Source organism: Nelumbo nucifera, chromosome 6, assembly GCF_055504915.1.
Source record: "Nelumbo nucifera cultivar China Antique chromosome 6, China Antique-T2T, whole genome shotgun sequence".
Classification (NCBI taxonomy): domain Eukaryota; kingdom Viridiplantae; phylum Streptophyta; class Magnoliopsida; order Proteales; family Nelumbonaceae; genus Nelumbo; species Nelumbo nucifera.
This window is the reverse complement of record NC_142654.1, coordinates 28945641-29089819: the sequence shown is the minus strand read 5'-3', so window position 1 is coordinate 29089819 and position 144179 is coordinate 28945641. Positions and strand designations below refer to the sequence as shown.

Below are 144179 nucleotides of genomic sequence, written 5' to 3'. Positions count from 1 at the left end.
AGTCTTATTGACAGTGTTTTCAAACTGTTGTTGACCCAGACGTCGGACTGTTTGGCATAAAAATCATTCAGGCAACAACATGGTTAGAAAAGCGCTGACCTGGGTGGTCCATTCGACCTGGATAGCGGTTTGCAAGAGATTAGAGAGTAACTGAGACAAGACCCATCACAAACCACTGTTGCTGCTGCATCTGTTGTCACCATTGTTGTCGCTGGTCGGTGAAGTCAGATCCTCCTCTTCTTTCTCTTCCTTTATTCCCTCATTCCTTGATTTCTTCTCTCCTTCCTTTCCTTTTTTCCCTTTCTTTCTTTCATTCATTCTATTCTTCTTGCTTCCTTTCTTCTTTCTCAGCCGACAACCACATAATCTCTCTTTTCTCATACTGATAACAGTCTAATAATCCAAACCGCCTAAACCGTTTAACCCAGACAGTCGAACCGTCTGGGTAAGGGTGTCCTTGAAGGATGAGTACACAATACAGAGAGTCTCTCCGTTCTTGCATTTGAGAGGGGTTATTACTTATTATATTTTAAATTCTGCCTTGGATGGTTGAGCAAAGAACGTGCTACTTGGAGCTTTCTGATAAAGCTGTCGTCGTTTGACTCCAGCTTTTAGATTAGCCCCTAGTGCCTGGTTTAAGAAATTTGTCGGTCCCAAATATGATATTATTATTACCATCTTCCAACTCTTAAGAGGGGGTGCCATGCTCGTGTATAGCATGTGATTTGCATCTTCAAGCACAGCTGCGTTGGCGTTGCTTCTCCTTTATTATTATTTTTCTCTTGTTCTGCAGCTTCACTGAGTTAGTCGTCTACTCTTTTATTTTGTGGTGGATATGAGATAACTCAGAAACACATATTAGGCATTGTTTGGGGATCAGCCAGCCAAATATGTGATTGGCCACGGCGGAGAAGTAGATTACTGGCTGATGGTTGACGTTATGGGGAACACGAACGCTGTGCTTGTTTTCTATTACGTGGACACGGTCTCACTTGTTCAATTCTTTAAGTCTGTCTTGTTTACTTACTGGATCCTTTAATTAATAAAAAGGCAAAGGTCTACTCTCTCTCAATTCACAATCTTTTTGATTGTTAATCTCATTTCACGTGAGGTGAACCCACAAAGAACTCCCCTCCTTGAGACATAGGCACCTTTTCCAATTTATAAAAATAAAGAGAAAGTACACCCCCCCTCCCCAACGCACTCCACATTAAAACTTCTTTTGTTCAGCACCTTAATTTCAAGAGCCCACTCCTTTCGAGAACAGTGTAACTAGTTATTCATATGCTGCAAGTCAATGAGCCATAGCTTGCGATTCAACCTATGAGCAAGTTATTCATAGGCCAATGTTGTGAAACCGTGGTTGATCTCGGACCGTTGTCCCGAAATTGGTTAGGGTATTGGTTCCATTTTATCGATGAACCGTTATTTTTTTCAAAAATTGTTGAATTGTTCGATAATCCATGAATCTTACTGGTTCAACCATTGACTTGTTTGACCTAAACAATAATTTTCAAGCTAAACTGCTGACCCAATCAATAATCGATGGCCAAAGTGGTTCCAGCTCTGGATTGGATTTTTGGAGTTTACATCTCCACCCTACAAGAGGCCACCCCACAATGCCCCACAGTACATTCCTGCCATGTATTGGGAACATCTCCCAATGATAATACTAGAACATGATATCATCATCATGAAATATATCCAATATACGGCAGGGATGTGCTGTAGGGCATTGTGGGGCGGAGATGTGATCTCAGATTATTGCCCCTCCCCTCCGACTTGCCTAATTATGAGCCCCGACGCAATCTAACTGTGGACCCATTGCCCAAGAACTTGGTGGGCCCCACCCACACCCCCAGCACCTCGTTAACTGAACACACGTGTCTATGATCTATAGGGGCTTAAGGTCAGTCATGTGCAGTAAGTGCCTGTGGTCCTGTGCGTCGCTCTCGCTCATCACGATAATAACGTACCAAGTTTTACCAATCACCCAAGTATTAAAGGAGAGTTTGGAAAAACATATCTTACTTTAATAAGACCACGGTATTGATACCCCCGTACCACATTCTTAGCAAAGTACAAACACTATATAATACCTTAGTTTCGTATCTTCATTACATTCTCTACCCACCTTCAAGTACCAATTTCTGCTTCTTTTTCTCCTTATTAATCATCTCTGTCCCTCCATAAATTTCATATATATATATATATATATTTTCTCTTTTCTGATTTCTACTTTCACATATACAATGTGATGGTTCCCGCTGCCGAAGATGATTTTAATGACACTAGCGGTGCTTATGCCTTGTGGTATTGAATCGTAGGTTTATTTTCCAAACTGAACCGGTATCATTGGTTTTTTGCAAAATTGTGAATTGAAACTAAACTATAATCAATTGATTATTCAACTAATCTATTTAGCTTTTGACTGACTCGGGTTTTTGATTTTTTATATTTATAAAAAATATAAAAATATCAAAGCAATCAATCCAATTGATCGGAATTTCCTGTTCAATTTTATCGATTTGATATTTTTTTTTTAGTTTTTAATGAACACCCCTAAATGAAATCATGTTTATTGACCACATGATCATGCATGTGTAAGTTTATATCTTCTGCCAACAAAACACATTCCAACCTTCTACCAACTTGATCTTGCACTGTACATCTCATCATGAGACTGGGACCCATCATAAAAGTGGGACCTTCTATGTATGAGATGTGCGGTGTAAATCATATTGATAGAGGGTTGAAACATATTTTGTTGGCAGGTGATCCGGGCTCTGCATGTGCCCCTTCTCTCTCTGCCTCGGGGATCACACAATTCACAATCTACCGATTCAACCCCACAAACCCCATATTTCACTTACTTTTTGAGGTCTGAAATGGCTGGGCAACATTTTTAGTTCTACTAGTGAAAAGAGAAAAGAACCCCACTTCAACCCGTGAGAAACGAGGGTGTCTTTGTCTTTTAACATGTCTACTCTTTGTACCCTCTATAATTTAGAAAGGGTCATACACCGAAACTCCCCCAATAATTTTATAGATTTACTCAAACTTCTTATATAATTTTCATTTTACTAAAATATCCCTATTGTTTGTTTTATCACCTGAAAATAATAACGTGATCACTTAAAATGAGTGAAAAATATTCAAAGGCATAAATCATAGTTTTTTAATTTCAAAAGTACCTTTATAATATTTTTTATACAGTAAATAAAATCAAATAGAGCTGTTGCTTGTGTGTTACTAGTGGCTAAATGGTATTTTTATTTCCTTTTTTAAATTAAATCTATTCAAATGAATATTAGGGTCATGAAGGTCGATTAAGTTCTAGAGGAGTACTTTAATAAAACACAGATTTCAGTAAATTCACGAAATTATAGAGGTGTTTTAGTAAATGAACCCATTTAAAAACGATTTTCATTTCTAATTTTGTTCTCTTGGTACGGCTCTTTATCCGTATAGAAAACTTACGTGGTCTGCATTCCAGCTGGCAGAGTTCTAAGTCAACCTCGTGCGTACACGTAGGATCCCCAAATAAACTCATCGTACGGACAGTACTTACTGTCCTCCCAAACCCCAACCCCACTGCAGTCTCTAACTTTATTACTACGTGCCGTCACGATCTCCTTTCAACAGTCCTGCTTAAAAAGGATGCCAGCTGGATCTAGCTGTCCGGACAATCGTCCCCAGTCAGGACTAACGGTAACGGAACGGAACGGAACGGCCCCCTTTCTTTCCCCTCTCCAGATTCCAGTCTCCTCTCGCGTTTTTCCTGTTTTCTTCTACGAGGCTGGTGCCCACATGCTTCGCATCAACACGTGTACTTTATTTAAATAAAAAACATATATTTCTATGTATTTACTAAAATGCCCACAAACTTCTTAAAATTGAACATATCCCTGAAGTGTTCCCAGGATTCTCGCCGCAGTATTACTATTACTATGTGTCTGTCTATATCCATTAATTCACGTTACACTACTAAACAGATAATCGACTCCAATAAGGGTATAATAGACATTTTAGAATCTCATTTTTATTTTGCTTTTTTCCCTTAAATAATAGTTCTATATATAAAATATAGGGAGTGGCGGTGAGCGGCCGTGAGTCGGTGAATCATGTTCAAAAGTATATTTCTCGTGAACATCACCTCTCTACAAAATTTACGTTAGATTCTTCAAAATTGTTAAATAGATAAAAAAATTATTTATTTAATTAATTACTGAAATGGTTTAAGTATATTGGGAGCTGAAGCTGAGAAGTGAGAAGCTCCCACTGCATGGGTACTCCCTGAACGTTCCTCTGCCTGCTGGTGTGGGTACGAAATGATGTCTCCGCAGAGAGAGTTTGAGAGCTCAGTGCAGAAACCCTGATCGAGTGATCGTCTTTACAGTCAGCGAGCGCCCATAATTCTTCACCTTCCTCTGCTTGTCTTCGCCGGAGATGGAGATGTACGGACTCCCAGCACCGGATTTCTTCCGCATCGACGACCTCCTCGATTTCTCTAATGACGGCGATCTCTTCTCCTCCTCCTCCTCCTCCTCCTCCTCCTCCTCCTTCACCCCCGACCCCGACCTACTCCACCTCCCTCCGACAGAAAATAACACAGGGAACCGCCCTTCTGCCACCGCCGACACCTCCAACCGCTCGAACAGCTTCACTGACGATCTCTGTGTCCCTGTATGTACCTCTACAACGCCCTATCTCCGAAAATCGTTCGTTCTCTTGTTCTTGTACCTCATTGTCATCGGTGCTGATTTTCGTTTATTCAATTATTATTTACGGTGTTTGTTTCATTTTTTCTTTCAGAGCGACGACGTAGCGGAGTTGGAATGGCTCTCCAAGTTCGTCGACGACTCCTTCACCGATTTCTCTATGAGCGAGACCGTTGCAACCACAAACTTCCGTCCCGACACTGCTTCAGTTCCCGGCCGGGCTAGGAGCAAACGATCAAGAGCAACTTCAACTCACATCAGCTGGACTTCTTTGCCGGAATCTAACGTTCCGGCGACCGGCAAGTCCAGGCTGGGTAAAGAGAGTTCGACGGCTTCCCCAGACATCACAAGAGAGCAGTTGGCGATAGCGTCGTCGTCGTCGTCAGGGGTGCGTAAGTGCACCCACTGCGCATCGGAGAAAACACCGCAATGGCGTACGGGACCACTGGGGCCGAAGACGCTGTGCAACGCGTGTGGCGTACGGTACAAGTCGGGCCGACTGGTTCCGGAGTATCGTCCGTTGGCGAGTCCGACCTTCGTGTGGAGTCAGCACTCCAACTCTCACCGGAAAGTGATGGAGCTTCGGCGTCAGAAAGAGATCCTCAGGCAGGAGGAGAGCAGCAACCAATACCATCACCAGTTCTCTTCTCTTCATCATCACCCTGACTTCAAGGTGTGTTGATGTGGATTATCACGTGTGTCTAAACTCTCGTCGCAAAGAGGTCACGTCACGTCACGTCACGTCAAGGGTCAAGTCAGACAGTCTCCTGGTTATAAAACTTGTTAGATCGTTCTTTCTGCCTTCTTCCCTCTTCTTTATTCCCCCTTCCGTTTCTTTCACAAATTCATGAATTTTAAGCTTCAACCACGAGTAGCAGACAGGTTTTTAATTCTTCCCTTTGATTTTGATTTTTATTCTGATAAGCTGGCAGATCCGATTCATATCACAATATCGATTTCATAAAATTTAAAATAAAAAATCGAGATTAAAATGTTTACACTCTAAACATTTTAAAACAAATAGATACATTTCACAATTATAATCGAAGCATTAATTGCATTATCAACTCCTTATCAATGCAATTAAATATATCTTTTTTAATAATAGATATGATTAAGTAATAATTCAAGCAATAATCACCTGTCCGATTATTTAGTTGGGTTTTCATTATCCTAACTTATAAAAAATAATCCAATTAAATGACTTGCATAAAAGACGATAAAAGTAATCTAAAATATTTATTCCAAGGAAAATAATTACATTATGTATCCAAATAAATTAAAATTGATGCCATAAAAATTAAAATTGAAGGGTTTTTGTTCATCCCTTTTAAAAAAAGAAATTTTTCACAAAATTAGCAAAGCAAATCTTTTAACAACGCCAATTTTCTAAGAAAAACAACCATTAAAAAAGAAATTATAAAAATAAAAATATCTCATCAATGCAAAAAAAAAAAGATATAATAGATAAATACAGAAAAACACAAGTGTTTTTTTTTTAAAGCAAAACACAATTATTAACATATGAATAAACTGTAACAAATAAGAACTTAGGTCCTGTTTGCTTGGTGGGAATAAGGGTCTGGAATTGGAATCACATTCTATTCCATTTGGAATGGCATTATTCCATTTGAGGGAATGGCAATTTCTTGACCCTCCCTTGGGAATTAAATCCCATTCCCGCTGATTTCAATTCCCATTCTCATTTCTGTCTGAACCAAACAGACTATTGGAATGGACCATTCCGATTCCAAATTTTCAATTCCAATTACGAACTAAATGCATCCTTTTAAAAATAATATATGATAATTCCCAACAAGTTTCAATCAAGGGAAAGAAACAATGGTGATCAGAAAAGGAAGAAATGATTAGTGGTCATTGGGGTGAAAGTTGTTATTTTGGTCGTCCGTCATAGTGGTGAGGTTTGTGTAGGGAGTTCAAATCAGCCCCTCACAAGATTGCCCCCAACAACGTCTCACAGCACATCCTGCCATGTATTGGGAACATCTCCCGATGATAATACTTAAAATAATGAAGTCATCATTGAGAGATGTTTTCAATACGTGGCTATAGAACATTGTGGGGGCTGATTTGATCTCTTGAGTAGGAATCAGGACAGAGAGAGTTGGGGGCGAAAACCACACTTCCCATTCCCCATTTATACTTGTCACCATAAGACACCACACAAATCATATTGGAACCGTGTTGGAACAGTTTTTATTGGCAGAAAATCGCAACTAATGTATATGTGATGAGGGTGTTGTTTTACGAGAATAAATCTGAATTTACTCCTCATGAAGCGTTCCTCATACGGTCGCACCATTTGCAACAGGATATCGACAATATCTTCCAATCCAGGACAGCAACGTGATCTAATGTAAATATGAGAAGAACAGCCTATGCGAGAAAGAAACCAAATCTCTCTCATAATTAATCATTCTCAATCCTCACACAGTCTAATCTTCTTGCAACGAATTGGGATCGGCTACTCACAGCTACATCCTGTCGTCTGCTTGGAGCATCTACCATGACAAGTACGGTTTATCAGGAATATCTCCCTTATTTGTATGTTATATCATTCATGGGAGATGTATCCAATTCACGGTGACGAGATATGGCGGTGAGGAGCAGGTCCCAAATCAAATCCGCTCTGTGAGCAGATCGTGATGAGATCTGCTCCTCACACAACGCCTTACAGGCACATTTATCATGCATTTGAAATATCTCTCGTGAATAATAATCAATACGGAAGATATACTCAATGCATGATAGAATGTGCGTGTGAGGCGCCAGGCGTAAGGAGCAGATCCGGGTTCATCTGTATTTGAACGATTTCGGAGTTCGGATTTCCTCCTCACGCTCAAAACAACGATGGACAAATATATTGGGGTGGTGGGACGCGATAAATGCGGCCAAGCGACGATCTGCCACGTGCATCTGCAATGTTCAGTCTACGGAGGGGGTGTTTGATGATTCGATGGTGCAAAGTACTTTACGTTATAAAGAAGTTGAGAAGGCGAACAGTGTGTAGGATGCTCGGAGATCGGCTGAGATATTCACAATGCAAGGCTAAAATGATTGTTCGAACGGATTTTGATTCATATCACGATCATCCTGCAAATATAATCGTCAAACCGTGTCGTATGATATCACAGTTGCAGATTCAAAGTTTTCAACTTTATGAAATTCATATGAGCCATCTAATCAGTACGACTGATCAGTACAACAGGTGGACCATAAACTTGTGGTAGTGGTAGTTTGATTGGTGAGAGAATGTGCTTTTTATTATGATACAATACCAACCATCTTTCTCACTTCTCAGCATCATCTGACAAGTCAACATCCATCCATCCATCCGTTTTAGGACCATACCAATTCTAGGGCTGACCCACTTTTTGTTCCGTCGTTATGGATGATACCCCATAAGGACCTCCTCGACGAGATCACATGTCCGACCCACGAGCGGCCTCCTCACAACGCCCCACAGTACATCTCCGCCCTGTAATATACGAGAATCGATAATGTTACCATCAGGAGATGTTTTTAATACACGGCGGGTATCTACTGTAGGGCATTGTGGGCCGGCCGCTTGTGAGGCGGAGATGTGAACTCCTCCTCGACCGGTACAATTCCACAAGGTGGACCCTCCTTGTATTCCGATCGGTCGCTTCTTACACTGTATAATTTAGAGATAAAGAATAAAACGTAAAAAATAAAAATTCCCCTGAAGTTATACATAATCATAAAAATCTCTCCTATACTTTTATTGTAATAAATACCTCCTTTGAATCTTTGAATCATGGTTTTTAAAAACGAATCGGACAGGGGTTCGGTTACCGGTTCGAACAGTTTGATCGTTTGGGCCAATCTATTCTAACAAAAAATAAAAAAATTTAAAAGAAATAAAAAATTTGGGGGAAAACAAAACTGGTTAGATGACCGGTTCCTAGTTTTTCCAGTCCAACCGTTCGGTTCAGTCCAACTTTGAAAACCATGCTTTGAATAACTGAAACAAAAAAAGAAATGTGAGGCCAGACCCAATACAAATTTCTGAATTCCATTGCAGATCTAAGCCTAATTAGTATTTGCAATGGTCAATGGTAAAATCTCACATTTTCTTGTGAAAACTTTCTTAGAAAAACATTGATACTTCTCAAAGTAAAAAGGCAAAATGATCTTTTATCAGAGTTTCCTAAATTCAAACGAGAGATTATGAATTTGTGATACGACAGAATGAAATGTTGTGAAAGAACAAGTTGTTCTTTTATCCAACAAAACTGTCAGACAATGCATTCCAGCTCCACACAACGTTGAAAATGATGATCTCATATATATAGAAGGTTTCATAAAAAGAGAATAATGCTAACTGAAAACCAAGGCAGAATATTCTTTTAGAATGGTGATAGTGCAACAAGGTTCATAGTTCCATCCAAGAAGGGCCTTAAAGCTTTTAGAGCTTCAAGACAAGAATTTCTCATTCGGAAGAAATTATGACGGTTTCAAGAAACTCATTTTGCATACTCGAGATCTCCTGAACATGTTCTTGCACATCAATTTAGAAGGTGTTGTCAACGAGTTCACATCAGCTCTCCCACAATGCCCCTTAACACATTCCGACCTTGTATTGGGAATATCTCCTGGTGACAAGTACGGGAGATGATGAGACATCATTGGGAGATGCTCTCTACAAGGTCAAGATGTCCTATAGGGCATTTTGGGGTGCTGATGTGAACGCATCAAGGTTTTTAAAAACGAACTGGTAAGGGGACCAGTTTTCGGTTAAGCGGTTCAACCGTCTGGGTCCAACGGTTCGACCCGTAATGTTATAAATAAATTAAAAAATAAAAATATATTTATAAATAATAAAAATAGCATAAAATTAAATAAAAACAGAAAAAAATACAGAATTAATGATTTTGGGGAATTGATGACTTCGTTGATAATTCTTAACAAGGCCAGAGGAGAAATGCCGTTTTCCAGATTAACAAGTTCAAACTTTTTGGGGAATTGATAACTTCAGTTGATGATTCTTAACAAGGCTAGAGGAGCAATGTCGTTTTCTTTTCATTTTACCTAGGGTGAATTTCAAGAATGAGGAGATTGACAAGTTCAAACTTTTTGGGGAATTGATGACTTCAATTGATGATTCTGAACAAGGCCAGAGGAGCAATGTCATCTTCTCGGCTTTTCATTTTACCTGGCTTGCGAGTCAGCACGGCATGGCCCACACTTTGCGCGGACTTTACACCACTACTTCTGTATGTTCAACAAAAGTGGGCTGGGCCGTAGGATCAACAGGAATATATATCTCTCCCTCCCCCTTATCATAATAAGCCTTGAGGGGCTCCTGGGTACTTTGATTTCAACATCTTCCAATCTTCCCAGGTGGCAGCATCAGAAGTTGGTGTTCCTTCCCATTGTATTAACATTTCCACTCCAGCACGGTTGCCCTTCTTGACAACCCTTCGGTCCAGGATAGCAGTAGGTTGGGCCGTTGGGGTAGTAAAGTACCATTAGAATTGAGAGGTGGTAGTGTCTGCAGGGATTGACAGTGGGCTCCTATTTTCTTTTTGAGCCAAGAAACATGGAAGGTGGGGTGGAGCCTGCACCAGTATGGAAATTCTAGCTTGTAAGCCACCGGACCTACTCGCTCAATCACTTTGTAAGGTCCGTATAATCGGGCAGCTAATATTTGGGGTTTCCTCAGAGATAAGCTACTCTGTTAGTAAGGCTGAAGTCATAAATACACAATCACCTACTTCAAATTCGCTCTAACTTCTGTCCTTATCTGCCATCACCTTCATTTGGTTTCTTGCCTGATTAAGATTCTCCTTGAGTTTTGTCAACACCCGGTCTCGTTCCAAGAGTTCGCCTTCAACTGCTTGAGTTTTTGCAGTTCCAGGGACGCATGTTAATGGATTTGGAGGTGGTATACCGTACACAACTTGGAACAGGGTGAATTTGGAAGTTGAATGATGAGTGGTGTTATACCACCATTCGGCCAAAGCTAGCCATTTCGCCCAACTGTGCGCGGGTGTGTTCCTGCAAAACACCGTAAGTATGTCTGCAGGGTTCGATTCAACACCTCGATTTGACCATCGGTCTGAGGATGGTAAGCCGAGCTCATGCATAACTTGGTCCCTTGCAGCTTAGATATCTCTTTCCAAACAAGGCGGGTGAAAGTAGGATCACGATCACTGACTATAGAGGTGGGCATCTCGTGTAACTGGAAAATCTCGTCCATGAATACCTTGGCAACATCCGCAACTGAGAATGGGTGCTTAAGGGCAATAAAATGCGCGTATTTTGACAATCTGTAAACAACTACTAGTATAGTAGTCCGACCTTGGGATGGTGGTAACCCTTCCACAAAGTCCATGCTGATGTTGGCCCAAATCCTTTCAGGTATTGGCAGCGGCTATAATAGTCCCGGAGTCTGCTCATTCTTGGCCTTATTCCTCTGACATACTTCACATTGCTGAACCCAGTTTTTAACTTCCAGACGGTACCCTTGCCAATAACAAAATTGTTTGAGGTGGTGAATAGTATTTTGGTACCCAGAGTGGCCCCCGGAAGGTAAGTCATGGGCCTCTTCGAAGGCTACTCTTCTGAGACTAGAGGTTGGGCTCAGCACTATCTTCCCTTTTCTCAATAGTAGTCCATTCCTGTATTCGAGCTTATTTGGGCCACTCCGGTCCTTTATTTAAGCCCGCTATAATTTGCTGCAAGAGTGGGCCTGTGGCAGTTTCCTTCTTCATTGATTCTATCCAACTGGGAATGGGGAGTAAAATTGCCAATAGTTCTCTCCTTCGGTTTTTCGGGATAGAGCATCAGCTACAACATTGTCTCTCCCTTTTCTGGTAACTATCTCGTAGTCATACCTCAATAATTTGGTGATCAATCTCTGCTGGGTGGGTGTGTGAATTCTTTGCTTCAAGATAAATCCCAAACTTCGATGGTCTGTCATTATTTTGAATCTGGACCCAAGTAGATAGTGCCACCATTTCTGAACTATAGAAACCACTCCTCATATGTTGAAAGGCACAAATTCTTTCCTTGGAGAGCCTTGCTGAAATAGGATATGGGCCTACCTTCTTGTGATAAAACAACACCCAAGCTCGTAGCACTTGCATCCGTTTCCACTGTTAATTGTTTGGAGAAATCAGGTACCGCTAGAACCGGAGACGTGACCATGGCTTGTTTCAGATTTTTGAAAGCTGAAGTTGTTTAATCTGTCCACATCCACTCCCCTTTCTTTAATAATTATGTCAAGGACTGAGCAATGGTGTCGTACCCTCTCACGAACCTGCGGTAATACCCAGTTAGTCCAAGAAACCCGCTTAATTCTTTAATGGACTTAGGAATGGGCCAGTTGGTGATTCCCTTAACCTTCTCTAGGTCCATCTCAACTCCCTGGGCTGAAATTATGTGGCCCAGGTACTCTATTCTTGCCACCCCAAACTTACACTTGCTAAATTTTGCAAATAGTTGGTGCTGTCGAAGAGTCTCTAATGTAACCTTTAAGTGCAGAATATGGGTTTCAAGTGAATTGCTATAAATGAGAATATCATCGAAGAAAACAAGGATAAATTTTCTCAAAATGATCCGCCTGAAATGTGGACGGCGCATAGGTGAGCCCAAAAGGTATTAAGAAGAATTTGTAATGGCCCTCATGAGTTCTAAAAGCCGTTTTTGACACATCAGCTTCTTTGATTCGTATTTGGTGATATCCTGACCAGAGGTCCAGTTTTGAGAACACCTTAGCCCCACATAAATCATCCAACAGTTTGTCTATAACAGGCATAGGAAATTTGTCTTTTATCGTGGCACTGTTAAGGGCCCAATAATCCACACACATGTGTCATCCCCCACCTTTCTTTTTTACTAGAAGCACGGGTGCTGAGAAAGAGTTGGTTCCAGGCCTTACTATACTAGAGTTGATCATTTCCCTTACTTGAGTTTCAACTTCTTTTTCTTTTTCTGTACATGAGGGTATCTGTAAGGCCTAACTGTGATGGGCTTATTACCTTCCTGGAGTGGGATGGTATAATCCTGCGCCCTAGGAGGAGGTAGGCTCACTGGTTCAGCAAATACATCTTGATAGGAGTCCAGTAGATGCTTGATTTGAGGGTCCACCACAGTTAAAGTCCCTTCAGGCCCAGAATTAATCATCTGCACCCAAAATACTTCATGGGCCTTTTCTAACACCTTTTCAGCCTGGCCCAATTCAACTATCTTAGTTTTGGGTGCTTTAATCCCCTTGAGCTCATGAGCTCCTTCATTATTGAAAAATCTAAGCCGTAAGGCGTTGAAATCCCACAACAGTGGACCTAGGGTCTTCAGCATCATGAGCTCCTTCATTATTGAAAAATCTAAGCCGTAACACAACCCCTTGGGTTTTTATGGGCACCTGATTACATTTGCCAGAACCTTGTAATTTCTGTCCACTGGCAACCATGACCTCAAAGGTCTGGTAAAAAATGGGAGAAATCCTAGTCTTCTCGGCTATTCTGGGGTCCAAAAAATTTTGGGTTGAACCACTATCTATCAGAATCAACAAGGGTTTATTGTAGAGTGTACCATGGATTCGCATAGCCTGTGAAGAGTTTGTACCAGAGACGGCATGCTGAGAAATTTCTGGCGGTGATTCTAACTCAGCTACTGTGTCGATCAACTCCTCCGATCCATTGAGTATTTCATCTTTATCTTTGTCGGGTCCGACGATCCAAAACAACTTTTGTGCCTTACACTCACTTGTGTTGTGAAGTGTACAGCTCGTCACAATTATAGCAAAGCCCTTTGGCTCTCCTTTCCCGTGCCTCTGCTGGGGTAAGACGCTTGACTTTGGGGATCCGGTTCCAATACTTTGACATTCAGGTTTGTGGATGTCTTCGGTTTCAGGCTCATCGTATCTTTTCTCCGTGCACTCCATTCCTCCTCTTCTAGCTAGCCTAACCGAATGGCTCTGGTGAGAGTCATCAGTTCGAATTTCTCCACACCTGCACGAATTTCCAGCTTCAGACCCGCTACAATGCATCCAACTAGATATTCCTCCGGCAGACCTTTCACCCTCGTTGACAGCCTTTAGAATTCTTCAATATACTGATTTACTGTTGACGTTTAGGTTGCTGCTCTGAGTCCCATTAAATCGATTGCCCAATGCGGTGACGAATTGTCTCCTCGTCGGGTTCGACTGGTACTCTTTGAACCAGCAATACCATTCAATCGCCCAATCTTCAAACCCCATGCTCACAACTATAATCCATTGCTCCTCTGGAACTCCTTAAAGTTCAAAGTATTGTCGGATCAACATCAGCCACCCGTCCACGTTAGAACCACTGAAACATGGAATATCCACCTTCAACCTCCGTTGGAATCCCCAACCGGAATTCTGAGACCCACCCTCCGTGTTCTGTTTCTCTTGAGTTGGATCCACAGGTGCTTGCCGGCTAGTGCCTTCTGAAGGAGAAAGGCTGATCAGCCGATTAAACATTTCCTCTAGCCGCTGATCCATGTGTTCCAGGTGACGCTCCATTCCGGCCAACCTCTGCTCCAGGCCCTCCATACTTACACTCGGGATATGGTGCTCTGATACCAGATTGTTACCTTCTTCCCCTCTCGGACGAGAAGAGGCTATAGTGAAAAGAACTCACCGCTCTAGAGGATTATGCAAGAAAACAATCAATTATTATCTTCAAGTTGGTTATAACAACTCTACCACGATGGATCACAGATTCTCTCTCTCTCTCTCACGCGTTTTATAACAATTTCATACAAAGTAGAACAATATGGAGAAGCTAGTGATCGACTGACGTGCATGTCTTGCATGTGTCACTCCCTTCGAATGATGGGTTCCTTGTGCATGGGCCTGTTAAGACCCCCATCTGTCTCTTCAACAAAAGTGGGCTGGGCCATATATATATGTATCACGAACGAGAAGTTTTTGGCACCATCTAATGCCCCCATTTTCTTTCTCATATTTCTATATTTGTTGAGGAAAGCTTTGAATTGAAGATGCAAAAGAAACCCTTATTTCAAATATGTTAAAAATAGAATGGAAGGACGTTTGAAACGTCCATTAAGATCAATGTGTAGGAGAGTCGGACTCCATTTCGCAATTGTAGTTGAGACAAAGGTAGCAAGAAAAATGAAGAATAGAGCTATCTGGAATGACGATTACAGCAACAATAGTGAAACTACTAGATGGGTTTCAATCTTCAAAGGGTATGAATCAAACGTTTGGAGATTGTATGCGACGAAACCACTGGTCTAAGAACAAGTGAGTGGCATGAAAAGAGTACAGTAATCTTGAGATAAGTTAGTAAGCTCCGCAACTTCAATTTGAGAATCAGAAGATCAACTATCTAATTCTCGGAGATCAAATAAGAAATTGCCAAGTTGTGAATGCCAAAGACAAAAGGAAGATTGTTTAGGGAAAGTGTAGAGGAGGAAAGCAAGGATAAGGATGTTGATGAGACGATCAGGCACAAATAATGTGCAAATGACTATGAATAAATTCAACTGAGCATCCCATTTCTCATTAGATGTTATGTGCCTTGGGGGAATTCATCCCTAAAAGCTAGATGTTATGTCCCACAACAACATCCCACACTATCAACGTGGGACAAATGGATCGCAACATTCCATCATGCTCCGCATTCATCTATTCTTGGCCGAACATTGCAATACCAACGTCGCCACCTGTGCTGTACAATTGCAACTGGGAGGCATGGTGTAGGCTCTTATTAGGGACGGAGCCAGGGGGACCCAGGGGAGCCATGGCCCCCTCTATGGTTCAGAAAATCTCCACTTCCTATGTAAAATTTCCCCTCCCCCCCACTCTCTACATCAATGGTTGGCCCCCTTATGAGTCCATCCATACTTCATTTTGGTTTTGGCTCCCCTTATAAAAATTTCCTAACTCCACCTCTGGCTCTAATACCATTTGATGTGTGCCTTACAAGAACTCACCCCTAAAAACTAGTTGTTAAGAGGGAGGGAACACAGGCACATATATACCATACAACAGTATCCCATATTACCGATGTGGGATATCTCACATTAGCATCCCATGCTACCAACGTGGGACAAATGGATCGTAGCATTAGACTAGAATGGTTTGACGGGTATGGTTGTAGATACTAGCTACTAGGTAGTGCTTCTTCGTTAGTAGGAATAAGGGAAATGGAGAGATGTTGCTTGATTGAGGGCAAATATGGTATTTTATGATATCTTTGACTCTTAGGGGTAATTTCATAAATATATATGTTTTTCGTCTGGATCAATGACACAAGGGGGGGTTTTGTCAAGTTTCTCAAAAGTCCAGGGGAGGTATTTGTTACAATGAAACTTTAGGAGCGGTTTTTGTATTAGAGTCAAAAGGGAGGTTGAAAGAGATTTAAGAGGGAAGTAGGTGAGAAAGAGAGAGCGAATAGTGTGTTCTTAAGATCGGACCAATCTCGATACAAGGTTTTTATTATACATAGAATTTGTATTAATGTTAAAGTTGTTTTTTAGTTTTCTTTACAATTGTTAAATTCTTCCACCACTACTCACTCAATTTTCATTGTATGGATATGTGTAAAATGAGCGTTGCGCCATCATATGATGGGCTTTATTAGAGGTAAGAGCTTTGGTGTAGATCGATTGATTGTTTATGCTAATAGTTTGTTAATTTTATCTTATATTTATATATAATATAACGAATATATTCTAGTTTTATCTCTGATAATTGCATTAGCTCTGGTTAGGGGCCAGATAGTTTCGCAGAAATAGGGGTTTGGAATCAGAATCAAAATGGACCAACTGTTTGGCTGGGCAGAATTGGAATCCCATTTCCATTCCTGATATAATGACATTCCCCAATTGAGGAAATGGTCATTTCTCATTCCCTCCCCACCCCTTAGAAATAAAATCCCATTTCAGCTATAGAGGTAGTGGCCGTTCCAATTCTAGGAGATTTTGATTTCGATTCTGACTACAAATCAAATGGACCCTTATATGATTTTGGTTTTAAAACATCTAGCATTTTTTTTCTAAACACATAGTGTGTTTTTTGTATTTCATATTATTTTTTCTTCATATTCCCCAAATGTTTTGTCGATAATAATAAATTAAACTCCATATAAGGAGTACTTTTAAAAATGTACAGTCCCCAAGTGCTCAAGTCTAATGGAAGCCAAATCAGGAAAGTCATATAACTATGCAAAAGAAGAGCATATTTTTAGATAGAAATAGAGACGAATTGTTGAAAAACTGAAGTTGTTGATGTCTGTCAAAGTGTCAAAGCGAAGCTTCAGGAATCTATCGTGGTAATTGAGACTGCTATAAACTACTAACTTAATTTGTTCTTCTATTTGATGTTGGCTATATATTGATGATTCTGATTAGAACTGCTCATGGGCTGGGTAGCCCGACAGGCCAGTCTGTCCCTGCCCGGTTCGATCTAAGTTGGGCTTGGATAGGATTTTAGGCCTGCAGGTTCGGGCTCAGGCCTAAAATATTGGGTATAAACTTTTTCAGGCAGGGTTCAGGTTTTTTCAAAAAAGCCTGGCCTGAGCCCGAGCCCAACTTGATAATGTATTATATAATAAAAATATATAATATATTTTTCAAATAATAGTGAGATCTTTCATTATTTCTGGCTGGACTTGAGCTCGGATTTGGGCCTAAATATATTTTGTTAATGTAGAAGCAAAGCCCGGCCCGGCCTGTGAGCAGGTCTAATTCTGATTAATGTTATTCTTTATTGTTGTGTAATTACTGACAAAAGTCGCAGAATAAAGTGATGTGGAAAATAATGGTAACAATCTATATACAGGATTGTCCCCTCGTATCACAGAAAAAGAACTTGAAAAGAATTTTCCAAGTGTAGGATCAATGGTATGCTTTCTTGTGCGTCTACTAGGAATTGCGGAAAGTTTTTACATTTGGTGTTTTGTCTATAAACCAGATTGTTGCCTGTTTATTTTGAACCCTTTCACATGAGTTTAATTATAATAGGTTTGGTTTCGTTTCTGTTCTAAATTTAGTTTCCTGGTTGAATTGTCATGTTAGTTTAACTGAAATTATTGGGTTTATATTTTTTATTTTTTTTATTTCCACTATCTTTGTAATTTCTGGAGACAGAGAAAATGGTACGAGAGAGTATGTGGGAGAGAGAGAGAGATGGAGGAGAGATAAATTCGAGATGAGAGAGAGGAGGAAAAATACAGAGAAAAAAGATAGACGAAAGGAGGGTGAATTGGTGAGAGACTAAAGAAAGGAGAGAGATGATATGGAAGATATAAAATTGGGGGAAGAGAGAGATTGGGGAGAAAACAATGAAGCTATAGAGCGTGGATAATTGAAGTTTAAAAGTCATCATAAGTCATCTATTGTTATTTAGATTCCGTTTGGTTTACAGTCAGAATCAGAATCAGAATGGTCTTTTTCCATAATCTGTTTGATTCAAACAAGAATGGGAATGAAAATTGGAATAAGCAAGAATGGGTTTTCATTCCCAAGGGAGGGGCAGGGAATGGCCATTCCCTCAAATGGGAGAATGTCATTCCAGCAGGAATGGGAATGGGATTCCGATTCCACTCAACTAAACCATTAGAATCAAAATAACCATTCCGATTCCGATTCCAAACCCCTATTCCCATGAATCAAACACGGCTTTAAATTCCATTACGAGTTCATAAGTCTGATCCACCTTCCATGCATCTTAAATATGTTAGTGGGCATGATTCAGGCTTTCATTACATGCAGTTCTTCTCGACTTGAAAGCTTATTGGAGTGTTATGGATTTGTTTCTTTCTTTCTTTTCTGTCTCCCTTTTTTCCCCATTTTGAATATCAGACTCCTTTATCGGTTGTTAATTAGTATACAACCGTGGTGGATCATCATGCTCTCATGATTCACTACGCTCTTCATAGGTTTTTCTCCTTTTTTTTAACATTTTTGCTTATCAATTGAATGGTAGCTGTGTCACTAAAAATGGAGTGGGGATGTTGGTTGTGGGAATTGGGTCATAGAGATTCAATCAGTTAACTACTTGATCTGTATCAGTAAGACTCATTAGAGAAAAATTGAGGGTGAAGAAACCAATGTTGCAATGCACACTGTCCATCATAGAAATCGATTTAATTATGTCAACTCAGGTTTGTCCTGCATTCAGTTGAGCTTTGCTATTTCTAGATCTCTAAAGTTCACAATCCACAACAATTACTCTTTTTTCTTTCATTTCTTTCCTCTTTAGAATTAGAAAAAATAATACCTTTTCAATTTGCAAAACCATAATATGAACATTATATTTGTACTCTAGCTCTCAAGGACATCTATGGGAGAGGATTAGTTGTCTTTTATCATATAAATGTTTATGAAGATTATTATACTAATTTTCCACAAAACGAGGACGGAAAAAAATTGCATCCATGATCCAACTACCAAGAATTCTCTCTTTCTATTTTTATTTCTTTTTTTCCTTTCTATTCTTGCTGATGGAATGAGCACACTTTCTGCTTCTGGTTCGCCTTTGGCACAAACTTGAAATTATTGACCAACATCTCACCAACATGGTAAAATAATTGTTATTCATACTATTGTTCTGACAATGACAGATTCCCTTCTATTGACAAAGTTAGAGGCAAAATCTTCCAAATTTGCACCTTATTTGCAACAGTTTGTGAAGAACATATTCCACCTCTCTTCACATTTTAGTTCCCATATGGTTATGGAGTAATAGAAACCCAATGCACAAGCAACAACATAGGGAACAATTAGACTGAAATTCCATAGTTACTAATTTTTGAGACCTCTTTGGTCAGAGCATTTCTCTCTCGCTTTGCCTCAGAAGCAAGGCTAGACACCTGCAAAACAAGTAAAAAAAAAAACATAATTAATCTCATTGCAGAAAAGGGGATGGGGGAGAAGAAACTAAAAGATATTATAAAAGGCATGGTAATTATGTCACTCAAGTTTGACAGACATCTGGAGATGATTGCTAATGCAGGATATTTCTTGATACAGTAGAGTATTTCTTTTTGGTATAACAGTAGAGTATATCTGGGTAAACATATTTTTATCTATACTGTTAAGCATTTATTTGTGAAAGAGGGAATACATAAAGTACAGTAGAAAAATATACTCCCTCGAAGAAGAAACACTGAGTTACATGGCTCAACCATCCATGATAACATAGACACATATACATGGGCCACAGCCTACCCTAGAAGTAGGGCTGTCAATGGAACAATTCTACTCGACTGCCCGAATTGATTATGCCGGGTTCTGGTTTCATTATTTTGTCCCAATTAATAATCCAATCGGTTCTGCTTCTTGCTTGTCCTGAACCGATTATTTTATTAAATATATATAATGCTTTCCTAATTTTATTATATTTCATGTCTTAAATGGTAAATTTGATAGATAATATATGTGAAAATATTAGTTAAAAATGTTTATGTTATTAACATATAAACAATTTAGTATTTTACTATCATTTTTATTAAGATTATATTATCAGAACTTATTATCAAAATGTTTATTTTATTAACATTAAGTTATTATTTAAATAAATAAATATAGTTTCCAGAATAATCGGGTCTATCGGGTAGACCCAATAGGACCCAGCTATTAATCAGGATGGCTCTGGGTCCGTTCTTTTGTCCCGATTAATAATCGGTTCAGGACTGGTTCTACCTAGAACCAACCCAGACCCGACCCATTGACAGCCCTACCTACAAGGGAAAGCCCCAATACAAAAATACCTAATTTGCCCCATTTCTTGCAAGAGAATCTACTTGCTCATTGCTGATCTTCTAACAACTTCAAACCACCTGAACAAGGTGCTCATTCTAACAACCCAAAGATCTGACTCCCTAACTAGATTTTACCTTGCCACAATTCCCAAGCCAACCCACCACATTTCACTCTTCTTGTTCAGATGCCTACTTGATATGGGATCATCAAAACATTTGGTTAATCAGCAATTACCAGGATAAAGAATGATCTCGGTGTTGAGTTTGTTGACACAGCAAGAGGAGGGCCTTTGATTTGTCTGTCTTAAGAACACCAGAGTTTCCAATCGCCAAACAGTAGACACTCCAAGTGAATAACTTTATTTAAATAATTACCAATGCCCATGACATTCCTCTCACATCCAGCTGATAACAGCAGTGACTCACACTCAACAAATCCAAAAAACAATATCCACCCAATCTGAGGCCTTCTACTCTTACTACACTCCCAACTGTTTTTACTTTGTTTTTCTATCAATTATCTCTAAATCCAGAAGTACCACATTAATAGCTTTCCAAGGGGAAGCTGAAGAAGAATGTGAGGAGACCTTTGCATCTCAGCCATTGTCCAAATCACTATGAATACTTACTATGACTTTGAGTCATAGCCTCTTCCTTTCTAAAGGCAGTCACCATAACCACTTCCCAAGTAGAGTAGTGTTTCTAGGAACCAAATTCCCCATCCCCAATCCTCCTTGTTTCTTAAATCTACAAACCAACTCCCACTTAACCAGATGGTCCTTTCTATCCTCCCCCAACTTCCACAAAAAATTCCTCATACATTTCTCTAATTTTCTTGCCAGTTCTGTCAGGATATGAAAAGTAGACAAAAAATTAGATGAGAAAATTAGGCACTTTTTTAAAAAAGGTGAAATAAAGATATTATTAATATGGAAACATCATAGTACAACAAGATCCTGGGGGAAAGACAAACCACCCAGGAAGAAAGGCAGATTACAACTCCCACAAAGAAGATGAACTAAGCAACAGAGGAACATTCTTCTGCCTGGACTCTTTAACAACCGAGACCCAAGAAATCACCAAGTTTGGATCTCCTACCCACATAACACTACAGCTGTACACTGAGAATAGCTTCCATATTTGCATGTTACTATTCATGGGGAGATGTTCCTAGTGCGCAGCTGTAGTGTCATCTGAATTTGAAATCGCCCTACTAACAGCAAACTGAATAAGCTCATCCAAGTTTTTCTTCTTGTTGCAGAAAACTCAGTCATTTTTCTCGGCCCAAATAGTCTCCAGAACTGCTGCAGGAACATAATTCCAGACACATCTTCCCTTTAATGCTCAGACCCGGCAACTTCCAGCCCCACAGAAGAGCTCTAACTGAGAGAGGCATAACCCAGCATAAACCAACAGCTTTGAGGAAATGTTCTCAAATTTTAGATAAGACAATACAGTGGATGCTAAGGCAATCAAGCACCTATCCAGCACCAAAGCCCAGACCAGAAAGTTTAATTTGGAGGGACTAGTAGGGTTCCAGATCTGCTTGACAGCGATAAAGGTACCATTACTGTCACACAATTTAGCAGGCAATGATTTCACAGAGAAAAGACCACCCCCACACCAGTTCCACCTCCACTTTTCCTTAGTTCACATCTGCAGCCTAATCATTTAGAAGATGAAGAAGCAGATCTCCACTTAGCCATTGTGGATTTGATTAGAATGATCCTTCCTCCCAAAGAGAGGTAAATTTCTCTTCCACAAAGCCCTCTTTTTTTTGGCAAACCTCTCCAACACTAGTTTCCGTAACCCTTCTAATTTTGGATTTCCACCTAATAAAAGCCCAAGGTACTGCAAGGTGCCAGCCAGCTGGTTGGTAAGGTCTCCTGGTGGTCGTAGCGGAGACTTGGGATCAAATCCCGCCTGCACCTGGGATGGGGGGTATGGGTTGGGGGATGGGCTATATGTCTGCATAAGAGTTTAATTCATCATCTTCCATACTGATCCCTGCCACACAATTCTTCCCCATGTTGACTCTCAGATGGAGGATCACTTAAAGAGATAAACAAGTTCTCTGAGATTTAGGAAGTCAAAGAATAAGGGAGTGGTTTGCAAATTGGATTTGGAGAAGGCTTTTGACTTGGTTGATTGGTCTTTCTTGATGGAGGTGTTGAGGAGTTTTGGTTTTGGTGACAGGTGGTGTAAGTGGATCTGGGGCTGTGTTAGGACTTGCCATTATTCTATCCTGGTGAACGGGACTGTGGTTGACTTCTTTCCGGCGTTGAGAGGTCTAAGACAAGGAAATCCTCTTTCCCCTTTTCTTTTCACCCTGATTGTTGATGTGCTTGGGCGATTGATCCATAGAGCAAACTCGAGGAATCTGATAAGAGGGTGGAGAGTAGGAAGGGAGGAGGTTCCCTTAACTCTTCTACAGTTTGCAGATGATACTATCCTTTTCTGTGAAGGAGGGAACCTCAATTGGATCCGGAATCTAAAGTTGACAATACAACTTTTTGAGCAGATATCTAACCTCAAGGTAAACTTTGATAAGAGTTGTGTGGCGGGAGTGAATGTGAACGAAAGAGACCTAAGGGAATTTGCAGGTGAGCTAGGTTGTGCAATTACGGACTGGCCCCTGACTTATTTGGGCCTTCCTTTAGGAGATAATCCTAAGAGTGTTAGCTTTTGGGCTCCGGAGATTTGAGAAGAGGCTAGCGGCCTGGAAGAGGAATTATCTTTCTTTAGGTGGAAGAGTCTCTCTCATTAGGTCTACCCTAGCTAACCTTCCTGTTTACTTTCTGTCAGTGTTTAAGATCCCCTCAAAGGTTTCAAATCTTTTGGAAAAATTAATAAGGAACTTTCTCTGGGAGCCTGGAGAGGAGAAGAGAGATCATAGGGTGAGTTGGGAGGTGGTCTCTAGGTGTAAAAAACTAGGAGGTCTTGGGATTGGTAATTTCAAGAAAAGGAACATGGCTCTACTGGGGAAGTGGTTGTGGAGGTTCTCTTTGGAAAGGGATAAATTGTGGACTAAGATTGTGGCTAACATTCATGGGCAGGAAGACAATGGCTGGGATCCTGGAATCTTGGCAAGGGCTTCAGCTGCTTCTCCTTGGAAAACCATCCACAATTTGCTTCCAGTTTTCTCCCCTTGGATCAGGTATGGTCTAAACTCTGGTAACCGAATAAATTTCTGGGAACAACTTTGGGTCGGGGATTCTCCTCTGAAAGACCAGTTTCCCTCCTTGTATGCTCTTTCAGACTTGAAAAATGAACCCATTTCTTCTTTCTTGGTCCCTTCAGCCTCCACTTCGGGCTTTGGTTGGAACCTTGGCCTGCGTAGGGCAATTAGGGATACAGACTTGGATAGCTTGGTAGCTCTGCTAGCCTCCCTTGAGGGTGTCTTCCTAAACCCTGCTAAGGAAGACACCAGATTTTGGACCCTTTCTAGCTCTGGTACCTTTTCTTGTGCTTCTTTCTTTGAAACCTTAACTCAGCCTCCTACCCCCCTGGGGTTGTCCTTTCCAGTTAAGGAAATTTGGAGCAGACCTATTCATCCTAGGGTGGGTTTTTTTTGTTGGGAATTTTTCCTGGAAAGAATCAACACTTTAGACTTACTTCAAAGAAAGAGACCCAACTATTGTCTACTTCCTAATAGATGTGCTCTTTGTAAAGCTAATGGGAAATCTGGCTACCACCTCATGGTCTCTTGTAAGGTTGCTAAAACTGTTTGGGAGTGGGTTTTCTCCCGTTTTGGGTGTTCTTGGTATCCTCCGGAGACTATCCAATGTTTGTTTTCTCCTTTTTTCAGTTGGCCTAAGAAGCGAGGGAAGACTATGTGGAGGTGTATTAGGGCAGCGGTACGCTGGTCTTTGTGGGAAGAAAGAAACTCACGCATTTTTTCTGACAAGGAAAAAACATTGGAAGATTTGTTAGATCGAATCCTTTTAAGAGTTGTCCACTGGCTAAAATCTTTGGAGTTGTTTTCAGATTGTCCTATGGATGACTTGCTAAGAAACTGGAAAGAGATTGCTTCCACTGCTAGATGCAAGAGGACTCTTTGTCCGTTCTGGTCCCCTCCCCCCTCGGGCTTTATAAAGTTGAATTTTGATGGTAGCAGTGTAAGGAATCCAGGGCCCTCTGGGATTGGAGGAGTCTTCAGGAATGAGGAAGGGATTGTTACTGCTTTATTCTCTGGCCCTATAGGAGAAGGTGACTCTCTTAGGGCTGAGATCCTTGCAACGCTTGAAGGAATTCAAAGAGCAAAAGAATTAAATATTAGCCGCTTGATTTTGGAAGGTGATTCGAAGGTGGTGGTTAATTGGTTTGAGACAGAGGACAGTGGTTTGTGGAACTTTAACAATGAGAAAAAAACAGTTCTTATGGCTGGGTAGGGACATTGAGATTCAGTACAGCTGGGTGAAGAGGAGTGCCAACTCATTTGCGGATGGGTTGGCCAAGCAAGGAGTGAATAGGGAGGCTGTTTTTTGGGCTAGTTTTTAATTTTTCTTTACATTCCCTGTGTTTTCTGTTTTTGGGGAGCTAAGTTATTTTATCTCCCTGTATTCTTTTCCCTCTCTTCTCTTAATTTAATGAAGATGATGTTATTGATCAAAAAAAAAAAAACAAGTTCTCTGAGATTTTGCAATTTCTCTTCATTTCCCCAACATAAAAGAGTATAATATCATCTCGAAAGTGTAAATGAGTTGCAATCACTTCATGTCTCTCCACTCTCCAGCCCTTGATGAGATTATTAGTGGCAGCTTTAGTAATCAATCCACTTGGTGCATTAGCCACCAAAGTGGACAAAAGAGGAGATAGAGGATCTCCTCATCTCAAACCCCTCTTTGGGGGGTTTGGGGGAGGGGGGGGATCTCTTGTAAGTCCATTAATCAAAATGGAATAATGGCAGGAACTAATACAACCCTCAATCCACTTGCACCACCTATCCACAAAGCCCACTTTAACCATGGTTAAAAGAACATCACATAGGACCAAACATATTCAGATTTTACAGTTATGATGGGTCTTCACAAAGGTTCAGCACTTAGCTCCTATCTATTTGCATTGATCATAGATGAATTGACTAAGCATATTCAAGAAGTTCCTTGGTGCATATAGTTTGTGGATGACATTGTTTTAATAAATGAAACTAATAAGGATTAAATGCAGAATTGAGCTTATAGACAAATGCCCTAAAAACATGAGGTTTCAAAATAAGTAGGACTAAAACAGAGTATGACATGTAAATTTAGTAAGAATAGCAGTGTAAATCAGGATAGAATTAGGATTGGAGACCAAGAGATAACTCAAATGTAATCATTTCCGGTACCTTGGTTCAATAATTATGAAGGGATAGATTGAAGATGTCACCCAGAAAATTAAATGTTGGGCAAAATGGAAGGGTGCACTTGGACTTTTGTGTGATAGAGAATACCACTTAGAGATTAAAATGAAAATTCTACAAAACAATTGTAAGGCCAGCTATGTTGTATGGAGCAGTGTTGGGCAATCAAGAAACATGTTCAGAAAAATGTGATAGAAATGTGAATGCTAAGATGGATGAGTGGAAAAACTAGAAAGGATAGGATCAGGGATGAAGCCATCCATAGAAATCTTGGAGTAGCTCCACTAGGTGATAAAATAAGAGAGAGATAGAGTACGCTAAAGAAGACCACCAAAAGCCCCAGTTAGAAGAAGTGATCTGTTACAAGTGGCAGGGGCTAGAAGAGCTAGTGGGTAGACCAAAAAGGGCATCAGTAGAAGTAGTAAGAAATGGTTTTAAATACCCGTCTACCCCCTGAACCAGGTCAGACCCCGAAACACCCACTATAGGGGTGTATCGAGAGATCACCGATATGATACGTATTGGCCAATGCGGCCTGATACGTATCGATATTTTGAACCTTGGTTGGGTAAGGCATGGATGATGATGATGATGGGACCAAACAATTTAACAAACTAAGAATTCCATTCTATTTTTGCTCAAAGAGAAAACATACAAGCATATATGGGTAACTAAGGAGACTCAGGTTATTCTTCACCCAAATTATGAAATTCTTACTACAGACCAAAGAAAAATTTTAAAATTTCTAACATATTGACTAATGTCTTTGAAATTTTAAATGGACCATTAAAAATGACCTAATTAACAACTTAAAATGAATGATCCAAGCTCATCTCTACAATTAAAAAAAAAAAAAAGATTAAACTGCCCCTATGTCCTAAAAGTACAAGGAAAAAGACCAACAATTCAAGATCCAATTACAACCATTCCGATCCCCGCATCAGAGATAACCCCAATGTGCTAGGAGCCGAAAAGGATCTTTACATGTCCAAAAGAAAAAACAAGAAAAATGCAAAACAAAACAAAGCTCAATCCAGTTGGGACTAAAAGACTTTCCAATTGACCTATAAATACCTTTGCATAAGCCTATGATACATATCATTAAGGACCAAGGAAAATGGGCCTCTTGCCAACGAAATGAACTGTTATGGGGAAGGGATTCTTTTTACTTGATTACAAATAACGAAAATGAACGTAAGTCTGCAGCAGAGGAAGAATTATAAGGAGCAGGTTCAGATCCAACCAACCTGCCCTGAAACCATCTAATAAATTCAAGTAGGTGATTCATTGCTGATAATTTGAGGTTAACCATATCAAAGGTAATGAAAGGTTAAAATGTTTGACCAAAAAATTTAAATGTTTTCCAACTCTAAACATAGAAAATAATTAGTCCTAGTATATTCAAATTATTTTTTGGTTGTAATCTATGTATCTTGATACTAACAGATCTTAATCTCAGTTTGAAGTAAGATACACAGGTGATGCTACTGTATATTGACATTTTATTGCAGTATGTACATCATAAAATTTGTGCTACAAGGGTAATTGACCATTTACAAAGGAAAAGGTAAAAAGGCAGTACAGAAAATTCATCAAACAGAGCTCCTCACTTTTTAATACAGAAGCACAAACACATTTTTTGACCCACTAAAACAAAGAAAAGAAGGCTTAGAATATTATGAACCAAGTCATGAAAGGAAGTGTAGAGTACATCCTCTTTTCCTTATAAAGTGAAGAATCAAATACAGTTTGTTCTATTCCAAAAATGTCTACATTACAATAGTCAACTAATAAATAAAGAACTCGAAGGAAGAGATTAAGGCACCAATGATGACATTTCACCAGTAAGGAGACAAAAGTATCTGACCTGTGATCGAAATCGAGATGCTTCTCTGCTAGGAAGCTCTTTAAGAATATCTTTCAAACCTGCTACAACATAAAAGACTTACATGAGACTGCACTGAGAAAAGAATTCCATACACACCAATTTAACTTGCAGAAGGTTTCCCTGTTAAGAGAAGTATTTGCTTACCTCTTGCTTGTCTTTCAATCTTATAGGCTGAACGAATTACACCCTGGATTTGATTTCCGGCCTGTCTGCAAATAAAATGGAAGTGTTGATGAAAAAATCAAGAATAGTCATTAGTAAATAGAAATCATTGATGAATTACTGTCAATCAATACCAACAAACCTAAGTTTAGTTCTTCCCCGCTTCATCTCCTGTTCTGCTTGTAATGCCCTCTTCTGAAAACAGTAAGTAAATATTCTAACAGTTAAGGATGTCTGCTTTACAAGTACAGGACAAGAAGTAATATCATATATCAAAGAGCAACAAAAGCAAGGAAATAGATTACCTCCAATTTTTCACTTTCAGCTTTCATGAGGGCAATAGATTGTCGCAACGCCTTCACTTTAGAGTCTGCTCTAGCAAGCAAGGACTGCAACCACAAAGGAGAAAAAAAAAAGAAAGAAAACATTCATGTAAACCAATCATTTAATTTTTAAATATCTAGAGTTCATCATTAAAGAGCTCAAACAGTAACAAATCCATTAGAATTATCCTGAATTCCAGTGTGATACTTTAAAAATTGATTCACTAAACCAAAATGGAGATATACAACAACAAGTTGTGGGCAGAAACAACAAACCCAAGAAGAAAACCATCCCAATATTTACAATAAGCCCAGAACATGGATTGTCTCTGAATTCCTTGTTTTGCTAAACCATCAGCCATACTGTTTGCAGAACTCCTAATCCAATTTATTTGGATCAGCATGTCTTTAGATAGCTGTATGAAGCGCCTGAATTCATTCCTCAGTTGCCATATTACCCCTTCCCCCTTTTCAGCCAACCCACAACTATTTTCGAGTCACCTTCAATTCCAATGTGATACTTTCCAGACTATAGACATTTAGCAACAAAGAAAAATGACTTCCGTTGGTAGTAGGCAACTATACATACAAAAATTACCCACTACCATGCTAAATGGCTAGACATCCAATAGTTCTTTGAACCTCCTAAGTTATGCCATACAATGAATTGGCATTTAGAAGTTACCACTTAAAAGGATTATTCCTTCTATAAGCTTGTGATCATAAGGAAACCAGTTTTATCCATCAGGCCCGTTACCAAAATGAGATTTAACTTTTCAACCAAAGCATTCAATGTATGATTGAATGAGATCAAAACATAAAATTGTCCATTCAAATGGATACCTAGGCTGCTAATAGTCTGGCAGATTCTTTAGCTCAAGCTGGAACAGAAAGAGATGGATTAGTGTGGGGCCATCCAGATCCATGTCAGGATTGAACCCAAGACAGTGTTTTGTTTGTAGCATAAGAATGTGGTGATTGCCTTTGCCTGATCTGTATATTGCTATACTGGTCCTCATCTCCATGCTAGGGGAATGAGGGTTTTTTTTTTTTTGATAGAAACAGTAACTTTCATTAAGAAGATTAAAAAAGTACATCTATCACCACCCAAAGGATGGCTAAAGAGACCAATATCATAAACAGTCTAAAAGCAAGCCCAAAATAAAGCCCCCTATTTAGTCCTTGTTTTGCTAGAGCATCAGCCATTCCATTTTCTGATCTTCTTACCCACTTAAACTGTACCCTTAACTCCCTTGCTAAGTACGATATTTCCCTTAACTGTTGCCTGTAAGGCATGCACCCAAATTTCTTGCTTGCATCCAACCAATTACCAGCTTGGAGTCACCTTCCACTTCTAGCTGTTGCATACCCCACTGCTTGGCCAGTCTAAGACCTTGTAGTAAGGCCTTTATTTCTGCCCAAAGTGAGTCTCCCACCCCAATTGGACCCAAGAAGAGGGCCAGCATTTTTCCTTCCTCATCCCTGAAGACTCCCCCAATACCTGAAGGACCTGGATTGCCTAGAGAACTTCCATCAAAATTCAACTTCACTCTAGTTTGTAGAGAAGGGGACCAACTCTCCTGCACTATATGAGAAGAGGAAGAGGAAATAGCTATAGCACTCCAACCTCTACTCAAATCATCATAAGAGAACTCCTTGAAGAGTTGCAGAATTTTCAGCCAATGTAAAATTTTGATGGCAATGTCCTCAACAAGTGCTTCCTTTGATTTTTCCTGCCCTTGGAAGATCATGTTGTTTCTTTCTTCCCAAACCAACCAAACTATTGTTCATCTTTCATTAATAAAGTCAGTTGTTGATTGGAAGAAAAAAAAAACATCCTGCATCATGCCACACACCCAACTTGTATATAACAAGAAGAGAACCATCTTTTGAAGAAGTATTGTATTAAGATATGTGTGACAAAAAAGATTACATCAGCACCCTGTACACCATTGCATTGTAAAATGGGAATATTGAAAAAGTAAATAGTATCAAGAAAAGTGATTGTTAATAAGTAAACCTTCTGACTGATCAAACAAATAAGTAAACCTTCTGCTTCAAAGAAAGAATTATAATGAACACCCCTGAAACATTTGTGTGACAATGTTGAAGGAAAATTTTTAACAAACCCAAATAAACCTTCTGCATTGACCGATGACCCTTTCTCATATGATAGGATAGATGGGGGTTCCCTACCATAGAGAACCTTGAACGGTGTGTTTCCGGCTGATACATGAAAGAGGAGTTGTACCAGAATTCTGACCATGGCAGCCACCGAGTCCATTGACATGGCCTTTCACTTGCAAAACAACGCAAGTAAGTTTCAATGCATCGATTGACTACTTCAGTTTGGCCATCGGATTGTGGATGGTAACTTGTTGACGGGTTGTGTTTTCTCCCTTGCAGCTTGAAGTATTCCTTCCAAAAGTTGCTAAGGAAGGCTGGGTCCCTGTCGGATATAATGGCCCTGGGTGTGCCATGTGATCTTGTAATTTCTCTTACAAATGCTTCAGCCACCTTTGCTGCTGTGTAAGGGTGGGCTAGAGGGATGAAATGGCTGTACTTGGAGAGGCGGTCAACGACCACTAACAGAACTGACTTGCCTTTCAATGGTGGCAGTCCTGTGATAAAGCCTATTGAAACTTCATCCCAGACCTCATTAGGGATGTGTAACAGCTGTAACAAGCCAGCTGGAGATTGTGCCACATATTTCTGTTGTTGGCACACAGGACATGAGGTAACAAAGTCTCTGATGGTCCGCTTCATACCCGTCCAGAAATAATGGGCTGCAATTCTCTTGTATGTTTTAAAAATTCCTGAGTGGCCTCCCATAACAGAGTTGGGGAATAATGCTAGTAATTCTGGTGTGTGAGCAGAATTAGCAGAAATGACTAATCTACCTTTGTAGAAGACTGTGGAGTGAACTGAATATCCTGGGGTCAATCCTGGGTCCCGGGCCCACTTAGCTCGAATTTAACTTAATGTAGGGTCCTGTTGTGCCTCTTGCTTGAGCTGTTCCAGCAAGGGATAGCTGGGTTGAGATACTACTAGTTGGGCCATTTCAGGCATGCGCGACAAGGCATCCGCTACACGATTGGCTGGGCCTGGCTTGTACTCAATCACATAGTTGTAACCCGGGAGCTTATGGGCCCATTTCTGCTGTTCTGGGGTATGGAATCTCTGCTCCAACAAGTACTTCAGGCTCTTTTGGTCAGTACGGATTATGAACTGATGTCCCAGTAAATATGCTCTCCATTTTTGGACAGCCAACACCACTGCCATGAGTTCTTTCTCATATGTGGATTTGGCTTGAGCTTGCTGAGATAGAGCTTTGCTGAAATAAGCTACGGGCTTGCCTTCTTGCATCAGTACAGCACCTATACCACACCCTAAAGCGTCACATTCCAGCACAAATTGCTTAGAAAAATCTGGTAGTGACAGCGTTGGTGGTGTGGAAACCGCTTTTTGCAACCTCTCAAATGCTAATTGTGCTTCATCTGACCATTGAAAAGCATCTTTAAGCAGCAGCTGTGAGTGGTGCGGCTATCCACCCATAATGAGGGATGAATTTCCGGTAGTATCCTGTAAGGCCCAAGAAGGCACGCAATGTTTTGACAGACTTTGGTGGTGGCCAATTTTGGATGCTTTTGACCTTGTCTGGATCCGCCATGACCTGTCCTGCCTTCACATGGCCCAAATATTGTACTTGTGACTGGCCGAAAACACATTTGGATGCTTTTGCAAACAATTGGTGTTGCCTCAAGAGTCCCAAAGTGATAGACAAGTGTTTTAAATGAGATACCCAATCAGCGCTAAACACAAGAATAGTTAAAGAATCAAAAAGGTTCAGCACACCCAAGGGGGAGTCTAGCTTCTTCCGACAACCAAGGAAAAGGGGCAGGGAAATGTGGAGAATAACAAGAGCTTCCATCCTATGGTCAATTTGGGAAGAGAGAAACAATAGGATCTTCCTAGGGCAAGAAAAATCCAAGGAAGCACTTGTAGACGTTGTCACCATCAAAGTTATGCACTGGCTGAAAGTACATCATCTTTTCAAGGATTTCTCCTCAGCGGACTTAATTAGAAATTGGAGTGCTATAGCTATATCCTCACCTTCCTCCCCTGTGGTACAAGATTGTTGAGTACCACCGCCTCAGTTTAGGGTGAAGCTAAACTTTGATGGAAGCTCCTTGGGTAATCCAGGTCAGTCGGGAGTTGGGTGTGTACAGAAACGAGGAAGGAAAAGTCTTGGCCCTTTACTCGGGCCCAATTGGAGTGGGAGATTCATTAAAGGGCAGAAGTAATGGCCTTACTACAAGGTTTGAAATTGGCGAAACAATGGGGAATGCAACAATTAGAAGTGGAAGGTGACTCCAATCTGGTAATACAGTGGATGCAAACTAGAAATCTGGGAGTGTGGTCTCTTAGACAGCCTCTAAGAGAGATTATTAGCTTAGCAAGGGAGATTGGGGTGCACTTTAATTGGGTAAGAAGGTCAGAAAATGGAATGGCTGACACTTTAGCTAAGCAAGGAGTTACTAGGGAGGCTTGTTTTGGGCCTGTTTGTAATTTTTTGATTTTCTTTTTCCATCCACTTTGTGGGTGGTAAGCTTGTAATCTTTTCAATTATCTAATGAAAGTTACTTTTTCCTATCAAAAAAAAAAAGAATATCATTAAAGAAGACTAGTATGAAGCGATGTAAGTATGGTCGGAATACCTCGTTCATGATGGCCTGAAATGTTGATGGGGCGTTGGTGAGCCCAAACGACATAACGAGGAATTCATAATGACTGTCATGTGTGCAAAACACTGTTTTTGGTACATCCTCCGAGTGCATACTTATTTGATAATATCCCAATCTGAAGTCGAGCTTAGAGAATAACATGGCTACTTGTAGATCATTTAGTAACTCATCAATGAGTGTATTATGATTTGGCCTGCCCTTGAGTTCTATTAGTCTGATAACAGCCAAGAAGAGAGAAGATGAAAGAAGAAAGAAAGAGAGAAAGAAAGGAGGAGAAAAAGAGAGAAGAAAAGTCTGGTTCGAATGAGAGAAAAATTACCTCTCCCATTTGGCCAGATGTGTTTTATATTACTAACATAATAGAAAAGACACATGTGTCCCTACTTAAGTGAAAGACACTAGTTCTAACATAATATTACACATCAGCAACCTCAACATAAGTATAAAGACAGAAATACCCCTACATACTCGACACTAACACTCCCCCTCAAGCTGGTGAGTATATATCATATAATCCCAGCTTGTTACATATGTACTCCACTCTTCCCCGACTCAACCCTTTAGTAAATAAGTTTGTCCACCGGTTCCCTGTGTTAACATATGCAGTGTCTATCACTCCACTCAGCACCTTCTCTCTCACAAAGTGACAGTCAACCTCTATGTGCTTGGTTCTTTCATGAAACACCGGATTAGAAGAAATATGAACTGCAACCCGATTGTCACAGTAGAGCTTCATTGGAGTGTTAACATTGTATCCTATCTAGGGCTGTTCACGGGTCGGGTTGGGTCGGTTTACTGGCATTTTTCCAACCGACCCGACCTGGTCGGTTTACCTAGAAATGAAACTAAAACCGACCCAGTACTAAGTAAAACCGACCTAGTCGGTTTGAATCAGGTTGGGTCGGTTTGGGTCGGTTTTGTGAATGATTCTCTCGATGTGAACGGTAAAGGATTCAAGTCTAAGAAAGCAAAGGTTGGATGCCTAAAAATTAAAAATGATTTGATGGATTAAAACTGATATTTTATATATCAGAAATTTTATATATAATATGTATATTTCTGAAATAAAGCTGAAATATATATATATATCTGAAATATATATTAAAACTGAAATATATATATAGTAAAACTGAAATATATCAGATATATATAATATCTGAAATATATTATATATATAATATATATCTAAGTCGGTTTGGGTCGGTTTGGTTTCGGTTTTCATATCGGTTTATGTTTTTTTTGTAACCCGAAACCAACCAGTGCTGAAGAAAAACCGGCCAACTCGAATTGAATCGGATCGGGTTGGTCAGTTTGGTCGGTTTGGGTCTTGTTATAAACAGCCCTAATCCTATCTCCTGTAGAAGGTTCCTTAGCCACACTAATTCACAAGTAGTATGTGCCATAGGTCTATATTTTGCCTCTGCACTGTTTCTCGCCACGACTGTCTGCTTCTTACTTTTCCATGTCACCAGATTACCCCCAAGAAAAGTGCAATAGCCTGTGGTAGATCTCCTATCAGACATAGAACCGGCCCAATCAGCATCAGTATGTCCTATTTCAAGTTTTCCACCACTTTTGTATATCGAGCCACGACCAGAAGCCCCTTTCAAATACCTCATAATTCTTAGAACCGCATCCCAATGAGGAACCAGAGGTTTCTACATGAATTGACTTACCACACTAACCGCATATGAAATATCTGGCTGAGTAATGGTTAGGTAGTTCAGTTTACCTACAAGTCGTCGGTATCTTCCAGCAAATCAAGCACATTTTTCCTCTGACACAAATTAATACCATGCTTAGACCTTGCTAATTCTATCCCCAAGAAATATTTCAATTTACCAAGGTCCTTTGTTTGAAAATGTTCCTGCAGAAAAGTCTTCAACCTGTCAATGTTCATTTTATCATTCCCGATAATAACAATATCATCTACATACACCACCAATAGGATTTTTCCTGCCTGAGAGTTATGACTGAAGACTGAATGATCAACTTGGCACAGTTTCATACCAAACTTCTTTACCACCTCACTGAACCTACTAAACCATGCTCGAAGAGACTGTTTAAGCCCATAAATAGCCTTTTTTAGTCTGCATACCTTACCATCCTCCCCCTGAGCAACAAACCACGGTGGTTGCTCCATATAAACCTCCTCGAGCAAATCACCATGGAAGAAAGCATTCTTGATATCAAGCTGATAGAAGGGCCAATCATACATAGCAGCAAGAAAGATCACAACACAAATTTAACCTATCTTAGCAACTGGGGAGGTCTCTATGTAGTCAATACCATAGGTTTGGGAGTACCCTTTTGCAACCAATCTAGCTTTCAGTCGCTCTACACTACCATCAGGTAAATACTTAACAGTATAAACCCACTTACAACCAATAGCCTGCTTCCCGGCTTCCTAAACATCCTGGAGAGGCAAGGGCTTCCTGGACATCCTTAGGGACAACAACAGAGGATAACAAAGAGATAAACTAGCTATGGGAAGCGGAAAGGTGAGTGAGTGAAACATAATTAGAAATAGTATGAAGGGTGCAAGTGCATTTACCTTTCCACAAGGCAATGGGAAGATCAAAATCAGATACTGGGTTTAGGGCTGGTGTGGGGACAACTGTCGGATCTGTCGACGTTGATGGAGCTGGAGGAGCAGCCGGTACATGTGGGCAATGTGTATCCACTTGACGGATAGGTGGCCGTTCAACTGGTGGTGGCACTGGAGGCAAGGACTTGGTCACAGCTGGAACAAGAGGAACAGAATCCGCAACTGAAAGAGGAAGAGGAGGTGATGAAGAGGAAGAAACATCACTGAACCCCAAGAAAAACGGAGTAGACTCAAAGAAGGTAACATCAGCACACATAAAAGAACGTCGAGAACTAGGACGATAAAACTTATACCCTTTCTGGGTCCAGGAATAGCCAAGGAAGATGCACTTAATGGATCGTGCATCTAACTTGTACTTCCCGGGGCCCAGATTATGGACGAAGCAGACACACCCAAAAACCCGAGGAGAAAGAGGAAACGAAGACAAGGTCGGAAACAAGGTAGTGAACGGGGAATGACCATCAAGGATAGACATGAGCATCCGATTAATCAAGAAGCAAGAAATAAGCACCGCATCACTCCAAAAGGATTTGGGAACATTCATGTGATGCATGAGGAATCGAGTTGTTTCCAAAAGATGGCGATTCTTTCTCTCAGCCACCCCATTTTGTTGTGGAGTGTAGGTACATGAGGTCTGATGTAAAATGCCATGTTGGTCCACGTATTCTTGAAATGATGAAGATAAATATTCACGATCATTATTGGAACGAAAAATTTTAATGTGAACACCAAATTGATTGCGAATCTCAGTATAAAATTTTTGGAAAATGATAAACAATTCACTCATTTCTTTCATTAAATAGAGCCATGTCATCCTTGGATAATCATCAACAAAAATAACAAAATATCTATATCCATTGTATGATATCAATTTATAAAGACCCCAAACATCTGAATGAACCAAAGAGAAAAGACTCGACACACGGTTATCAACCCTAGGACTAAAGGGAACACGATGACGTTTCCCCAACTAACATGACTCACAATCTAAAACAGAAATTGACTCAACGAAGGAACCAAAGACTTCAAAACTTTCAGCGAAGGATGACCAAATCGATAGTGCCACTGGAGAGGAGAGAGAGATAACAGGAGAGTTGTTGATGTTCTACCACCACCGTCAAGATAATACAATCCACCAACTTCATGCCCTCCACCAATCTTCATCCCCGTCTTGAGATCCTGAAAAACACACAAAGGGTAAAAAGTAATAGAGCAATTGAGGGACTTGGTCAACTTACTAACAGACAAGGTTAAACAGAAATTTAGGGACATACAAACCTGAGGATAAAAGGGGTCATGTTAACATTGCCAACACCACAAATGGAGGATGTGGAACCATTAGCAAGGGTAACAGATTGTGATGTTGAGCAATGAGATAGGGAAGAAAACACACCTGGAGTTCCAGTCATGTGATCGGAGGCTCCAGAGTCAATAATCCAGGGATTGGGTGTGGATGCCAAACAAGCCATACTTGAGTGTGCGAGAGTAGCCATGTTCTGCTGAGATGTGGACTAGACAAACCTCTCATACTCATCACAGGGGACACTCATCATCTCCTTCCCGGGAACATCTGTGGATGTAGGAAGCATATGATCAGCAGAACGACTCTCCTGTCTGAAGCTGTTGTCACTAGTCATCGCATGATTGGCCCAAGTTAAGGGTGGACCATGCGAGTCATAGCAATAATTAATGGTATGTCCATCCATACCACAGTGAGTACACCTCCTCGAACCCGAACCACGTCCTCTACCATGGGCTCCCCCTAAATCTCTACCTCCATCACGACCACCACCATGGTTATATGTAGGTCCACCACCACCACTCCGGCCATATACCGAACCACTACAGCCAGACTGAGCTCCTCGAGCTCCACCTCTAACACCACAGCCCCTCGATACTGCAAAGGCTGATCTATCAGAAACATTAGAGTTCTCAGTAGATCCAATGGAAATCCTCTGAAGTCAAGCAAACACCTCTTCTAAGGAAGAGAGAGCTGACCCTCCTAGTATCTGAGCCCGCACTGGTTCATACTTAGATTTCAGCCCCACCAAAAATCAAGTCACATCAAGTTATTCTCTCTGTTGTTGCTGAATTTTGACATCAGAAGTGAGGGGGTGATAAACATTCAACTCATTACGAACGTTTCTCATACTAGCATAGTACTCCTCAAGACTTTGATTGCCTTGCTGCAGATTAAAGTATTCCTGATACAGTTGATATACTCTGGTTGTGATGTCTTGACCAAAATACAACTTAGCATGGTCCCACACATCTTTGGCAGTGTTAAGAAACATGAAATTTACACTAATATCGGGTTCCATACTGTTCCATAACCACGTGATAATCTGTGCATCATCTTGTTCCCAGTCATCATACTCATGAGAATCAGTGGAGGGCTTTTCCTCCCTTATGTGTTTCACCTTCTTCTTTGCCTTAAGAAAAACTTCTACAAATTTAGCCCAAGGTACATAATTCTCTTCATTCAGTTTAATGGAGGTCATTTGAACATTCAGATAGCCAGTAGGTATCATCACATTAGATTTGCTATCACTGCTATCTCCCATTGTTGAATTCTGTTATTGCTGAATTCGGCACATTGCACACTAGACCACACCACACACTGGTTTCAACACTTGTTATTGCTGAAGATTGCACTCTTTACACAAACCCTACCCCACGACTACCTGAAATCTCACCACACTATATGAGGACTGCTCCCCCTTCGAATTACACTGATAACAGCAAAAACCCTAGCACACTACAGTTTGAAATCCCACCATACGATCTGAAACATACTTCTTATTTGATTCATAACAAAAAATGCATAGAAATCTCTTACCTCATCACCCGAAAATCAAACCACACAAAAAATCAAACCACACAAAAAATCAGACCACACAAGACACCCACTACACCACACGAATCAGCCCTCTTCTCTTTATCGATTAGGGGAGGGCTTCTTAGAAACCACAGCAACTGACCACGAACAGCACAACTGGAGGCATAGAAACCTCCAAGGAAAGAGGGCGACCACTCCTTTTCAGCCCTTTCCCTTATCTCCAACCAATGGCAATGAAACCAAGAGAAAACCCTAGACTGGGTGTGCAGAAAACAGAAATCTGGGCAGATCCGAGTTGCTTAGTTGTGCTCTGATACCATATTATGATTCAGCCTGCCCTAGAGTTCTGTTAGTCTGATAACAGCCAAGAAGAGAGAAGAAGAAAGAAAGAGAGAAAGAAAAGAGGAGAAAAAGAGAGAAGAAAAGTCTGGTTCGAATGAGAGAAAAATTACCTCTCCCATTCAGCCAGATGTGTTTTATATTATTAACATAATAGACAAGACACATGTGTCCCTACTTAAGTGAGGGACACTAGTTCTAACATAATATTACACATCAATAACCTCAACATAAGTATAAAGACATAAATACCCCTACATACTCGACACTAACAGAGTAGAATGGGGAAACAATCCTTAACTGTAATCTGATTTAGGGTGTGGTAATCCACGCAAAATCTCCACGTTCTGTCCTTTTTGACTAGTAACACAGGTGCCGAATATGGACAGAACCCGGCTGAATAAATTGTTTCTCTAATAATTCTTGGACAATTTTTTCCATTTCTTCCCACTGGAATCTTGGGTAGTGATATGACCTTACATTTGATGGGGACTCACCTGGAATTATCTCAATTCGATGGTCCGCGGGCCTTGGGGTGGTAGGCCTTTTGGTTCTTGGAATATATTTGAATACTCTTTAAGGAGCTCTTATAATTCTTGTTGGGCTTCTGCTGGAATGGGCTCTTCTAATGCTAGTACCGAGCTGGATGGTTCCACCCCTATTTTCATGAAGATTATTTGGTCCTCATCCTGGCATGTTTTGATGATGGTTTTCTGCCCATTTGGCTGGGGTGAAGTTGGCTTCAGACCTGTTAAGTGGCATTGTTTGCCCTCTATGGTGAAGTCCATTGTTAATTGTGACCAATCACAAATGTGAACAGTTGTTCAGTCCCACTGAAGATTAAAGGATGTAAATCAACTGTGAACAGTTGTTCCTATATTTTAAGTGTGATTTGTCGACAAATACCTTCACACTTTATTTGGTTACCATCTACTACGTGAACTGTGAATGGATCCACATGTTCTATAGTAAGCCCATTTGTTTGGCGGCAACCTGAGTTATAAAGTTCAGGGTGCTACCACTGTCAATTAAGACAAAAACTCTTCGACCTTTTATAGACCTGAAAACCCTCATGGTTTGTGGGGGTTTTATTCCAATGAGGGCATGCAATGATATTTATAGTGGGTTGGGCTCACCTTGTTCTGCAACTATGACTTCAGTCTAGGTCTCCTCTTCTATCTCTTCGGTCTGGAGCATGAATAGTTGTTGGGCTTTACACATGTGGCCCAGCACAAATTTTTGTTTGCAGTTGTAGCATAGGCCTCGGTCCCTACGCGATTGCATTTCGGCCCATGAAAGTTTCTTGAGAGGGATTGTGCAGGTACTATCGCCATAGATCTTGATTGTGGGCCTTCTTGATGTTTGGCCAACCCATTCCTTCCAGTAGACATAGGCCAGTGGTTGATTGGTTCATTCAAGATAGCTAGAGTGAACCGTTGGGTCCAGTTTGAGCTTGGGTAGGCCATAAGAGAGGGTCGACTGAGTTTCTTGAGCCAAGTCAGTCTCTCTTCTAAATTCTGGCGAGACTGAAAGTTGTGAGCAATGGCAGAGGTTGGAGGGCCTTCACCTCCACTTTAATTTATTCCCTCAAACCGCCGATGAAACATCCCAGAAGAGCAATCTCCGGCCAGCCGTGTACCCTTGTCAACAGCTTTTCAAATTCAACTTGATAATCTCGCACAAAGCCCGTTTGCTTTAGCTTCGATAAGGTTTCATCGTAGCTATCAAATCCAACTGGCCTGAACCTTATGCACAAGGCTTCCATAAAGTCAGCCCAAGAGACCTGAGGATGAGACCTGCGGAATCATTGGAACCACAGTATGGCCTCTCCTTCCAAATGGAAGGAGGCTATGGAGACTTTGTGATGGCTCGGTGTGTTGTGATATTCAAAAAAAAATTCAGGTTTGAAAATCCAAGGTATGGGGTCGTCACCAGCTTAGTTGGGAAAGTTGAGCTTGGTCGTCCTCATGGATGGCTCCTGGTTCTCTCCTATTTCCTTCAACTTCTCGGCTAGATTCTTCGTTCTCATTTTCAAGATTTCCTACCAACGCGTTCTTTTCCAGTTGTGCCATGACCGCTGCCAATGATTGTTTGATATCTTGCAAATCACTAGTGACCTTGTGTCTTTGAATCTCCATGTGATCTACCCTTTCGTCGACAGTCCCAGATCTGGTGCTCGGCATCCTACTGTTGTCTTTAGGTTTTCCTCGCTCTGATACCAAATTGTTGAGGTTCTACCTCAACACAGGCTTCTCTTCGAGGGAGAAGATGCCTCCTAGGTTGAAGATGGTGGGAGTGAACAATGGAGAAGTGGGAGTTGGAGTGGAAATTCAATAAAACTTCTCTTATTCCTCCAAGTAAGTACAGGACCTCTTTTTATATCTCAGAAATGGGCATGTGGTATTTTATTACACTAATCTTGATTTCTTGGTTTGCTATTTGTAACTGAACCATGGTTGGTTGCCAACTGGTTCTTGGTCAGTTATGCTGAGCAGTCCCTTCTGCTGAGATCACTATCTTTTTCCTTCTAGAATAAACTTTCAGCTCTTTGTTCTTCACTCATTTCTTTTTCCCTTCTTTCTTTATAGGTTCTATATGTGATCTTTTTGTATGGAATATTTCGTCAAAGTTTTTATTGTTTTCTCAAAAGCATACCAATCTACAATATGTTTCTTTCAGTAGAAATAGCTGATAACAAATTCTGATGTATACTTTGTGAAGAAAAGTAGAAGACACTGAGAGGTTTCAGCAAGCAAGAGAGAAAGAGAGAGAAGAGAATGGGATGAAGTCAGAATTGAATAATCTGGTCGCCAACCCCTCTTAGATTTATATACTTAAAAATAAAAGAATGGCAGATTATAAGAATGCCCTTAGTAAGGCAGCTACTTTAAGTAGTTGAACAGTCACAACTTAAATAACATAAACTAATGGGCCTAAAGCCCAATAACTTCCTAACTAAACTTAAAAATAAAAATAAAAGACTAGGCCCAATAACTTGAAATCGACCCAACTCAACACTCCCCCTCAAGTTGGGAGTAAATGTCACACATTCCCAACTTGCGTAGATCATACTCCAGCTTGTTCCTTGCAACACCTTTTGTGAGAACATCAGCAAGCTGCAAATCAGAAGCAATGTATGAAAGACAAACTTCCCCTGAAGTCACCCTTTCTCTTATGAAATGTCTGTCCACTTCAATGTACTTTGTCCTGTCATGCTGAACTGGGTTGTGGGCAATGTTAATTGCTGCCTAATTATCACAGTACAGCATCATAGGTTCTTTTGCCTCAACACCAATCTCTCCTAACAAGAAGCGGATCTAGAGAAGCTCTGAAACTCCATGTGCCATGGCTCTGTATTCAGCTTCTGCACTTGATCTTGCCACAACTGTCTATTTCTTACTTTTCCACAAGACTAGATTACCCCCAACAAGAGTGCAAACTCTTGATGTAGATCTCCTGTCATCAAGGCATCCTGCCCAATCAGCATTTGTACAAGCCTCTAGCTTCAGCTGTCCATGATCAGCAAATAGTATGCCTCTGCCTGGGTGTCCCTACAAATAAGCAAGAATCCTATCAACAGCCTCCTCTCTGATATCTCCCAATGTCCTTTACCAGCTCACCTTCTGATGCATTAATTCTATGTACAAGCCTCTAGCTTCACCTTTGTTCCAAGTTTCCCTGTTTCTTGTAAAAGGTCCAGAACATACTTCCTCTGAGAAATAAAAATTCCATCTTTAATCTTGCAACCTCAATGCCCAATAAATACCTCAGCTCCCCAAGATCCTTAATTTCAAATTCTCTGTGTAGATTCTTCTTCAGACTGTCAATCTCATCAGGTCATTTCCTGTGACTACAATATCATCCACATAAACAATCAAGACTGACACCAAGGACCCCCTCCGCTTCACAAACAAGTATGGTCAGATTGAGTCTGAGTGTAGCCAAAAGCAATCAAGCCCTTCCTGAACCTGTCAAACCATGCTCTAGGAGACTGTTTTAAACCATAAAGTAACTTCTTCAGCCTGCATACCTTCCCCTTTTCAACATCACTGTAGAAACCAACAGGAAGATCCATATACACTTCTTGCAAATCCCCATTCAGAAAAGCATTTTTTACATCAAGTTGGAACAAGGGCCAAGAGCATGTAGCAGCAAGAGAGAGAAGGATCTGAACAGAAGTCTTCTTTGCAACTGGTGCAAAGGTCTCTAAGTAATCAATGCCATGGGTTTGAGTGTACCCTTTTGCAACCAGTCTGGCCTTATACCTTTCTATACTTCCATCTGCCTTGTATTTAACTGTATAAACCCATCTGCATCCAACAGTCTCCTTGCCCTCTGGTAGATCCATAATCTCCCATGTCTAATTCTTAATTAAGGCTTCCATCTCTTCCTGCATAACTATCTTCCACTCAGGTTTGGAGAAAGCCTCATTGACACCCTTGGGTATAGACACAGAGTCAAGGGAAGAAAGGAAAGCTCGATAAGAAGGAGAAAGTCCAATGTAGGATAGGTACTATGAGATACAAGGAGCAATACACTTTCTCTTCCCTTTTCTGAGTACAATAGGAAGGTCCAGGTCATCTGTAATGGGATTAGTAGAATCAATCGGAACTGAAACATTAGAGAAATCAAGAGGAATACCTAAGTCCATGTCAGTCGAATCTGGAGTCTCCAAGGAACCAACAAGTGATGTGAGTTCTGCTGCAATGGAATAAACCTCCTCGTGAAGTCGTTGTCGTGAGTAACACTGAGAAACAAGACGCAAGGGAGGAGATAAGATAGGTGACATAGGAGGATCGGACACAAGAGTGAATACAGGGACTGGAACTGGAAGAGGAATAGACTGCTCACTCACTTCCCCAAAACACTCCCCTAAGAACCCTTTGAGAAAAAGGATATGGACTCAAAAAAGGTGACATCCATAGTAACATACTGACTCCCAGAGATTGGGTCATAGCAGCAATACCCTTTCTAGTTTTCTGCATACCCAAGAAAAACACACTTCTTTGCCTTTGGATCGAGCTTCGAGCGGTGAAGACCAAGAACATGTGCAAAGCAAACACACCCAAAAACCCTGAGAGGGATGTGGAACATCTCCCCCTCAGGAAAGAGGAGGCTGAATGGGGTGCTGAATCCAAGTAGACGAGAGGGCACCCTATTAATCAGGAAGACTGTTGTGAGAAGTGCATCACCCCAAAACTGAACTGGAACAGTAGATGTGATCATCATGCTTCTTGCAATCTCAACAATGTGTTTGTTCTTCCTCTTTGCAATGCCATTCTGCTGTTGACTGTAAGAACAACTGCTCTGATGGATAACTCCATACTCTAACAGATACGGAGCAAGGTTCTTCTCAAAATATTCCCTGGCATTGTCTGATCTGAACACCTTCATTCATACCCCCAAACTGTGTTAGCACCATCTGATGAAAATGTCGAACCAAGGATGGTACCTCGTCACGGGATCTCATTAAGTAAATTCAAGAATACCGAGAAAAATTATCCACAAATAAAAGGAAATATCGGTAGCCACCCATAGAAGGAACATGGTATGGTCCCCACACATCAATATGAATAATATCAAAAGCAAATGAACGCCTTTTATTACTAGCTATAAAGGAATGTCTACAATGTTTTCCAAGCTGACAACCTCCGCACTCTAAACTGGACAAATTAACAGACTCAAATAGCTTTGGAAATAAGAAACGCAAAGAAGAAAATGACAAATGACCCAAACAATTATGCCAAAGCATAATTTGACCAACAGACTCTGACTCAAAATCCCTGCTAACATGATGACTCCAATGATGAGGAAGCGCATCCAGGAGGTAGATTCCATTCACCTCACGACCACTCCCAATCGTCCTCTTTGAAACCAGATCCTGCAAAACACAATGGCCAGGAGAAAAAATCACTAAGCAGTTCAAGTTCTTAGTCAAACTACTAACAGATAACAAGTTAGTATTCAATCTGGGAACATGAAGGACAAAGGGTAGGGAAATGGAATCAGTAATCTTGACAGACCCCTTCCAAGCAATGGGAACATGAGATCCATTGGTTGTGGAGACTGTCTCTGCCAAAACAGAGTTGGTAAGAAGAAAAAAGTGGAACTATGGGTCATGTGCTCTAAGGCTCCAGAATCTATAATCCAAGGAGGTCCCTCCTTACCTGTAATAGAAACATAGTTTGTAGTGGCATGTGAACTACTTGTATGAGCAAAGGAAGTAGAATGTCGACCACCAGAACCACCTGTACCTAGCTGTCCACTTGTTACTAGATTAGGGCTGACTGTATCTCGCTGATTTAGGAACTGCCCATATCTCTCAAGTTTGGCCTTACTGCAGCAGCTGCAACAGACTCCAAAGTAGTTGTAGTATGGGAGCTAGGTATGTCACCAGTGACTGCCATGTTAACATTTCCCTTCTTGTTTTTGAGTCTATTCAGCACAAGATGAGGATGAAGCTTCCATGAGGTATCTCTTGTGTGTTTACGCTTCTTACAGTAGTCACAAATCAAATCCTTCTTATCTTCCTTCCTGATTTCACAATATTGACCATGGTTGATTGTTCAAGACCAGAATTCTTCATCATCACATTCCTCCTACTCTCTTCCCCTGATACAAAGGCATATGCCTGAGAGAGAGTAACACTATCCCTGGAAAGGATATGTTGCCTTGCAATATCATATTCGGGATTAAGACCAGCAAGAAATTCAAAGACCTTGTACTTTTCTAAGAGCTTCTAGTAGGTAGTTGCATCCTTAGTGGTTTTTCAAACAACTGTCTCCAAATGGTCAATCTCCTGCCACAGAGTTTTAAGGGCCAAAAAATAAACAGCAATAGGTTTATCTCCCTGCCTAGTAGCAATAATTTGGTTCTTCAACTGATAGGTCCTAGCAACATTTTCACTCTGTGAGTAGGTTTCTATAGCCCCATCACATATTTCCTTAGCTGTATTTGCCCACAAAAAGATTTTACTTATATGGAGCAGCATCAAATTGCACAGCCAAGTCATTACCATATAATTTTCCTATACCCACCAGGAGTTGTTAGTCTCGGGTTTCACTTCCTCACCAATGATATACCCCAACTTTCCACGAGCACCAATGGCCATTTTTGCAGATTGTGACCATTCTAAGTAGTTTGTACCATCTAACTTAACTGTAATGATGGTCTCAGCCCCGAAAAGGTCTCTGACACCTCTCACTGGTCTCATTTCACTCCCGGGTTTGTTTTCAGCTCCGTTACCCTCCATAATTCCCATAAAAGGGTTAAAAGATCACTTTAAGATGGCAAAATATGAAACAAATTCCTTCAGGTACCACAGACACCCTTCTAGTACCCTAGATGATCCTTCCACAAAATATTCCCTTTCTACGGGATGGGAGAAGAGAGAGAAGAGGTAGCCGCTCTCTCCAGAGACATCCAAAAAAGGTAGGACTTGAACCGCCCTCTTCAAAAAACTCCAAGGAACCCTAAAAAATTAGGGTGTCACTTCCTAGGTCAAAATTGAAGAGTCCTACAAAACCAGGACTCTCCCCCTTTCACCAATTCTTCCTGAATTTGATGGGAAACCCTAGACCAGCTATAGGGCAAAACAGATCCACCAAAAAATCCAAAAACTGGGCTTACCTGAGGTCTTCGATTAGCCTCTCATATCACCATGCAGTTGGCCGATCTAGAGCTGCATGATAGAGCAGCTCAAGAAACCTTCAGCTTGTTCTGATACCAAGTAGAAATAGCTGATAACTAATTCTGATGTATACTTTGTGAAGAAAAGTAGAAGATACTGTGAGATTTCAACAAGCAAGAGAGAAAGAGAGAGAAGAAGAAAAAAGAATGGGATGAAGCCAAAATTGAATAATCTGGCGCCAACCCCTTTTGATTTATATACTTAAAAATAAAAGAATGGCAGATTACAAGAATGCCCTTAGTAGGGCGGCTACTTTAAATAGCTGAACAATCACAACTTAAATAACATAAACTAATGGGCCTAAAGCCCAATAACTTCCTAACTTAACAACTTAATAAAAATAAAAGACTGGACCCAATAACTTGAAATCGGCCCAACTCAACACCTTCTAATTAGAATTCCAGCATTGACTGCAGATAGAACAAAGAAGATACAAAGGGCCTTCTTACAGAAGGGTTAGACTAATGAACAAGGTATTACTAAGAAAATGGATATAGAGATTCAGGAAGAAGCAGCAAGCCCTTTGGAGGAGAGTAGTACTGGAGATTGCAATTTTGGATGAGATCCAAGCCCTGTTAGTACCCCATATGTTGTTAGGACTTGGAAAGGGATCACAAAGGTTGCATCAGATTTTGTTTCGGAGTGTTCTTTTCAGATGGTTATTGGAAATTGAATCAGATTTTACGGGGACTATCAGTGCTCAACAGGTAAACTTTGATTCATTTGTCCCCAGCTCTATAGGTTGAGTTATTTGAGAAACTGTACAAAAACAAACTCTAAGAAATATGGGAGGGTCAAGTCTCAAATCCATCTTTTAGAAGGTTTTTGCTTGAAAGGGAAACAGAGTAAAGAAGATAGCTCAGCCAACTCTTTTTACATCAAGCTGATTGTGTGGGTGTCCGATTGACATATCTCACCAATATTGACAATATTGGGACTGCCTCCCAGCAATAAGCTTAATCTTCAGTGAAGTAGGACATTTTTTCGAATAATTAAGAATTTATTAACTTAAAAATTCAAGCTAATACAGACATGCCTTGGACTGGCACCTCTCCCATAGAAGTGGTTAAACCACAAATAGAAAAATTACAACTGAGCCCAATACAAATGATCCCTATATGCCCCTCCTAAAACCAATACAAATGATCCATATTTTCAGTGGAGCAGGACCATTTCAAACACCTTTCACTGAAAACCAATCATGAGATGAGCAAAAAAAGAGCTTAAAAGGCCCATACACCATATCTTCTCGTCATATCCATCCAATTGGATACACACCCCACCAAGGTTAAGTAACAAGCACCCAGATCTTCATTGTTGAAGTCCCTGAACCCTCTCCTAAAACCCAAGTCCCAATACAGACCTGAGTGTGAAAAGCCTCTGAAGAGATTGGCTTATCTTTATCAAAGGAAAGAGAAAAAAATCTAGGTTATCTGGAATAGAAGGTACCTGACCTCAGAAAGAGGTCCTCAAAAATCTCTCTGGGAATTTAGATAGGAGAATACCTGATATTCCTGTCAAATCAAGATTGAATAGCTTTTATTGCTTTTCCAAGGGCACTTTGGTTGACTCTATCGCTAGTCTAGAGTCCCAACCATTTAAGTGAATAAGGTACTTGCTATTGATAATTGAATGCCAAAGGTCTGCTTCTCTCTATAGAACAGCACAACCACAACTGTTTCTGTACAATGGAGGTATTTTTCCTTGGCCTACCTGAAGCAAGGTCCTAATCTTCTTTACTTCTGCACATAGAGACACAATTTAACAAATGATCCCTTTCCTTTTTAACGTCATCAGAATCTCACCAGAAGTCTTGACTAATATTTTGATGTTTTTCATGACTTCCATAGGCAACTTATCATATGCTGTACACAATGTTGTATTTTTTTTGTGCTCTATGATACATAAAATCATAGTGTACATATAACAGGATGTTGTTCATTACTTTTTTATCAGCAACACAAAGTCAGAATTTTATTAATAATGAGAAACAACAGAGTACAAAAAAGAAGTTGTGATAAAAAGCAACTAAGCAAGCCCTTTACAGAATTAACCCCCAACTGAAACTACAAGTATGCCCAAATGGCCAAAACATCTGTTTCTCTGAACCCCCTGCTTAGCAAGACTGTCTCCCAAGCTGTTAGCTGATCTTCTGACCCATCTAACTTGAACATTCATGTCTTTTGCAGGCAATTTAAAACACCGGAACTCATTTTTCAATTGCCAAGTCACTCCTATTCATTTTTCAACTGTCTCACTACAATCTTAGAGTCACCCTCAATTATCAGCCTATTAACTCCTATTTCCTTGGCTTTCTCAATCCCACAGAGTGCTGCTAGAAATTCTGCTCTGGCCAAATCACCCTGCTTAATTGGGCCTGAGAACAAGGCACAAATAGCACCATCCTCATCTCTAAGTACTCCTCCAATTCCTAAGGGGCCTGAGTTACCCATACTGCTGCCATCAAAATTCAGTTTCAACCAACCTTCCCCTGAGGGTGACCAAACCTCTAAGAATTTTGGTTTCCTAGAGGAATTTCTGCAATACCACCCCCCCAACTCCAGAAAAAATTCACCTTGAAATCTGTGAAGTTTCAAGGTCTTATCCCAATGAGCAACCCTAAAGGTAATGGTCTCTATAACTGTCTCTTTACTTCTCTCCTTCTCCCCAAAGTTTCTTGTATTTCTTTCTTCCCACAGTCCAGACCACTGCTGCTCTTGTACATCTCCACAGGATTTTGCCCCTCCTTTTTTTCTCCTCAACACGGTAGGGCTAAACAACCTCTCCAAATTGGCAGGAGACCATCTGCAACCAAAAAAAAGAAAAAAAGAAACCACCCCCAGATATAGCAAACAAAGGGACAGGAGATTAAGAGATGAAAGCAGTCTCATGGTTTCATCATTCAGCTTACAAAGAACACACTAGTTGGGAGACAAGAACCACTTAGGCCCTTTCCTCTGAAGCAAGTCATGTGTTAATACATCCATGGACAACTTCCCAGCAAAAAACACTCACCTTAGGAGGAATAGGAATACACCAAACCTCTTTAACAGGAAAGGAGGGGGAGGAGGAAGTAGAAATAAGAGACTAGAATGAATTACTTGAGAAAGCCCCTACAGGGTTAAGGGACCAGATTTGTGCATCTCTCCCCTCCATATCAAAGAAAATGGAGCCCAGAATGTTCAACAGGTTGGATATAACAGGATTTCCAACTCTCTAAGGTTTCTAGTAAAGCCCAAATCCAACTCAGACCGAAGGAAGAATGATGATGTTGAATGAAATCAGGCACAAACCTATCTTAAGGCTAGAAAGAGCAAAGAGGGAAGGGAAAGCATCTCTCAATGGAGATTCCCCAACCCAAACATCCTCTCGGAATCTTATCTGGGAGCCAAATCATATTTTACGAAGTTAAGAAAACAAGGGAGGATACCGTGTATAGCTTTCCAAGGTGCAAAAAGAGTATCTCTATATAGACAACCAGCTTCCCATCCATTCCTTGATCCCCCATGAATACTAGTCACAATTTTATGCCACAACCTGTCACTTTCTAGAGGTAATCACCAAAGCCACTTACTCAAAAGAGCCAGATTTTTCAGACTCGCATTCCCAATACCCAAACCCCCTTCTTCCTTCCTTTTCGCCGCTAATTCCCATCTTAACAAGTGATCTTTCTTACCCCCTCCCAGTTCCCAAAGAAAATCCCTCATTAACTTCTCAATTCACTTCACCATTACTTGAGGCATCCTAAAGATTGACATAAAATAAACTAGAAGAAATAATTTATTTAATTGAAGTTATTCTTCCACCCAAAGAGATATAGTTCCTTTTCCAGCCAGTAAGCCTTTTTCTCAATCCCTTCCACCACTGGAGTCCAAAAACTAGACAATCTAGGGTTACCACCTAAAGGCAGCCCTAAATATCTTAGAGGCTACTCTCCACTCTCACAACCCAAAGTCTCTAGAACAACCCTAAGATCCCTTCAAATTCTTAATCCCCTCCCTATTCTCTTCATTGCAGAAGATTAAAATATCATCTACAAACTAGAGATAAGTCACCACAACCCTATCTCTCCCTAACAACCAGCCTCTGAACAACTGCAAACAACTGATTCTTGAAATCAGTTTACTAAGGACCTAAGATGCCAACATGACGAAAAAGGGAGAGAGGGGATCACCATGTCTTAAACCTATAAGCCCTTAAAAAAATCAATGACCAAACCATTGACAGTTATTGAAAAATGGCTAGTTTCCGAACAACCTTTATTCCACTTGCACCACAACTCCCAAAACCCACAAATCCTGCTTGATAATAAATTCCCAATCCACTAGGTCATAAGCTTTCTCCAAATCCAATTTGGTTGCTACTCCCTTATTCTTTGATCTTTTTTGGGCCTCTACACATTCATTTGCAATTTAGATCTAGTCAACAATTTGTCTGTCCTGAATAAAGGCGCCTTGAGACTGGGAGATTAATGAAGGAAGCACCCTTTTGACCCTAAGGGATAACACTTTGGCAATCAATTTGTAAATGCTTGTTACTAAACTGATCGGCCTAAAGTCTCTCAAATTGCAAGCATAAGTCTTCTTCGGGACCAAGGTAATGAAAATTGAGTTCATCCCCAAACTGGTTTTGCCCCTTCTGTGAAACTCCCTGAACACTTTAATCAAATCACACGTAGTAATGTCCCAACAATCTTGATAAAAGGCCATTGTAAAACCATCAGGCCCTGGTGCCTTTGACCTATCCACAGAAAAAACTGTTGCCTTAATTTCTTCCTCCTCAAACCTTCTTTCCAAAAAGTCCATTTGGTTAGCTTCTAGCACATTCCAATTAAATCCTCCCACTGACCAACTGAGTGGCCTTCTATAAATTGATTTAAAGTGTTCCACAAAGGCCTTTGCTACCTCACCTTGATCTGTGGTTTCTACACCCCCACCACCACCGATAGAGAGGAAATAAAACCCTTTTGTCTTTTTCCATTAGCAATTGAATGAAAGAATCGAGTGTTATCGTTCCCCTCTTTAATCCACTTCTCTCTCGAATTTTCTTTCCAACTAATTTCCTCCCTAAGAAGAGTCACCTCTAGCCCTTTCTTACAACTCCACCTCAACTCCTTGTCTCCCTATCCTAGAGAACCTTCCTCTTCCTATCAATTTCCTCAATTTTTGAAATTAAAACAGTCTTCCTCTCCTTCAATCTCCCAAACTCTAATCTATTCCATTCTTTGAACTCTACTTAATTGCTTGAATTCTTGATGCTATACCTTCTAGCTTGGATTATTTGTTTATTTGATTGGATTCCATGTGTTGTGGTACTCATTTGCATTGATTTACTATGCTATTGATGTGCCGCTTTGCTTATTTGTTTGTATTTTTGTTTGATGGAAATTCATAATTATATGTCTTGATGCTTTGCTGAATCATATTTATCATATTGTGTAATGGAATATTGAAATTTATGACTGAAAGTGATGAAAATTCATAACTTGAGTGATTGTTTCTCACTGTCATGATAATTTTGTGTAAAATTCTTTATCATTGGCCTTCTTTCAGTATTTTCAAAATGGAAGTTATCCAATAACTATAGATGCTACTTGTCAAAAAATTACCATTCTGTTGCTTAGGTCCCCTCCCAAACACTCGAGTTACAAGATGATACCCTGCCATCTAGTCTCACCCTGCCACCTCAATAATGATAATACCCATCCAACTAGTTGGTCACCTAGGTGATAGGCCTTAAGAATCCTAGGTTGCCACCAGGCAATACTTTAGATACACTTTTTTATTAATTAATAGAATGTATTAAAACAAATTTTTCAAATGGAAACTGTGTGAAAGAAAAATAAAATAAAATAGACTTAGACAAACAAGGAATATTACAACTTGAAGATTTACAAAGTTGATGTCACCAAAAAGGTCAGAATGAGATAAACAATAAAAGATTTTTTTCCTTTTTTTGATATGCAACAATAAACTACAATTCAGGAAAAAAAAAAGAAGGCTCTAAATTAAATGCCATAAGAAAATAAACCAAATATCCTATATTATATTCCCAGTTTGACTTGAGGAAAGGGGAATTTTTTTACACATGTTAGGCTAACCCTATTCTTTTCCTTTTAATAGTTTATAGCCTATCTAATGTTCCATGAATAGAGTGTGGAACAGGTGAACAAGATCAAAAAGACATATCTTAAAATACTTGCTCAAGCATGACAACCCCTGTGAAGGAAATATATGCAATAAATTCAACTTGAAATAATACACTAGCTTCCTGGTACTAAATCAAGTTTCTAACCATTGTATGAATGAGCATTTGATTGAACTCAAAAAATGAACTAATGAATAATGCAGACAAAATTTACTAATTTGAACGTGGAAAATGATTACACAGTATTGAAATTGATGTTCTTGACTCTTACCTCTTCACTCATGAAAAGGCGCAGGGTACTGTGGTATAAGAAAAGCCTTGGTCCTGCAAAGAGGAAATAACTGAGGTAACAAAAGATGATTTATAGAAGACAATATCAAACTATAACCTGTACATAATAAAGATCAAAGACACAAAGTACTGCTGAAACTGTTGATCAGTTTAGAAATCACATAACTGCAAACCTTTCATAGGTATAGGAGGCAAATTTCAAAATTCAATAGAATCACAAATATGACATGGTAAAGAGATAGAGTTAAAGAATATACATGAAGTCATGAACAGGAATAAAGTAAGAAGGTTGAATCTTGAAGAACCAAAGCAAGGAATATATAATTGGAATTGAGGACCAAATTCCATAGTTCCATCTAGATATACATGCTTATCAAAAGCAATAATCTGAGGTTTTGTTGATCAATTAGAGGATGCATTGGTTGAGAGTGCAGCTAAAGACACCCTTCACCGAGAGAAGGTTGCTAGCTTAAACCTTCTTGCATAGTCCTTTAAAGGGCATGGGGGGATTGAAAAACTTTTATCCTTTTTTATCAAAAAAAAGAATAAACATTATACAAGAACTGCGTTCTGATACAGCAGATGCAAGAGAAGCCCTGAACAATAGACACCCCAAACATGTGATGCAACGAGAGAAACAGGAAATCATAAACAATAGCTACTGTCCTAGAATGTCAGAACCCCGATACAACTAGGTCCCATATTCTCTGTGGGAATTTTCTTATTTTCAAAATAGGAAATCAAATTGGTCGGGATCATTAATATTCCAACCGGTAAGACCAATCTAATAAACGCAGAAAGTTTCTCCTACCATCAAGACCTAAATTCATCGAATCTTACAAAACCAAAAGTAGCCTCTGAATGGAACGCCAGTAGACAATTCAAATGCTAATGACAATGAAACATACTTTTTAATGCCACGAGCCCCACTCCAGCTGCCACGCCACACGTAATCATAGGATGCAGAGCTGCAAGAGTTAAACCATCTGCACTAAAAGAAGATGAAATATTTTAATACACATGAAACAGAATTGGAATAAAGGAAACCCATAATATTGCCAATCCCAGCTTCACGAATAATGCTAATGAAAGAAAAAAACGGACCTTTTATCTTCCCAAAGAAAACATCTTCATAAGTATTGAACTCAGACTTGATATCTTGCAGATTGTCCTAAAACTCAATAGTTTGACAACGCCAATATAGTTAAGATTTGGATTAAATTGAAGATATTAAAAAAATGAACAATCATAACACAGAGTTAGTAGTGACGAATAGTTCTAATGATAACAACAACAACAACAATAGCAATTGGGAATTGAGAAACGAACTAGGGTTTGGTGGAGATGAGCAGAGGAAGTGGAACGTATTTCAGATAGACGAGATCCAGCGACTTCTATGGTGGAATCGACTGTCTCTTGGATTGTTTTCTGGACAAGCTGAGCCTGCTGAACTGCGTACTCAATCCATGGCGTCTGTTGATTTTCCATTGGTGATAACTCAGGTTTCTCTTCTGAGTCTGCAACCGTCACCATTCTAGCGTTTACTTCAAGCTTCGGCCGGTCAGGGTTTATTTTGTCCCTATAATTAACTCTCTTCAGATCTTCCTAGTTTCTTTCTTGAAGGCGGAGAGGACTCTGGTCGTGAAAGCTGCAACGTTGCGGATGCATCAGTTTTCGCTCATGCATCATAGTTCACAGCATTAGCACTTGGATCTGCAACTAACACTCAAAACAATATATCGCTAGGCACAAGCAGTTTTATGCCACCTCTTATCGTGCAAGTGTTGTACCTTGGGACCAGCGGGGAAAATTTTAAAATGTCATTTGGAGATACAATTTTTTTATGATTAGGTTATATTTTTTAAATAAAATAAATATAACTATAAACAACCGATTATTTGATTGGGATCAAATCATAGACTTCATTATATTGAAAATAATAATCAAAATGATACTAATTTATTTTTATACTAATAAGTTAAACAACTAATATTATCTTATTTATTATTAGTCAGGTTTACTATTTTAAACATGAAACAGGATAAAAAAATACAAGAAAGATAAAAAATTATATATTTCATTGGGAAAATTTCCGATAGGTACCCTGTACTTTAGGTTGAGTGCCCATTCAGTACCTGATCTTTAAAACACAACAATCTAGTAACTGAAAATTTCCGATAGGTACCCTGTATTTCATTTTGCGATGATTTAGTACCCAGTGTTAACCAGCTGTTAAGTGGCAAACAAAAAGAAAAAAAATGTCCTTCAAGTATCATCTAATTTTCTTTATCAACCATCTGATAAAACCAGACCAACAGTGTCGCCTATTCATCGTCACGCCTCTTCTCACTCTTTCCTTCTCTCCGCCCCTCTAATTTGCTAGTCTAAGAATGCTGCTATGGATTCCTTGCTTGGTGGATTCGAGCTCCCTAAAAATAGAGGAGAAATTAGTTGCGGTGATTTCGAGGATTTCGGTGCAAAAGAGTTTGGGATTCATGGGTTCCATAGTTACATCATGATTCATTACTATTCTTTTGGGGGTTATGATTGTCCTCAGTTATGGACGGGAAGAAGCTACGGATGGGAAGAAGAAAGGTGGGTTTTGGTCCAAGTTCCTTCATTCGAGTGGTAAGAGAACCAAGGATGTGGTGATGATGCACTCCAGGACGAGGAGGGAGAGGGCCACCAGCGTCGTTTATTAGTTTAGTTGAGTTCATCCTGTATTTTCGTTTACATTTACAAAGATATATAGAGAGAGAGAACAAAACACCTCTCTAATTTTCAATGTGTACCCTCTCGTATGTTTTCAATGCGTACCCTCTCGTATGCTTCAACATAAAGAGCTTAACCAAGCTCGATATCTCCAATTATTTTCCAACTTGTAAAATTCCAAGTTTGGCTTAATGCATGGATCCATTCTATTCGAATTGTTTGGCTTAATGCATCTATACCATTTCGATTTGAGTGGAAATTTATTCCATGGAGAGCAAAGTGGTAAAGCAGAAAACCTTGCAAAGAGTTTGATTAGCAATTCTCTTAGTGGGGAGATCCTTAAGGAGCTTTTCAAATAAACGATGCTAATGTAGTGGAATGTGTGAAATACATTAGGTCGTAGTTTGGTAGATGGTTTGCTATTAAAAATTTGAATGGAAATTTTGTCATTACGTCAAAACGTTTAGCATACAAAAACAAATTTCCCCAAAACAATGATCAAAGTGGACAGCAAACCATCATATTTTTTAAACCAAAGACAACAAATTAATCACTATACATGATACAATATTTAGGTGTGCAAGTCAAGTGGGTTGGACCAGGTTTATGATCAACCCAGGCCTGACCCTGAAATTTGGGCTTAATGCCCGAACCCAGACCGTGCCCAAGGTCAAGCTCGACATTCCAACATGAGCCTAACCCCCCACTATAATTTGATGCACTCGGGTTGGTCAATGAACCCTGAAATTTGGACTACTTAAGGGATAGGCCTGGGCCCGGCCCAACAAATAAAAAAGCCTAACTTCTTGGGCCCAAGCCTGGCCCGAGGACCAAAAATCCAAGCCCATCCCATGTAAAATTTTGGGATAGGGCCACCCAAGTTGCACCCCTAACAATATCCCACCACAAGTGTAGTAGGTCATTGTGTAGTTCACACCCAAACTACCAATACTTCTCATGCCTAATAAGAGATTGTAAATGGCACAATCTTGCTCTTGCTCCAAATCCGGTTCCCTTGAGAAGTGTTGCAAATTTTGAAACACTTAACACAACCTCTAATGAATCTATTGATGGTAGAGTGGCCATAGGCCCTCGTTTGATCATCAACATGTTGGAATATCCAATGGCCATGTGACAAGCCACATGTTGATGGAAGATGATTATTTTATGGTTATCTCTATGCAATACCTTCACACACAATCATTCACTTTTTTCTTTAAATTATTATCTATTTATTTATTTTTCTATCAAATAAATTTTATTTGATTGTTTACTAGAAAATGTTTTATGCATAGAGATGTATTGGATTATTATGGATCCTAGTGCTAGATCTTAATGGGTCAATGGATATCCATTTGACCCAGCGTAGACTAAATGACCAAGTGGTTAGATTTTTTGTCAACATGAGACACTCGTCTCAAATCTGATGGAGCATGAACTTTACTGTTGATGAGCACTTATCTCAATTGGTTATTTTAGTTGTTGTTTGTTCATAAAAACAGGGAACTTAGCATTGGAGATGCAGGCTGTAAAAGGGGTCAATCCCAATTGCTTCGTACACATGAGATAAGCTCATTTATTGAGAAAAGGAAAAGATCCTCTCTGCTGCTCCAGCTCTAATCAGATTAAGCAGTTATCTCTTGCACTTTGTTTGAGAGATAGGTATCTTGGATCCCATATCGTGTGGCAGCTATTCTTTTCTCTTTTTATGCAGGTTTGGAGTGCCCAAGTATCAGCCGTCCATCTCTACATATCCAAGGTTCATCATCTATTTCATCAAAAGTGCATGGTTGCAATTGGCTTGTACAAAGTATTTTATAATATAGGTTGAAGAAGACACCATAATGTTGGTCGTATCAAGCAAATAATGAGAGAGTTGATGGATAAACTATAGAGCAACGTTATAGCATAATATGCCGATTGATCAACTAGGGTTGTTTTAGGCATTAAGAAACTTATTTTGATCCTAGAGACAGGTCCAATAAAATTGAGAAATAGTTGGTTATATAAGCTATCCTAATTCAACCATAGTTTTACTGATTAAACTAGACAATGTACTAGTCGTACTATAATTTTCCAAAACTTGGTTGTATTAGTCAAAGTTTTAAAAACCAACCTGGAGGCTGAATCATTTTTAAAAACTTGCTCGTACTAGTACAAGGTATTTGTCAAGGTTTACTGATTAAACTAGACAATATATATATATATATATATATATATACATGTATGTATATCTGTGTGTGTGTGAATAAATATGTTATATGTATTATTTTATATTTAATTTATATTTTTTAATTCAGTTTTTAATTTTTTATTTATTCAAAATATTAAAAATTGTAATTTGAGGCCAAAAAGTGTTTTTTTTTGCGAGAAGTAGTGGGGCAAAGTGCCTACGACAACTTGTGATGCATAGATCTCGAAAAGTTACCCAAAATTAAAAAAAAAAAACTAATCAGACATTGGAGTGCAAAGTTATGGCCTTCAAAAGTTTTGCATGCATTGAGTGTGCAACTCGCGACCCGACCACGAGGTTGAATGGGTCAATAGTTGAACCGGCTAGGTCAAATGGTTCTTGACCAAGTCAACATTTTTTTATTGTTTGATGAGTCTTGACTGAATCAGACTCGAAATCTTGGTCGGGTGACGATTTGAACAGTTCAACTGGCCAAGTCAACGACGAGTTGAAAACATTGGTATTAGTTTCTCAATACAAGTGTAAGAGAGTGAATTTGTAAGGTGTGGAACTCACACGGATCCGGTTCAACCCATTATAAAGTCTCATCTCCTACATTGAAACTTATAGGGAAAGGGATATACTATGGTCAAGCTTATCTCCAAATCTAAGGAGAACTTGTCCATAAGGCCCAATAATAATTACTATTTTAGACTTGGCTTCATCCTTCCTCCGAGCCCACACCCATTGGTTATAACTTAAACATGCACATTAAGTTTTGGGCCTAAAAAGACACTTGTAATGCAATATATCATAAGTTGGGGGAATAAAGTATTTCCCACATTATGAAATCTAGTACAAAATCCACATGCCTTGATTCAGGGCATAAGCCTCGCGCCTCAAGGCCCAAACCTTTTAAAACAATGCATCGTAGGCAATAGGAAAAAAAAAAGTAAATTACAAGGACCCCATGTACTATGGGGTCATGAAAGAATAAAGTATGAATTAAAGCTTTTCACCATCGCCAAGAAAAAAAAAAAAAAACGTATCAAATGTTATTGTTGCACCTCCATCCCATCTCACTAGAGATACCATGAGATTTAAGGTCAATGAATAAAACAACAAAATAGTTATGGTTTATCCTCGTATTCTTCAAACACTAAGTTTTAAAGGTTATAAAAACAATGGATAAAATAAAAAACAAAACATGGATTAAAGGTCATTTTGGGATTTAGAAAACTTTAAACAACTAGTTGGAAATCTTTTTTCAAAGTTAATTGACGGAACCCTAATGGGTGATATTTGAAGCAATGTAAAAGTTTAGGGGGTCTTTGTTCCAAATGAAAGTTAAAACGATAATTGTCATTGACCACATTGTAATTTACCCCAAAAATATGCATGCAATATGAAAAAGGATTTTTTTGGTAAGAGCATGAGAAGGGTTCAAATACTTAAAGCATCCACAGGTGTTGCAAAATGGACTAAGTATACCCTATATGTTTAAAAAACACCTTAAAGTACTATTCTATTTTCTACAAATAGGGTTAAGTATATAACATTATGTTTAAACTTTAAAGAATACCTTAAAGTACACTTTTGTTTTCTAAAAGTTGGATATATCATTCTCTCTTGACGAAAGTGCACAAATGTTTATTTTGTCCTTAATTATTTTTCAAATTTGCAAAACTATACCCAAGACCATACACAAATATCGAATATTGCAACCCTTGGTTCAAGCACTCGGATTCATGTTCCTTGGGTTATACATAGAGAGAAAAAGCTTTTGGGTTATGGATTATCAAAGATTGTTTCAATTGACATTGTTTCCTTTAGTGGTGAATCTATTATAGTTCCAGTCATAGTAAGTTGAGAGGATGGGTACTTTGAAGCTCATTAAGTGTATTGTAGTTGGAGATGGAGTTGTAGGAAAGACCTACATGCTCAAATCTTACACCAATAACAAGTTCCCCATAGTGAGTTTTACTAATACCCATCTCCAAACTGTTAAACACCCTTTCTCATTCTCTGCATATAGTTTTTCTTATTCTTGTCATGGGTTATGGTCTTATGGATTCCACTATGGTGGTTTCAAAACATGCAATTCCTTTACTTTTTTTATCATTCCATCAATTCTCCCTCTCTCTCTCTCTCTCTCCGTAATGCTCGCTCTTCTTTGTTTTTTGTCTATTTCTTTTTTACCTATGGGTTGTGGATTTATATGTAGTGGTTCTCAAGGAAAAGCAATTTTGGAGCTGGATTATCTCATAGTAAATCATATTGCTTGCAAGCTTGGCAACAAGGGCATTAGGTTAGAGGTTGATGAGAGAGTGAACTCTTTATAATAATTCCTAGCATGTTTTGCAAAATGAGTTTGACTTGTCTTCCTTGGGAGGCTCAGAGCTAGTGTTTTCACCTCTTATTCCAAAATTATAAAATGGTAAATTAAAAAAAAAAAGAAATAGAAGTCAATTGTTTAATGATAGAAAAAACCAACCTACGGTGGAGGCACTTAATGTACTATAGTCCTATGATCCATGTTGTACTATAGTCTTTGTCTTCTTTTTATATCTCAACCCTCTAAGGGCCTTTTTTTGTAATTATTATTTCTCTCATTTAGCCCTTAAAGGGATCCTTTGTAAATACATATAGTTAATATATATCTAGGTTCTTTAGGGTGGAGGTCGACTCATTCAGTTAGACACCCCATAGTTCTGATGTGTTCTCTTGTGTTTTCTCTTATACGAACTAGGCTAGTGACATGGCATTAGAACAAGTCATGAAGGGTAGCTTGTAACCTCAGTTTCTTGCTTCAGTTTGAAGAATAATCCTTAGGGTTTTTACTTCAATTCTTAGTTCCTACTTTCCACTAGGAACGTTATGATTTGTACATAATACCCTAGTTTTCCTAAGAAAATCACATGGCAAGTTGGTAAATCTACTCATACAGTGAATTGACTAATTCTTTTAACTTTAGACTTTAGACTTTAGAGTAGGTGTCGCCCTATGGGTCTTTTTCTTAGTTTTGCAACCCTGAAACCTACTATTTTTGGGTCATCAACACATTGTATTTGTTGTTCGAGCTAGATTTGATACTCTTATAGGGTTTTTTATTCTTTGCAAGGGTGGAACATCTATATGGTGCCCTGAACTGAAGACCGATTGAGTTTATTATCACATTAAATCAGGTTTCTCTATAGTTTTCTCCATAATCCATCATTCCACTTTACTGCCAAGGGTTTTATATTGAGGAATCCCTCATGTTTAGGTGTTGTTGTATCCACTTCATTATTTGGACAATTACTTATTTAAGTTGAGTGATTAATCACCTGAAAACTATTTGTTATTCCTTTTTTTATTTGGAATGGCTGAAAAGGCTGATATCATTCCCATATCAAAGGAACTAATTACAACATGTGAAAGTTTCATTTTGACTTATTTGTTTAAGGGAAAGGCCTGGAGGATATTTTTATTTTAATAGGAAGGTTACTAAGTAGGATGAAATCAATACCAAAGGTTATACACGATGGAAATTGAATAATGGGAAATTAGTCTCTTTGATACTCAACCCAATTGTTTCTCATATTGCAATGTCCATGAGGATGCGTTCAACTCATTAGATATATACATACTTGAAGAAAGTGCACCACCAATCCAACATGTCTACACAGTATTAGATCGAATCTGGAATTTTTGCCTACTTATAGGGAGATAAGAATATTCAGGAATATTATGCTGGTTTCTTTAATTTGTAGGAATAATATGAGCTTGTCTATATAAACCCTTCAGATCCCGTATAATGAATTAAGTGTATTTATCAGCACTTTGGAAAATAAAAGTGTAAAACAACCCTTTTATGAGAGTTAGGCCTGGATATGAGATAATCAGGTCCAACATTTTGAGTGGAGGAACTCTTTCATACCTAGATTTAGTAATGGTGAACTGTCAAGGGAGAAGGCTATACTCTTAATTGCTACAAGTTTTGATGGGAAATTAATTGATTCAAGGGTTTATACAACTTTTGTTGTTCAACAAAACAATAATTCCGGTAGTAAAGACTTATCCCAAATACAATGTTTCCACATTTCTTTTCATTATAGAAATATTAATGTTTGCACTTACTGTAAGCAACATGGTCACATCATCCTAAATTGTCAAGTTAAACCATCTAAAGGTGCTTAGGAGAATAACTAACACGTATATATCAGGTGACTCTGGGTCAAACTACTGATACTTCTTCTTCCAAGGGAGATTCTTATACTAAGGGTGAGGCTTCTGCATCTATGGATGAGGGCATACTTCAGTAAACGTCATCCTCTGCTATTTCCCATGCATTTTCTACTATTGGCATATCTAGTAAGCTTTCTTGTTAATGTTCTTCTCAATCTCACATTTGGATCATTGATTCTAGAGCAACTAATCACATGACAAGGGCTTACCTTAAACCCCGAGATAGCATTTCTAAAACCTGTCATAGACCTATCATTTTCTGCCAATTGTGAAAAACTGAATATCATTGATAGCAATGACTTATCCCTTAAGCTGTCATATATTACCTCTTATCTTCTTACTATAACATTTCCTGTTCCTAACCTCACTACTAGTCATATTTCTTTTGGTCAACTTGTTGATGAAATATTCCTCCTACATTTTCTTATAATAATTGTCTAATTCATGACCGATACATTGGGAAGGTGAAAGTGAAGGGCATAGGCTGGGCCATTTATTTGCATTGTTTTCCTCAAGCATATATCATTTTTTGTTGTTGTTGCAAGGCAATATGCTCCATCTGATTATGTTTGTAGAATTTTGACTTTGTATGATGCTTATCCTCCCACTGATGTAAAGGACTTCCTTATGTTCACTTGCAAAATGTTATGTTCCCCATATCGTACTCTTATGATCCCACTTATTCCCAGAGTGGACCATCCCCCCATTGATGCTCTTGTAAGTGATGTTCCTTCAGATGTTGTTGTTATCTCTACCATATCTCTTCACCGTTCCTCTTGTATTTCTAAACCTCCTGATCGCTATGATTTTCCTTCAAATCATAGTTCATTGTCTAATGCATTATTTGTCATAGATATTCTCCGCTCATATCAACAAGCCATCACTAATCCTCACTGGTGAGATGCTATTAATGCAGAAATTCATGCCTTACCAGAGAATAACACTTGGGATTTGATAGTTCCTCCCTCAAATGCTTTATTCATTGGAAGTCTTTGGGTTTATATAGTAAAGTTGAAATTAAATGGTTAATTGGACCGATACAAAGCTGAACTTATTGCTCAGGGTTACACCAAAGAGTATGATATTGATTATGAAGAGACATTTGCTCTCATTTCAAATGTTACTACAATTTGTATCCTCCTAGCTTTATTTGTCAAGCATTCATCGGCCAATTATCAGTTTAATGTGAATAATGCTTTCTTCATGGTGTATAAAATATACAGTATACATGAAGTTTCCTCCTGGGTACAATGGTGATCCCTCCCTTGCTTGTCGGTTAAAAAAATCTTTATATGGTCTCAAACAAGCTCTTCTGGTCTAGCTTAAGAAATTTTGAAATGTCATTGTTGTTTTTGTTGGCTATCATCAAAGTGCCTATGACCATTCTTTCTTCATCCATCAAATGTCTCAAGCCATTACTATCTTGTTGTTGTATGTAAGTGATATATTGTTGACAGGGGATGATGATGATGGAATTCATGATCACAAGTCTCTTACTCACAATTATTTTCATATGAAAAGCTTGTATTTTCATTCTTGTTTATTGGGGTTAGAAGTACATCATAGTAATCAAGATTACTTTGTTTGTCAGCACAGTATGCATCTGATCTTGTTAAGCTTATTGGTTGTTGTGAGGATTATTTACTTGTTATTTTATATTCGTTGTTAGTGGGTTGTCTGCTTAAGATGCTATGAGTTAGTTATTTTCTTTATTTCTTATTAGTTTGTTTCTAGGGAGTGCCGCCAGGGGCATACTTGTAATTTCCATTTTTTATATTAAGTTAATATAAATAATGAACTGGCGGCAGCCAGAAGAAGGTTTTCTTTTTCTCTCAATCATATCTTCCTCTTCTTCTCTTTCTCTCTCTCGTCTCTCTCTCTCTCTCCATGAATGATTACATGGTATCAGAGCAAGGTTCTGGGCTATAAAAGAATTTCGGTCTCTCCTATTTGAACCTGCTTCGTCCTCTTTTCCTTCTTTGATTTCTTGGACGTGGAAGACAGAGAAACCCTAGCAGACTACTTGCGGCTCTTCCTTTGGGTTTTTCCTTGGTCGTAATATCAAGGAAACCCTAGTCGAATAAGGGCGATGCAGAAAGGGACTCCCTTTCTTCTCTGTTCGATGCTGTGAAGTCAGTTTCTGGTTGGCACCTTCGTACAGGTGCTGGACAAGGTATGTGTTATTGTTTTTTTGTTTTTGGCCAATGGTGTGAAGGCCTTATTCCTTGGTTCTATACATTCGTTTGAATGCTGGATTGTTAGACTGTATGGGTTGTAGTTGGACTGGTAGTATACTATTCTAACGTCTGCCTTGGCTGGTGTTGGACTGATTACTGGGTTGTTTTAATCACTGAACCATCACTGAGTTAATTTCAGCAGTTTTTTGTTTTCTTTTCCACATCCCAAAAGTAAATTTCTTGAGGGTTGGTATTCTGTTTGTGGCTGTTGTGTGGGATTTAATCTGAATTCAGCAGTACTCTATGGCAAACTATGGTTCAACTTCATTGGGGGTTACATCGACCCGCAACACAACTGGTATGGGAGGTGAAAACATGATGTTTCCCATGCCCATTACCCCTTTAAATGGTCTAAACTACATGGAGTGGGCTAAAAGTGTAAAACTTTATGTAACGGCAAGGGAAAAACCTGGTTACATAAATGGAAGGGTGAAAGAACCCAAGAGTGAAACAGCTGAACATGAATGTTCCAAATGGTGTTGCATAGGAGCTCATGCGCCAAAACACCACAACAAAATGGTGTTGTATAAAGAAAAAACAGACACCTCCTTGAGGTAGCTCGCGGGATGATGTTACACGTGAATGTTTCAAAAAGGTTTTGGATGAATGCTATACTTGCAACTGTTTATGTCATCAATCGCATGCCCTCCAAAGTGCTGAACTACATGGCCCCTCATCAGTTGTTGTTCCCTTAGTCCCCTTTATTTTTCATTCCCATGAGATTTTTTGGTTGTCGTGCCTTTGTCCATGATTTGTCTCCGTCTTGAGGTAAGTTAGATCCTCGGTCCATTCCTTGTATCTTTCTGGGGTATCCGTCATCTCAAAAAAGGTATCAGTGCTTTGATCCCGTTAGTCATAAGTTTTTTGTGTCTATGGATGTGTCATTCTTTGAGTCTGTGAGCCATTATTCCCTGCTTTTCCTCAAGGGGAGAGTAGTTGTGTGGAATAGGAGAAGTAGGTTCAGGTCCGCAAAGTCTCCCTTCCTTTTATTTCAGACCTTGTTCCCTTTCGTGTCTTCCAACGTACACGTCGTAGAGATCAGCAATGTGATAGAAATGTGAAGCAGCCAAACATTGAGCAATCGACACTGTTAGACTCCCAGGAGGTAAGTCCAATCCCTGTTGCACCTATTGATACCCTTATTCCTACTGTGGATGACCTTGACATTCCTATTGCTCAAAGAAAGGGAGTCAAGTCATGCACTATCAAACACCCCATTACCCAATTTGTCTTCTATGATCACATTTTCCCCTCATACCGAGCATTTCTATCCGCAGTTGATTGCATCCTTGTTCCCATAAATGTTGTAGAAGCCTTAAAATGCCTCGAATGGGCAGACGCCATGAAGGAAGAGATTAATGCTCTTCATAAAAATCAAACTTGGGGAATTTGTGGTTATTTCAAAGGGGAAAGACCCCCTCGTGGGGTGTAAGTGGGTGTTTACAGTTAAACACAAGGCAGACGGAACAGTTGGAAGGTAAAAAGCAAGATTAATAGCCAAATTATACACTCAAGTGTACGGGGTTGACTATGATGAGACTTTTGTTCCAGTAGCTAAGATGAACTCAATTAGGGTTCTCTTGTCATTAGCTGCTAACTTTGAACGGGAATTGCATCAACTGGACATAAATAATGCTTTTTTGAATGGTGACTTAGAGAATGAAGTATACATGGTTCAACCCCTTGGATTCTATGCCAAGGGAAGTGAAAATAAGGTGTGCAAGCTGAGAAAATCTCTTTATGGTTTAAAACAATCTCCTAGAGCTTGGTTCAGTAAGTTTCACTTGGCAGTTCAGCAGGTGGGCTTCAAACAATGTTAGTCTGATCATACACTCCTTGTGAATATATGTTAGGAACAGGTTGTTGTATTTATAGTGTATGTGGATGATATCATCATTACAGGAAATTGGAGTTAAAAAATATAAAAATTAAAACAATTCCTTGCATCTAAATTTGAAGTGAAAGATTTAGGTCCCCGAAAGTATTTCCTTGGAATTTAAGTCGCCCACTCAGAAAATGGTATCTTCATTTCTTAAAGGAAATACACCCTTTATCTATTACAAGACATAAGTAAATTAGGTGCAATGCCAACAGATACTCATAGGGATGTTGATCACAAGTTGGGTGACTGTGATGGTAAACCTCTGAAAGATGTGAAACAGTTCCAAAGGTTAGTGGGAAAGCTGATTTATTTGTCCATGACCCGTCCAGACATTGCCTATTCAGTTGGGGTTCTAAGCCAATTCATGCACTATCTTAAGAAACCATGCATGGAGGCAGCAAAGAGAGTTCTTAGATACTTGAAAAAGTATCCCGGAACAGGTCTACTATTCAGTAAACATAATCACTTAAAGCTGAAAGTCTTTACAAATGCTGATTGGGCAGGTGTTGTGGATGACTGAAAGTCCACAAGTGGGTATTGCACATTTGTGGGAGGAAACCTAGTGACCTGAAAAAGCAAGAAACAAAGTGTGGTAGCAAGGTCAAGTGTTGAAGTGGAGTATAAAGCTATGGCACATGGGGTGGCTGAAGTTCTTTGGCTAAAAAATCTTATAGGGGAGCTTGGAGTTGTTGTTCACAATCCCATGTCTCTCTACAGTGACAACAAGACAGCCATTAACATCGTCACTAATTCTGTCCTACATGAGGGAACCAAGCACATTGAGGTGGACAAACACTTCATAAAGGAAAAATTGGAAAAAAGGGAAATCTGCATCCCTTATGTAAACTCTAAAGAATAACTCGCTGATGTCCTCACAAAAGGGCTTCCATACTCGCGGCACAATAAGTTATGTGACAAGCTGGGCATGATATACATATTTAGCCCAACTTGAGGGGGAGTGTTGTGAGGCGGCAACGAGAATAAGGTTTTCTTTTTCTCTCAATCATATCTTCCTCTTCTTCTCTTTCTCTCTCTCATCTCTCTCTCTCTCCATGAATGATTACATTGGTCTTATAGACACCAAACAAGTTAATACACATCTATAGCTCATTGTCAAATTGTCTAAATCTTATTGGTCCTTACTTCTTGATGCTATTCTATATTGACAACTAGTTGGGTCCCTCGTATATCTCACCATGATTCACCCGGATATTTCTCATGCAATTCAACTAGTTAGTCAACTTGTTTCAGCCCTACGTCGCACATGATTGTTGTTCGTTGAATTATTTGTTATGTTTATGGCACTTTATCTCATGGACTATTATTTTCTTCTTCATCTTCTATTTAATTGAAGGCTTATGATGATGTAGATTGGACAGGTTGCCCTGACACCAAACGGTCCACTACATGGTGATGTATCTTTTTTTGGGTGACTTTCTCATCTCTTTGAAATATAAGAAACAACAAACGATTTATAAGTCATATACAAAAGCCAAATACAAGACTATGTCATCAATGTGTGATGAAATTATTTGGCTTCAATCTCCCCTTGCTGGTCTTTGTGTTCACATTTCGTTATCCATTCCTCTCTATGCTGATAATACAAATGCTATCAATATTGCATCTAAAATAGTGTTCCATGAGATGACCAAGCACATTGAGGTGGATTGCCACTTTATTATGGATCTATTTATTGCTAACTCTATCTCTCTTCCACGTATAGCTTATGACTTGTAGTTTGCTTATATACTTAGGAAGCCTATGAAGATAGCTAAACATCTATATCTTGTGGGTAAATTGATGCTTATGTCTCAACATCAATTTAGGGGGGGGGGGGTGGATGCACTTTATATACTATAGTCACATGGACCTTGTTGTGCTATAGTCGTTGTCTTATTTTTATCTTTCAACCCTACAAAGTCCATTTATTTGTAATTATTCTTTTTATCCTTTAACCCTTGAAAGGATCCTTTGTAAGTACATATGATTAATATATATATTTAGGCTCTTTGGGGTGGGAGTTGACTCATTCAGTTAGACACCCCATAATTATGTTGTCTTCTCTTGTACAAACTGGGCTAGTAATGCCTATTCTAATTGAGTAGAGCGTGACATCAACCAAGATGAACTATTAAAGTGTAATAGGTGAATAATCGATGATTCCTTATTGCTGATAGCAACCAAGTATACTCAAATAATTAATGAATTTATCTTGATTTTATTCTCCTTCTCCCTCTCTCCCCCTCTCCCCCTTTATATCTATATTCATTTATTTCAAAAGAGAGGCAAAGTTTTCGTAGCTTTTCATATATTCTTTTGTTATTTCCATCATTTTTCCATTTTATTTATTTTGAGGTGATTCATTATTATATCACATCTCTCTCTCTCTAAAGAAGAATATTGATATGGGTTTTGGTGGTTTGAGACGTAAAGAGTAAAGATATGGCAAATTTGGGTTTTAAGAAATGTTATAATAGTCATGTGCTACCACTTGTGAATGGAATGCGACAACAAGCTTACTGTATTTTGTCACATTCTTCAAAATTTGCATATTACTTCAAGGTATTATTTGGATATGGAGCTTATACTTATTTCATTTTGCAAAACCCATTAACACTATCTAAAGTATTCAACACAAGGGCAAAAAGCTATTTTTTTTTATATATAGAGAGTAGAATGTCAAAGATACAAGGGGGTGGGGAGGGAAGACTCTCCCTTCAATATTGACGCCTTATTTGAGAAAACAATGTCGCTTTCTAATTCTTTGTTGGTGAGCCAATTAACGGCAAAGTTCCCTCCTTTGAAAGCGTTATTGTATTATACTTGCATTTGCTAGTTGTGAGCGTAATATTTTTATTATATGTATATTATTTTCTATAATTTTATTATATATATATATATATATATATATTCGAGCTGGCTCGCGAGCCTCACGAGTCGAGCTCTAATAGGCTTGAACTTGGCTCGTTTAATAATCGAACCAATGAATTGGGCTCGAGCTCAAACAGCTCGTTGCCACCTTTAGTCTCAGCGTGGGAAGCCAAATACCCTTGAATGTGTTGATTGTAACCAAAGAATCCCTTTGAATATGGCATGAACAATTAGAGAGTAGGAAGCCAGTTTGTGGCCTTTAGTGGCAACCTTCATATCGACCACAATGATTGTAGTGAGCCCAATGGGTCCATATTGCACTACTTGAGTTTCTAACAATGCAACCATGGCACACAATCCATTACTTTTAGCAATTGCATCAAAGTTATTTTTTGGAACTCCTCCACGAGGAGGGTCTAGCGAACCCATATAGTTTCTATATTTGGAGAGCGAACAACTTTTTGGGTTTCAATTAGGTTATTTGCCTCTAGGAATTCTTTTAGAGCCAAATGGATTTTGTTAGTTATTGATCTAGGAAGGCTACTTTTATTTTGAACTACTTTTCATTCTTATTAATCTTCCATATGAATTAGCAAATGTACACAACCTTTTTTTTTCCCCAAAAAGGGGGATCAACATTTCAATCGTTTCATTCATCATTGGTTTCATAGTCATTCAAGTTTCCATCACGTCTTCCCTCCCTATTTTTCTATTCAAAGGTTTATTTGTTCATTCACACACACGCACTCTCTCTCTCTCTCTCTATAGCCCACTTGACAATTCTTCATGATATGGTATCGATCTCCCTATTGGTTAGGGAAAGGGCAAGGAACACATATTTAAGCCTTTTGCCAGTAGGATTGTTTTAGAAGGAATTATATATAGGAGAATAAGCCAGTGGAAGATTTTATTTCACAAAATGCGATTAACCTTAATCGGTTCGGTTTCAGTTTGAAATTTTTGAAAAACTGAAGGACCGGTTCGATTTTCAATTAACCTACAAAAAAACCAATGGTTAACCGAACCAACCAGTATATATTTATATGATTATTATAAATATATACATATATTATATATCATTTATTATTTATAATTATACATATACATATACTTATATAATATATATTATAAATATAAAAAACAAAAAAACAAAAGAAAACCGAAACTGGTGGATCGATTAACCTGTGATATCAATTCGATTTCAGTTTAGAAAAATGAAAAAACCGATAATACTGATTCGATTTATAAAAACTGTTCATAGTTCGATTTACCGAACCGTGGACACCCCTAACTATTATAACCTGAATTATTGGTGAAGGACAGTCCCCCCTCCCAATACTATTCTATCATCTCTCTCTCCCGCACGAGAATATGGATATCAATTATTTTATTTCTCCTAGTTTTGTATGGTCCCAACATTTGTTTTCTAATCTTATAATGATTCACTTTTTTACCTAGTAAATCTTGTGTCCATTCTATGTATCGGGTGTGGGCCTATCCACTTATCTAGTAAAAAATTGCAATTTCTTATTTTCCCCAATCTCTCACACTATGCCCTATTCTAAATGGGCTTTTTGTTGTTTTATTTTTATTTTTTTCATGCCCAAGAGGAAGAGGCTGAAGAAGGGACTTTATAATATAATAAATGTTCATGTTTTATTTTCGTGCACATCTCCGCCTGCCAGCTGAGAGTTGAAATGCTGTCAACACAAGACAACAGCCAATCAACCAAAATTATTTATTGAAGTTATAAACGTTGGATTGGAATCCTTAATGGTACAGGAAATTTTAATCAGACGGGTTTAATCTACGGAGGACAACTCTTCGTTTACTTATTAGGAAGATATTATCATAATAGGCCTATATATAATGTGGCACAGGGTCGAAAGACCCCTCTTCCGTGTCTCGACGTTTCTCACTCTCTCCGTAATCTCCTAATTTCACAAATCCCTTGAATTTCTCTGAAGAAACCCCAGATTAATCTTCTATTATCAACCTTCGTGCAAGAATCCTAGTGATCGCTCAATCCAACACACCATGCTTCCTTTCTCTCCAACCATTTCGAACCAGATTCGGTTCTTGCTTCAGAGCTTGAATGATTCTAACTTCGATTCTGTATTTCGCGAGCTATGCCAGGTATGCTTCGGCTTCACGACATCATCTATTGCCAAAAGTCATTCTATTTCGTCCTTCAGTTCTTTAATCTGTTCAGCAGACGTATACTTTCCTTTTCATATTTGTTTTCTGAATCTTTAGTTGCGGTTTAGCTGTCTTGATCAGGAAGGCGAACTTTTGTTTTAGTGGAGAAATGTAACTTTGTGACTCGAGTTTTACATTTTTTTGGATCTCAGTTTCTATGGTGGATCGATTGTTATGTTCTTGTTGCAAATGATTCAACCAGCTTTCTGGTGTTTTCTTTGCGTGGAATAACGTTTTATTGGTTGAATTCTATTTTTCCCCTTCCGTGTGGGGGAATTGTATGAAATCAGTTAGTATTATCATTTTCAACCTTCTGAATATTCACCCCGAGTCCCACTCTGCAAGTAAAGCTCTTTCGATGGTGATACTGAAAAAGGGATTCGAGAGCTGTTTCATCTGCTAACTAATGAACTCATAGTCTAGAACAGTTGCACATAACTAACATGCTCAACAAAACCCCACTCACACGTACTCATGCAGAAAAGAGGAAAGAAAAGAAAGAAATTGACAAATGATGATAAGTGATGACTTCACCCTAATCATTAACGATATGTCAGCTTCAAAACACTGTATTTGAGATGACGTTGAGTTGAATTAGCAAACTGAATTTGGCCAAGGTAAAATGGATTTACGCAATTGTTGGGGGGGGGGCAAAAAAGGAAGAATTGAAGCTAGAATGCTGAATCAGTTTTTGTAGAACTTAAGAAGTATTTGAGCTGAAGTTAAATATCAAATGCATTCCTGGTGTTAAAGTGTTTTGACTATGATGATTATAACGAGGCAGAATCTTCTATGGGAATTCCTGGGTGGGCCTGAGAGTGATTTGAAAAATGGTAAACAGACAATTATGCTTGTAGTGCCAGCTGTAAGCTGTTTTATAACTTGCTATTTATTTGCTTGGACTGTAAGTCTTTTATTGCTCATGAATATGATTGTATTCTGCCGACTATACAAAAATATGTGATTGTGGAGACTTAAATGAACCTTTGTTACTATTTTTACATATTTTTTTATATTGTAACTGGCCATTTCATTTAGATGCATATCAGATTTTAGTAGAAAAACTGAAGATATTAGACATAAAAATGGAAAATCTTAGTGATTAGCTTATCAATTTCTCGTGTTTGACTTGGTTGTCTATATGTCACACACAGATGGGAGTCAATCAGGTAGAGATTAAAATGCACTGTAAGATAAAATTTGTACATGGAGGTTCCATAAAAGAAAAAGAAAGAAGGAAAGGAAAAAGAATGCCAATAAGATACTAGTATTGAAAATACTTCCAATACATTTGTTGTTTGTATAGGCAAATTGAAACAACATGAATTAAAGATATGTGCTAGTATTGAAAAACATTCAAGGACCTATTTTCTGGTTAGGAAAGGTAAATAAGCAAAAAATATGAAAAAAATTGGATTTTTAGAAACCTACTTGGTTGATTTCCTTTCGGATCAGTTACTTCAAAACTTTATTAAGAAAAGAAATAGGAGGAAAACACAAAGGCACTCCAAGGGGGAAATGGAAAACCATGCTGACCAGAAACATCTAGAAAAGGAGGAAAAAAGGAAAGAAATACCCTGGGAGACAATATGAAGACAAGCCTGGGATATCAATTTTATAATAGAAGGCATCTCTTTGAACAGCATTCCTAGACAGAAAGGGGAAAGGAGAACAAACTACATTGACTGTAGAGACAAATTTAAGAGAAACCCAGGATGACAACTCTCAGATACAAGGCATCCCTTTCAATCCTGCTCTAGCCAGACTATCTACCATTGAGTTTGGTGATCTCAGGATCCATCTCAAAGATATATTAAAATTTAAAGCAAACACTCTTACCTCTTTTATTTGATGTCTCAAAAACCAGGCTGAACCAAATTATTCATCACCAAACCATCATTTGAGAATCCTTGATACCTGCTTTCTTAAAGCTAAACTCAGAGAAACAGCATCTTTGGACCTTGGAGAAGTTTGGCTTGGTGTTCCTCATGCAATAATCCCAGAATAAACCCGTATAATTGCACCTATGATCCGTGAAGCCTTTCCTCTACACTGACCTGATTCTGAGAGCAGATCTCAAAATTTATCTAGATGATAATCATGGAGACCACTGATTCAATCCTGTCTTCTGTCTTCTCTGCTAGTTGATGAACCGGCAACAGTACCCTGAAGATGGAATCAAAAGAAATATCCTGAAAGTTCTTTCCGTGAACACCACTGGAAGGGAAGCCCATGCCTTCCGTTTCTTAGATATTGGAATTATCTTTTTTTACTACCAAAATAAAGGTGTTCTTCAAGATGAACCGGCAACAGTACCCTGAAGATGGAATCGAAAGAAATATCCTGAAAGTTCTTTCCGTGAACACCACTGGAAGGGAAGCCCATGCCTTCCGTTTCTTAGATATTGGAATTATCTTTTTTTACTACCAAAATAAAGGTGTTCTTCAAGGTTTTACTACTTTGTTATTTTCTTTCTATAACCCAAAAAACTACTTGTTCCCTATTTCCTAGATGTTGGAGAAACTTTTCTAATAGAAAGATTGATCTCCTAATATAGAAATATGTATAGAAAGATGAAAAACAAAATACTTGCCTTGTTCCAGTTAACATTTCTCTCGAATCCTTATGAGAAAATTGAGAAACCTCAAACAAATAACTTAGCACTTTTCAACAGTACGAAACTTCTTTGAACTGCTTTCAAGAGACTTATGAAAGTAAAACCTTTCAAGATCCTGCTAATAAAAGGTTTTATAAATCTCCCAGATCATGTCAGATTCCTGACATTTTGGATAAGCAATAGAAGAACCTTTCCAGTAATAATCATCATCATATATCCTCCCTTGTCCACTTCATCTCTCCGTTCTCTCTCTCTGATAAACATGTACACTCCCTTTCTTCCTATACTTAATACAATTTGTTGGCTCTTAGAATCTGGCATTCAGATCATGCCAAATGGATGGATTTTGAACCTTGAAAAATCAAGGAACAAGAAAGGAAATGGACTTAAGACACTCAAAATTACTAATAATAAGTATGACGAATTTCTAAACCAAATGGTAAGATCTTTATATGTATTTATTTATGTAATCTTCTCTTCTACTTTTTTTTGAGAAAATCTCCTCTTCAACTTTGTGAACCTGCTTCATCTTTTTAGCCATTTTTGTCATATGAAAATGTGTGTGAGAATCACCCAAGTTTGTTTTTTCTGTTTTTTTTTTTTTTGAGAAAAAGATAAAGGATATTCAAATAATGATAATCCAAGGTACAAGTCATAGATCCCTAGGAGCATTATAAAGTTAGAAATTGGACACCAATTTCTGGTTTATTTTCTGATGTGTTGTGTCTTTCCAAACTAATGTAGGGCAGGGTGGGGGTCCTACAAATTTCACATTTGGTGATTTGCTATAGTGGGCTTTGTTAGGTGAGGAAGGGCTCTGAGGGATTAAGAGATCAAGAAGCAAGTGAAAAGCTTGCCGTCCACCAAAGAATGTGTAAGAGATTAGCAAGAAAGATAACAATTGCTTTTAGGGTAAACAGCAAAAGTAGATCACTTAGGTCTGAAAGAGGGGGAGAAAGAAACAATTCTTGGAAACAACCAGATCACTAAACCAAACATTGTTTCATCAAATTTATCCTCCTAAATTGTAATCAAAATGATTCTATTTATTGACTAAACATAAGAACTCGGTTGTTCCTTCACTAAACCAAACTTTATTTCATCAAATTTTATCCTCCTGAATTGTAATAAAAATGATTCTATTTATAGACTAAACCTAAGAACTCGGTTTTTCCTTTATAGACTCCAATTTGGACTAAAAACCAACCCAAAACAACGTTTAATTGTTTAAGAACTAAGCTGAAATGTCTTGTTGTTGTTTGGTATTGTAAACCTTGCACACTACATTGTAGAAGTACCAGCTGGCTGAACCTCTTAGCATACCTTGCATCGTATAATGAAGTTATAAAATGTTCTTACTAGTCTTAATAATGGCATCAACTGCTGAAATTTGTTGCATGGGACACTGAATAATCATTTAATTGAGTAATAATAATATATCTTTGGCACATCTTAGCAGGCTTTAATTTATCAAGAAACCCAAAGTTATGATAAATTCTTCTTTTTATTGTTGTATTGTTATTATTATTATTAATGTTATTGTCATTCTACATCTCCAAGCTGTTGAATGGTGTTAAGCTACTAATTTATAATATGTATGCTGTTTAACTTTTATTGAACTATTTGAATATAATGTTGGTGACATGTTCATCACTTCGTCCACCAAAACAAAAGAATTGTTAGTTAATTATTCAAGTTCCACTTATTATCCATATTGATGTTATTTGATAGTTTCATATTTGTTCTATTTGATTCTTATTCAATTTCTTCTATTGGGCATGCTTTGTGCATTACTTGCTAATATTACCTTTTTGATGCTTTCAGTTTGTTGACTATGGGAGTGAGGGGAGTATTTTGCTTCTCCAGAGCTGTTTGGATCATGTGAATTTTCATGGGGGGGACATGCAAAATGTTCAATGGAAACCAGATATTATTGCTGCAATCTTCAGATATTTGTTGGATAAACCAAATTTCAGTACTGTGTTATCTGAAGCACTGAGAAGTACAGTGGTTAGTGAAGGATTTCTTCGAGATTTCTTTGGTGCATTAAACTTCTCAGTTTCTGAGAAAATTGCGATAGGTCTTGCTTTGTCAGATTCAGAAAATCTTGATATAAGAACAAGTGGTAAGTTCACATGCTTGATTTAGATATAGGTTTCAGAAACGCCTCCAGATTACAAGGCTCCTTTGCTGTAGCTCTCCTCCCTATTTGTCAATTGCGTTGAATCTCACTGTGTTAAATCAACTGTTGGTTGCTTCTCAGGGCAAAACTTCTGCATGTTCCAGATTGAGGAACTGTGTTCCCATCCTGCTTCCATTGATTCTCAAGAGCAGATTCAAGATATTGTAATGTTTCTTAACCGGACTGAGGGCCTTGCAACACATGTGGATTCCTTTATGCAGATGTTATCTTTGTTGCAACTGAAAGAGAAGACTTCTTTTATATTAGCTCCGTTGTTTTCAGATGATTCACATGATGCTAGTTCTTTGAGGTTTTTGTCTTTTTCTTGCTTTGGCTATCTTAGGGAGCAGTGTTTTTTTAGTTGCTTATAATGTCTTATTCTATCCTGATGAAATCATTTTTGTGGTTTCACTGATGTTATGCTTGTTGCAGTCATTTGGATCTATTCTATGAATGCAAAGAAAATGATTTTGATGCTGTTCTGGCGGAGATAGAAAAGGAGATAAGCATGGCAGATGTTATGAAAGAACTCGGTTATGGATGCACGGTTAATTCTTCACATTGCAAGGAAATGTTGTCTCTTTTTTTACCTTTGAATGAAGTCACTCTTGCTAGGATTATTGGGACAATTGCACGCACCCATATTGGTCTTGAGGACAACCAAAACATGTACTCAACATTCTGCTCTGCTCTTGGTAGCAGTTCATCATCTGATACATCGTGGTTGAGCTCCTGGAATATTGATGTTCTTGTAGACTCAATTAAGCAACTTGTGAGTATTCTGAATGTACCATTGGTTGTCCTTCTTTCTATTGGTTGTGGCAACTGTAAACATGCTATGTTGTGAATGTCTGGGCAATTGCTACTAGTTGTTTTTAACCATGATTTTCTTAAGTGCAGGCCCCGGGAACTAATTGGATTAGTGTCATGGAAAACCTGGATCATGAGGGGTTCTATTTTCCTAACGAGGATGCTTTTCGTTTTTTCATGTCTGTTTATGCAAATGCGTGCCAGGTATGGTTATGGAGCATGTTACATGAAAAGCCAAATAATTTCTTTAAATTTACTAAAATGAGTGGAAAACTGTTCAGGATCCATTCCCGCTCCATGCCATTTGTGGGTCTGTCTGGAAGAATGCTGAGGGTCAGCTGTCATTCCTAAAATATGCTGTTTCATCACCACCTGAAATATTTTCCTTCGCACATTCTACAAGACAGATGGTATGGTGCTTTGCCTATTCTTTTGGTTCTAATATATTCTTAAGGTCTGGTTGATTGGAGTTTCCTGTTCTTGTAGACATATGTTGATGCTATACAGGGTCAAAAGCTTTCATATGGAAATGCAAACCAAGCATGGTCATGTCTAGACCTCTTGGAGGTGCTTTGTCAACTAGCTGAGAGGGGGCATGTTGTTTCTATCCGATCAATGCTCGAGTATCCTCTTAAACACTGTCCCGAAGTCTTGCTTCTTGGCATGGCCCATATCAATGTATATTTTCCTTCATATATGCAACATCTTGTGGTTCCACCTTCTGTAGACAATTTGATTGATGGAAATTTATTTTGTCAAAGCAGACCACATTTAATCTCCTACAGTATGAAGTATCTTCAACTGTTCTACCCATGATTGTTGGAAATGCTATTAGAAGTGGTATTGTTCTCCAAATATGGCATATCAATCCTAATCTTGTGCTGCGAGGATTTGTAGATATTCACAGTGCTGATCAAGACAACATGTCAAGAATTTTGGGCATTTGCCAGGAACAGAAGGTAAACAGCTTCACAAATGCCTAGCTGACTCCCTTGCTAAACAAGGGGTAGATAGGCAGCAATTGTTTTGGGCATCTTTGTAACATAGTGTTGGTTGTTGGGCTGATGTTATGGTCATTAAATTAAATGTTTTTTTTTTTCACATATTTTAATTTAATACAATACAAGTTTCATTGATCCAAAAAAAGAAGGTAAACAACTTTGAGTTAACTTGGTACAAATACCATACCTGAAGTAGGTAGCTAGTGGAAGTTACAGTTTTTCTGTTAATTGGTTTTTGGTTTGTTTTAACTTACCATGGTTTACTTGACCATTGTTTCAAGTGATCTTCCACCTCCTTTCAGTTTACTTTCATTATTTCAACCATTTTTTTTGTAGCACTATTTGTAGTCATGTATGGCCATGATGTATCGTTGCAGTCTTTCAAAGCTAGTGTATGGCCATTTCGAAACCATGCCTCTCTTAATAATTAGAAGTAATTAGAAGAAGATTTTTTTTCTCTTTTTTTTGGTTGTGCACTTTGTTTTTTCACTTTTTGCTTCCTGAATTTGATTGCCTACTTTTCATGCCTGGTTAAGATGAGGGTGTTGAAGAACTTGCTTGTTGCTTGTTTGTTATGCTTCTACAATTAATTTTGAATCTTTTGATTACTACTGTTGGTTAGTAACTCTAGTTCTGTAGTGAGGAAGAGACGATTTGGATGTTTAAATATTTCAATGTTACTGTTGCGACTTTATTGTTACTTATTATTGCCCAAATGTGCTGATTTTTTTTTCCTGCATTTTTTCACTGTCAGTGTCACTTGAATGTAGAACTCATTGTACTAGTTTTAAATTCTTTCATTTTATGTTTCTACCTTTCACTTCTTGGTGGAGAGATACCTAGGCCTCCCTCTTGGAGGTAATTTGAGATCTTTGTCATTGTGGTGCCTTGTGATGGAAAGACATAGAAAAAAGGCATCTTGGTAAAAGCAATATGTTTTGTCAGGGTCTCAGGGAATGGGTGTGGGTGGGTGGCGAAAATCACTCTCTACCTCTTCCAACTTGCTAGTCTTTTTTTTTTTTTGTTTTTCAAAGTTCTAATGAAAATCAATAAAATGTTGGAGAGAGTTATGAGGAACTTTCTTTGGGAACCTCAGGGTGCAAAGAAAGATCACAATAATATGGAACATAGTGGCCGTGTAGGTGATAAAAACTAGCCCTTAGTTTTACATTTGATTTCTCCGTGGGAATCTATTCTTACAGCCCTTGATCAATTCCTTGGATGTATTAGATTTGATGATGCTAGGAAGGGAAGCAGTGTTAGATTTTGGGAAGGCCCATAGTTGGGGAGCTCTGTTTTGAATGATATCTTTCCTAGACTATATTCCTTGTCCAAACTAAAGAATCACTAATTACATTTCTTGTTATGGTTTCAAGCAGTTGCCTTTCCTGGAACTATGGTTTTTGGAGAATTGGAGCTTTAGGATGTCTCTTCATTGTTGGAACAGTGTTTTAAATGCACAAGGCGCAAAAAAAAGCGTAGGGGTCAATTTGTGCCTTGCGAGGCACACACCTTTTTGAAGCAAGGTGCAAAAATAAAAAATGCTAAAAATAAAAAGGTCAGAAAATTCAAAAAATGCCAACAAATTCAAAATATTAAACATAATATTAATAAAAAAATATAAACGTAAATTTTAAAATAAATGTTTTAAAAACCTGTTATCTAAAATTAAAATAAATAAACATTACATGCAAAGCATATTCAAGTGAGAATTTAAAAATAAAATCAAACATATAAAACATTTTCAAGCGTGTAAAACCCACAATCTCTTTTTTCCTCAATTGCATTACTTCAAGTAGCTAACGTGATGTAAAACATATTACATTCTTGATTCTACGAACCGCCTTTGTGCCACGCCTCTTGAGGTAAGCCCAAACAAGTCCATGTTAGGGTCTTAAATTCTTAGTTCTCACACAAAAAATAATGATTTTATAATTTTAATTGATTTTTAAGAAGATATTTTATTAGGATGAATGAAGGAACAACATTACCAAATAGGGGGTCCTTGGAGCTTCGTTGAGCGAGCGAACTAGAGCGGTTCATTTCTTTCTCCCAATCCTCGGGTTCTTGTTGGAATCTGGGGTTCAAAAGAGACCTGAGAAACTCTGAGCTTGATCAAACTGCTTTTTTACTCAAAACCCTTGACAACCTTTGTTTGGACTTCTCTAAACCTGATGCTGGAATATGGACTCCCAACTCTTGGGGGTGTTTTTCTTGTGCCTCTTTTTTCTCAGTTGTGTTCTGTCCCTATCCCTCAGCCTTTCTTTTGTAAGGAAATCTGGTCTAAAACCATTCCCCCTATGTTCAGAGCCCTTTGTTGGGAAGTTTCCCTAGGGAAATTAAACACCTTGGATAACCTACAAAAGAACAGACCCAACCTTTGTATCCCCCCAAAGTTGGTGTTTTCTTTGCAAAGCAAATGGAGAGATCTAGTGCCATCTTTTAATATCCTTCCCTTTTGTTGTGAAACTTTGGGAAAAGATCTTTGGTCTTTTTGGGTGCAGGTGGAGGATGCTTTGCAAATTGGGGGGCTTTTTGACCCTACAACTTTCAGGTGGCCCAAGAATAGAGCGAGTGTCTTATGGAGGTGTGTTAAGGCTGCTTTAGTTTTGACAGTTTGGGAGGAAAGAAATAGCAAAGTGTTTAATGATAAAGAAAGGGAGGGGGATTCTGTGTGGGAATGTCTGCTGTTTAGGGCTATTAACTGGGCTATAGCTTTGGATCTATTTTCACTATTCTCCTTTAATGACGTGGAGAAACTGGGAACTAGTTGCTAAAGCTTCTTCTTCAGTTAAGGACAACATGTTCTAGCTTGGAAGCCCCCAGAAGAAAGTTTCACAAAACTAAACTTTGATGGCAGCAACTTCGGTAATCCTGGGTCCTCTAGGATTGGAGGAGTATTCAAGAATGCAGAGGGCCAGATAGTGGCTTTATTCTCTGGTCAAATCACTAAAGAGATGAACTTAAGAAATTTGCTCATAGATGGAGACTCTAAAGTGGTAATTGGGTGGTTGAAAAACCAGAGACAGTAGCTTCTTCTTTCAGGGGGCGTGATTAGAAGATTTAAATGGCTAACTTCTAATTTAACAGTCAGGAGTTCAGTGGGAGAGAAGATCAGCAAATGGGCAGGCAGACCTACTAGCTAAGCAAGGGGTGAATGGGGTTCCATTATTCTGGGCTACACTGTAATTTATCTTGTTTTTAGAGGCAGCATCTCGTGCCTCTTGGGAAAACAACATGCTGTATCAGTTGTAAATCCATCTTAGAAATTTTTTAATAAAATGCTTATTATTATTCATCAAAAAAATGTTTCTCCATCGAGGATATCTGATATCTGTTGAAGATCATCAGTTGTGGCTTTCTCATCATTATTATGCAACCGAACTGATGTGATGTGTTTCCCTCCATTGTTGGACATAATCAAAATGAATATTGATGCCTGTAGCCTTGGCAACCTGGAGGAGCCGGATATTGGTGGAGTGTTTAGAAATCATGGTGGAGAGAGAGTCCTCACCTTTTCTGGAACTATTAGGGTTGTGAGTTCTGGTATAGCAGAGCTGCTTACTGTTTCAAAAGGATTGCGACTATCAATTGCAGCGAGTCACTGAAGGTTATTAGTAGAACGAGACTCCCAAACAATAGTAAAATAGTTAAAGGAAGAATTTGAGGGACCATGGGCTCTAATGCGTTTAAGGGAAGTTAAGCATCTTGCATCTCTGCGAGAGAATTGAAGCAGATATATCTTGGATCCTTAGGTCTTCCAACTCTTAGGTAGATTCACTTGTTTGTAAGAGAGTGGATAAAAGGTGGATTTGAGCTGAATATTTGGCTATTTGAGCTCGGCTTGGTAGAAAAACAGGGCTTGAATTTGAGCTTGAGTTCTATTTAAGCTGGAGATTTGGCTGGACTCAAAAGCTCATAACTTTGAATTCAGCTTGACTGTAGCTCAACAGTGAGGCAAGCTTAATATAAAAAGTAAAAGTATACATATAAAAATTAAAATGTATATTAAGATAAAAAATGTTATATATAATATTCCATAAGGTGAGCACTCAACCCCATTGGGCAAACACAAGATAAAAAAGACCGCTTTCCTTTTCTCTATTCCATCTTCCTCTTTATTTCCTCCCCGGTTCGCCCTTTGGACTTAAACTGGAATTTTGGGTTTCGAAGAGGGTTAAGGGATGAAGAACTTCTTTGCGTTTCAGCTCTCTTGTTACTTCTAGACTCAGTGTACCTGGACCCCCCCTAACCCGGATAAAAGGGTTTGGTCTCTAACCCTAGTTGGCTCCTTCACTTGTGCTTCTTTCTTTAAAGCCCTCTGCTCCAATCCCTCCTCTCAAGTGTTCCCTGTTAAAGAGGTCTGGTCAAGGCCAATTCCTCCTAAGATAGCAATGTTTTGTTGGGTAGCCTACTTGGGTAAGATCAATACGGTGGAAAGCTTGCAAAAGAAGAAACCTTACTTGTGTTTGCCCTCAAATTGGTGCTTCTTGTGTAAAGTGAAGGGTGAGGACTGTAACCATTTACTGATATCGTGCTCTTTTGCTGTCAATATTTGGAATTGGGTTGTTTCACTATTTGGGTGCAGGTGGAACTTGCCCTCCGAAGTAAAGCTGCTGTTCATTCCGGCTGCCTTTGGGAGATTGACAAAAAGAGGGAAGCTAATGTGGAAATGTATCAAAGCTGCTACCTTGTGGACTTTATGGGAGGAGAGAAATGCTAGAATATTTCAAGAAAAGGAAAGGAGTCTTGCTGAAATTAAGGAATGCATAATGACAAGGACAGTCTCGTGGCTAAAATCTTCACACTTGTTGGTAGATTTTACTCCTTCGACGATTTAAGGTGAAACTGGGCAGCAGTGGCTTCTACAGTCTCCACAAAGAACAAATCACAAGCTGAATGGGAATCCCCACCGAATGGAGTGGTAAAACTGAATTTTGATGGTAGCTGCCAAGGTAACCCAGGGCCATCTGGAATAGGAGGGATTCTGAGAGACAAAGATAGCAACATGTTGTCTTTATTTTCAGGACCAGCGGGTGTTGGTGATTCTGTAAGGGCAGAGATACTAGCAGCGGTACAAGGTATACAGATTGCCAGTCAACTTGGAGTGAATAAATTGATAGTAGAAGGGGATTCCAAGGTTGTAGTGGGCTGGTTGACAAGTCCAGAGACAGCTTGTTGGGGCTACAAGGATCTGTTAAAGAAAGTTAAATGGCTGACAAGGAATATGTCAGTCAGGTTTCAGTGGGTCAGCAGATCAGCAAACACAATGGCTGATTCTTTGGCCAAGCAAGGGGTGTCAAGGGGAGATCTGTTTTGGGTCACTTTGTAACTGTGTTTCAGGATTGTGTTTGTTTAGTGTTTATGACTCAGTCCTAGGGGGAGGTAACACCTTGTGCCTCTTCCTAGGCTGAATGTACTGCTATTTTTTGAATTAATAAAACTACTCTCATTTATCAATATATATATATATATATAAACTTGATAAGGCTCACAAGCTTCACGAGTTGGCTTCATTGGGCTCGAGGTTGGCTCAAAGCTTGGTTTAGACTTGAGCTGAATTGAGCTTCTCACGAGCCGAGCTTGATTAGCTTGTGAAAAGCTTGGTTCGTGTCCACCCCTAGAGAAACATTGACATGGAGCGAGTACCCTTTGGGTTAAAATCAATATTTATTGAGCTCTCTAGGGAGCAGGTGTACTGAAATTTATTATGGTTTTTGGCTCCCTTGTTGCTCTGTTATTTTGTATGTAGTATGTACATCTTGTACATTAAGGGGCTGTTTCATATCGGTGGGGTTAATCTGATAAACATTTTGCATGGATTTTCTCTTGAGTTTTCTCTTGAAAATCATGACAAAATGTTTTATCTCTTGAAAATTGGAACAAATGACAGCTAGGCCCCACCAGGTGTCACATGTGCCAAACAGTAAAATAACGCCTTGGTGTTGGGGGAAATGTTATTTTGACATTTCCTCCAATGGTGGACTCTTACATAACCTGAGAAAAATGTTTTCTCCAATAAATGCTTAACCAAACAAAATTTCATGCGGCCATTGGGGAAACACCTATTTGGCACTGAGGTGGCACCTATTTTCTGATAAACTGAAATGGAACTAAACACTATCTAAATTGAAATTGGTATCATAATTAATAAAATTCTTAGTTGCTATCGATAAAGCAAATATTTTATTCTTCTATTCCAGTTGTTTCTTTGGTTTTCATACTTACTCTTGTAGTTTTTTTTCATGTTTCAGATTCTTTCATCAGTGTTGGATGCAGCCCCATTTTATTTCAGTATTAAACTGGCTGCCCTTGCTTCTCGGAAAGAACATATAAATCTCGAGAAGTGGTTAAATGATAATCTAAGTACATACAAAGATGTCTTTTTTGAGGTAACACTCATAACTTTTATTCCATCTCATGGATTTCAGTGCCATCAGTGGGTAGGGGGTGCAACTCTGGACAGGTTGGTTTGGGAATTTGTTAAATTTTCAATGGACCCAATCTGTAGCCTGATGTTGAAATTCTTCAAGATGGGCAACCTAATTTGCAGTCTCAGTAGTGGGAGCTACCTTGCTATGATTGATGTATGTTTCGTGAAAAAGAAAAAAAAACTGAATGTATTCATACTACTGCCTGTCAGGAATGCCTCAAGTTCTTGAAGGAGATAATGTTCGATGCAGCACAGGATGTCCCTGCTACTCCATTCCGGCATACTGGTGCTATGGTGAATGCTTACTCAGAGACAAGTTCAACAATATTCAAGGTATTATTTCTATGATTTACTTTTCAATATGCAACATTTGTCTTTCCTTGTTGTCATTGACTTGTATTTTCCAGGTCCTTCAAGCCCATTCTGGGCAGATTACATCTCGTCAGCTTTCTGAGGAAATGAAAAAGTTGCATGCAGCATCTGTGCATACTAATCCTAGATTGCAGAATGGTGGAACCACCGATTCATCTACTTCTGATGGATATGCAGATGATATTGAGGCTGAAGCAAACTCCTACTTCCATCAGATGTTTTCTGGTCAGCTGTCCATAGATGCGATGGTTCAAATGCTTGCTCGTTTCAAGGAATCTTCTGACAAAAGGTGGGTTATAATGCTGGTTGTAGAGATCATTTCTAATATAATCTTTGTATCATGTTTTCCAGTACTCCTTTCTTTTTATTGTTCTAATGAAGTACCTATTCTTGCTGCATTTCCAGATCTTATTTGTTTTTTAGGTATACAAGGTTAAATAGCTTCATTATATGATGCTTTTGATTCAGGGAAAATGTTATAATGCTCCAAATCTAAATCATTTGTTGGATGCTTTTGGAACATATCTTCATGGATATTGCATCTTGAATTTCTTTGGATGATGTAAATGTGACTTTCATTATTTCTATGCCTATTTCTCTTACCCTTCAGGGGCAGGCACTAGTTTCCATTTATATTTCATCCATATTGCTACCTTCTTTAAATTACTTTTCTTGATTCAGGATGTTAGGATTGAATTAGGTAGAAGAAGGGCTGCCGAACTGTTATGCATGATCCTATTTCATTTATACTAAGGGGTTTGATAACAGCTGAATTGAATTATTTATTGTTTTGCTTTTTAGTGCATAAAATAATTAATATTAAAATTTTCCAGGATATAATTTCAATAGCAACAGAAATTAGTTGCATCCATTTAGGATCTCACAAGTCACAACCTCCTTGGTAACTTATACACTACAGACATGCTCTGTCATTCAATTCAACTATTATCAAATGGCCCCTAAAACATAAATTTCTAGTACATTACATATTAATCGTTGATCAATATAATGATTAAACTACCCTTACAATATTAAGCATGTACTCAACATTCACCCTTGAACTGAGCATATATGTTAAAAATGCCCAGCTTGCACAAATTTTATTTTAAATTGGACTTATGAAACTCATTTTGTTAGGTAATGAGCTGACTGAGCTTTAGACTTGACAAACAAATGACAAACTTCACCACATTTTTGTATTAATTGCCTATCAACCTCAATATGTTTAGTCTGTTCCTGTTGAATTGCTATTTGGTTATTACAATATAGTCTCATATTGGATTCTCATAGATGTCCTATAGTTCAGCTAGTTCTAATGCACCATGAGCAAGCCTAGTCTGCATAATTGTAAGCCTCCACTCTAAGCATATAGTCAGCCAAAGCATTTATGCTACCCTCTTGGCCCTTATTCCAAAGAAAGCTGATGCTATCCATCCTAAAGAATTTAGGCCAATTAGTTTGGTGACTAGTATCTATAAAATCCTGGCCAAGGTCCTGTCTTTGAGGATTAAAGAAATCCTTCCCTCCATTATTAGTCAGGCTCAAGGGGCTTTCATCCAAGGACATTAGATAATTGATCAGATTCTGATTGCCAATGAATGTGTGGAAGAGATGAAGAGGTCCAAGCAGAGAGGCTTTGTTTGTAAACTTGATCTTGAGAAAGCCTATGACTTGGTAGATTGGCAGTTCCTAGTAGAGGTTTTGAGGAAGTGTTTGGGGAAAGATGGTGTAGTTGGGTGTTTGGTTGTGTATGTCCAGTCGACTTATCACTAGGGCTGATAGGGAAGATGTGATAAGGGGATGGAGAGCAGGCACAGATCGAATTCCAGTAACTCACATTCAGTTTGCAGATGACTTGATAACCTTCTGTGATGGAGGCTTCGGTGGGAAGGTGGAAAACCTGAAGGAATTGATTAGAGCTTTTGAAGGAGTTTCCAATTTGAAAATCAATCTAGGAAAGAGCTGCATAGCCAGAGTCGATCTAGACTTTGAAGGGGTTGAGGCGGTTGCAGATTGTCTTGAGTGTTCCATTTCTTCCTGCACTTTGGCCTACTTAGGGCTTCCGTTAGGGGCAAACCTTAGGGAGAGTAGGTTTTGGACCCCAGTCTTGGAGAAGATCGAAAAGAGATTAGCTATGTGGAAGATTTTTTTTTTGAAAGGTATAGATTTATTGAATCAGAAAGAACTCAGTACAATAGAAGAGCAAGCCACAAGCAGCTGCTCAGATTTCAGGACATGTTACAGATCCCAAATGGAAATAGACCTAACTAATTCAGGAACATTCAGCTCTTTAAAATCAGGTGTAACAGACACCCAGGAAATCAGCTTGCTGACCGCCTGCTGCACTATCTCCTTCGTGCTCTTGGCTTTGTTGCTGAAGATTCTTCTATTCCTTTCAGACCAAACTACCCACATCACTGCCGCAGGTATAGTTCTCCAAAATAAACTTCCTTTTTTCTTCAAACCTTGGAGATTCCAACAAAGCAGCAGGTCTTTCACTGAATTTGGCATGACCCAATTAAGACCGGCCGCACCTATGAAATGGTACCTGACTTTCGAAGAGATAGGACAATGTAAGCACAAATGGTTTGTGGACTCAGTTAACAAGCCACACAACCCACACATCAGAGAAGGGAACTGAATGTCCCTTCTGTCCAGGTTGAGCCTTTAGAGACATTTTTTCAGCACCATAGTCGAAACAAGGAAAAAAGACTTCGAGGGAGCACAAGACTTCCATACTTGCTGGTAGGGGAACTCAATAACCCCCGTACTATTAAGCTTCACAGTAAGGGGTTTAACTGAGAAACAACCATCCTTACTCCATGACCAGCTCCATTCATCTTCATCTGCAATGTCTATCGTTTGCTCTTGTAAAATCTGCAGAAGCTGCATCACAACTTCTATTTCCCAATCAAATAATTCTTTTCTGAACTGAGGGTTCCAGATCACTGAATTGTTAGAGATCACATAAGACTCTGCCATTGGTAGTTCTTGATTAACTTTACATTGGAACAAAAGGGGAAACACCTCAGCCAAAGGTCTGTCCATGCACCAGGGATCTTTGGGTGGGATAATCACTTTGATAAAAGCTACCCTCATGCATCTACCTACTTATTACCTCTGTCTTTAGGATACTGTCTAGGGAAGTGTGAAGAAACTGGAAAAATTGATGAGAGATTTTCTTTGGGAACGGGAGAAGTTAAAAAAGATCACTTAATTAGTTGGGGGGTTGTGGGTAGAAGCAAAGAGGAAGGAGGATTAGGGCTCAGGAATGTGTTAAAAAGAACTCAACTTTGTTAGGGAAGTGGCTGTGGAGGTGGCCTTTGGAGCGAGATAGACTCTGGCATGAAGTGGTGAAGAATATTCATGGACGTTCAAAGAGTGGTTGGAATGCTGGCGCATCGAGGGCTAACCTAGCTACACCATGGAAAGCAATTCACAAAATTCTTCTGCAATTCCTCACTTGTGTTAGGTATGATGTTTGTTTTGGTAATTCTATTCGGTTTTGGGAGGACATTTGGGCTGGAGATCTCCCTTTTAAAGACCTTTTTCCATCCTTGTACTTTGTTTCTTCGTATAAAAAAGAGGTGATCTCAAAATTCCTTCCGTCAATTTTAAATTTGTCAGCGTTGTCTTGGGACTTTGGTTTCCATAGAGGGTTAAGGGATGAGGAAATTGAGTGTTTGTCTACTCTTCTTTGTCTCCTTGATAAAAGGATTTGGCCATTCACCCCAATGGGTCTTTTTCTTGTGGCTCCTTTTTCCATTTCCTTTGCGAAACATCCTCTCAACAAAGTTTCCATTCCAAAGAAGTTTGATGTAGGTCGGTCCCCCCCAAGGTTATGGTTTTGTGTTGGGAAGTGTGTCATGGTAAAGTAAACACGATGGATAACTTACAAAAGAGAAGACCCATCCTTTGTATTTCACCAAATTGGTGCATTCTTTGCAGATCTCGTGGTGAGGATTGTAATCATCTATTTTTATCTTGCAGTGTAACTGCAGAGCTCTGGATTTGGCTTCTATCTTTGTTTGGGTGTGTAGTTGGGATGTGCTAGCAGAAGTAAGCGCAATCTTTAACCCTTCTTTTTTCTCTTGGAGAGGAAGGAAAATGTGGAGGTGCACGTGAGCATCATTGTTATGGACAGTATGGGAAGAAAGGAATGCCGGAATCTTCCAAGAAAAAGGGAGGAGCAGTCAAGCCTTGAAGGACTGCATTATGTACAGGTCAATACATTGGTTAAAGACTTTAGAATTGTTTAACTATTTCTCTTTTACTGATTGTTGGAAGGATTGGATGTTGGTAGCAAGCTGTTCCTCCTCAAAGGTAAGGGTATTGACTAGCTGGGTCCCCCCTCCTCTTGGTTCTTCTAAGCTGAATTTTGATGGGAGTAGCCAGGGTAGTCTGGGTCCCTCTGAGATGGGAGGTGTACTGAGGAATGAGGCTGGAGAGGTTGTCTTACTCTACTCTAGCCCTGTAGGTGTTGGGAACTCTATCCGGGCAGAGCTGTTAGCTGTAATGCAAGGAATACTTCTTGCAAAAGAAGTGGGTGTGGAACAGCTTTTGATTGAAGGGATTCTAAGACAGTGGAGGATTATTAAATAATCCGGAGCCCAGAGGATGTCACTTGGGGCTACAAAAATGAGTTAAAGAAATTCAAATGGCTGACAAGAAAGATGCCTATAACAGTACAGTGGGTTGGGAGATCAGCTAATGCATTTGCCGATGTCTTGGCAAAACAAGGGACAAATAGGGAACGTTGTTCCTGGCGCAATTGTAACTCTTGTTTAACATCAACATTCATGTAATCTCTGTTGTAGTTTATGTATTTGCTGTTTGGAGAGGCAGCACCTCGCGCCTCTAAGGGGATTTTCATGTAACCAATCTTTGAAATAATGGAAGATGATTTTATTTATCAAAAAAAAAAATCCCTTCATGGAGTATCCCTTAAGTTGTTTAGTATATGGCTGACTGTTGCAATATGAGGAAGTCTAGGTTGATGTATATATTGGCTTGCTATACTGGTTGCATAAGAGAGTTCAAGTCGAGTTGAACAGGGATCATGAAGCCTTTGGTATATCCACTTGTCTAGTAGTGGGTCACCCTTGCCAACTTAGATCTTGTGATTTGGTTCAATGGGAGCATTGTTAGGCGTATCCCCCAACCTCCCTGTATCCACCAAGAGATCAAGAATATACTTTGAAAATGTTTGTCCCTCAAACCCTTGATGTCAGACTTAGTGGAAAGATATTGTTTCAATTGAGTGATCTCAAACATGGTTTTTTCCCTGTAATCACCATATTTTCTATATAGACTCAAGATAAAAGCCAAGTTTATTTCATCTCTTAGATAAATAGTGTATGATTTGCAGAGGGCTGTTTGAAGGGCATTCCAGCCTGTGAAACCAAGCTCTAGCTGATTGTTTCTGCCCATAGATGGGGCTTTTTTAACCCACTCACCTTACCCTGACTTCTTTGGATAGTTATTCTAGGAGGCAACTCCATATACACCTCCCATTTACACCTTATGTGTTGTCATGTGGAAGATTGATGAGCTCCAAGGGTTGATACTTTCCCCAATAACTTGCATCTCTTTGGATAGTTGTTCTAGGAGGCAACTCCATATACACCTCCCATTTACACCTTATGTGTTACTTGTCATTTGGAAGATTGATGAGCTCCAAGGGTTGATACTTTCCCCAATAACTTGCATCTCTTGAGCCATAGCATTCCTCCATTAAGCAAACTTCATAGAAGAAAGGTAAACTTGGATGTTGATAAAGAATCCAAAGAAACAATGGAAGTGGAGCACTGCGTACAATACCTTTTTACTCTATGTAATAGGTGTTTTTTTTGAAGAATATTAGAAACGAGTAATTTCAGAGTTAGCATGAATAGGTGAATAGGAACGGCTGATTACCTAAATTACTTGTGCCCTAAGATTCAAATTTGAGTTTGGCGTTCAACATCTGTAGTCATCTTTTTGCACCTAATGTACACTTGAACATTTGTTCCTAGCATGCTGAAATTGGGAAACAAAGAAACACTGGTATCAAGAACAAGAACTTCGGGAACAAGGACTGGTAAGGGATAGGAAACGGGACTCTCTTTACTTGTACTCTCCCCCTAAAGAGAGGCCCAAGAAGAAAAATAAGAATTGGACTAAAAAAGGTGACATCTTTGCACACAAAATGCCTGTCTGAAGTAGGTTATCGCTTATCAGACGATGACTTCACTTTCTTTTTGTGTGTGATACCCTAAGTCCCTAACTTTCCCATGGCCTTCCACATACAATGTGTAGCCAAGTGAGACGGTTAGGCCACTGCAAGAGATTATGTCCATCATGGTTAATCATTGTGATATGGATGTTGCAACTGTCATTAGTTCCTGAGTGATATCTAGACACACTTTTTGATTTTGACAGATGTAGAGTTTATTATAAAACTGTTGCTAAATTCAAGAGACTAATCACAGAACCATCAGGTAATGGTTCTGATTGCACTCAACAGTAGGCCATCAAGACCAACACACAGCTATTGTGTAATTGAAAATAAGTTCTATGTTGTTTGAGCATCTTCTATGATCTTGCTCAGTCATAAGGTTAATAATATGTTGGGTGGTAAATATGTGGTGGAAAAATCAACACTACACACTAAATACTCGTTCAAAAACAATGAAACCACTTGATAGCTTCCAAAAGTCTGTCCAAGTCAGATTTTTATGGATTAAAACAAAGTAAACCAAGGTATCAGATCTGCAATTTTTTTAGAACTTACATGAAGAAAAGTCTCAAAATATCACATAACTGATTCAATCATCCATATAACTTGTGCCAAAATTCCTTTGAATTTGCCTGATCAGAAATTCAGTTCAACTCCATTTAGGGTTCTGATTGGCTGTACTGCCAGCTGATGCCAGCACTTTGCAATGGTGACATTTGCATGATTGCATCTGGCTATTGTAGCAGTGATGACAATTAGATGTAAAGATCTCGCTGATAGCTTTTAAGGCACCAAGGCCTGGCTAGGCAACAGGGGGTCTGCAGTATAAACCCTAAATCCTAGATAATTCTCTGGGTTCCATAGCAACCAACGATCATCTTTCACTTGTAATTATGAAGTCTTCATCAAATAAGTACAAGGTCATGAGTAAGATGAATCTAAAACCATATTTGTGTTTGTTTGACCTGTAGTACTGTTGAGAACCTATTACAACTTTGTCATCATGTTGTTCAAACCAAGGCATTTGCAGAGGAATTTGATGTATACGATAAGCACCTCAACAGTGACAGTCTTATGTGTGACAAAATGTGAGGGATAAAGGAGACCTAAGATGGGAAGTTTCACTCAGGCGGGGAAGTGGCGAGTGAGCTGGCTATAGAGTCAAAGAAATTCCTATTCGAGCAGGGACGGACAAAGGGCAAGTCGTACTTGAAGATCAGGGAAGGAAATAGGGCAACGATTATTCTGCCCGAGGAAGCTTGTAGTTGGCTGAAAAGTTTTGTTGATGGAATAGTCAATACTATCAAGGAAGAAGGTTGGAAAAACTCACTGAGTTGCGGTGGTAGAAGATACGATGTAGTACTTGGGAAAAATGAGAGGGGTTGGTTCTTCACAGTAACAGAGTATTTTGGCATCAACAAGAAGCAAATGATTTGTGTGCCAGAGGGGCCAAGGGAGCAAGGTTGGAGCTCCTTTGCTAGGAACCTTCAAGCTTTCCTAGTGAAGGTTGAGAGGAAGGGCGAAGAGCCTAATGGAAGCCCAATGGTTTGTAACTCCACCTTCCTCTGTTTACTAGCGTTGAGTAAGAAGCAGACCCCGCTTTGTCAAGAGGTCTTAGTAAACTCTACAACTGTTCTTCGGAAGATAACTCTTGATGAAGAAGGAAGCAACTGGAGCACAAAATGGTGTTAAAGGCAGATAAGGTTGTAAGGGATTGGACAAAAGTCCTTAACGCAGTGGCAGAGAGATTGGGTGTTGATGGTGATGCTGTTCTTTTGCCGTTTTTTGAGAAGAAAGCAATCCTTGACGTGGGTGGTGAGAAGTTGAGTTTCAACACGATAAGAACTGAGGATGGGCTAATACAAATTCAAAACTGGGTCACAATTTGCAATGAAGTCGATTCAGAAGAAGGCGGTTTCTCCATTAAATTGTTAGGGCTTCCCTTCAACCTTTGGAATGAATCGATTCTGGGAAAAATCACAAAAGCTTTAGGTGGTGTTTTGCTGGAACAAAACCAGAGGAACCTGCGAGCCGTGGAGATCAAGGTCACAGGCATAAAGCCAGAGAACGTGCCTTGCTCGTTGGAAATTCTCTCTGTTGGCGCCTGGTACAAGATTTGGCTTGCTTCTGAAGCTGAAGCATCGTTTTGGGGAAGACAAACGAAGGTAGGGGATGATGGTGAAGTGGCGGGGTGGAGGACACGTGGCAAGCTAGGGACGGAGAAGCGGAAGTTCGGCTGTGTGAAAAGGTAGAGGAACAGTCGCAGGAGGTTAATCAGTCTCGAAATGCTCTATTTAAGGCAATAAATTCAAATATTTTTGAATTAAAAACTTTTATTAATGGTGGTCCTTCCTTTGCTGACGTGACCAGGAGAGGAGCCGACCCGATTGGTCTCAACCGAGTGGCTCTATCTGAACCGGCTGGAAGTAGGGGCGGCCCAACCTTTAGACCTTTGAAGACTTTAAGTGATCCAAGTGGCAGTTTAAGGTGTCACGTGGGTCGGGTTAAGGAGAGGGAGATGGTAGACAAGACTTACCGTCTATCATCTTCCAAATCAGGTGTGTCTGAAACGAACCAGGTTCAGGGGCGACAAACAGAAGCTGGAACTAAGTCTCTGAGCTGGGTCTCTCGGTGGGATGTCAACGAACAACTCTCTCACAGTAGATCGCCCAAATCCGTGATACCTGAGGGACAAAACAAAAGAAAGGGAGGAGGATGATAAGGGCTGGTTAAGGTGTAGTTCCAAAAGTGAAGATGAGGAGGAGAGTTCAGAAGAAATTTCAAGCAAAGGGAGTTTGGAAGACGATGAACTCCAAGGAGATCAAAACATGGAGACTCTAAATTTGATGGATCTCTTTCTTGGAGATTGGGAGTGCGCACAAGTGGAGTTTAGGGCGGATTAGAAGGAAAATTCAGTGTTTGTCAACAATGTAGGTCAAACCGACGAGGGGCAATTCCAATGCCTACAAGGGGATAAGCCTTCACCAAGTCTTGGGGCCAGGCAAGAAACTGAGATGGTGGCAGATCGTGTTAACCCAAAACTGAACGGGGATACACCTCTGAGAGGTAAACAGTCGGGTAAGAGAAGCAGCCTGTGTGTAAACCAAATGACGGGGAATGTTTCTCTCCAAAATGAGGAGACAGAAAACTCCAATATCTCTTTACTGGGTTTGGCTTCCACCTATCCTCCCTTGCATTCCCCTCTAAACTCCTGGTCAGTTTCAGGTAAATCTGTCAACTCTGTAAATTCATTTTTTTCTACTGATGAGGTTGCCGTGTCCCTTGTTCAAGATTCCCTCCCCAATTCAGAGTCTGAAGCCCATAGTCAGAAGACCTCAAGAAGTTTTCAAGGGGTGATAGAAGGGGAGATGAGGGTGGAGGGAACTTGCAGGGATAAAAGAATTTGGGGAATCATTGACAGTATAATGGGAGCAATTGAAATAAATGAATTATGGAGGAAGGCTACAACTGGGACAGAATCGGATTATAGTGGGGAGGTTGAGGGCAGAGTTGAGGAGATGGCTATGAGTGGAGAGCACAAAGATATTGAAAGAGGGGAGGCTAGTAAGGAGGACTCAATAGCAGAATTTGTTGGCAAGCTAGGGTGTAAACTTAAGAACCCAAATGACCTAAAAGCCTTTCTACAAAAAAAAAAGAGGAGAGTAAGATTAAAAGAAGAAAATTGAGTAAAGTTGAGAGGTTAAGGAGAGATATTGAGGGGGATAAGAAGTTTGGGGTGAGAGGGGAGAGAAGGAAAAGGATTAAATAAATCTCAGTTGAGTTAGGGTTGAAGCCTAAATTTGAAATGCGGATCCTAAGCTGGAATGTAAGGGGGATGGGTAACGCGAGGAATAGAGCGACTATCAACGAGGCGATTAATAAGTTTGACCCGAATGTGGTTAATTCAAGAATCTAAGAGATTTGATTTCGACAATAGATGGGCAAGAGGTGTGTGGAGATCAAGGGGGATAAGGTGGGCGACTGCTCCATCATGGGGAGCTTTAGGTGGGAATGTAACTTTGTGGAAAGAGGATGTGGTTGTAGGGGTCAAGGAATTAATAGGAGATCACTCAGTATTTGTGAAATTCAGGTAGGTGGCAGATGGTTTTGATTGGGTCTTAACAAATGTATATGGCCCAACGACTACAGACAGAGAAAGAAACTGTGGGAAGAGTTGAGTGATATTAGGTGCCGCTGGGAAGGACCTTGGTGCGTGGGAGGGGATTTTAATGTGGTGAGGTTCAAAGAGGAAACTAATAATCCGAGTCAGAGGGTGACTACAAGCATGAGGAATTTCAAACAGTTTGTGGACACCTTTGAGCTTAAAGAAATCCCTCTTCTAAATCACAATTTCACCTGGTTCAACCTTCAGTCTAGGCCATTTTGCTCCAAGCTAGATAGATTCCTGTTTTCAATAGATTGGGAAGAGCATTGGAGGAATCTAACTTCTAGGGCACTCTCTAGACTTACCTCAGACCACTGGCCCATAGTGATGTGTAAGGAGGAATTAAGAGGAGATGGACCTACCCCCTTTAGGTTTGAGAACATGTGGCTGACTCATCCGGGATTCATTAAGAAAATTAGAGACTGGTGGGAGCAATGTAATCTATCAGTAGAGTGGGAGGGTATGGAATTCCACAAGAAACTTCAATTTCTAAAATCCAAGATAAAGGAGTGGAATCGACTGGAGTTTGGAAGATTGGAGGAGAGAAAGCAGACTTTGTTGGAAACAATTGGAGGACTTGGATTTGAAGGAAGTAAGGGGTCCCTTTGGAGAGGAAGACAGAGAGTTGAGGTGGAGTGTGAGGAGGCAGAAGGAAGACCTTTTGCTCCAGGAGGAAATAAGTTGGAGACAAAAATCTAGGTGCAAATGGTTAAAGGAGGGAGACAGAAACACGAGGTTTTTCCATTCTTTGGAAAATAGTAGAAGAAGGAAGAACCTCATTTTAAAATTGGAAGTCGAAGGTGAAGTAATTTCCCACCAAGAAGAAATAGCAGAGGCCTTTGTAAATCATTTCAAATCTATTTTTAGAAGGCCGATATATGTGAGGGTTTGGCTGGAAGGGCTGGATTGGCCTACTCTTAAGTGTAGCGGATAGGGAGGGGTTAGAGAAGGTTTTTGATATAGAGGAGATTAAGGAGGCAGTGTTTATGATGGATAGGACAAAAGCTCTAGGCCCAGATGGATTCACAATGGCTTTTTTTCAAGATTGCTAGGATATTGTGAAGCAGGATATATGCGGGTCTTTGAGGAATTTCATAGGAGGGGAATAATCAATTGGGGCATAAACTCCACTTTTATTGCTTTGATCCCGAAGAAGAAAGAGGCTTCACACCCTAAGGATTTTAGACCTATCAGTTTGGTGCATAGTTTGTATAAGATAATTGCGGAAGTGCTGTCTCAAAGAATAAAGAAAGTTCTTCCTTCTATTATTGCACCCAATCAAGGAGCGTTCGTGAAGGGGAGGCAGATCATTGATCAAATCTTGATTGCAAATGAGAGTTTGGAAAGTTTCAAGAAGTCCAAGAAGAAGGGTGTGGTATGCAAACTAGATTTAGACAAGGCCTATGACCTAGTTGATTGGTCTTTCCTGGTGGAGGTGACGAGGAGTTTTGGGTTTGGAAACAGATGGTGTAAATGGATTTGGGGTTGTGTTAAGAGCTGCCACTATTCAATCTTGGTGAATGGAGCTGTAAGGGATTTCTTTCCTGCCTCAAGGGGAATAAGACAAGGAGACCCACTCTCCCCCTTCCTATTCACTTTGGTTGTAGATGTTTTGGGCAGACTGATTCATAGAGATGATGCGAGGAACTTAGTAAAAGGGTGGAGAATAGGAAGGGAGCAAGTACCACTAACACACTTACAGTTTGTAGATGACACAATTCTTTTCTGTGAAGGTGAGGACATAACTTGGATAGGGAACCTGAAATTGGCCATACAATTATTTGAGTAGATGTCCAATCTAAAAGTGAACTTTGATAAGAGCTGTTTGGTGGGAGTGAATTTGGAGGAGAGAGAGGTAAGTGAGTATGCGGGGTTATTAGGGTGTGCAATTTCGGATTGGCCGTTGACTTATTTGGGTCTCCCCTTAGGAGTTAATCCCATGAAGGACAGCTTCTGGAACCCGGTTCTAGAAAGACTTGAGAAAAGGCTTGCCTCATGGAGGAGAAATTATCTTTCTCTAGGGGGGAGAATCACTTTAATTAGGTGTACCCTAGCTAACCTTTCTGTTTAATTTTTGTCGGTGTTTAAGATTCCCGCAAAGGTCTCAAGTAGAGTGGAAAAGTTAATGAGTGATTTCTTGTGGGAACCAGGAGAGGAGAAGAAAGACCATAGGGTGAGTTGGGAGGTGGTAACTAGAAGCAAGCAGTTAGGAGGGCTTGGGATTGGGAATATCAGGAAAAGGAACATGGCATTGTTGGGGAAATGGTTATGGAGGTTTCCAATGGAAAGGGACAAACTCTGGACGAAGATTATGGCTAGTATACATGGGTTGGAAGACAATGACTGGGATCCAGGAATCTTGGCAAGGACAAACCTTATTTGCTTCTGGTTTTCTCCCCTTGGATGTGGTATGATCTGAACTCTGGTAATCTCGTAAAATTTTGGGAGAAACCTTGGGTTGAGGACTCATCTCTGATGGACCAATTTCCCTCCTTATATGCGTTGTCAGACCTAAAGAATGAACCCATTTCTTCTTTCTTAGTTTCTTTTGATTCTAATTCCGGTTTTGGATGGAATCTAGGGTTGAGGAGAACAATAAGGGATACGGATTTGGGCTGCCTATCGTCTCTACTAGCCACCCTTGAAAATGTTTTCTTGGACCCGAGTAAGGATGACTCTAGAATTTTGACCCCATCCTCCAATGGTTCCTTCTCCTGTGCGTCGTTTTTTGAGACCTTGGTCCATCCTCCTTTTCTCTCTGGCCTTTCCTTCCCTGTTAATGAGATTTGGAGTAAACCCATTCCTCCTCGGGTTGGTAGTTTTTGTTGGGAAACTTTCCTGGAAAGAATAAACACAACCGACTTGCTTCAAAGAAAGAGACCTAGTTCTTGCTTACTTCCCAATAGGTGTGTTCTTTGTAAAGCTAATGGGGAAACGGCTTACCACCTTATGGTTACTTGTTCGGTTACTAAGACTATTTGGGAATGGGCTTCATCCTTGTTTGGATGCATTTGGAATCCCCTGTGAGTTTGCAAAGCTTGTTCTATCCCTCGTTCTCTAGATGGCCTAAGAAAAGAGGGAAGATCATGTGGAGAAAGCATTAGAGCAGTTGTGTGCTGGTCTGTATGGGAAGAGAGGAACTGTAGACTTTTTTCAGACAGAGAAAGATCTATGGAGAATTTAACTGAATTGATACACTTAAGGGTCAGTCATTGGCTGAAATCTTTGGAGCTTTTTTCACAGTTCTCCATGGCTGATCTTTTGAGAAAGTGGAAAGAAGTTGCTACCTCGGCTCAGTGCAAAAGGACCTCTAGACCTTCTTTGGCCCCCCTTCCTTCAGGATTCATGAAACTGAATTTTGATGGTTGTAGTTTAAGGAATCCTGGGCCATCTGGGATTGGGGGAGTTTTCAGAAATGAGGCTGGGATTATTTTTGCTATGTTCTTTGGCCCTATTGGTGAGGGTGACTCTCTTAGGGCAGAGATTTTTGCAGCTTTGGAAGGAATCAAAAGAGCATGAGAATTAAACATTCGGTGCTTGATCATTGAAGGGGACTTGGAGGTGGTAATTAGGTGGTTGAAGGAAGACAGCAATGGTTTGTGGAGCTACAGAAATAAAAAGAAAACATTTAAATGGCTGAGTAGGGGTATTGAGGTGAAGAGAAGTGCTAATTCCATGGCTGATGGGTTAGCCAAGCAAGGGGTGCTTAAGGATTCTTTGTTTTGGGCCACTTTTTAGCTTTCCTCCTTGTTCTCTGTTGTGGGGGAGTTAAGATATTTTACCTCCCCTCTCTTGTACTCGAAGTTTCACAATTTTTATAATCTAATAAAACATTCTGTTATTGATAAAAAAAATGAGTAAGATGAATCTATCTCTTTTGGGTAAGTGGTTGTGGAGGTTCCCTATGGAGAATGAAAAGCTTTGGCATAAGGTTGTGACTAGCATTCGAGGTTCCCTACTCTTGCGCTAACTTGGAAAGCTGTACCTGGTATTCTCTCATTGTTTCTCAATCATATTAGGTATGACTTGTCCTTTAATAAGATTAAATTTTGGGAAGACATTTGGATTGGGGTGTCTACCTTGAAAGAGTTGTTTCCTTCATTGTATGCTTTATCCAACCTCAAAGAGAGACCTATGTTTGACTTTATTCGTCCTTCTTGTTCATCCTTTGGGCTGAATTGGAACTTGGGCTTGGGGAGTAATCTTAGAGTTTCTGAAATGTCCCTTGTGACTAACCTTTTGAAGTTGTTTGATGGGGTGGTCCTTGATGATTCTGTAGGGAATGGCTATCAGTAGTTTCGTCATTTTGATGGTAGGTTCTCTTGTACCTTCTTTGATTCCTTAGTGGCTAATCCATCTTCTTAAGTGTGGTTTGTTCTTTTTCCGCCAAAAGTTAGTGATCTTTGCTGGAAAGCCTTCCATGGAAGGCATTAATACATGTGATATGTTGCAAAGGAAAAGACCATACTGGTTTTTGTTCCCTACCTGGTATATCATGTGTGGATTGAATTGTGGGACTGCAATGCCTACCACTTCTTAATCCCTTCATCCCTTGTCCATTTGCTTGTTGTATTTGGGAATGTTTTTTTGCTCATTTGGATGTAGGTGGAACCCCCTGTTAGCTTGGACAAATTGTTTGACATGTTTATGATGAGATATTCAAAAAGGTGTAAGCTCACGTGGAAATGCACACAGGCAGTTGTGATTTGGACTATTTGGAAAGAAAGGAATGCAAGACATTTTGAGGAGAAACAGAGAAGTAGGGAGGCAGTAATTGAAACCATCACTTCAAGATTTGGAGCTATTCTTAGACTTCATTGTGGATAATATTATTAGAATTTGGGGGACAGTAGCAGGGTCTTCTTCTGAAAAACGAAAAATAAAGGAAGATTGGACACCTCCAAACAGAGGATGGTTGAAACTGAACTTTGATGGGAGCCATATAGGCAATCCAAGGCCTTCTAGAATTGGGGGAGTGGTACGGGATGAGAACAGAACCATATGTGTTATGTATTCAGGTCCAATAGGAGAAGGTGGTTCAGTAAGGACTGAAGCTTTGGTAGTAGCATTTGGAATGTAGAAAACTAAAGAAATGCGAGTTGAGGGGATGATGATTGAAGGTGGTAGTTAGCTGGTTAGTGAATGAAAAAAATGTGGTGTGGAATTTTAGAAATGAATTAAGATGGTTCAAGTGGTTCTAAAAGCTACCTATAAAAAAGGGTTCTAAAAGCTCAAAAGACATGCTTATACAAATCGGATGGATACGAAAATTTGCAAACAGTTTGGCTGATTGTTTGGCTAAACAAATGGTTAATAGACAGCAAATGTTTTGGGCTCAAATGTAAGAAGGGTGGTGTGGTAGCTCTTTTTATTGTTTTAAGAATTTCTTATTGTAACTATTTAAATTTTTAATGAATGAATTCTTTTCTTTGTTGCTGATCCAGATAAAGTATAAATTTCATATCAAAATAAAGAAACATATTTATGAGAGGAAAAAGAAGAAAGAAAAGAAATTAAGAAAACATAAGGGGTGAAGACATCATGTGCCAACATATGTGTAGGGTGAACCCTAGCAAATAAGAAAATAATAGAAGGAAAATGGTATATAAACCTACAAAATGAATAATTTTGTGTAATATCAGAAACTAAAAGAATATTATACTTGCTGCTATATCATTAAAAACACATTATATAGCACCTTGTTCAAATAACTTAGGTGCGTAAGTGGTGCGGCCCTCCATGGTCTCCTTGTTGCCTGGTGTTGTATTGACAACTATTCCAGCTCGTCTTGATTCATGAGATTAGGATTGAGTTAGGAAGAAGAGAATCAGAAGAAAGGGGTGTTAAAAATGTTTGGTGTGGCCCCATCATTGACATTTGTATTAATATATAAAATACAATTGAGTTACATATTAATGCCTGACCAACATAATGGTTAACTTACACTTTGATATTAAACATACACTTGATAAAATGAAAGAAACTTCCATGAAACTAAAAGAATTTACAAGGAAAAGAATAAAAGAGAATAGTTTACTGGACAAAAGAGTTGATACAATACTCGATAATTTCCCAATACAATCTCGAACCCAAACAGATAACAGAAGCTATACATTTAAATGGGGATAATGCGGTTGTGGGATTTGGGATGGTTGAGTATGGTGTTGGGGGTTGTTTTTCTTGTCCTTTCTGTATGGGGCTTATACTTTGGTTTTAGGGTGGTGTGTTTTGTGAACCTAGAAGCGAGGGGGTGTTTTGTTTGCTTTTACTTTGGATAGTCTTATCTCCATCATTGTTTAGGTTAGAGAATTCCATTTGGTATGCCCTTGGTGAAATATGGTGATGCTGAATGATGTTTTCCTTTGTAGCCTTTATATTTTTGTTAATAAGAAAGTTTATAACTATTCTGTACAACTTTTTCAGGGAACAATCAATTTATGAATGCATTGTAGGGAATCTATTTGAGGAGTACAAGTTCTTCCCCAAGTATCCAGAAAGGCAGCTTAAAATTGCAGCTGTACTCTTCGGTAAGGATCAGTGTATTGTGAGGAATCTATTTAAAGAATCATTAAAAGAAGAAAGAAGAAAAACAGTAGTCTGATTGATTAATGGAATGAAAAGAACAAAATTGTTCTTTACTCAATCAATCATACCTAATGTCTGAGCTTCTAACAGAGTTTGTGAAGCTAAACCATGTAGGGTGATTTTCCCCCTCTGTAGGCATTACAGCATTGCGACATTTTTCTTAGATGTTGTACATCCTTACATGCCTTGACTTTGAAATTCTACCCTGATTTTTTCATAGCAGTTCTGACTAAGGAGATATGTTCTGAAACTAACTTCCCTCCGAGCTATCTCTTTTTACAACAATAAACAGATATTTATATCTAATCATGTTTTGCCTGGAGTTATTAGAATGCTTTGGTTGAAATTGTTACAGGTTCTCTCATAAAGCATCAGCTTGTGACCCATCTTACCCTTGGTATTGCTCTCCGTTGTGTTTTGGATGCACTCCGTAAATCAGCTGATTCAAAAGTTAGTATCCTCCTTTCAGCTGGGCTTGCTATTCCTGTTTGATATTCCCCCGCTCCTCTCCGTCTTGTCTCTTGTTGTTTGTATTCATTGTTGATAGTCTCTCTACAGATGTTCGTTTTTGGGGTCAAGGCTTTGGAGCAGTTTCTGGACCGCCTAGTAGAGTGGCCACAGTATTGCAATCATATCTTGCAGATAGCCCATCTTCGTGGCACCCATTCTGAGCTTGTTGCATTCATTGAGCGTGCTCTTGCTAGGATATCTTCAGGCCATTCTGAACCCAATGGTGGCATTAGTTCTACTGAGCAGCACCAAGTTTCTACCCAGGCTCCCATGGAAAATGTGGAGGTACGTATGTACTGTATTAATTAGCACATCTACGTGTTGTCTGGTTAAACATTCTAAACAAGCTTGATGTGATGCTCCTGGATGTTAGAATTATGATTCAGTGAAAATTGTACTCTGACAATTACAAATATAACAGAACTTCTTTCACAATTGAACTTGAAAGTTGTCATTACCTCCTAAATCGTCTTTCAGTTGTCTTCTTGCCATGTTTCCTGTATTTAGAACATAGATTGAAGGAATTGATGGAATGATATTCGAGAACTTCTATTTAAAATGTTTATAACTAAAATGCTTGAATGTTAATGATGTTTTGCAGAGCTTCAAGTAAGGTTTTACCATTTTTGTTAGAAGATGTTGCATGTTTCATCTGTCAACATCAACATAGTTTACCCATTTTAATGGTTTTTGGGTCTTACTGTTGTCTGTCCTAGCAGATCGTCTGAAGCCATCTTGCTTCTCAAGTGCAGTAAAAAGCAGAAGAGATGTGCTGTTTGATTGTCTTATTGTCTATTTTGGATTTTGTGTAAAAACCATCGTCAAATGGAAAATCCATTCTGTAAAAACCATTTCCAAATGGCAAATTCACTTGTAATATACTCCTAATGGTTGGTAAAGCAGAGAGGTGTTAGATTTAGAATATGGGATCTTGATTTGAGTGAAAAAGAGAGTAGTCTTCATTTCTAGATATTGTTCAGCTATGACCTTTCATTCTGAGCGGTTCTAGGTGATAATCTAGTCAAATATGGTGGCCCCACTTCAGGTGCCTGTTGGTTGGGCGTACATCTTTTGTGTGCAGTGTTCTGTCCAATGTGGATTGATCCATGCAATGGCAAATTCACTTGGAATATACTCCTAATGGTTGGTAAAGCAGAGAGGTGTTAGATTTAGAATATGGGATCTTGATTTGAGTGAAAAAGAGATTAGTCTTCATTTCTAGATATTGTTCAGCTATGACCTTTCATTCTGAGCGGTTCTAGGTGATAATCTAGTCAAATATGGTGGCCCCACTTCAGGTGCCTGTTGGTTGGGCGTACATCTTTTGTGTGCAGTGTTCTGTCCAATGTGGATTGATCCATGCAATGTATGTGGATATGGTCCTGTCTTTGGGGTAAGGTCTTTTGTCATTTGAGGAGCTGTAGGCCAACCCAGATGTGAACCCATGGTTTATGGTTGTTGTGAAACAGGCTTGGAGAGGGCCACGGGCATGGGCCCATATGGCCACATGGGTAAGGCTTGCTTGTACTGTGTCATAGGTATTATTATTTTTTGTGTTTCTGTTCTTCCTTGTCTCTGTAGCTCCTACATGTCCACTTTTGTTTCCCATGTTACCCTTCATGGCTCAATATTGTATTCCATCTTGTTGGTTAATCTTCTCATATATAATAAGACACTTGTCATCTGTTTTCACATGCATTGCCCGTTCCACCTAGTTAGTTTAGAAAAAAAAGAAAAGCATTAAACATTTGCAAGTTCAAGTGAAGCATGAAAAAAAGAAAAAAAATAAAAAGAAAAGGAAAAGCCCATAATCTGGTTATTGTTATTCTTGGTGTTTCTTCTTGTAACTTAGTTTTATGAGGATACCTGTCATTTTAGCTGTGGATGGAACAATTTGTTGGCAAGTGATATGGTTTTTATTTTGATTTTCCCCCTTACAGTTACTGTGTTAAACTCTCAGGCATCTGAATCCTTGTGGCAGTTAGGGGGATCTGGCACCACACAGCCTGGGCAGCAACTCTCCTCTGCTCTCCAGCTTCAGCAGCGACAGCAAGGTTTTCTTGATGAGAGACCGAGAACATCTACAACTTCAGTAAGCTACATGAAGCCCGTTATATCTCCTGCTGGGCAAGCTTCACTTGTTTCCACCCAGGATACGCTGAATAATCAAAAGGTATATAAACAATTCATTCAAATTGACATGTGATGTTGTGTGTATGCTAAGCTGCTTCGTTACTTATCATCCTCAATATTTGTTTGCTTTGATTATTTCACTGTAGCTGCCTGTCTCCCAATCATTCCAGACAGTTTCATCGCAGAACACTGCAAGTGGTTTGGCAACTGTGTCATCCTCAACTGGTTTTCTTCGTCCTTCCCGAGGAATTGCATCTACTGGTAATTATCTATCTTTTGATGATTGAAATCATGCCCTATTTTCTAGATAGTAATATTTTGTCCATAGTTTGCTTCACAGTTTTTCTATTGTATTTCTTGGTCTCAGAATCTTTATTTGTTTGTCCCTTTCTTGTAGGTATGCTTAGACAGCATTCATATAATACAGGGTTTGGTTCTGCTTTGAACATTGAAACACTTGTTGCTGCTGCTGAGAGAAGGGATACTCCCATAGAGGTATGATGTTGTCCATTAAAATTGCAGGCTTTGGTTTCTTCATTGTAACTTGAACAGGGAACATGTAGATTGTTGTTATCAGACTTGGACAAAACTGGGCTGGGTGGATGGGCAGACCATCAGAACTGGGACTTGCCGCCAAATGATTTTTGGGTTGCCTGGTTCTTAGAAATGTTGACTTGATGAAACTTACCTCAAAACATGTCTCGAAAGGTGTTATAACATATAATATTTATCGTCTTGTACTTATTTTGATGTAAAATAGATTTAAATGATGATGTGGGAAACTTTCTAATTTTCCTAGTTTTTCTTTTTTTTTGCATTTTTAGTTTGAGCGGATTGAATGGTCAAACCTATTTGACCCATGGCACAGTGACCAAAATGGTTCTATGCCAGATCCAAGTCTGACAACAATTATGTAAAGATAAAATGTATTCGACTTTTTTGGACAGACATGATGTATCAGTTGTCTCACAACTTGGGAGTTTAGGAGAGCAGTGTCACTGTATGTAACCAGTGGTGCCTCTGTGGTCATACTGCCTGATATGACATGAATATGATATTTTTTTAGATGGTAAATTATATTTTGTATTAATTGAAAAATTATGGATATTGTACTATTACACTACTGGTCAGTGGTTTATAGGAGACATGAAATGATCTCTACTGTGGAAAACAATTAGGTAAATAGAACTGAAAATAATCGGTAAGTAGAAATATGTTAGAATATAAAGATGCCAACCAGGTGACTGCTGATATTTCCAGAACTTAAGCTGTATCAATTAGAGTTCAGTTTGATTAGATAATAATCAGGTTAGGATTGGATGATTGGATCTATCTGTTAAACCTAAATCACCCGGTTCTACCTTCAATGCCCTTTGGGTGATTCAGCTGATGGAATAGAGATTTGTGTTTTGTCCATGCAGGGACTATATTCACATTTTTTTTTCTGATGGATAACTGTTCACTTTATTAGTTGTTAATAATGAACATGTGATATAGGAGAAAAATGCCAAGCACCTTGAAGATGTAGGGTACCCTGAGCCATATTGCGCAATACATTCTTTATACAAACCAAAGTGAAAAAACCTCTATTAGTAACCCCTGGATGCAGCTGCACCCTGTAAACCCCTTACTTTGTAGGATAATCTGCCATGGTATTTGTTATTCTTCAGATCCATTGGAACTCGGTTCTCATTTCTTGAGCAAGCTGTTTCCTTCGTCGATATTTGTCTCTATTGCCAGTCTCCGGATATTATAGATTAGGCTGCTTAGCAATTCGAGTGTCTGTCCACCACAATATTTGTAGTTCAATAATTGTCCCAGCTTTAGATCTTGGTGTTGATCCAACAATTCCAGTGCTGTTGGAAAAAAAAAAGAGCTTGTGTTGTTGTGAAGGTTCATGTGTATGGCAAGTTTGCATGGGTGTGGGGTAAAAAAGTAATTGCAATCAATATTCTTTTATTTAAAAAGACAAATAAAGAACTAAGTAGGGTAACGTGTAATGTGCAGTGAGCTTCAATACAGGCTAGGCTGGCTTTTCCGAACAGCCAAGCTTTTCTCATTTTTTTTGGTCAATGGCTTTTCTCAAAAATTCCGCTCTGAGTTTCCTTGACCAGTCCTGATTACAGTGCCAAACTCACACCATTGTGATCCCTAATGAGTAATGACCACTCTTATACCTGTTCTTCCTGGATTGTTAATACTACTACAAAACTGAGTTTAATCTGATTGACATTTCGTGGTGCCCAAAGCAGATGGTGTGATTTTGGCTATCTGGGACCACTTCTTCAGTTGGGATACGGTTTTCTTGCCTGTCACCATGTTTCTTCATTATTTTACTCTCTCAAGTTGTGTCCATTGTGATTTCTTAAGTTTTTGCATCTCCCCTGGTCCTTCACTTTGAAAAAAAAATTCCTTGAAGGCTGTATCAAGGATATCTTGAACATTTGGATTATGGAGTATTGAAAATTGGGGATGGGGAACTTGTCTTTTTGGTCCTGTGCTGGGAGGGATGGGTCCTAGAAAACAATTGACACTTTGGAATCTCTTTTCAAGCTATTACTGCATTTATATGCTCCATGTGGGAGGATTGTTTTGTGTGGTCGATTGGTTGTGTTGTTTCTTGCTTAATATCCACCATAGACAAACTGCTTCCTTCTGTGTGTTTGAGGGTTTCTACTTGGAAACTCAGTTGATGAGTCTAAAATCTTCAGATGTTGGAATTTAGTTGTGACTCTGAGTGAGATAATCAATTGTCTCCTGGATGTGACGAACCATGGTTTCCTCATTTGTGAGTTTCCTTGTTCCAGCTTTACAATTCAATGATTCATAATTTACAATCCTCAGATGAGCTAGATTTGCTAGTGTGGTGGGATTCTGTTTTTGGTCTCTGCTTTTCTTGGTTGGAGCCTTTGGTTTTTGCATAGAACTAGTAGGCTATTTTCATTTTCTTGAATTACCATGGGTGGACTGTGTGAATTGGTACTAACCGAACCACTTGGCAAATCAGATTGGTGTCAAGAGATTTAGGTAACTATCATGTGAACTATCTTTAGATGAATAGCCAAATCAGAAAAACAAAACCACCTACCACTCGATGAATCAGCTTGCTTGTAAGAGCTTTAGGTAATATCACGTGAATTATGCTGAATTTGGCAATTCAAGAAAATGAAAATAAATTCAGAAAAAAAGCTACCTTTAAGCTTCTTCCTTGGTAACTATTGTACATGTGTAGGACAAAATGTATTTGTTGCTACTTTTGTTGTATGATTGCTATTGCTATACATACTTTCATTACATTACTTGATACAGGCTCCCGCATCGGAGATTCAAGACAAAATACTCTTTATGATAAATAACATATCGGCTGCAAATCTTGAAGCTAAGGCAAAAGAATTTACTGAGATTCTTAAAGAGCAGTATTATCCATGGTTTGCACAGTATATGGTGATGAAAAGGTTATAAATTTCTCATATACCTTGTATTTGATCATAGCTTGTTTAGTTTTTTTTTTCAGGATTATCATGTGCTCTTCTTAATCCTCTAATATTTGGTTATCTTGTATTTTGTGATCAAAACACAACTTAACAGAGCAAGTATTGAGCCGAATTTCCATGATCTGTACTTGAAGTTCCTAGACAAGGTTAATTCAAAAGCACTGAATAAGGAGATTGTCAAAGCTACCTACGAGAACTGCAAGGTGCGTTTATTAAAATCTCCCTATTTGTCCTAGATTGCTGGATTCATTAAATTTATGAGTGAAAAATTATATGCTAGTGTCCATCTGTTTTTTCAGGTTCTTTTGAGATCGGAGCTTATAAAATCAAGTTCAGAAGAGCGTTCCTTGCTGAAAAATTTAGGCAGCTGGCTTGGGAAGTTCACTATTGGCAGAAACCAAGCACTAAGGGCTCGAGAAATTGATCCTAAAGTTTTGATAATAGAGGTAGTTTTTAGCTTTTTGGATTTTTGACACATTTTTGTTATTTTTAATATGCTTTTGCTTGTGAAGTTAAAAATTGTTGTTTCTTGGATTTTCATGCTGTTGGGACTTGCTTTATTTGGGTCAGGCATACGAGAAAGGGCTAATGATTGCAGTAATTCCATTTACCTCAAAGGTATGACTGCTATTTGATTTGTTTGCTTTCAGTTTACTTCAGAAATATATATTCACTGTTTCTTTCTGCAGATTCTGGAACCATGCCAGGGCAGTCTAGCTTATCAGCCTCCCAATCCATGGACTATGGGCATCCTTAGTTTACTTGTTGAGATTTATGCATTGCCAAATCTGAAAATGAACCTCAAGTTTGATATTGAGGTAGTCTACCATCCTTATTTTATTATTTTCTCGTTTTTTTCCTGCTGACTTCTATATCATTTCCTTTCTATTTTGCTTCTTATATTTCAGGTCTTATTTAAGAACCTTGGTGTGGATATGAAAGATGTAAAACCAACTTCTCTTCTGAAAGATCGTGTTCGGGAAGTTGAAGGCAATCCCGATTTTTCGAACAAGGATATTGGGGCATCCCAAGCTCAGATGGTTACTGAAGTTAATTCAGGAATTCTATCTACATTAGGTCAAGTTGAACTACAGCCTGAAGTTGTTAATCCATCTCACCCTGGTCATTCAAATGTACTATCTCAGGTGTGCACTATTTTCTTATAATCGTTTTTTGGTATGTTGATTGATTGTTGATAGTTATCCCTAACATTTCTTGGATTTCAATTTGCTTGATGACTTTAGTATGCCACTCCTCTTCATCTGGCTTCTGGTCCATTAATGGAAGATGAAAAGATGGCAGCATTAAGCTTATCTGATCGCCTTCCTTCTGGTCAAGGATTGTCACAAGTTGCTCCATCTCAGACACCATTCTCTGTTAGTCAGGTTTTGTCGCATATCTAGTCAAAGTCTTTGGTGTTATCAGAAGTGATCTGTTGCCATTCTTTGGTTAATGGTTCTGTTCATATTGTTTGCAGTTACCCACTCCAATCCCTAATATTGGAACTCACGTAATTGTCAACCAGAAGCTTAGTAATTTGGGCCTACAGCTGCATTTTCAGAGGTCTACAATTGTTAACATAATTAATTTCTTTCTTTTTCCTGATCATTTTTCTCCCGATTTGTCAAGCAAGCTGACCATTCCTCCTTTTCTAAGTATATTAGATAGTAAATCACGTTTGTTGTTCATGTCAGGATTTTGCCAGTCGCCATGGAGAGGGCTATCAAAGAGATAATATCTCCTATTGTTCAGCGTAGTGTCACAATAGCCATGCAGACAACAAAGGAGCTCGTTTTAAAGGTTAGTTATGCTCCACTTTCTCTTCCTATGTATCTTATTTTAACAACTGTTTATTTATTTTAGTTGGAATTAATTGGTAGGACTATGCAATGGAGTCGGATGAGAGCCGCATATATAATGCTGCACACTTGATGGTGGCAAGCTTGGCTGGAAGTTTAGCTCATGTTACGTGCAAGGTCTTTTCCACGTTTATGATGCTATTTGAAATTCTTCGTTTGTGAGGCGAAATGCCGACATGTTCAGGATTCGAAGATTTCCTCTGTTGATTCTATGAGTTTTCTATGCAATGATTTTTGATTCAGTATTTGTGCTTAAGAGAAATGCTGATGGTTTTGCTAGGAACCTCTTCGTGGTTCGATTTCAAGTCACCTGAGGAATTTGCTACAGGCCTTAAGTATTGCAAGTGAACTTCTTGAACAAGCTGTGCAACTTGTTACAAATGATAACCTTGACCTGGGTTGTGCAGTAATCGAACAGGCTGCAACAGAGAAGGTAAGCCTGTTCTTTCATTTACTTTCCAGTTCCCTTCTTCTTCGGCTTCTACTACTACTACTGGTTCTGCTGCTACTTATACTTCAATCTGACATAAATGCTTGCACCTATTGCTGAGAGGCATTCTTAGGTACAATGTGTTTTTAACTGTGTGCTGCTAAGGCAACTTGGTAATTCTAGGAATTAAATGTGAAGTTCTTGTGCATAGTTTAACGGAAACAAAATGATTAAACATCCCCAAGAAAAAACAAAAGGAAGTGTTCATTTATAATGAAATAGTTGAATGGCATAAATCTTCTTTTCTGAATGTAGACAATGACAATTTTGATTATAAAATCTGTGTTCATGTACTTGTAGGTGGATGGTGGACCTTACTGTGGACTTCAAATTGTTTTTTTTTTTCTTTTGTATTTGATGGATGATTAATCAAGCAATAGTTGTATTAAGTTTTGTAACCCTATTTATTTAATGATGGTCTCCTTGTTTCTCTGGTTTGTGGCAGGCACTACAAAGCATTGATGGAGAAATAGCTCAGCAACTTTCTTTAAGAAGGAAGCACAGAGAAGGTGTTGGTCCAACTTATTTTGATGCGAGTACTTATACACAAGGTCCTATGGGTGTGGTTCCAGAGGCTCTCCGCCCCAAACCTGGGCGGTTGTCCCATTCCCAACAGCGAGTGTATGAGGTATCAGACCTTTCCACTTTGCTTGTAACTTGGTGGTGATTTAAATGCCTTTGTACCGTTTAATTACTTCATATTTTTAAAACTTTTCCCTTCTCTGTGTATTTAGGATTTTGTTCGGTTTCCTTGGCAAAATCAACCAAGCCAGAGTTCAAGCACCATTGCTGCTGGTTCACCTGTGTCATCTGGTGGTTCAATTAGCTCTGGCCTCTCTCGTGCTTATGGTTCAATGTCAGGGCAGCTCAGTTCAGGGATCTATTCGTCTGTGCAAGGGGGCCAAGGATTCAGTGCTGTGGGACAGCCCATGGATATTATTTCTGAGGAGATGGACGCTGCTTCAACACAATTACTGAGGTGTTTTATTATTATGTATTTCTATTGATTTTCTTAATGAAATCTACAAGGATTTCAGTTACTAATCTACTTTTATTCTCTCCTGTCTTCAACAAATTTGCAGTGCTTCCTCACCTCATATTGGGGTGACTGATGGTGTTATGCAGCACACGTCTGAAATCAATTCTACGGTTGCTTCTTTTCCTCCAAGTGCTGGAGCCCCTGAATTGCTTTCTGTGGAACCCTCACCTTCTGTGAAGGTCTGATAGATTTATTATGTTTTAACTTTTGATTCTGTTGGTGATCCTTGTTCTTTATTTTTGATGCTTATTTTTGATTTGGCTTAAAGGATTCTGGAGCCACTACACAACCATCACCTACAATTTCTGCCGCAGAGCGCCTAGGAGGTGGCATGTCAGAACCGTTATTGTCCACAGGAGATGCTTTAGAAAAGTACCTGCTTGTGGCACAGAAGGTAGAAAAGTTTTCACCTATAACTTGTCCTGTTATGTGTGTTTGTTAGCGCCTGATTGCTGCTTTATGCATGAATGGTAGCTTTCTCAATTTTAATTAAATTCGCTTCTATTCTGTTTTAGTTGGGATTTGATGTACAGCTTTTCTTAATATGGTTGTGTCATACTGTCCCCCTTTCCCTATTGATGTGATCAGCCAGAAAAGCTTTGTATCAATAACTGGTATGAAAAGGATGTAAACCCTTGGGGTATCCCAGAAAAGAAAAAAAAACTAAAGGTAGCTATTACCACAAAAGAGATTCACATTTAACTCATGTGCATAGGGTAGGAAAAATTAAAGAACGATACAATCATCTTCACATGTTAGGACCCCATATCAATTCACTTACTAGATATCAAATTGCCAGATCTTGAAACAAATATGAATGGGGTCCAGTGTAGTATTTAAATGAGAGGTTCAAACTGGCACCAGAAACACTATTGCCTCTTTGACCTGAGAACTTAGCCTTCAAGATCCTCAAGTTCTCTCCTTCATCCATTCAATGGCAATCGGGGAGTCTCTCTTATCTGTTAGTCTCTCCATAGAAACTGACAGTTATTGTCCCTGCTCTTACCAAGTTTCCCAAGGCAAGGTTGGTGAAGCTTCTCCAATAGAATCCCATCAAACCCATCAAGCTTCTGTAGTGGTATTCACTCCTGATTTGTCTGAGCTTTGTGGAGGCAGATCTTGCCACAGCACCCATTCCTTAAGGCTCAGTTGGGGAAGGGTACAAATACAAATATGTACAGTTCAAACCCTTGTATTCATGAGACAATGTTCTTCAAGCCATCCTGGACCTCCATCTTATTACCCTGTCGCATGTGTTCATATGCATATCTCACACTCACATCCAACAGAGGCTTTTGTGCTTCTTCCTAATGATTTCGTGTTTTCTATTTCATGTGTTTCTTCCTTTTTGTCCCTGAGAACATGATTTCCTGATATATTTTTTGTTATTTCAGCTGGAGGCTTTTGTAGCTAAAGATGCCAGGGATGCAGAAATTCAGGTACTTTTTTCTCCCTTGTAAATTATTTCCTGGTTTTTCAACTCATCCGGTCGAACTGATCAAACTTATAACTGTTACCATCCACCTGGGTATATGACATTACTTTGATCCAAATATCTTTGCATCCTTCACTTCTATAGATCTTTTAGTTTATGGCATTGCTGATATACCTGCACGGTATGTCCTAAATGTTATTTGATTATATACTGATGTTTTTTCAGGGTGTTATTGCTGAGGTTCCTGAAATTATACTCAGGTGCATAAGTCGAGATGAGGCTGCATTGGCTGTGGCCCAGAAGGTGTAGCATCATCCCTCCAAGAATGCTTTATCTTAGTCCTATTTTTGTTCCTGCATTAAATCTACAATAATATTACAGGTTTTTAAGAGTTTATATGAGAACGCATCCAATAGTGTACATGTTGGTGCTCATCTTGCTATTCTGGCTGCTATTCGAGATGTTTGCAAGCTTGTTGTCAAGGAGCTCACAAGTTGGGTATGTCCTTGTTTATCTGTGCTCCTAATTAAAATGCTGTTCTTTCATTTATTAGAGAATAAGGAATATAATTTACTCATGGTTTCCAAGTTCTTAACTATTGTTAGTTGATGTTACATGTTTCACCACATGCTCCATCAGTGTGTATGATTTAGGCCTGCTTATGATTATAATGGGAGTATTGTTAGTTGATGGTATATGTTACCAGGACTTGGTATTGTGGTCTAGAATTATGGTTTTTATGGTTATTGTTTGTCAAGATGTTCTGTGTAAATTTAAAAAGGGTGGCCCAGTGCATGTGGCTCCCACCAATGCGGGGTCTGGGGACGGATAGATATACACAGCCTTAACCCTGTACATACGGAGAGGCTGTTTCCAAGATTTGAACCCTGGTTATCAGGTCAAAATAGCTACACAGCATTGTGCCAAGGCCCACCCTCGTGTTCTTTGTAAATTATTTTTATTATAACAAGCATATCAAGGGATTAATGAATTATGAAGTGTCTTTGTTTAATTCTTCTTTTTCTTTTTGATAAATATCTAAGGTTAGAACTTTTGAGGAGACACGGGGGAGAGTTTTCCTTCTTCTCACTCTCATTTTTTTTATGGGAAACGGTGCTTCTTCTCACTGTCATTTCTTTTTCCTTTTTTTCACTACCTTTTGATAGACAGTAGAAGAAATGTAAAAACTTTCCTATTTATGTCACGGTTCTTTTCTATATTTTTTGAAAAGGTAAGATAAACATGTATTAAAAATAGTAAAAAGAAAGTATCCTTGAAGTGCAGATTGACGCTAGTAAGAGCTCCCAAAAGATTCTGTACATTGAAACACTAGTAAGAGCCCCCAAAAGAGACAACATTCAAAAAAGAAGAGAGGCAGTCACATCCTTGAAGTGCGGTTTGATGCTCAATGATGCTCTTAAACTTCCAAAGATCTGATTTTCCAACTCCTCTTCTTGATTTTCTTTTTAGTCGAAGACCCTTCTGATCCTTTTATCCCAAACAGCCCAAATTACAGCCAGAGGAATAGCTGCCCATGGTCAAACCTCCAATCTTCCAGCTTTCAAAATGGATCCTAACTGAAACAGGCATACATAATTGGAGGTCTATAGCATTGAAACAGCCCAAATTACCACCTTTTGACAAATGCCTTTCCTTCCATGTTGCCAGTTTTCTGTTCACCTTCTCCACTACTGGGGCCTAAATGCTTTTTGAAATGCATTTGGTCCCCAAATTTTCCACTTCTTTTTTTTTTTCATCAATAAGGAAACTTTCATTAATCAAACAGAAAATTAATTACAAAGAAGGGGAGATAAACTTTCTTAACTCTCCCAGCAGAGGCTAGAGCCCCCAAAGTGGTAAAAACCAGAATTACAACTGAGCCCAAAATGTAGATTCCCTAATCACCCCTTGCTTGGCTAACCCATCAGCAACCGAGTTAGCCAGATCCCTTCACCCAGCTGTACTTTATTTCCATTTCCTTAACCAACCACCTGAATTATTTCCTTTCATTGCTGTAGTTCCATAACCCAGCCTTGTCTTCTTTCAGTCACTCTACTACCACTTCCGGATCCCCTTCAATTACAAGCCTCCTAATGTTCATTTCCTTTGTCCTTTGGACACCTTCCAAGACAGCAGAGATCTCAGCCCTGAGTCACCTACCCCAATTGGGCCTGAGAACATGGCCGAGACAGGAGAGTAATAACAGTCGGGGCTGGAAGGAAGTTCATGGGGTATTATGTGAACTGCTGCAATGGTTGGGTGCTAAAAGAGAAGGAAACTTAACAGAAAAAATGAAGATAAACAGTTCTACTAGCCAGGAGAGCAATAATAAGCAAGAGGCTCTTACAGTGACAGCTGGAGCTGGTAAACACAGAATGGGAGCAAATCTAGAGAGAGAAGATTGGGAAAGTAAACTGATAGTTAAAGCATCAGCTTGGATTGTAGGTTGGAGGAAAGTTGCAGATTTGTTAACAGCAAGCTTGAAGTTGAAGAGTACGTTTATCTTAACCCCCTTCGAGAAAGACAAGGCACTGCTGGACTTGCTTGAGAATAGAAGCTGAGGCTTTAAATATCCAAGCTGAACTCGGGAATTTCACAATATCAAGATGGTGTCCAGGGTCAAACTCCAAAGATTTATTTGTTGTAGATGGGGTGCTGGTGCGACTCTTGGACCTACCTTTTCACTTGTGGAAGCAAGAAACTGCTGAAGTCATTGCTCTGATGTGTGGAGGATAACTAGGAGGTTTCTTTTGGGGAGACCTCTACTCAGCTTCCATTTTACTAAATGGAGTAAAACCTGAGGAGATACCTCGGAAGATAGAGGTGCGAGTTGAAGAGTAGTACTCAGTTTGGCTGGCTTCATCCATTGAAGATGTGCTCTGGAAAGAGGCTTGTAGGGAGGGAGATGAGAAGGTTGAAGAAGAAGAATTGCGTGGCAAAAAAGGATTGAATGGTTCCAACAAAAATAACACTTTCACTAAAATGGAAAAACAAATGTTGGAGAAACAAAAAGGTAGTATTCATGGGGAAGGTCTTATGCGTGCAGAAGAAGAAAACAGTTTGGAGGGTGGTCGGACTTTTGCACAGGTTGTAGCTGGTGCCAATATGGCACTTTTAAACAAGGGGCCCATGAAACCAAACCGGGCAATGGGCTAAACTTGCGTGTCTCTATTAAAAGTCACGTGGAGCTGCAAGTCATTAAAACTGGGCCAAGTAATAAGCAAAAGCCCATTTTCTCATTTGGGCTAGGTAATAAGCAAGGGGCCCATGAAAGCTCGCTGGGAAGAATCTTAAAGGAGTCACGTGAGCAACTAAAAACTCACGTGTTTGATTAGGGGGGAGCTTTGCTAGACAAGACAGTTTGTCTATCATCATCGTCGTCTCGCCCTTCGACTGGTAGTTGCTCGCTACAATGGACTCCAGTCAAGAAATAATCGAAGATCTCGCTTGGTAGACGAAATCCGAGGTGTGTAAAGCAGAAGGACCTGCCGGTTTTAGAAGAGGGGGACTGGTCAGACGTGGAATCCAGTGAAGGTATTGATATGGAGGGCATAGATAGAGGGGGACTGTCGGTCTGCAAGACAAAGGGGTTTTTTGGAGGATAACAACCTCAATACAGAAATTCTCTTTCTAGAGGAAAATACTTTTGGTGGAGGCGAGGTTGACACAGGTAGAAAGGCTGAAACGTCGGATACAAATGCTGTGCAAGCTGCACCTTCCATAATCGAGGGAGCTGATCAAAGAGAGCAGTTCTGTACGGGGATTGGCTCAGAGAGACAAGACTCCCCTAGGTTATGTGAAAGTAGATCGAGAATGGAGATGCAGATACAAGGTCAGCTCTTGATAAGATCAGAAAGGGTTTCCAATCTAACCCAAACCACTTCTCTGCCTTGTCCAACCAGTGGGAACTCCTAGGCCTCAACTGCTTTGTCCCATCCCAAAGGCCCTTGTTGTGCTACCTTGTCTACTCTTCAGCCAGGTATGTGTGTCCCTTTGGTTTATGATACTAACTTGTGTGTTGAGCCTTCTGTAGATACCCCAACATCCTTTCAAGAAGGGGGTGGTGACAAGTTAGAGGGTGGAAAGGAAGGTCCTAGAGAGGGAAGTAAAGAACCGATGGTTTGTGTTGTTAGAAAAGGTAGGGAGGTGGAGAAAGAATTTGGGTGGATTTGTTCGGATTACGAGGAACACAGAATTAGAGAGGGCTATGTGGAAGGGAATTTGGGAGAGGATTGGGCTAGGAAGGAGGTTGGGGTTGAAGGAGACAAGGAGGGCGAAGGGGTAGGACCGAGTAGTGGCATGAAATTGAAAGGGGGTGATTTTAATGGGGGGAAGGAGGAGATAAAGAAATATTGTAGGAAAAATGAAAAAAACGAAAGAAAATAAAAAGAAAAAAAGGTTCAAGGTGGAAAGATTCTCTGTATCTATCAAATTTAGGAATGAAGAAGATGGATTCACGTGGGTAGTAACTAATGTGTATGGTGGTCCCAACTCCCACGGAGAGGAATGAAATGTGGGAGGAGTTGTTTTTAATAAAAGGCTTATGGGATGGTCCATGGTGTGTGGGAGGGGACTTTAATGTAATAAAATTTTCAGATGAAACAAATAACCCCCATCAGTCAATCACAACAAATATGACAAGATTTAATGAGTTTGTAGAAGATTGTGAATTGAAGGAGATTCCACTGCTAACCTCCAGGAAAACCCCTTTGAGCTCAAAATTGAATAGGTTCCTCTTCAACCTAACTTGGGAAAACCATGGGTCAACTTGGTCTCTAGAGCTCTGCCTAGGGTCACTTTGGACCATTGGGGCAACTTGGTCTCTAGATCTCTTCCCACAATGATCAGCACACTGCAGCCCTTAGGAATCTCCACATAGTCCTACCCCTCTTCAAATTTTCCACAATGCCCAGGGTTCCCAAATTTTCCACTTCTTCTACTGCCATAATCTCATTTTTAGCAAGATTGACCTTCAAACCCAAAACCACCTCAAACCAAACTAACAAGTATCTTCAGTAAATTGCTTGTTCAGCTTTGGCATCACAAAAAAATAAAGTATCACTAGGGGTGATTCGCTGGCTAGTTTCATTTTGTCCTTTATCTCTGGTGCAATTAGGGAATAACAGAGCATTTTCCTTTCAGAATGTCCACAATGACTGATATGGTCGTCACTTTGGTTGGCCAACTTTTTTGGTGATCTCAGGCAAAACCCACCAAAATTGTCAAATGTCGTCTCTGAAGTTCCATGTGTTACAGAACTGAGAGTGGGATCTAATGATGGAGCTTTACAGATATTCTCTTCTCCAATATATATTTATTGAGTTTAAATCATTCTCTCCAGGTTATTTACTCAGATGAGGAGCGGAAGTTTAACAAAGAAATAACAGTTGGCTTAATCCGCAGTGAACTGCTAAACCTTGCAGAGTACAATGTCCACATGGCCAAGCTTATTGATGGGGGAAGAAATAGTGCGTAAAGAAATTTTGCTTTACCACATTAGTTTTGGAAGTATTTGATATCTAATAATTGCATTTCATGTACAGAGGCTGCAACAGAGTTTTCCATTTCTCTTCTCCAAACGTTAGTGGTTCAGGAATCAGGTGTCAGTGTGTCAGAACTCCACAATCTTGTTGATGCTTTGGCAAAGGTCTGACTCTATTCTTTTCTTGTAATTTAATGTTTTCCCTTCTTTAATATTTTATATCACTAATTGATAAATGGTTTCAAGTTTCAGCTTGCAATGAGACCTGGATCACCTGAATCTTTGCAACAGTTGGTTGAGATTGCCAGGAACCCTGCTTCTAATTCCGCTGCTCTGTCTGGTCTAGCTGTTGGCAAAGATGATAAGGCCAGGCAATCTAGGGACAAAAAGGTCAATAGAGATTTCAGTTTCTTGTTGACGACTGATAGAATATAAATTTATTGGGTGCATCTCTAAGATTCTTCTTAGGTACATTTTAGCTGTGTTTCTGTTTCAACAGGTACCTTCTGGTCGTTCTATGTCTGGTAGGGAAGACTATAACAATGCTGAATCTGCAGCGGATCCTGCTGGTTTTCGTGAACAGGTATGTATAACTTGATTCCTGTTCAATGAATGTCTTATATTCATACACATACGAATGATGGAATGGTTAATTGTTGTCTTCAAAGCAATCTTATTTTTTCTGAATTTGATATTGGACATAAAATAAGTTTTTATCATTTTAGGAATTTACTCCCTCGAACATGTAATATAAATGTGTGCATGTATTCATGTCGAAATTGCCACTAGATGAGAATTATTTACCTGTTGGATGTTTTCTTCAGCCTTTCTCTAATGCTTTTCTTGTTCTGTTGATTATATTCCAGGTTTCTGTGCTCTTTGCTGAATGGTACCGTATTTGTGAACTTCCTGGTACAAATGATGCTGCTTATACCCATTATATTTCACAGCTACAACAGAATGGATTGCTTAAGGCAGATGATATGTCAGATCGCTTTTTCCGCATCCTTACAGTAATTTTCTTCACTTTGTACAATATGTATTTCTTATGTTTGACATTATAGGGTATCCTAGTTATAGTAAGTAGGATCTTTTTTATTGCAAAACTTCTGCTAATTAAGTAATTCTGCAGTATTAATGGAATCAGTTTTTACCCATCTAAAGAAAGGAATTTTTTCATTGGTAATAATTTTATTAATATTCTAAGAAAGCCTACCAAACAATTTTTTTTTAGGGCTGATAACAAGAATCCAATTTGATTGGCCATTCCCTCTTTGTAGTCACGTTTCCAATAGAAAATAAAGTCAACATCAGTAACAATCTTACAAGGTGTTTCTTTTTCAGGAACTTTCTGTGGCACATTGCCTCTCATCTGAGTCACTGCAATCACCTCAACAACTCCAACATTTATCTTTTATTGCTATTGATATGTATGCAAAACTTGTAGTTTTAATCTTCAAGGTAAAGACATTTAACTCTGCATCTGATTCCATGGAATTTTCTTCCTCTGTGTGGATCTTACTGTTATTGAAGCTTTACCTTTTTCCTTTTTGTAATTGGTGGTTAGTACTGTGTGGTGGACCAGGGATCAAGCAAACTACTACTACTGCCCAAGGTTTGAATCCTGTAGAGTGACCTTTATTTCCTTTTTCCCCTTGAGTATCTTGAAGCAGTACTTTATTGCAGCATAAGTGTTATTTTTGGCAGATCCTGGCTGTGACTGTTAGAGTCATCCAAAAAGATGCGGAGGAGAAGAAGGCATCATTTAATCCAAGGCCGTATTTTAGATTGTTCATTAACTGGCTCTTGGATCTTGGTTCTCCAGACCCTTTGCTAGATGGTTCCAACTTCCAGGTATGGGTTTCTTTTTTTCCCTTAATTATTATTTGTATGCATAGACTGACATAAGATGGTATCTGCAGGTGTTGACTGCATTTGCAAATGCTTTTCATGCATTGCAGCCTCTTAAAGTTCCTGGTTTCAGGTTAGCATTGATACCTTTATCTTGTGATAGTGAGGAATTCAGGTTGCTACAATCTGCGACTGCAGTTAGCTTTTATATATCACAATATGACAAAAGATGAACATGGGGTTATTTGTGCAATTACATTGAAGTGAAGATTGGTTTGTTATCTTATCATTTCAAGGCAGACATTGTGGCTCACAGTCAGGGCAATCAATGGAGCTGGTTGACTCAATGACTGCTCTGCTGCCATGTTCATATTCAATGGGTTTGGCTTGGCAAAATGCTCAAAATCCAAAATTGTCCAGATATGGGTTTGCTTCTGTCGATCTTAACCAGATCTGAGTTGGATATGGGTTTGGGCATTTGACTCACTTGTATCCTAATATGTTCATTATTTGCATGAAATAATTAGGATATGGATTTAGGCATGTTAATGCACGTACTAATCAAAGTTATAGACTTTGCGTTATATTTGAGGAGAATTAAGTAAATCTATAATAATCCACAGTCTGATTAAAAGGGTTGGTCTGGGTTGGGTTATTAAACTGGGTTGTATATGGATTCTGGTATTTTATCCTGCTAGGGGTGTAGCTTGGGTTAAGAATTTGACAAAATTTGTTTGCACCCGTCCTTTCTCCAGCCCAATAACCTGGGCTCAAAGATGCACTTATTCAACTTGGGTACCTGACTTGCACCCCTATATTCAGTTGATCTATGTGTCATGGCATAAACATTTTGGATCTGGGTCTGGATATAGTTAGAACTGCTTCAGATGTGATCTGTTATTCTGTTGCATGCCTTACAGAGCTATCATTTGTTTCTGATTTTGGCAATTGCAAGAAGCTCATGCAGATTGTGGTGTCTAAACTTTACTTTTACCAATAGTCTGGTACTGCTTGGAATAATCTCATGTTTTCATCTTTAAATGGTATTATGATTGAGCATATCTGGATCAAAGTACCGGTTGAAATGGTCTTTAATATACACTGAAAGATTGGGATATGGTCATATGGCGGACTAATTGCATTTGTAAGAGTTGTTATTTAAAAGAAAATGATATGCAACTATTTGTCTTAGAATATTTGGATGCTTCATAATTAAAGCAGAAGAGGGAGTTTTTTTTTTTGAAATTGAAGAACAATACAACCTGGATGTAGTTTGGAGAATTGTGTGTGGGTGTGGTGGAATGTTTTTCTAGGGTCCTAGCACATCCTTTGGTAGTTTTTTAGAATATTGTGTGCATATATATATATATATATATTTCAGTATTTACTCTCTCAATTTATGTATTACTAAATGCTGCATGGACATGCACATGGGAATCACAATCTGGCACATGCCCGGAAGTCTGACAGCAAGACCAAAGAACAAGGACTTGTGGACACATCCATAAGAAAGTGTAAACTATTAAAATAGCTCATATTTTTCTTTTTTTTTTTTTTATTTAAATTCTACCTTTCTATAGAGAGTAGCATTCATTGTGTACATAGATATTCGCGTATTCAAATAAGCACTGAGAGAAAGGAAAATCTTGTAGAAGTGCCCCTCAAGAACCCATGGCATGTCAGTATTTGACTCATGTCCAACATGGATACTTCATCCATTTACAAGAAGTTATGCATCACTGGGTCATTACTCTAGTTGGTAAGATTAACAATTTTTTCTAGTGTTACTCTTTGTTTTTTAAATTAGAATTCTTCCAGTATTTCCAGTGTAGTGGAATAAACCAATTAATATTCCCTTTGATCTGAGATGATCTGCTAAAAAGGGGGTTATGGGTACGTGTATATTTACCTCAAATTGATCTCAGGATTGCAATAACTCCAATCAGTGGTTTGGGAAGTGCTCTATCATTTCCTTTGTTCATATTAGCTTGTGACTTGTCTGAAAATATCCATTTATCTGAATTTAAATTCTAATTTGATCCTGTGAAAAGTGATCTGATTTTGATCCATTTATAATTGAATTGAATATGGATTTGAGGGTTTATTAGCTATATCCACTTCTCCGTCCTTGTATGGGTCTGCCCTTTTTTATTTCCTGGTTGTGTTATTCAAGGGCCTTGAACAAGGCAGGGTCGCTCTTGTTCCCTCTTTAGCTCTCCTCATCCTTTTGGTGGGCGTCCTTATTTGACTAGACATCCATCTTGGGCTTAAAATCTGGGATCTGGGATTTGTCTGTTTTCTTGGTTGGGTGGGAAGAGGGATGATGATGGCTACATGAAATTTCTGTTTGGAGAAATCTTGGGCCATCAGTAGTTTTGGACCCTTCCTAGACAGATTCATGAGAAAATTGGTTACTTGGAAAGAAGATTTTCCCCTAAGAAGTAGGAACATGCTCTCTAATGCACATAGTCCAATCTCTTGTCAAGTAGTAGGGGCCTAGGACTTGGGAGGCCTAAGGATTGGAACACTTCTCTCTTGAGTTGATGGCTTTTGGAGATCATCTATTGGTTGGGATAGTTCGTGGTATTCTACTGTTATGGAATAATCCAAAAATGCCCACTTTCCACCCCTTAATTAGTTGTAATGATTCAAGTCCTTGTTTTACTTTTGCTTTGATAGGCATCTCATTGGTTTTACTTTTTTTTGCCACAAATTTTCCTTTGATTTTGAGGTTTCCATAAAGGAGTCAAGTGACCTAAGTCAGGCCACTGTTGCTGCTGCTGCATCATGATGAACCTATGATAAAAAATCAAGGAACCCTAGGTTATTTGCTAATAGCAATGAAAAGGCACAATGGAAGTTTGAATGGGGAGATAAAGGCTTTTTATCTTTGGAAACTTGATTATTAAAATTCTATTAATAAATTGGTTGGTTATTGATAAAAAAGGCAATGAACAAGCACCAAAATTAATAGGTGTTAGGTTACTTTGATAAACAACACTGTCCTCTTGGACAGTGAGTAGTCCTTCGAGTACTTGAGAGAGATCTGATTAGGATCAGATCTAGAAGGAGACTGCATAAGAGAATCTCTGTTTCAGCTCGTTGGTGGAAGGACATGCATTCCTACAGGGTTCCATACTTGCACATTGCTGATTGTACAAAAGGTTTGTTATGGTTTATTGACTAGTCACTTTAATAACACTGGCCTTTCTTTGAAAGGTTTGTTATGGTTTCTCATTCTTGGGAAGGTAGGTGATTTATATTTTTTGTCTTTTCAGTACTAAAAATCTTTCATTTGGTTTCTGGTAAAACTGTTAGAGCTTTACTGACCACTGTTCTTTTCGTTAGATATTTTTGTGTATGTGTCTGTTGTAAACCTTCTTTGTTTATTTATTGTTATTTTTCTTTCCCCTTCTGCTTTGAGTGGTTAATAACTTGATTAATTGCTTTCAGCTTTGCATGGCTTGAGCTTGTAAGTCACAGGAGCTACATGCCAAAATTGCTTACTCTCAACCTTCAGAAAGGTTGGCCTTTTGTTCAACGCTTGCTGGTAGATCTGTTTAAATTCCTGGAGCCATACTTGCGCAATGCTGAACTGGGAGAGCCGGTTTGCTACTGTTTTCTTTTGTGATTTTTTATGGTTTGCGAATGATCTATTTCAAAAGAACTGATGGTGTTGTGACTCCTTTTGTATTTATCTTTACAGGTTCACTTTCTGTACAAGGGCACTCTGAGGGTTCTACTGGTTCTTCTGCATGATTTCCCTGAGTTTCTATGTGATTATCATTTCAGCTTCTGTGATGTCATTCCTCCCAGTTGCATCCAGATGAGGAATGTTATTTTGAGTGCATTTCCACGGAATATGAGGTTGCCTGATCCCTCCACTCCCAACCTAAAGGTATATACTTCATCATAGGTTCTTTTCATCTACTTTCCTGAACTTGAATGCACACTAACCGCAGAATGAACTAATTTGATGCCTTTTTCTATTTCCTATGTTCAGATTGACCTGCTAGCAGAGATCAGCCAATCACCACGAATCTTATCTGAGGTTGATACTGCTCTGAAAGGAAAGCTAATGAAGGGCGACATAGACGAGTATCTCAAGGTATTGGAGTTGTTTTCTTTGCTATCTTATCTGTCTTGGGACAAAATCTCTTTATCAAAAGCTGATAAAAAAATCTCTTTATCAATAGTTGTAGAGGGGGGTGTGACACAGAGAACTTTAGAGAGGGGGTGCTGGGTTTCACACAATTTTTTTTTTTTATTTTTGGGTAGAGAGTGGAGAAGAGGGGAGAATTGGAACACAGAAGGATAGGTGGGAACTGGGAAGAAAAAGTTTGAATCTGACAAGGGAGGGAGTTAATCTCTCTATTATATAATGTTTTTAGAAAAATGAATTTTTTTTGGGGGGGGGGGGTTCCTATATTTATTCTTTGCAGTATCGTTTGTCTTTATCTTTGGATTTCCCACCTAGCAAATTATGTGATTCTATTTTTTTTGTAATTCTGTCTCCGGTATTCCCTGCAGACAAGGCAGCAAGGCTCTTCTTTTTTGGCAGAGCTGAAGCAGAGACTGCTGCTTTCTCAAGGGGAGGCAGCACAGGCTGGGACTCGGTACAATGTACCTTTGATCAACTCCCTTGTACTATATGTTGGAATGCAGGTATTTTTTTCCCCTCTGTTGATAAATCAATCTCCATTTGTATATTAATGAGGAAAATTGATATTCATGGTTTTTAACGATGGAAAATTCCCAATGTCAAGTCCCTTGTTGTACTTGATACATTGGTTCTTTTAATTAATACAATCTTAAAACTTTACCTTCTCTCAAGAAAAAAAAAGGACCAGAAAAAAAATTCAACTTGTAAATAAAGTACCTTTTAAGCCGCCTCCTTTGAAAAAAATTCAATTCTTGCTTGCAGCTGTAGAGATAAAAATGACTTGTAAAAGTACTTTCTGCTATATAATAAATACTAAATCTCCAATATACTCTCATATTCAATGTGTGTTCACAATGGAGTGGACCATTTAGATGATAGGGTCGGTGATTTTAAAGAGAGTTGTTTTTTAGATTTCTGAGGCTTGGCTGCTACCGACTTGTTTAGCCTCCTTTCCCTGTAAAATAGGAGAAATTCCTAATTCCCTCTGAACTTCGCTAATTACTTTCTCAAAATTTTTTCTATCGATATCATCCATAAAAACTTTTTTGATAACAAAATCAAGACAATGTGGCATGCGTCCTTTCCCTTAGCCAATTTGTTTCTTTTCTTGTGATCACTCCCTCTTTTCATCTCTCTCTCTCTGAAATATGGAATTCGCCTTTGCCTCGTGTATGTACTAATCTTTTACAAACCAGTTGGTTGATACCCTTGCATAAAATTGCTTTGCAATAGGTGGGATCTTGACTTGTTGGCATACACACACCTGGCTTTTTTATGTTCATTATATTTATATGAACTGCTGCTGTACTGGCTTTAACTGGCTTTGATTACTTGTCAGTCTTGTCTCATCTTAAAGGATTGTACACGAATCAAAATACGCATTGTTTTGTCACACATATTGGTGAACCCTACTGTAATTGGTGTTTCTTTTTTTTTCTTCCTATCTTATGATATCTTACCAACTAATTGCAGGCTATCCAGCAACTTCAGGCCAAAACTCCATCGCCGCATGCACCACCAATGGCTCAGGGTGCTTCCATGGATATTTTCTTGGTTGGTGCTGCCATGGATATATTCCAAACTCTGATAGCGGATTTGGATACTGAAGGGCGTTACCTCTTCCTCAATGCAGTTGCTAACCAGCTGCGCTACCCAAATAACCATACTCATTACTTCTCATTTGTCCTTCTTTATTTGTTTGCTGAAACAAATCAGGTGAGCTCAACATCCCCCATGTCTCACCCTGAGAAGGACTTACAAAGTGTGTGTGAGAGAGAGAGAGAGAGAGAGAGAGAGATTATAAAAAAGAATGGAGCTACATACTCATACATGCAAAGTGGAAACATCTTTTAGATTGCCTTCGCATGCTATATCTTAAGATTCTCCAGTTCTTTTGTCCTAGGAACTTAGGATTGACCTCTTTTGGCTTATGTTTTTCAAAGTGTGCATTTTAGACAGATGGTATTCAATAAAAATTCTGATAATCTTTTTTCCCCTATTCTATTTTGCACAGGAAATCATCCAGGAGCAAATAACAAGAGTGTTGTTGGAACGCCTGATTGTCAACCGACCCCATCCCTGGGGCTTGCTAATTACATTCATTGAGCTCATCAAGGTAATTAAAAGGCCTCTTCATTCCTAAGCTCTAGACCGCATCTCATGTTCTTTGTGGTTTAATTGGCCTGCTTGCATTTCTGCAGAATCCTAGGTATAACTTTTGGAATAGGTCATTCACAAGGTGTGCGCCAGAGATAGAGAAACTGTTTGAATCAGTCTCAAGATCATGCGGGGGTCCCAAACCTTTGGATGATGCTATGGTTTCTGGTGGGATTTCTGACAATGCACATTGAGTATTAGATTAGGTTTTGACACAATTCACAAACCGAAAGCAAGCGCATGGTGGTGCATCATGGGCGCACTTGGAACGTAGACAATTGTAAATTAGTAACCCTTCTAGAGGGGGGTGTCCTTTATTTGTATAGTCTCATTTTTGTCCAAAGGCTTGTTTAGATATGTTCACATTTGCAGCGGCAGATGACTGGTTCTTCGATGGATGTTGGACGAATGGGGATCTAGTGATAATTATGGTTGTTGATAAGTTGAAGACTCCAGTTTTGGAGCTGCACCATAGTTGAAAGTTGAAGCATTTTATTTTGGTATTAACAAAGATGAAACACTTGGATTACTGTCATTGAGTTGCATGCAATCTTACTATCCATTTCATTCCTCAAAAATCTTACTGATGCCGCAATCAACACCCTTTGCGTCGAAGATGTGTTGGTTCTTCCATTAGAATCTTACAAGGTGCAGACGACGGTCCGCAGGTTTTGTAATCCCTTTGTAGAAATTGAACTTAAAAAAACGTTTTCTAATCGGTCTAGTCGTGTAGTAAGAGAATGAAGTGGTAACTTGGTAATCAATCCTGTGGTATCTATCAAAATTCACTTGGGTGGGGGTTGTTGATTGGTCAAATGTTTGGTTATTAATGATCTATCGATCAGAAAAACTCTTAATCCTTTTTCTGCTGCAGCCATTATGGAGCTGAAACGTCATTAATATCTTAAACATAATCATTTTAGCTACTTTTGCTGTTATCAAACGGCCCCTTGGTAGTTCAAAGGAGATGAAAGGTGTCAACTTGGTGGGTGTGGATTAATCCACTTCTTACCTTGTGGAAGAGATCAATCCACATCATATTACTACTGTTCATATTGTTCTGAATTGTGGACATTACGTAGATTTGACTAGTTCATACTTCATGCACAGTGACATTTTGTAGGCATGGTGTGAGATTGTGGGTTGATTTACATCACTTTTTGATTTTATCACTTTTTGATAAAATAATGGATTGTATCAAAACAGAGTGTAGAATGTTGTAGATGGCCATATCCACAGATAAAAACGCTATACGTTTCCCACTTTGACCCTCCTGTTCAGTTTAAAAAAAAGAATTATTGTTCGTATATGTTTCGGGTCGTGTGGACAGGTGGCAAAAATGTTCATTCTAACATATCTGGTGGATCGGTTCATTAAATGGGGCAGCGAATGGTATACATTTAATCTAATTCAAAATTCAAATTCTGAATTTGAATGGTATTGCTTCTTGGGTTAGTTTTTAATTTTTAGCTGGGTTGCTACTCTAATTCAAAATTCAAATTCTGCATTGGTTGGTTCCAGGTATAATTTTCTTCTTTAAGTTGTCTTAGGTTACAATTTACAAAGAAAGTAAATGAAAGGAAAAGCAAATCTAAAAATGATTTTCCCAAACTAAAACTAGTTTTGCTTTTTTCTTTTCAAACATTTGTCAAGCGTTCTTCGAATCCAAAGGACCCAGCTTCGCTTTACATTGCTAACTAAAGCAATAACTAGTAGGAATTTCGTGCCAAAGAGTGTCAGCTCCTCTGGGAACAAATTTGATTCGGTAAATGAAGATGTTGGGTATTCAAACCATGGTGACTGAGGAGATGGCAGTGGAAATGCATTCATTGGGTATTTGTTTTGCTTTAATTGCATTGCTTTGTGTAGTTATATTTTGGTAATTGGTATACAAACAGGCTATCAGATGCTGAATAGCTTAAGCCATATTCTTCGGATCCTGTCTGCAAATTTAGAGACTTTTGATACTTTTTTGGCCATCAAACGCCTCTCCCTTGCCTTAGTTTTCTCAGCTTTCCCTCGGGTAATTGTAACTTTCTTCTGCATCTGCTCCAGTGCTTTTTCCCTTTCCTTTTGCAGCTTGTTCTGCAATAGTCAATACTTAATGTTCAGTTCTGCTCTGATCCACATTGACCAACTGATCATTTCTACTTTTAATGTTCAGGCTACCAGTGTCAATCGAAACAGGGGTCTGGTCTCTTGTGGTTTTTGCTCAGTTGTTCGACCCAGAAATTGGAGGTAATTTACTAATTTCATGTTGGCTGGGAGACAGTAATTCGTAGTTCCATACCTCGAGTTTCTGCACCTTGTTCATCGCCTTGGCGGTCTGCTTCAACTCCCATGAATTGATGGCAGCCTCTTTTCTTCTTAGCCTGCTCATATGAGTCAGAATCATATAAGAAGATCTAACTGGACGTCCTGATGAAATGCAGGTTGGGTTTCTTTCTTTCTATCTGCAGGTCTGATTCTACTTGGCGTAATCCGTTCCTTTTGTCACCTAACTATTACCAGAGGTACAGACTTCTGCATATAAAATAAAAAAATTCATCAAGAAATGCAGGTTGGGTCTCTACCTTTCCATGAGCTTCTGCTGTTTCGCTTCTTTCCATGCGTTAACCTCAAATTCCTTCTTCTGCATTTCATCTGAGAAGGTATGGTGAGGTTTCGGCCGGATGATCAAGCTATAGTGTCCACCAATCGGGGTTTTGGTATCAGAGTCCCCGGGTCTGCGTCTGCATGACTCTGTGTAGCTCATTTCTTCGGTTTGTTTTTCATTAATGATCAGCAGTTTCATGTTGAGAAGTGCAGGATCCATGCTTGCATCGACATATCCACTAGAGGGGCTGATGCTCTTGGGACTGTTATCTGGTTTAGCATCTTCCCCATCTAATCAGTAAATTCATTAGAACATAAACCATTTAGGAAGCAGTATTCTTTGAAGAGTCAAGTGTCAAGATCAGAAGATGCAGAAAAAGAAGCCAGAGATCGAAGCAAGAGGAAGAACCTTCAGAATAATCGCTCTGCAAGTTGTGATTACAAGAGCAGAAAGTATTCGCATGCTCCATCTCTTCGTCTATCTCGATACCGGAAGCCGATTTATTATCATCAATGGAGAAGGTGTAGAAACTCTGAGTAGAGAATTCAGAGAGATAAGAAAGCCACAAACAGACTTCAGAAGGAGGAAGGGAAACAGATATAGATGAACTTGGGTATCTTACATTACGATTCAACTAATCATAAAAAGAAAACCTACCCATTAATCCAAACTGAACGAGAAAATAAACTGAGATTATAGAGAGTTTAATCGACCGGGCACCTGGTTTATTGGAGTGGAGAACTCCGTCGAGACCTGAGAGTAGAAGAGGTCTGGGGAAAGAGAACTCGAGCTGCATATTGGCGATGGTGAATCGGGGAAAAGGGCTATGGATGAAGCAATGCTCCACGGTGGGCAGATACCCGATGAATCGCGCGTCCATGCGGAGAGCTGTGAGTTGTTAAAGGTTTTGGGAGAAAAACTGCCAATTCGCGATTCTTTGTCTTCGAGAAACAGAAACTCGGTCAGTGCTTGGGAAGGGGAACTGATGAGCCTGAGTTCATCAGACCATATTGTTCTTTTCTGAGTCATCTTCTTGGAAGGTTTCTTTGGATTCTTGAATCTGGGTTTTCTCAAATTCGTCTTGCTTCTTTGAATTCCTGGTTTACTTCTTCAAATCTTCTAATATTCAGAGACGAGACTAGGGAAAGAGAGTTCAGTTGTTGTATTAATTCTAAAACGATTTACGGTTCATTTGGTTGGACTGGTTGCCCACTTTGTTCTCTTTTCTGCGCTCCCGCTCTCTTCCTCTTTTGAAGAGGAGACCCATACGCCCACCTGGGATGATCATGGACCGGGTCGGGTTGGTCCGGGTACATTGAGTAGCAATTAGTAAGAATTTTTCCCGCCCGACCCCACCTGGCCCATGCCTTTTCCTGCAAAATTTAGGGCTGGGCCTGGGCCTAATATTTCAAGTCCGGCCTGGCCTATCTATATTTAATTATATGCATTTTATAAATATTATATATATATATATATTATTTTCTGTCATATTGTATATACAAATGTTATGATATGACCAATGTTCAAAGTATTGACACGTATCGGCCTGTATCGGCTGATACGTATCGTGCCGATGGCTTCCTGATATGCCCCTACAAGGGTTTTATCGGGTCAAATCATGATTCGGAGGGTAGACGGGATTTAAATTGACCCCTTTGAACCGATTTTGAAAAAATAATAAAACATAAAAAAAGCACCGACACAGGCCGATACACACTACCGGCATATCGGCCTGTATCGATATTTAGAACCTTGAATATAGCACTTATAATGTATGGTATATAATATTTTATATTATATAATGCATAAGATAAATTTTATTTAGATATTATGTGCCATTTAATATAATATAAATATTATTTGCATATTTGCATAAAAGATACAGGCTCGGGCCTGTGTAGGCCCAGGCCCAGTCTACAACCCTTATCGGTGCAAAGCCCAGTTCATGATCACTCATACCTCAATATATATATCTGAGTCTGGGCTTGCCCTCATTAATTAATAATATATTGTTAGAAATTTGAAATTTGAGTATAAGTTTATATTTAGTTTAAACTATACAAAATATATAACCGTTATAATATATTTATTGAACTTCAGGGCTACCTAGGCTGCTTGCGCCCAAATTTTTAGGGATCGGTCCAGACCAGGCTTAGAGAAACTTTTACCCGGACCTAGAAATTTTTGGCCGGGCCGTGCAGGGCAATGCCGGCCCTAGCAGGAAACGATCAACCCTAAAAAGTGACCTAAAAATTAGGAATTAAAAAATTAAAAAAGGAGAAAATTTTTAGACAGTATGTATATATAATTTTGATAAATTTGAATTACAGCATTAAGGCTGTATAGGAAGCTGTGTAACCAATGATAAAGCCCTTTGCTAGTCATAAAATACATGGACCCACTGAGAGATTCAATGGTTGTGGGCATCGTATGTTTTATGACTGGTGTGGGGGATGTCATTAATTCCACAGCCTGCTAAGCAGCTTTTGCGTTTAGCTAATCCTATGTCTATTTTGATAGCTCTATCAACTTTGGTGAGATTTGAGAGGAATCAAACCATGCATATATTACCGTTTTAGGCTTTATTTAGAGCCCATTTGGGAGGGCTTCTGCGTTAGTTGTTGAACTGTATTGATCAGACCACTTGAAAGAAGCTACATGAGAGTATGAGAGTTTCACTGGAAAGTGGATTTTGTGGCCCAGATTTTTAACAAACACAGCTTTCATGGTGTTTTGGGTTTCTCAGCTCATGGAGAGCTAGAAGCTGCTGCATGAAAGCCCTCCCCAACGAGGTTGTGTAGGTGTTGTTTAACCAATAATAAACGCCTCACCTATGGCAGTTAGGGCTGCATACAGTATCCAATTGTCCAGATAAATCTGTTCATAAATGAATCAAATATGGATCCGCCTGTATCTGATTTACCAATAAAATTTGTTTGAATTTGTGTTTTTACTAATTCAAGTTTCATGCAAATAATTTTCAATTCACTTTATTCATGAAATACAACATAAAAATTATCTTTAATTCATTTTATTAATAATATAATATTTTAATCGTTAATGTGATTGTGATATGGATTTTATTCGAATCAGATGGTTGTGGGAAACAAAACCTTAATAACTTACATGGTACATTATTATTGGTTAAACAGACCTAACACAGCCATTAAGTACAGCTATAATCTGGACTCGGTTAAACTAGACTGGTTTATGGTAGACATGATTTAATGGTCTAATTTTGAGCCCAAACATGGATAAATGATAAATCTTCATATATATATATGATAATCTGGACTCGGTTAAACCAGACCGGACTGGATAGTCGGACCGGAAAAAGCAGGAATTGGTCACCTGATTGGTTTCGTTTCACTCCAAAACTGTGTTTTGGCAAAAAATCATTGATTTAGTTAGTAAACGGCTGACCTGAGTAGTTAAATCATCGACCTGAACAACAGTTTTTGGCCTTTTTTTTTGTTTTTTAATTTTTGTTAGAATAATTTGTCTGTTCAAACTGGATGATCAGATCGTTCAACCAGGGAACCGGACCCCAGAATGATTCCCTGTCTGATCTGATTTTAAAAACCTTGTAGTCAGTAGTTCCATCACCCATGGCACTCAGCCAATCCCACTTGGTGGAGGCAGTACTCAGCGTAGCCTAGTTGGTATCTCTCTTATTGGTGGTTGTGCTCAAACCAAGCAGTGACCTAGCCCTACCTATTACTTGAGTATCCGAAGGGTAGCAAGTGCCAAGACGGATTCCGTTCATACAAAATTGTGCTCACAGTCCTTTTTAGTCGTGCATTGGAAATATCTTCATACTATTATATTTTTTATTTATGGGGAGATGTTCTCAATACACGACTGAAACAAACTGTGAGAATAGTATGAGCACCAAACCCAATTTCAGCAATTGCCAACACGCCAAAGAATGGAGTGAGAATGGTCTAATCCCTGCCCTAGGGTGGGTGGTATGGTATTGACTAGTGACTTTTCACTGGAAAAAAAGGACTAGTGACTTTTCAACATAAAAAGGGATAAATTATAGATAAGTACCCTATACTTTCGGGGTAGTGACAAACCTGAACTTTCAATTGCAACACTTGAATACTCTGAACTTTCAAAAATAGACAAATAGGTCCATCTGTTAGTATTCCGTCAGTTAAAAATTACATAATACCAAAAATACCCTTATCGTGTATTTCTGAGATCATTCTCAGGTAACCGAACATCTCCCCATGATGACGTTCTCACATGGACAGTAAATAACACATTCAAATTTTCTGACAACAACATTCTTTAGTGATGATTTTACTCGGTAGAATGATCTAAAAAATACACAAGAAGGGTATTTTTGACATTATACAAATTTTAACTAACAGAATACTAACAGATGGTCCAAGAGTCTATTTTTGAGAGTTCATAAGGTACTTGAGTATTGCAATTGAAATTTCAGAATACCTGCCACTACCCTCAAAATATAGGGTACCTATCTGTAATTTACCCCCCAAAAAAGGTAAATTATAAAGACCCCCTTGTACTATGGGGTTAGTGACAAAGTCCTCCCTGTACTTTTTAAGACAAAGATCCCCTTGAACTTTAGCCATTAAACAAAGACCCCCTTCCGTTAATGTTCTGTTAGTTAACTTTAAAAAAATTTTCATCCAACTGTTTAAAATCTTTTAAATGTCCAAACTACCCTTTTTATACTGTTCATTGTTTTCTCCATTGAAGTTGGGTGAAAAGGCTACAAACAAAAAAAGGTTGTGATGACTTTAACTTACAATATTGATTGTTTACCTTTTGATGTACCAGTCAGGGCACATGAGGACCAACAAGAACTGCCCTAAGTATGGAGAAGACTTGGAAATACAGGTTGATAACACAAGTCTGGAAAAAGTATCAGGAAAATCTACCACTCTTGATCCTTCTTCCCAGCCCCAGCAAAAAGTTGCAATAAAGAAACTAAAACAAAAGGCCGTGTCAGAGGTTTCTAATGTAGCAACCTTGAAAAATGCTGATAAATTGGGATTGGGATTAAAATTAAAATTCCCCTCACTGGAGCTCAAATGTGGTCCTGTTAACAAATCTTCTAAGAAAGCAATACCTGGGATTATGCAGAGTTTTGAGAAACCTATCACTTCTGATGCTGAAACTGGGACTAAACCTATTACAAAGATGAATAAGATAAAAATTTCCAACAAGATGAAAAATGAAGATATCCTGGTGGAACCTTAGAAGCCATCCACTGTGATACGTCCACCAACAGAGGTAGATAGGAATCCACCTCGCAAGAAAATCATAATTAAGCAGACAAAGACAGTTGCTAATGTGGATCGGGTCAAACAGGAAGCTAGCTCTAGACTGGGTGAAGATTGTCAAGTTTTGAGAAACATAGAGAGAAGGGGATAAAGCAATTGGTTGAAGAGGCATCAAGGAGAAAAGCTGCAGAAGAGAGAAGATTGTGGAAAGAGGACGAAAAAAGGAGATATGCAGACAGGTTGAGAGAGGAGAAAACAAGGAGGCTTTATGAGGAAAAGAAGAGGATGCAGGAAGAACGAAAGTTAGTTGAGATTGGAAGACATGAAGAAGCCAGGCAAAGGGAGATGGAAGAACAGGAAAGACAAATCAAAGAAGGAAAAAAAAAAGAAACAGAGATGAGGAATTAATATTTAGAGGAGCATCCGGTAGTTTGTAGCCATTTCCGTCCACCAACAGAGGAACGAACGGCCCGTTCTGACTCTGCAAGACCAGATATCCATTTCCTAGGTTAAATAGGTTTTAAGAGAAAAAAGGTCAAGAAAAAGAAAATAGAAAAAGTTTAGTGGGGCATTTTGATAAGTTGACGCTTTCCGTCATCTAACTTAACAGCCAAGGGGGCCTTTATCTAATCGCTAAAGTTTAAGGAGTCTTTGATGCAAAAAAAAAAAAAAAGTATAAGAGGACTTTGTCACTGACCCATAGTAAAAGGGGGGTCTTTGTAATTTATCTATAGATCGCCTCTCAAAGAGGAAATATAAGAAATAAGAACGACTGAATGAGAAGAGATATGCATTTTCCCTATTTGTTTATATTTATATTATGAAGCCTCCTGAAGAGGTTAGACTAGTAGACGTACGCTGGCTATAAAGCTGGTGCCAAACAGCCTAACATTGCTTGTCTTCTTGATAATTGAAATACTTCCAAATTTAGTTAATACAGTGGGGTCCTCGTCCTCCTCATTGCATGCCTCAAGGCTGTCAAAATTCGGAAATTTTGGCCCCCGACTCATCATGTTCTGAGTATTGGATTTTACACATGCCTTGTTTTATAGCATATCTCCTGTTTTAAGGGGCGGCAACCGGGAATGGCCCCTCAATTTTTCTTTTCATCCAAAACACATTAAGATCGCATTTATTTTTTGGATTTTTAAAGGGAAATTGGTCAATGAAATTTTGATTCCTATTGATTAAGATACTCATATTCGTTTTTTAGATTCATCTGAAGCAAGTTATACCTATTTTTCAAGTAAAATTAATTTTCCTAGATATCACTTTTTCCGGACAAAATTGTCTAAAACGGTCATTATTTTATTTATCTGATAAACAAAAACATTAATAAATGAGCTTACCTAGGATACTTACATAGGTAAGTTACTTATCTAAGTAAATGATTAAATGAAAAATACAGAGCCTAAAAAGGTAATTTTGAGAGCATTTTTTTTTTGAAATATAAAACACAGCTTTAAAGGATATTTTTGTGCAAAAATTCCAGCCAATTAGCACAAGAATGACTTATGGAAGACCCAAGAAGTAAAAGGTATAGTGAGATCAATTATAGATTAGCTAGCACAAAAATGCTTTTCTGCTTTCTGACAATTTCTTTTGATCAATGCTAGCATGGATGATGCAGATGTTTTGCTTATATAAAGACACTTTGTATCTACATTTAGATTAATGCCCATTCTTAAAATCTCTTGAATCAGTGGTTCCTTTTATTTTTAGGTATCAGAGGAATTCAAAATAAGGTAGGGAATGCTAGACGAGAGTAAACCAGGAGAAACTTGTACAAAACATAGGGTATATAACTATATAACTGTTCTAATATTAGATGGAGTTTGGGAGTGTTTATTTGAAAAATAAGTGCTAATTCTAATAAACATTTATGAGTGTTTGGTGAAAAAGCACTTATTTCAAACAGGGATAGTATAAGTATTTCCAAAATGAAGTGGTGGGCCAAGACAGGCCAAAAAGGAAGTAAACACTTAAAAATAAGCATAAAATTTAGATATATTGGTGTCATCCTGACCCAAAATAAGTATTTATTCGAACAAGCATTTCCAAACTTAACCTTAATAAGATCTAAACAAATAAAACCATTCTTGACCACGTTAATATTTGTAGCTGATGAAGATTCACAGGTAGGAGAGTTAAATGAATGTAATTAATAAAGTCCTGATTTTATCTATTTTGTACAGACAACTTAGGCCTTAGGTTCTGTTTGGTTTGAAGGAAAAAGTAGAAAAAAGAAAGGAAAGGCAAGGAAACCTATAAAAGGGAGGTGGGGTATAGTTGTTATAAATCATAGTGTCAGTTTCGGTTGATGTTTTTAAAGATTTGATAGCATATTGAATCGTGATTTCCCTAAGTGGATTTCAATCCGAATAAAACATAACATGATTTACTTGAATTTGAACCATTTATAAAGACCCATGGGCCACTGCGTTGAAAAGTCAAAATAGTTGAATAATAGAGACCCATGGGCCAGTGGGGCGGCCCCTTAAAATCAGCTTGACATTTTGATACCCGCTCTACAGACAAGACATGTCAAATCGGGTTGGTTTGGTGGGCCTTGTACACGTTTCGCTCTGTCACAAATCCTTAATCCGTATACCATTACTAGATGGAAACTACGATCTATAAATAATTGGGGTTTCCATGCTGTACGTAAGCTTGATCATAACATGCCAATTGGGTAATTGGGTTAACTTTCATGCTTCTTCTCCAACATGTCTTATGCCATTGTCTCTCCTCCCCATTTCATATGTTCATGTTAATCAATGAACAGTAGTAGTCTACTGAATTTGAATGCTGAATAGGAAAGAAGAGACCCCACATCCCTTAGCCAACCTGACATGGGTGATGGGACCCCATGCTTCTCAATTGTATGATCCTGACCATTCAAATCTCACCCACCCCTGGGCCCCACTTCTGAATTATATGATCAAATGGTTTCCGTTTGTCCTAATTCAAATTTGACCTACTTTATTCCTCATAAACCATATTATCAATCACAACTTCTGCTAATTTTTTATGAAAACCCATGTGATTGGTTATTATTTTTGCAATGTTAATTGGTTAGTTGTAAGTTTTTTCTGATATCATGTCTTTTCGATATCATAGTTGAACCCCTCAATTATATGGGGCAAATTACATGAATCCTATCCGGTCATTGCTCATTCCATTCTATATTTCTATTTTATGCCATATCTATTTAAGCCATTTTTATTCTCAATTAATTATTATTTTTTTAATGGTTTTAAGGCATACAATTTAGATTAGTTCAGATTTTTTTTTCTTTTCTAATTAATGCTCTACATTGAATTTGGATTAGCTGCACTTGATGTCTGTTTTAGGGACGCATTGAATTGGGATTTAGCTGTGCATTGGGAATATCTCTCACAACATCACGGCTGCAAAAGGCTGTGAGGACTGTTTGGTGGAGACTGAATCCAAATTCACAATCTTATATGCCAGTACTCCCTAACACAACATCAAATTGCGGCTAATCGGCCTTCTTAAGCTAACCACCTCCAAACTAAGTTTTAATACTGGTTTTACTAGTTCATGAGAAGCATTTGGTTTATTTGGCACATCCACAGCCCGACTAGGCTTGAGCCGTGGGCTGTGTCAAGCTTCCCTTTTGAGGGATTCCGGGCCAGGCAAACACGGCCCGCTGGAATGCTCTCACCCTGCAAAAGTGGCAAAGCTGGTGCCATCTAAGGTTCAAAATATCAATATAGTTCATACGTCCGCAGGGGTGTATTGGACTGTATTGGGGTTTGTTCCTCTATATATATTTTTTTAAATTTATTTTAAAATTGATTTAGAGGAATCGGTTTAAGACAAAAGTCCCCAATACAATACATATTGGCGTATCGAAATTTTGAACTTTGATGCCATCCTTTAATATATTACAATGGCCACCAAAGGTTTTGATTTCATTGTTGCAGTGCAGCGCTATGATATAGGGCTCGAATCTGCTACCCACAAGCTGTTTTGAAATATCTCCCTTGTCATTCATAGGTAGTGATGAATGGTATTACTACGTGGAGATAAGGATGTGGGAACAGTTTGTGGGTTGCAGATCCGGAGTGTAGCAAAATGTGGTTCACTTTCTTTTGCTGGATTGACGAAATGTTCTACAGGTAAAGGTGTAGGATACATTTATATCTGTTTAGTGAATTAGAAGAAAATAATCTAATTGCATGTCAGAATTCAGAACGGACATAATATAAAAAAACAATAGGCAGAGAGAGAGAGAAGGCTACCACTCCCACGAAACACGAATAGTAATCCAAGCATGTTAGGTTACGTGATAGTTTTAATTTGTCTTAAGACTTAAAAATATAGGGAGTTCAATTATTTTCTTCAATCTGTATGTGTATCACCGTACAAACCCAACAACCGCTAATTCTCTCTCTCTCTCACTCTATGTATATATATGATTAAGGGTGGTGTAATGCTCGAGCCAACGAGGGAGAGAGACACAGAGAGATGAGGAGCGAGGTGGAGAAAACAGTGATCAGGCTGAACAGTGGCTCCAAGCTGCCCGTTCTCGGATTTGGCACGGCTGATTTCCCCTTTGATAGACTGAAAGTCGAGTTCGCAATACGAACGGCCCTCCAGGTAAACTAACAGTAGCTGATGATCAAATAATTCTAGCTCTTATTATCTGAATATCTTCCTTAATATTGTTGCTTAATTAGTTTCTCGATCATTGATCTCTATGCTGCACGTACGTACGTAATGGCTAGCTGCTGGTGCAAGTCCAAATGCGGAATCGATTGTTTTCTTTCCTGTTACATATTAATTGTTCATGGTTGCAATATTGCATGAATTATTCCCTATAATCTTTGATGTACGTGTGGGGAGTTCAGTTGGGTTACCGGCATTTCGACACTGCAATGATATATGGTTCGGAGCCTGCCGTAGGTGGGGCTCTAATGGAGGCAATTCGTAGTGAGACGGTGAGCAGAGAAGACGTCTTTGTTACTTCTAAGCTCTGGGGATGTCATCACCACGACCCCGTTTCAGGACTCAAGCAAACTCTCAAGTAAGTAATAACTTCTCTCATCTGAAGAAATGAAATGGTTAATGGTTCTGTGATTCAGTGTCAGTGATAATTAATCGATATTTCTGAATCTGTGTGTTGAGTTGGGTGGTAGGAACTTGGGGATGGAATATGTGGATCTGTACCTAATACACTGGCCAGCCAAATTAAAGGAGTGGGCGAATTATGTAATGCCAAAGGAAGAAGACTTTGGAGAGTTGGAGATGGAGTCGACATGGGCAGGAATGGAGAGATGCTTGGACATGGGGCTGTGCAGGTCCATCGGCGTCAGCAATTTCTCTTGCCGGAAGATTGAGCGACTGATGGAACACGCCTCACTTCTTCCTGCAGTGAATCAGGTACAATGTTTGTGTTTGCTGTTGGTGGACCACGATCACCTACTGCTTCACCTACGTACACCAACCTAGCTAGCTTTTTCATTAATTAATGCTCTAATTAATAATTTCTGTTGTTTATTTTTAAAAGACCAATCTAATTAAGTTTTGAAAATTAAGGGTGCTTGACTTGCTGTTGTAACTCTTGGTCTACTTTCTTTTGTTTTTGTAGTTATAGACAAGAAGCTAGATGGGTCTGTCTGGATTTCCTCTCACTGAAGTGAGATCAAGTTGGACTGAGGGATTTCCCTGAGAAGGAGTGATGGGTAGTGATGTTCTATATATATTTATATCTTTAGCTTTGAGTTCACCAGAACCATAGATTTACACATGTCCTGCCACTGCCACTGCAATCCATACCAACGTCACCATTTTTGATTGCTGCTCAACTTAGAAAATGGATGGATTTGAGATGAATCTCAACTGAAAAATTCCATCTTCTGGATATTCTGATGGAAGAAATCAAGTCTTGTCCCAAAATTAAATCCCATTACCATTAATCAGTATAGATAAGTTGCATGATTGAAGGGAAATGGGCAGGCCAGTCCAGATATATAGACGACATGACAACGCAAGTATCCAAAATTGTGAATTGGGTTTGTCGTTTAGCTTTGGCATTCCTAGAGGCTTACACGTGTATAACATGTTGGGCTTGGTTTAAGTTCGGATCAGCCCCTCTTTGTCATGTAGCAGACAGGTGCGAAGGAAGTGAAGACAAAATAGCAGATAACATGCTGGATTAGAGGTGGAAGCAGTGCCAAAAGTAAATTAATAGGGAATTGGCGTGGGGCACTCTCCTAATTAGCTTTCTTATCTCATCCTCAGCTCATTCCTCAACATATTGATTTCATTTTTCAGTCATCTCTAGTGGACAAATCCCACTATTATAATCAATATCCAAGTGCCTCACAAGTCATTAGAGTGTTTTTTTTTTTTTTTGGTGGGGGGTGGGGGGTGGGGGCTGGAAAAACACTGAATTTATTGATTAGGTTTTATGTTGGAGGGCACTCTCATGATAAAATGAGATTTCAAAGTGTCAAAGAATTATTCAACCTAAAAGCTTAAACGGTTATATGGGCGCCCTGAATAGTAGGGGTGTAAGTTGGGCTGGTTTAGGTCAAATTGAGGTCAATCCTAACTAAATTCAAGTTGTTGAACCCCAACCCTAAAACTTTGAATTGGATTGACCTGGCTTCTTTACTTACTTTTGCCAGGGTTCATGTTAATTTAATATTAGCATTTTTATGTGTAAAATAACGTAGTTATTTTGTTTTAGAAAAAAATTGACTAGAATTAAATGTTTTGACATACAATTTACATGCATACATTATATTTAAATATATGTATATACATAACTAGTTGCATACTTGTAAAGAAAAAAAATACATAAATATAAAAATATATGCATTTATTGATGCATAGTTAGATATACATGCAAATATGAAATTAATTTGGGTTTGGGTCGAGTTGGGCTGGGTTGGTCAAGGCTTCAACCTTATGCCAATTTTTGGGCTGGGTTTGAGTTAAACCAACCCAAGTTGCAGCCCTACTAACTAGGTTTTTATTCTCTAACATGTTCCCTCATGCAAAAGCCCATTGGGCTTGAAGTGTTGACAAGAACAGACCCACTCATACCGTGTACTGAAATATAAATAATTATAATAAGGACGGAAGGATTGAACACTAAATCACTTGATCAAATAAGCTTGTTCAAGATTTAAAAATGATATTATTGGAGAGACTAATAAAAGGTCTTAATAGAGGAAATTGAGACTTGGAAAGGTTTTTATTTTAAATTTTTAAAATTTTAATAATTTAATTTAAAATTAAATAACCCCATGTCTACGAATTAGGAGAGAGGGGGGGGGGGGGGGTTCACTGTCAGCTCTGTGGTGAGAGGACCCTTTGGCCTTATATTCTAGATTTGGATTGATGAGATTGTATCTATCTAACTGTTTATTCTGCCAAAATACAGTTGGGAAAACTGCAGAAAAGTTGAGTGCAAGAGGATTCTAGAGTGTGAGAGGAGATGATAGATTACATACATGGAACTGAAATGATTCATTGCATTTAATGGACAGAAGACACTGTTAAAGGCAACGTACGTGTAATATTGCTGGTTGTGTCTCGTGGGATTTCTCTTTAGTCATCAGTTATGGTTGTTCAACTCAACTGACGAAAGTGCAAAACTCACAACTGGACTCAACTCAGCAACTCATTATTTGTGCCCTTTTGAAGGAATCCAGATTGACTGCACTTGATGATGGCTGTATTAGAGGCTGTGTTAACCAATAATAACACCCCACTTGTCATATCTTGGTGATCATTTTGGTAAACCATTAACTTAATTAATACAGGTGGAGATGCATCCAATGTGGAGGCAGAAGAAGCTAAGAGAATTCTGTGGCGAGCACAACATCCATGTAAGCGCTTATTCGCCTCTTGGGGGACCAGGGAGTCCATGGGGAACAAAGGCTGTAGTGGATAACCCTATCATACGTTCCATTGCCAGTAAACACAAAGCAACCCCAGCTCAGGTGAGTAAAGAATCACATGTCACAACTTACTGCCACCTGGCAAGTTTTAAAGCCTGAAGCCTGTACGTAATTTCTTAATAATTTTGTGACACTATTCTCACTGTTTTGCTTTTTTTCCTATTGCAATATTAATTATAACCTTTTCCCTTCTTTAATTTTCTGGGGAATGCATCAAGGTTGCTCTAAGTTGGGGACTATCTAAAGGAGTGAGTCTGATCATGAAAAGCTTCAACGAAGAAAGAATGAAGGAGAACATGGGAGCTCTGGAGGTGAAACTGGAGAAGGAGGATGTCCTCAAGATTGACAAGTTAGAAGAGAGGAAGATCATGAGAGGAGAATTTCTTGTTAATGCATCTACAAGCCCATACAAGACAATTCAAGATCTGTGGGATGATGAGATATAACAAACCCCACGCTTCAATTCATTTAATAGCTAGTAATCTTAATCTGTTCTAGTTAATGAGTTCCCTTCTTATTTGTTAAGCAGTGTTTTCAATGTAATGTAGCAAAGCTCCTCTGCTCCAGAGGAAGAGAAGAGTGCATATTTCAATTCAACAATTAATTTGAGAACTGAGATGAACGAAATCGATCATGGAAAGTGCCAAAATTAATTGGATTCAGGAGAGAAGATACAGAAGATTTCTTTGCACGTTCCACGCATATACAGAACATTATTTAATAGTTAATGCAGATCTTGTCAACTCATGGGAACAGCTCAGTATTATCACTCTCAAGTATTTAATGCATCTACAATCTATTTAATTGCACTAATCTGAGAAGCTGAAACTTGTCCTGGACTAGATCTCACAGAGACTCAGTACCAGCAGTTATCACGTTAGGTGTGTCTTTATAGTAAGGGATTCTCCTTGGGAGGCCTGTTAAATTAATGTTGTTGTTCTTTTAACATTCTAAGGCTAAGAAAAACTATTGGAGAGGAGCTTTCAGGTTTCACGCTTTCAGACAAGAGATTAATGGAGTATCTTGAGTTGAGTTGAATTCCTTGATATAATTCTTAAATGGGTTAGGAACCTGGTGGGTCTGGGTGCCGAGGAAAGAATGCTTTGTCTTGTGTCTTGCCCTCCCAAATCCCAAAGGGGAGATGGTTGCAGTCAGTGGCTGATCGATCTAGCTAGGAACTTTGGTCAGTGGGGGAAGGCATTATTATATCATCAACTTAGGTGGGGTTTGATAAATTTGAAATTTCAGATCTGAAAAGTTAAAAAGATATTTTTTGTCTAAGAAGCATAGATGATTTTCTACTTTTTAAAGGCTTTGAATAATTAAAACAAAAAATTGAGATTAAAAAAAGTGAATATATGCCTTGAAAACCTAAATCCAAATGTAAAAACCCAATAGGGTTTAAAAAAAGTGAATCCAAGATAACCTAGAACGACATTCTAATTTGAATGCTCGCTAGCAAACAAAGTTGGGATTAAAAAAAATTGCAAATCCAAGACAATAGGATTTCAACTTTCTAGTTTGAAGGCTTGCCAACAAACAATGTTGGGATTAGAAAATAAAAGAAGATCCAAATACATCATCTTTTCTCCTAGATTTTTCTGATATTCTCAAGTATATAAGGATCTAGAAACTACAAAAGAAAAAGGAAAAGAAAACACTGTTCCTAACACAACAATGGTTAGGACGATTTTGAAAAAAAAAATAGCGGCTGTAATTTGTAAAACACCAAGAAAGATCTCCATATATGTGTTTGGTCCTTCAAAAATGTTAGAATGAATAAAGAAAGAAGGGAAAGACTATATATGGTTCGTTTCCCCAATTTGATTACCATACAAAAAATTTTCATATCATAGTGGAGGCAATTGCCCACATTGACATATACATAGATCTGCCTATGGTTTCAGTGTTAATGCAATGGTTGCAGTAAATGAGGATAACTAATGAAGTTTTTCTGATTGAGAAATTTTTGGTTTCGCCCCCTCTCACCTAATCTACATCTACCAATGAAAAAGAGGGAATGATATATTAATAATTTCATTAGTCAAATATATATATATATATATATATATATTAAATGTTGTTAGTTAGTTTGTTACATATATTTCAATTAGCTTACTTAGGGTTTGTTTGGTTCCCTGGAATAAGTGCTTGGAATAAGTGTTTGGTCAGAATAGGATTTTGGTTCCCTTTCATAGTAAAATGGGATTCCCCCATACCATTATAGAGTTTCTTGAAAAGTAAAGAACT

The 144179-nt window shown here is 38.9% G+C and overlaps 5 protein-coding genes and 1 long non-coding RNA gene across 22 annotated transcripts; 4 read left to right on the top strand and 2 right to left on the bottom strand.

The window, feature by feature from the left end:
- The first annotated feature begins 4111 nt into the window (after nt 1–4111).
- LOC104598501 (GATA transcription factor 4-like) lies at nt 4112–5636 on the top strand. Its single transcript, XM_010260597.3, has 2 exons — nt 4112–4686; nt 4816–5636. Exons 1-2 carry the CDS (start codon nt 4450–4452, stop codon nt 5401–5403), a joined length of 825 nt encoding a protein of 274 aa, XP_010258899.1. The 5' UTR covers nt 4112–4449; the 3' UTR covers nt 5404–5636.
- A 13635-nt stretch (nt 5637–19271) lies between these two features.
- LOC104598502 (alanine-tRNA ligase) lies at nt 19272–54509 on the bottom strand. Its single transcript, XM_010260598.3, has 9 exons — nt 54170–54509; nt 53945–54011; nt 53749–53826; nt 52821–52873; nt 28164–28247; nt 28001–28053; nt 27841–27905; nt 27676–27734; nt 19272–19573 (listed from the first exon to the last, which is right to left on the bottom strand). Exons 1-9 carry the CDS (start codon nt 54371–54373, stop codon nt 19484–19486), a joined length of 753 nt encoding a protein of 250 aa, XP_010258900.1. The 5' UTR covers nt 54374–54509; the 3' UTR covers nt 19272–19483.
- A 16297-nt stretch (nt 54510–70806) lies between these two features.
- LOC104598503 (transcription regulator) lies at nt 70807–126670 on the top strand. 17 transcript variants are annotated; one of them, XM_010260600.3, is made up of 51 exons: nt 70807–71078; nt 75583–75883; nt 76022–76250; nt 76373–76712; nt 76841–76954; nt 77032–77160; nt 77237–77428; nt 77515–77709; nt 84006–84143; nt 84395–84517; nt 84592–84845; nt 101362–101465; nt 101879–101973; nt 102082–102318; nt 103994–104206; nt 104313–104427; nt 104564–104661; nt 107476–107621; nt 107755–107863; nt 107960–108106; nt 108231–108278; nt 108350–108478; nt 108569–108805; nt 108905–109045; nt 109138–109223; nt 109355–109460; nt 109541–109636; nt 109800–109952; nt 110455–110637; nt 110744–110988; nt 111092–111227; nt 111317–111442; nt 112443–112487; nt 112709–112786; nt 112865–112981; nt 117825–117951; nt 118027–118130; nt 118218–118355; nt 118465–118548; nt 118832–118978; nt 119310–119426; nt 119533–119580; nt 119673–119819; nt 119888–119949; nt 123270–123423; nt 123523–123714; nt 123820–123924; nt 124347–124481; nt 125452–125694; nt 125993–126094; nt 126180–126670. In XM_010260600.3, the coding sequence occupies exons 1-51, from the start codon at nt 70980–70982 to the stop codon at nt 126327–126329; spliced, it is 7359 nt and encodes a 2452-aa protein (XP_010258902.1). In that variant the 5' UTR covers nt 70807–70979; the 3' UTR covers nt 126330–126670. The 17 variants fall into 17 exon arrangements, with proteins under 17 accessions (XP_010258902.1, XP_088745658.1, XP_019053535.1 ...); XM_088889532.1 differs by having other exon boundaries at nt 70810–71078; nt 108569–108793; nt 118212–118355; XM_019197990.2 differs by having other exon boundaries at nt 70810–71078; nt 108905–109036; nt 119551–119580.
- Nucleotides 126671–127856: 1186 nt separating this feature from the next.
- Nucleotides 127857–129944, bottom strand: LOC104598506 (uncharacterized). Its single transcript, XM_010260607.3, has 5 exons — nt 129452–129944; nt 129140–129263; nt 128709–129021; nt 128426–128507; nt 127857–128220 (listed from the first exon to the last, which is right to left on the bottom strand). Exons 1-5 carry the CDS (start codon nt 129758–129760, stop codon nt 128038–128040), a joined length of 1011 nt encoding a protein of 336 aa, XP_010258909.1. The 5' UTR covers nt 129761–129944; the 3' UTR covers nt 127857–128037.
- Nucleotides 128019–128705, top strand: LOC104598505 (uncharacterized). Its single transcript, XR_735386.3, has 3 exons — nt 128019–128158; nt 128300–128373; nt 128568–128705. It is a non-coding gene; the product is annotated as an uncharacterized LOC104598505 (long non-coding RNA).
- Nucleotides 129945–137992: 8048 nt separating the features above from the next.
- LOC104598507 (NADPH-dependent aldo-keto reductase, chloroplastic-like) lies at nt 137993–142620 on the top strand. The gene is made up of 6 exons (XM_019197978.2): nt 137993–138134; nt 138440–138615; nt 138867–139042; nt 139155–139398; nt 141792–141971; nt 142148–142620. The coding sequence occupies exons 1-6, from the start codon at nt 138023–138025 to the stop codon at nt 142373–142375; spliced, it is 1116 nt and encodes a 371-aa protein (XP_019053523.2). The 5' UTR covers nt 137993–138022; the 3' UTR covers nt 142376–142620.
- The last annotated feature ends 1559 nt before the right edge of the window (nt 142621–144179 follow it).

Bases quoted from the DNA above. Each gene is read 5' to 3' on its own strand.
- LOC104598501 (XM_010260597.3), top strand. From the start codon at position 4,450: ATGGAGATGTACGGACTCCCAGCACCGGATTTCTTCCGCATCGACGAC. The intron at 4,687-4,815 runs GTATGTACCTCT...TTTTTCTTTCAG, and splicing joins CTGACGATCTCTGTGTCCCT to AGCGACGACGTAGCGGAGTT.
- LOC104598502 (XM_010260598.3), bottom strand. From the start codon at position 54,373: ATGGTGACGGTTGCAGACTCAGAAGAGAAACCTGAGTTATCACCAATG. The intron at 53,827-53,944 runs GTCCGTTTTTTT...CTTTTAGTGCAG, and splicing joins TTTCTTTGGGAAGATAAAAG to ATGGTTTAACTCTTGCAGCT. The intron at 27,906-28,000 runs GTTTGTTGGTAT...TTTTATTTGCAG, and splicing joins CGGGGAAGAACTAAACTTAG to ACAGGCCGGAAATCAAATCC.
- LOC104598503 (XM_010260599.3), top strand. From the start codon at position 70,980: ATGCTTCCTTTCTCTCCAACCATTTCGAACCAGATTCGGTTCTTGCTT. The intron at 77,161-77,236 runs GTATGGTGCTTT...CTGTTCTTGTAG, and splicing joins CACATTCTACAAGACAGATG to ACATATGTTGATGCTATACA. The intron at 102,319-103,993 runs GTACGTATGTAC...TTAAACTCTCAG, and splicing joins CTCCCATGGAAAATGTGGAG to GCATCTGAATCCTTGTGGCA.
- LOC104598506 (XM_010260607.3), bottom strand. From the start codon at position 129,760: ATGACTCAGAAAAGAACAATATGGTCTGATGAACTCAGGCTCATCAGT. The intron at 128,508-128,708 runs GTAGAGACCCAA...TCATATGAGCAG, and splicing joins CAGCAGAAGCTCATGGAAAG to GCTAAGAAGAAAAGAGGCTG. The intron at 128,221-128,425 runs GTATGGAACTAC...TGACTATTGCAG, and splicing joins ACAAGGTGCAGAAACTCGAG to AACAAGCTGCAAAAGGAAAG.
- LOC104598507 (XM_019197978.2), top strand. From the start codon at position 138,023: ATGGTATTACTACGTGGAGATAAGGATGTGGGAACAGTTTGTGGGTTG. The intron at 138,135-138,439 runs GTAAAGGTGTAG...TATATGATTAAG, and splicing joins ATTGACGAAATGTTCTACAG to GGTGGTGTAATGCTCGAGCC. The intron at 139,043-139,154 runs GTAAGTAATAAC...GTTGGGTGGTAG, and splicing joins GGACTCAAGCAAACTCTCAA to GAACTTGGGGATGGAATATG.